Consider the following 139,721-nt stretch of genomic DNA (forward strand, 5'->3'; position numbering starts at 1 on the left):
GCACGCACCGGACCGCTTTTAACGCGCCGTATAATACACGATATTAATAATAATAATAATAATAATAATATCTCGTATTATTATGATTATTATTATTATTATTATACACGCGGTGAACGAACCGTACCTGATTTATGTCGTTCGGTTTTTCATGAATTTTTTTTCCTATTCCGCACAATGTCTGTGGCGGCCGTGGGAATAACCGCGGACTCACCGGTGACGGCCGACCCACAAGCCGTATCGCACGCACACTGCTGAGTGGCGTATTATTTTTTATGAGATGTCAAACACCAAAAAAATAAAATATTAATGGTCAAACGCCTTGCCGATGTTGGTTCTGAGTAAGTAAACACGGGCTATTATTCTAAACGTACACACTGTGAACAGCGGTTCTTAAACTTTTCAAGCGCGCGCGGACCCCTGAAGAAAGAAAGACGTTCATTGAGCGCGTGGACCTTTAGCAACAGGGTGATTTATACAGTTAATAACATTGATAATGTAATAAAAATATCGATGAGTCGTTTAGTACAAAATGACATAAATTATCGCATAGTTTGTAACGGATAAGTGAAAACCGGTCAGTCGTATAGGTAAAGCTATGCAGGTGTACAATTATTGTTGTGATTAGTGTTTAACAACGACCACGACGTTCCAACATTTTATTCCGTCGAAGTTCGAAACGAGATATAAGATTTAAGCCTTCCCATAAAGAAACTATGTAAGAAAGTATAGGTAGGTACGTTATATCGTTGTCTTCCTCTGTAAAGTCGGACAAGTTAATAAAAAAATTGAATGCGTGTTTGATAAGCAAAGTCAACGTTGATAATGTCAAGTTATAAGTTAATAGGTAGTTAACTCTGAAAATGTGAAATGTATACGGAGAAATAAATTTTAATTTATTTAAAAATAAATTCATTAGTTTTAATCGCCATCTAGGTCACACAAATAGTTATTGTGCAACTTTCAAATATTTCAAATAATAACAGTTTTGTTTAAAATACACCATATTTTACAGTTCATTTTTATTAAACACAGGCGTCAAACTGTATTAGGAAAAATAATAATTACACCTATATGTCAACTAAATTATTAAATTAAGAAATATTTATTACATTTATTTTTCAAAAATCATTACATGCAGCCTGAATAAAACCAAAAATTAATTAATTAATTTTAATAGCATGAAGTTAAAGTTATTTATAAAACATGATTTTATAATTTAACTCATTATATAATATCAAATTTACTAAAACATCTTAGTTTTTGGAATGTATATAGGTATTTTAACTGGTTAAGCTATTAAGTTAATTAAAAAGTTTTAAAAAAATGTACTTTAGAACTAATTAATGCATCCCCAACTTTTGCATTTCCGCATATAATATTAAATCTTGTTACTGTGTTAAACATTTCTCCAAATTATTTCCGTAATACCAATCGTATATTTTATAAAACATATATTATTTTTTTTTACTATAGTCTCCTCTCATCATCGTGGTTGCCGTATTTCGTAATCATATAAAGCATTAAACTAGGATGTTATTGATTTTTTATAACTTTTCGCTTGATTTCATGAAAATAGTGTAAAATATTATGTAAAATCGAGTTTAATTTTTAGTCATGTGTATAAATGTTATAGTATGAAATAAATAAATATACAATTTTTTTTAAACTGTGAATTTGAATTTATTGTTAATTTTTATTGTTCATCATACAGGATAATATTTTGTGATTAAAATAAATTCAATATATAAAAATAGTTCGATTATTCGAACTCGGTTTTCGGTCTCATATATCTATTTAATCGTATTTATGTATATCGCACATAACGCGTAATGCTAGTTAAATTATAAGTACCTATAACTTAGATTAATATAATAATATTTAGTGTAAACAACAAAACAGGATATAATTTTGCAGTCGATATTCGATCCCCTCGACGCATATTCGCTAAACGAATCCCTGCGACGATAATTAAAAATTATATCGTATATGACTATTAACTGTACAGTATATACGTCAATGATTATCATCGATATCCAATTAGAGTTCACGCACCATTCCAACGGAACCCCGTGCTTTTTAATAAACACTGTATGACGAATGTGTTTACGGTTCGTTTAAAACAAGTACGTAAAAAAATATTTTATGCATCGAGATATATAAAAAAAAAATATTGGTTTGAATTATAGTACATTATTACAAATAAATAAAATGATATGTTTATTTTATTTTACAACGTCTTAACGCATATTTAGGTCTTCGCACGTCTCATCCAAAATCTATTAATTTCGCTTAAAATAACCTTTACTACCTTTTGGTATACCTACCAATTATTGTACTTGTTAATTTCCAAGGTTGATAGACCAATTGCACTAGTAATAGCCATTGGTCATTTAAATTTGAAATATATAGAATATAATATAGAAATAATATTTATTATGTTCAATATACAACTTTAATAAGCTTGTATAAATATATCTAATATACTCATTATTGTGATATTCCATGTTATATGATAGGTACTGTTTAAGGCAATGGACGAATTAGGCCAATAAATAGCTTGCAAAAATTAAAACTTGATTTCGTATGTTCGTGTGTATATCTATATGTATTAACACTATTTAAATCCATACTCGTGTTTGTAGATGAATGTATGATGGCTATTGTTATTAAAGTACCAATACAGTTCAATAATATATTGGCTCTAAATTAACTATTAATATTTTGACAAAAAATATTTAACCAGTCATTTGGTAATCAATTGACCAATATAATGTACTATGTTCTTGATTTTCAATTATTTAAATATACATAGCTTAATATGTAAAATGTCTTGTAATATGTAATGTTTCTAGAGAAGTTTAGCCGTATAACTGGTCCATGTCCGTCTATGACCATGCTGCAGTCTGTTATACTTCGTCAAAAATCTCTTTGTGAATTTATGTATCTTATAAATTATATTATATCACTCTGCGTATTATTAAAATACTGCGTATTTGTTACGATTCGGAATACCTACATAATACATTACTAAAACTTACAATAATTTTAAATTAATTAGATACATAGACAATTTTTTTTTAAGTTACAATCATAAAATACTCCTACTCGATTTTGATAAATATAACAATAACGACCCGTTTAATTAAAATAAATAAATAATATTTTGTTATTATGTATTAATATAGCAATATAGCAATAGCCACATGTCGGGTATAGTAAGTACTAAGTACCTATATGGCTATATAATTGTACGGATTCAAACTGGTTGTATCAGAAATAAATAATTAATTATGTGACTACATTTTATCATAATAATTAGGTATATATTATAAAAATAATATTTAGCGAAATAAATTATCATATTGGTAATAATAAAATTAAAATAATACCTAATATTTTGTCGATTATTAATTGTATTACACTATATAAATTAATCTATACGTAGGTACATCGTACATGTAATAAATACACCACCATGTGCTGTTTATTGCATTAGCTACCCGAAATTTAGAAATCATCTAGAAATATTAGCAATCCGTACGCAAGTAATAATGTTTTTACGTTTATGATAAAAAATATTAAAACAGTATGATAATATTAATATGCGTAGTTATAATATTATAATATGTTTTGTATAATATATATAAATGTAAATAAATATATATATATGTATATAAACAAAGGAGCAAGCCGGTTTTTACTTGATATTATTATTATTATGTACCCGGTAAAATAATTATATTATATTATACACTCGTAGAATTCCTGAGTAAATGTAAATTACGTCACAAACAATAAACGAATGTTGTGTAATAATGAAAATATAATTTACGCGAATCGTTTGCACAAGAGACCGTCCTTCGTTATATTTGCCATACTTTGAAGTCGCGTAGAACAAGCATTGTGTTTACGGAGCTAAGTGATAATACTGATAATATAATGATACGTCTTCAAAAAAAAAAAAAAAACCACAAGTACCTATTTACTTGCGGACTGACGATTGATGTGCAGTTATGATAAAACTGTCATCGCTCGTCAGCCGCCGTATATGTTACTAGTTATGTGCGTAAACCTTACATTATTTTTCTACTTGATTCGTGAGTTCGTGACATTACAACGGCAGCAAGTGGCCTGCAGCTTTACTCGTGCATGGCCATATACGTATGTGTACTTTATTAGTGTATGGGTATTTTAATAATAATATCCACTCAAAACCGATGGACGCTTTAGAGCATAAAATTTAAAGAAAATAAATCATGTGACTGTCGCTAACCTAAAACTGCACGTGCATTGTTATTATTGTTCTAATAAATTATTATGTCCGTTTATTTTTTAAAGCGGTAGATTGTCTAAACAAATTATCAGTTATCGGTACCTACATTATATGATACGCACGTCTGTACACTGAGTGATTATTTTAACAGTACACACTTGGTATCTTTGTCTATATTAAAGTTTTTAAAAATATGTTTTATACATAATTTGTAATAGTATACTTGTTATATATTTCATTTAATGTTGTTTTGTATGGATTAAAATTATTTTCAAAAACTTTTATACTTTTCGAGATAATGCATGTAATTTACTTATACTTTATCATAGATGTACAATACATAAGTTATCATTTTTTAAGCCATATGGACGCGGTTATTTGATTTATATTTATAATATTATAATATTATATTAAATACTATTTATCACTTTTCGATCTTTATAGTTTATATACATCATTTGACATGTTTTTCTTTTTTTTTTTTTGTAATTGTAATTGGTTTAAGTGGAAACATTACATTTATTATTTAATACAATCGGTTTGAACTAAAAATTAGTGATATACATACTTGACTACATATATTTTTCTATGTTTCTCAATTTACATTTCTAAAGTATTGCGGGAAAAAATTCCATAAAATAACTGACAATCAATATTGACGGAACGAAATTAATAAAAATAATGATTATAAATGCAACAACAAACAATTATTATTGCATAATATATAAATACCTACTTTTAAATATTTTGAACGCATACAACATACCTGTACGCGTATATATTCACTATTATTCAACCCCTATTTTTTTATGTATAGAAAATCGTACTATACACATGTTTTGTAAACTGAGATTATATTATGACGACGTGGGGTGCTTTTCCCTTCACCTCAGCCCCTTTGTACCACTTCTAAATCATTATAATAAAAAAAAAATTGCCTGAAATATTTTTTTTAATAACAAAATCTTTTATTTTTTCAAATTGCAGTCTGATAGTTACTATTTATTTTTATTTTACAGTATTAGGAAATATATTTATGAAATACAAAACAATTTACTGGTAGTATTTATTTTAAATAGGATGCTTAATTAAAAATTAATAATAATTTAATATTACATAGTAACATCGTCATCATCATTGTTATTCACTGACTTATTTTTCCGCAGCAAAACGTATCAACTTCGTATATTATAATAAATATACGGCGATATTGATATACCCGCAATATATGACATTTTATTATGGCAAACCAATTAATTTTACAAGTTGATCGCGCTATCTAATTTATATGGATATAGAAAAATTCACTTTATAACTAATTCTCACTTTTCAAATCCGTATAGACGGCACGCACTTCTAACTTTGGACTACATCGCACTGTGTGTCGGGGTGCTTCGCTAAAAAAAAATCAGGGGTGCGTTATGTATATATAACGAAATCGTATACCTGCTACGGACATCGTGCGCGTGTAATCCGAGAGATGCGATAATAAAATAGAATAAAACATGCTCTCGTGTTCTCTCGGTGTGTTAGAACGTGCAGATATTATATACACAGAGGATCTACACGGGAATTTCGAAGGAAGAACGGAAGAACAAATACGAGACCCCTACGTCGAGTTCAGTACCGAGATATCTGCTGTCTTCTATATAATATTATATTATTATATACACACCGCGCGTATCTATATATAATTGTATAATATAATATAATATAATATAATATAATATAGATGGGTGTTTTATTTCTTTATATTCGCTCGACGCTCTTGCGTAACCCAAGAGGCAGCAGGAGACAGGTCTTTTATTTTTCCTATATGATATTATTATTATATGGTGTTGTTGTTATTATATGTTTTTTTGTTCGAGAAAACTTCGTAATGCGTGTCTGAATTGTTTGCACTCAAACCGTAAATCGCATACCTTTAAGACTATAATCTATATCAAGCATATATACATATACTACGCTGCAGCCACCCACACTGCCAGACTGTTTTTAATCTCTATAACAACACACAAAATAACCGTGAAATTCGCGTAAAAGACAAAAAAATACACACATACACACGTCATACTGTCCCGCACAAAAGAAACGGAAAAAGTCCCTATGTGTGGGTTTTTTTTTCGCCACGCCGAAAATCCTATTCGAAAACACACAAAAACGGCTACTGGTATTCGGGAACAATATATGTATAATATAACATACATAACATAATACCACCTATATACCGCTGCTGTTTCTGCACCACCACCACCACCACCACTACCGCGCCCGATTTTTTTCTTCTCCGCATTCCCATTCGCGCTGTGGTGTAAAATTCGATTGTGTTTTGGGTGTAGCACGGTAGCGCTATACCGAGTGCAGAAATTTCTGTTCGACATTGTGTCACCGGATTTTATTGCCTGTTATTGAATGGACGGGGAAAAAAATTGTTTCCGCTATTGCGCGTATTGCGTCACATATACGCGTATTACGCCGTCGTGTACAATTATATTGTATTCATCCCCGCAACACTGCTGCGCGGACACCCCATCGTTACCGAAACCGCCATAATTTCCGTTTTGACAACGTATAATAAAATGGTTAAAAAAGAAAAACGTGTCGCTTTTAGGTCAATTTGTTTCGTACAAATATGAAGCGATTCGCATATCACGCATATTATTGTATTGCATATTGTATGTGTTTGTGCATCTTAAACACAACGCGCTGCAGCAAGCCTAGGGTTTCACGGAACGACGTTAACAAATAGTTTTCTAATGTTGTTAGATATTATTAGATATTAGATTTTTTCATCTAAGAAAATTATTAAAACATTAAATTAGCCGAAACTCAAAATAAAAACATACCTGGGATGTTCCTGCAGAAAAGGAAGAAATTTCCATACCGAGTAATTATTCGTGTCAATAAATTACTGTATATCTGTATCGTCTGTATTATAACACGTCCTATAACATATTATATCATTTATTCATACATATGGGTATTATTCCGAAGACTTTTTAAATATTATTTAAAAAAAAGATTCATTACTATATTTTAAATACTTTTTATCAAGTATTTACGCCTTTAAAAGAAATATTTTTTACTAAGTATATATTATATAATTTACCATATAGATATTTATTTATAAAATACTGTATTAGCTAAATAAGAGCCAAAATGACAATATGGACAACATTATTTTTATTATTATTATAATACTATTATAAAACTTTGAATTATTTAGCAATACATCTTTTATAACTACTCGTATACTTAAATATTTTTTTCTAAATTCAATTAAGCATTTTTGTTTTTTTTTTAACAATTAAACAATTTGATAATAATTCATAGTGTGTATCTATTAGAATTAAATAATGTTAAAATATTTTTTTTTTAACTTTGTTTTAATTTCTATAAAATTATGATAATTGTATTGTGCTGCAATAATGTATTTGTATTTTTAAATCTAAATAAATGTTTAGTTGTTAATGTGTTCTTCACGATCAATATTTTTAAGTCTATGGATATTATTTTATATTTTCAATGAAAACTTTTAAAGCCAAACCGTATTTATGTAAAAGACCGAGATTCTGAAACTATAATCATACTATGCGGCTTCGCTCGACCCGACACAGAACAATTGGCAAATCATATACTATTCAAGAATTGATTTTGAATAAATCTCTAACTATAAACCTAAGATTTTATATTTCATTATTTATTCAACACTTAGGTAGTTTTTCCCGATATTTTATAACAAACTCTACGAAAATAATTGAAAGTCAAAGTTTAAAATACCACCCAAATAAAATTCCCAAATTATATTATATTTAGAGAAAGTTCTATAGAACCGTTGTTTTAGTGTTAAAAAGTGATGTATCTAAAAATATTACAAATCATTGTTGTACTAAGTGATCATTATCAAAGTATAACTAATATGCATAAGCACAATATTTGAAGGGAATTAAGTAAGATATTGAGTTTATTCATTTATTGAGATTTATCTAGCTTACATAGATGCAATAACGGTTAGAGAAAAAAACTTTTTTGCTGTACGCTCCAAATAAATTAAACACATCGCATAACAGTACAAAATAATTTATAAAATTACACGTTAATTACACATCATCATAATAATATATCAAAACACTTACAAGTTGTATTCTGCTTTCAGGTCGCTCGTTTCGCGTTTAATTTATAACATGTAAAATAAGATCCTGCAATGTTGTGGTAATTATTATTACTCGTCGCACAACACTGCAATATAGTACACTATAAAGTATAGGTTATACTGTTAGAGTACATTATTCAATATTAGTATAAAATATATAATTATAAAAATCAAGTTTAACACTGGGTGATGACCTAAGCGCACGCTATTTATTTTCACGTCATTCCGTATTTCACGTGTAGGTTGTTACCTGTTATAACTTATAATAAGAAGACAATGCACCATTTTTGTTTTCTCTGGTCCACATGCAACATAAACATTTTATTTCAAAATAGCAAGATCTTCAACAGATCTAATTTTGTGTTTCTAGCTTCAATATTAAAAGAAATTGACCTAATATAAAAATCAAAGGTGATAATCTAGACCCTAGATTCTAGGGCATCTCATAAACTTTTATAGATATTTAATATTAACTGTGTAAAACGTTAAAATTCTCATAACTCGTTTTAAAATTAAAATATCAATAAAAGTCTAATGAGGTACTGTAGATTATTTTTTTTTTCATGTTACTTTTATCATATGTTAAGAACACAAAATCGGATGTTCTATAAACGCAAATGTATTGTGTTGCACGAGGATCAGTCGATCAGTGTGAGAAAACGAATAGTGCGCAAAAATCGCGTAATCGTGTAGCTAGGCACTGACATTTAATTACAATATCATAATTTTATTCTTAGATATTATAATTATTACAATATACACATCAAATGGATTCGTTAAATTGATAAAAATGGAAAAATATAACTCATCGTTGTTTCTACGTTAGATCTGTGATAGGACTGCGTTCATATATATATATATATATATATATATAGCTATAGTATATAATACAATACGTGCCAACTTGTATCGTCTTCTCCGGCCGCAGAAATGAAATATTGCAATTATTTTTTCGACTGGTTTTCGAGACACGATAATCTTAATTTACTCGCACCTGTATTCTGCTTATAATATTATAATACTGCTACAACGACGAGTAAAAAAAAACTCGTAGGAACACGTACATCGATAAGTTATTACTTTTATTAACGTCGACCGTCGTAGAAGGGGTATAGCGCGCGAAACGTGCAGCGTAGGTACACGCCATGCGATAATAATAAAAAATACTATTGTAACGTCGCCTCGGCCAGTGTGTATTTCCCGTGTTCGCGACGTGGTGTTTTCCATGCGGTCTCCATAGACTTTAACGATTTCGCCGATACGCGGTGTTTCTTTTGCGTCCGTTTTTGTTTTTACTGTCGTTTCGAGTCAAATATTCTAGTTTGCGCTCGCCGTATTCGAAAACGACTAGACGGGTAATTATATTTATTATTATATTATAGATATACCTATTGGTATTTATGTGGCATCTGCGTGTACGCTGCATGGTAACATATAATGTTGCATATTATTATTAATAAAATTTTAAAGTAAAAACATAATTTATACTATATTATTATCATAATAATGGTATAATATTAATTGTTTCTAGTACATCAACGTAAATGTATTATTATTAGTGATATTATTAGCTATACAAAATATTTCACGATGCAAATAACAAATATGAAGGTAGTCGTTAAGTATATGTTTCGCGAATTGTTTTTATTCAAAAATAATTTCGTAAATACTTCAATCTCGTGTCTATATTTAGTAAATTAATAAAAGTAGTAAATTACGCAGGATTGAGATTTTAACGCATTTACATATTCTAATTTAGTATATTATACTACGCTACTATTTATATAATATAATTATCTATATATTACGCTACTCGTATTTCAATATAATAATAATAATACGAGTAATAGTGAATACAAATACCTTGTATAGGTACGTTTTAAAATATTGTTTACAGAAATATTCAAATAGGTATGAAATTTCGATTCAAAATAGTCTTAGGTTTGACAGTATATTTTGATATTTTTTTATTGAAATACTTTTTATTTGCGTGAATATTTTGATGATTTATATCAAAACCTGAGTAAATTACATGTAAACTATATACGTGCCAGTTTTTGTCAAAAATAAGTAAATAGATAGATACATATGACTTGGTATAATTTATTTGTAATTTGTACATTGTATATATTAACATACCTGTCCCAAGCAAATATTATTGAATATTTTATAATAACAACTTTATTGTGTTAAATTTGCAATAAATAATTACGCATTGTATGGAAAAAGGAACAAATATTAAAGTAATTAAAAAAAATGTTACATGTAATCAAAACACGTGAGAGTATAACTTAAAATCAAAAAAAAGGATAAAATAATTTAAATGCATTATACATCGGTGCCTTGCAAATAATAAATTAGTTGTAAAATATAAATTTTATCTGTTTAACTTGCTTAGTGGATAAAGATTAATTAATGTTAATAGAATTGATAAGACTTCATTTTAATAAGGTTCATAATAAATTACCGTAATTTTGATTTCGTTGTTATTCATGAAATGTGTCGGTATAGGGTGAAAATTAATCTTATCTTTTAGTCATCTTATGAGCTATGAACAAATTATATATTTCTCTATTATATAAGACAATTATTAGCTGTATATCTGCAAGTGATTAAAGGTTTAGTTTAATTTTTTAGTTAAATGAAAAATAATTCATATACATATATTCTTATTGTAATACAGTTCAATGGATAAAAAGTTATCACTATTTAAAAAAAAAATGTCTTATTATTATTAGTATATACATTAATATGCAACTACTATATTTAAAATAATATTAGATGATATATAGATAATATTATGTTTTTTTAACGCATTTTTAATTGTTGATATCTAATGGTAATTATTGTTAACCGTAATATAATTTTCTTTACAAATGGAAATTTTTATATTTGAGCTTAACAATAACAGCAAAAATACCACTTTTTAATCTATTTACTCGACTCACAAAAAATATATTAGACGTACCTACCTGTTGCTGTACCTACAGCTGGTACCTATTATAAGTACATTACTTTTTTTTTGGTATAATATTCAATAAATCAACTGTGCAAGTAGAACGAATTGATTATATCAATGTACAGATACACACCGTACCACCTATATACACGATGTGTGTGTCCCGCTAAAAAGCAAGTAGTCATAGGTATTACGCAAATGCGTAAATTGGCGAAATTGGTAATATTTCCAGTTACGACACACTCGAACTAATTGTACGTAATGAATAATAATAAAGTGTCTAAAAATTTGATACGTTTACGTTCAATGCATATGTACCGAGCGCAATAATATAATAATAATCATCACGGTCACGCGGTGTAATTAAACCACTTGTACCCATAACTTATTCCATTTCAATCGTTACCCTATTATGTGATATCGTATCGATTACGATGTAAGTAGGTCGATTTCGAAAATGAGGATATGAAAATTATAAAACCTATATAGTCATATTTCATATAGTACACGTTTGTGTCATTGTATATATAAATTATCAAATATTATGATTTGTGAATAAATATGAAATACATCCAACAGTTAAAATTTACAACAATTCTAAACTTTCGTTGATTATGTTGCAAAATAAATGTTCAGGCCGTTGAAAATCTCGTGAAATAAGTTCAAATCGTGAAAAAACAAAATTAATTTTGGTATACTATGTGTAATTTGAAGTAAAATTTGAGTAACAACATTAAAAACTTAGTTCGTTTATTCACGAGCCCCCGTCGAACTATTATCATACAACTCATACATAATTTCTTAATAATTTATTCATATTCGTAATATAATATCGTATTTTTCAAATTCTTAGGTGACAAACAACTGATGTACCCAAGGCTGTAGAAACAACCAATATAGACAACCGATAACATCAATTTTTGTATACTAATTGTATAATTTTTTCATATTATTATTATTTATTTATTTGCATTATTATAGTTATTAATTATTATTTACTATTTACATACACAGTACTACAGCATGTCATATCTAAAAATTATGTCCATTAAATAGACTTTTCAAATAATTTTCAGCAATTCGTTTTTTTATTTTGCCTTATTAATATTTTGAAACTGTAGTACTTCTTTTAGTAATAATTCAAAAATTTTCTTAAATCTTTTCCTACAACTTCGATTATTATCGATACCTAATCATCTGTATATTATATGCGTGCAATAATCGATGTCTGCAACTCATAAGCGCAAAATATAGAGTTAAAAAATACAAAACAAAAATTAGAATTTTTGAGTTGTTTGAAATTTAGAAGTATAGTGAGTACCTTAAAATTAAATTTAAAATTTGAAGCCCACGGTTATAAAGTATAACCCAATTTGCAATTTTTTAGAATTCATAAAATACGATATAATAACACTAAACTTCAACTACATGTTTGAGAACTAATTATAACGAGAGTCAAATTGTAAACTGAAACTTTTAGTGCGACGGATAGGTACAATATGATTGTATTAGTTCATACAATTTATTTGTGTACTTTTACCCCACTGCAAAAGCACAAAACGAATTTGCTTATTTGAGTATCGATATATGATCAATCACTGTTTTAATTTCTTTTTATTCCAGGTAAATGTTCTGGTCGTTCTGTAAATAAATTAAAAACATAAATGTGGGTTCATGAAATGCCTATACATAGTCAAATAGCATTGAGTTTTTATTTATTAAAATTTATTTAAACGTGTTGGCGTTAATTTTGTTACATTAAAATCATTGATAAACGATTTGCGCGTTTATCACATGTCACGTGCTGACAATCGCATTGCCCATCGCGGTGATTCATGTGCCGCGGAATCACATAACCGATCTCCCCCACGAAATCACGATGCATAATATATATAGGTGTACAGCTATATTAACAATACGATCCCTCTCGTCGCAAAACGTTATGTAAATTACGGGAAACAGACGATAACTACAACGCGGTGCGTATTACTATTATTGTTATTATTATGATAATATAATGGCAATAATATAATATACCAGCGACAGTAAACGACCAGTGTAGTGCGATGGAAACTGCGAGTTTTCTCGCCACGGCGGAAATTACAAAAACACAATGAATAATGTACACATAAAAGGTCATTAAAACACGAGGTGAAACAAAACATGTGTAAGTACTCGTAATTGTTATACTCGGCGAACAATTTTTTGCCTATACCTATAGGTATTTCAGAAGTTTTTTTTTTATTTTTTTTTTTACACGTTCGTGTTTTTTTTCTTGTACGTCTTAACATTAATATGCTCTGCCAAGGCGATGAAACTTTATACATAATAGGTATAATATGCTCATCGCGATGATCCTAATCGTCTGCCGGTATCTCTCGGGTAATCATAATATATTATATTGTCTTACCGTACACATATTATGTACAAAACATTGATCTCTGACCGAGACCTTGGTGCTAAAAATTCGCTTCGGGTGACCGTGGACGGACGAGGAGCTGCAGCATATCATATATTATACTAATGATAATAATCCGTCCTCCACACGTTGTATATAATATGCACATTAAAAGCTACACGACACCGATGATTCAACGGGAACACGGGAGTTTAGATAATTCGGACGGCGCACGTCGGTGTAATAATATTCTAATCATTGTTATTTGTATTTTTTTTTCAGACGTTTATTGTAACAACACCGGAAAAAAAAAACCAATCTCCATTATAATAATACAATTATTATTATTATCATACATGATCGACGCGTACGTTTCTTGCAATTGCGCTGATATAATGATTTCTCAATGATACAATCGACAATAATATAATAATATGTATCTCAAAATCAACGTTCCACCCGTCTTCAAACAGGTAATGTACCAAACTTTACGGAAACTCGTCTTAAATTATACATCGACAAATTACTATTTGCGGTTACGTTCGTCGAGTATTCCGGCGCATTAATCATTATTATGTATTCGCAGTTAAATATTGTTGTGGATATAAAATACAACCATTGAATGTATTACAGTAGTTTTTCCTTGCTACAAATCCGTCAACAAACGCAAAATAAATAAATAAAAATGCAGTTAATACTGAATTATGTTATTAGCCAACCAATGCTATGGTTGATTAGCAATAGGTACATCAGTGACTACAAAAAAACTATCTATATAGTATGCAAACTTTGTAGTATATAAATAATTATTATTTATTAAACTATTTATTTGGTTAAGGTTAACGCAAGTTACTAATTAAACATTTAAACTTTTTAAACAGTCATTGGTTTAAATAACTATAGAAAACCATTCTGTCGTCTTGACATTTTTAAAAGATGATCATCACTCGGACATAATATAATAGGTACACATTGATATCAAACGCTGTCTATAATCACGTGGAGGCAATTAAGTATATTCATACATTCGAAATTAGTGTTTGTTTTATATTATATATATCGATGTTTGTTGTTTAGTCATGTGATGAAATCCGACAGATTATAATATATTACACAACAATAGTATACCACAACAAAATACACACCGTAAGAGCCACCATATATTTACGATCCATGTCATGTTTTTTATAGTAAACGTTAGTTGTTATTTCTATATCGAAACCGTCCAACAAATTTCTTAGCATGAAAAACTTTGTAGGTTATATATATTTAAGTATATGACATTTTAATTTTTTATATACGAAAATAAGTGATAGATATATTGGTTATATTATGATCATTAAAAAAAAGTAGAAATCCTTCACGAGCCTAAATGATCCTTCGGTCTACACACATTCGTAGGCATATGTTTCTGTTTTCTACTTCCTAGTTTCGATAATATATTATCTAATATTATAGTACTAAGCTCGTGTACGGAATGGAGTTCTGAAAACCATAGGCATATTATATTATATATATATAAATCAATTTTGTTATTTATTTTTGTTTTTGTCTTGTCTAATATATTTTGTAGCTTTCTACATAGTGAACGTTAGTTATACGTTTTCATAGGTACGACATTAGGTAATTACAATAGTACACTATTCCATACCTTAATACAAGGTGATTTTTTTGAAGGTAAACAATAAACACTTATTTTCTCGAAAAAAAATATTTACAATATTTTTTTATATAACTAAGTATAGTAACAATAAACAATATTTTTAAGAATACACATTTTTTAAGTTTTTTGAATTAGAGTGTAAACTTTTAATTCCATATTCTAACACATAATATTTTTCTGAGAAATGAAATATGTAAGAATAAAATTTTAAACGACAATATTCATAACTATACGAAATATTATAAATTTTAAAATTATTATCCATAATTTTCGATATTTTAAGTTTCCGTTACTGTTAAAATTATCACGAATTGAGGTATTTACAATGAATGTTTTTAGGAGTAAGTTTTAATTTTATAATACATTGTAATATGCGTAAACGAACATAATATACTATAACTTACTATAATCTCAACAGATGTTCGCCGCGTCCGGACCTCTGATTGTGACGCTCGGTTCCGGGATGACTGTTGGGTTTTCGGCTGTGCTTTTGCCCCAGCTCAAGGACGATCGATCGACTATCAAAATTAGTAGCCATCAAGAGTCGTGGATAGGTGAGCTATATTATAATCATATACATTTCAGAACTCACTCCATACGTATAATAGTATGTATTTAAGTAGAACACCCCTGATACTCGCGTGTAGTGGTATAACTACGTACCTACAGCCCTCGCATTCCAAAATTTTAAATATTTAAAAAAAAACGCCAAAAACTAAAAATTTAATCATTTATATCAATCGGAACGGAACGGGTAGTAATAAGGACAATAAGGTTAGGTTAATTTGAACGCGACGGTTCACAGTAGGTGGCAGGTGCATAAATTATTGTTGTCGAAATTCGTGTTTTTAAAATACATTAATTATTACGAAATTGAAAATAAAACATTTTTATTTAAGGTAGTATAACATAAAAATTACAAAATGGATTTTTACTGGCTGTGATATTATAAAATATTAAAGAATTTCGGATCACAAATCATATTACTATTATTGTTATTATTATATTATACTATTCTGATCAATACTACTATACATGGAAATAAAAAAATCTTTAAATTAAAAGAATTGGTAAATACATTGGTTTCTGTCGTTTCTAAAATTTATATCATTATATCATCCATTTTTCACGATTTTTTTATAACTATACTACTATTTTTAAATTTTTTTGTTATATTAACAATGGCAAAACGGAAGTTTTCAAAAATAAAAATTATAAAATCGTTTCTCTGCAGATGTAATAACTAATAAGCAATAATATAACTATTATATGATTGTATCAATGTATCTCCTGTGTTTGTACAAACCTTGTGCCTGTACATGAATCAGATAAATCATATTTTTGCAACGATATTAAAACATTTTCAAATAAACGGAACGACGCAAAGCATTTATTATTGGCACAAGGTCTTTTTACGATAAACGATACGTACGTATCTAATAACCTATTAGACTTATTTAAAAATTATTTCTCTACATAATCACATACATCTTTACATACAGTTGAAATAATGAGCAGCCAAAATAAGTCACCAAAATCTAAACGTATATTGTATAGATATAAACTATAGGGTCCTCAAGTCCCCAACTTACTATGTATATTGTAACCGTTGCAACTATTGCAACGATGTGCGCGTTACAGTGTAATTAAATACCACCGAATATACCCTATATTATTATACATGTATATATATATAAGCTGCAGATGGATTAACTGTTCGGTGTATACCTGTGTTTGCACTACCTACGCGCGTATTATATGTCTGGGGGAAAAAATCAAAACTAAATCGCTCGAACGGGGATGGACTTACGCACAAATCGGTTTAACCGTAATATATATATCGCATTTTGTAGTGGCCGTTAACGGCTGGCGATATTTCCATTTTCGATTCTCTATACATCGATTAGTAAACAGAAAGAAATGTAATAAAAATACAAATTATTTTTATTAAAAATTTAAAATGTATCAGTAACTTTTAATGAAAAATATATTTTTGATATTTTAATTTATCTATAGGTACCTAATTTATTTGATGCTATGAAAAAAAAATATATTAAAATGAACTTGGGTATAGATTAAAAAAAAGATAATTAAAACAATTTTAAAAATGTCTTCCCGGATTGCGATTCTTTAATTGCAGTATTATAAATACGTATAGGAAATGATGGAGGTACGATAAAGGATCAAAAAAATGAACATAAAAAGAAAAAATAGACACCCGCTAAATACGGCCCCGGTCGATTGTGAACGGAAATGACAATGTTAATATTCAAAGTGTAATCAAAGCGTTTTTTTTTCCTTTTAGCCAGCATGGCGGCGCTACCGATGGCCGTGGGTAGCGTGCTGGGCGGCGTGGCCATGGACAGGCTGGGCCGGAAAACGACCAACCTGCTCATCTGCGTGCCGTTCGTGCTCGGCTGGACGGCCGTCTCGATGGCCACCGGCGTGAATGGCGTGTACGTGGGCCGACTGCTCACGGGCCTGTGCACGGGCCTACTCGGCCCGCCGACCGCTGTTTACATTGCCGAGGTGATGGAGCAGCGTTACCGGGGCGCCGCACTGGCCATGATCTCGTTCTCGGTATCGGCCGGTATACTGGCCGTGCACGCGATGGGCACGTTCCTGGGCTGGCGTCTGGTGTCAGCCCTGTGCTCGACCGTGCCGTTCGCTGGTTACGCGCTCATATGGTTCACGCCCGAGTCGCCCGCCTGGCTGCGCGAGGACGAGGACAGGCGCCGCCGCCGTAAGACCGCTGCAGCGATCGGCGACCACGCGAGCGAAAGTGTGCCGCCGCGGCCACCGCTGGAAGTCGACACGCAACCGCCACCGCCGGCCGCCAAGCCGACGGCACGTCAGTGCTTCGGTAGACCGTCGTTCTTAGGACCGCTGGCCGTGTTGTCCACGTTCTTTTTCGTCCAACAGTTCTCGGGCGTCAACGCGGTTGCCTTCTACTCGGTAACGCTGCTCAAGCGCGTCGGGCCCGACCTCAACGAGTACCACTGCACCATGGCACTGGACGTCATCCGACTGGCCGTATCCGTGTTGGCGTGTGGCCTGACCAAGCGGTACGGCCGCCGACCGCTGGCCGTCGTGTCGGCCGTGGGCACGTGCGCATCGCTGCTGTGTCTGGCCGCCTCGGTACGCGATCCGGGCCCGCAAGCCACCGGTAGCGCGGCCGTCCAAGCGATCCCGGCCCCGGCGGCTACCGCCAGCATGACGCCCGTCCTATCCATCGTAGCGTACATGGTGTTCGTCAACATCGGACTGGTGCCGTTGCCTTGGATCATGTCCGGCGAGGTGAGCATGGCGTTTATGGTCGTTGTAAATACTCTAAATAAATATTCGGTTGAAATCCTCATACCTTTGAACCGCAAAACCCCATTTAAAACATATTTTGTTTTGTATATAAATAGTTGTTTTTATAATAACGAAAAAAATAATCGAAAAAAAGTATGCTACCAAAGTGTTATGTTATGCATCATTATTCTGGACCAAAGTAACTAATTTCTAACTTTATTTATGTTTAACTCGAAAAAAAGATTGTAACTTTTAACATTAAACTTAATTTATATTTTTCTATATTAATGTTTAACTTAACGAATTAAAAAAATAATCAACTTTCTCAGCCTTGCACATAAGCGACAAAAAAAGATAACGGTGTATTATGAAATAAATATACAAAAAATAATACAATATAATTTTTAAAAACAAAATATAGGCCAATATTAACAACATCCAAGTATATAATCATGCATAGAAAACAACATATTTTCTACAAATTGTTTTCAACAAATCGTCCACGTTAATTTATTATAATTATTATATATTACTAAAAATAAAGTATAACCAATACGGAAATACATAGATATACAGTACCGCTATTACTTTCCATAGCCATACAAATTACAAATCATTTATTTTTACAAACGATAAACTTTAATAAAAAAAAAAAATGCCATACTAACATTTTATTGTTGGAGTCGATAAATTAATTTTTATTTCAATGATCATTTGATATATTTTATCTGTTTTTACTGTATTAAAATAACGACGTCTGTGTACATGTTCAGTATCAATAGACGTTTGTTAATTACCGTTTATGCACATATGTTATGTTATACATTTATATAGTAACATTTTAATAATTATTATTTTATTTTATTCCACGAACTACGAAGGCAAATAGCACAGCAAATAAAGTATATTTTAGTAATCCCAACACCTTTATGTAGTAATACATTTGTGTAACTATAAAACAATATCTAAACTTTTAGGAATAGGTAATTAATTTTATGATGAAAGAAATCAAAATTTTTAATTTTATTACAAAAAACTCGTTTGTATTTCAAAGCTTCTATGAGGCTTAAAATGGTATTGTGAAATAAAGGAAGTTGTTATTGAAAAATACCACATTATAAAACATGTCTCCTAATAATTCGGGGCTCGGGCAATTTATTTTATAATTAAATAGATTATAAGTAAAACAAAATAAATTGCACTCGGTTTAAGAACTGGTAATGTTCAAATTGCACTCGATCCTCCAATTTCATAGAGATTATAGATAATTAATATTGATTTTACTTAAAAATTGCATGCGTTTATCGTTTAATTTAGTATTTAGACGACGTTATAACACGATGTAAATAATTCATTTAGAAATATACGTGAATACATATTTATATATTATTATTTTTAAATTGTAACTATATATGTAATATTATTTCAATTATAACTATGTAAACACCTTTAAATAATCATAATAATTTATATATTTTCATTATTTATGAATTTTGAAAAAGTTATATATATATATATATATATTAATATTAGGTAGTTATACGTAATTACTTACAATATTAATAACAACACAATTTAAATATATAGAAAATACAAACTAGGTATACTTATTTTGACTGTCAACTGATATTTGTTGATAAATAAGTTTTGTAAAATGATCTAAACGAGTGCAATTCATACATTAATCATTTTCTGTTTACTGAGTGCAATTCTCACACTACCTTTTTCCGGGACGAGTGCAATTTCGACGTATTAACATAGGTCACTTATTTCGTTATCGTTTTGCTACAGATGTTTCCCGGTTATTGCCGCGAACTCGGCAGCGGCCTGTCCACGTGCTTCGGGTTCGTTATGTTCTACGCGGTGATCCAAATCAGCCCTTATCTGCTGACCAACATCGGCACGTCCATGACGTTTTACATTTTCGGCACCGTGTCTGGCGTTGGTGCATTATTCCTCTATCTATGTCTACCGGAAACCAAAAACAAGTCTATGGAAGACACGACGTAACGAATCGTGAAATAAACGACAACGGTCTTACAAGGAAACACGTAACATTACCTATTGTAATGTTTCTGAACAGAACCGTGAACGACAATGGTCAAACGTAGACGTTATTTAACATTTGTCCGGGAGATCTCACTCGGTGTATGTTGTGGTTATTCGAGTCATCGGAAATAAACAATAATATTATTACCAGTTTATACCATTATATGTATTAACCGTTCAACAATAGATTATTATTATTATATCTACTTCAACTTCATATATTTTGTGTATTTTATATTTTAAAACTAAAAGTTTATCTACAATAATTGTAAATAATTATAATATATATGTGCTTGCAATAATTTTTATTACACATTTTACATATATTCCATTATTTTATACATGTACATAATATAATATAAAAATGTATACATAACTGGTGTTGTGAATTATTTAGATAAAAATATATAAAATATATTTTTATCTATCTATTTAAATACAATTGTTACCCAAGATAAATTACCTAAATTGTTAATAATAACAACTGACAAACTTTTCAATTTTGTTTTTATATACCTATATTTTTTTTTTTATATATATATATGATTCGGTATTTTTTCAAGCTAATACCTATAACCCATATATTCGGTTTTATTTTTGTGTTCGTTTAGTTCTTTTATATATATTTATTACGTGTATCTCAGTATAGTAATTCTGTAGTATTAGGTATATTTCTTAATGCTTATTCTCTATAAACAACCACGGATAATTGTATTCGAAATACACGTATTTAAAAGTGAAAAAATTTAAACTTATACAGTATTACATTTATAACAAAGCTAGTAATTGCTAGTCTTAATTTATCTGATTTTATCTAGTTAAATTGTATTATCTTTTATCTTATACAGATATTGTATTATCTTTATGCATACCTACCTAACATTTAAAAAAATTTAAACGGTAATAATATATTTGAAATAGTATTTTTAATACTTGAAGTTAGTGTCAAAATGATAAATAAAATAATATATTAGGTATGTATTAATTTTGTCATTTCAATAATGCTATAAGTAAAATAAAATCAATTTAGGTAAATTATTCTTATATTTAGCTATAATTGAGTTAACGGATACAAAATTTCTGAACATAACGACACCGGATTGTCGATGTTTTTGTCCGGGAGATTACGCTAGAATAAATGCTCCATACGATATTAGTGATATTACGGAACACATAAAAATGTAATATTATTTACGTGTTTATAAAACAATAGACTGAATACACGGTGATGGAAAAACAAAATACCTTCTACCACATTTATCACTGGAAACAATCCACTTCACACTTTATGGGCATATATTATAATATTAATTAATATTAGGAAAAAGGCCGATACAAAAAACAATTTGCTAATATATAAAAGTCGAGTACATTTTAAAAATAAGTCCAATAGGGGCACAAATTGGGGTATCGCATTGGTGACCCTATTTTTTCCTGTAACATATTGGCCTAAATCAATTTTGTACTGCACGTCAGCGCCGGTACAGCATAAATGTAATGAATAAACTATAATAATATTATTATTAAAAAATATAATATAAACAATTATTATAACAATAATAAGTATAATTATATAGTTTTATCACACCAAATCGCTATTTAAGAAAACCTAATTTGTTGCATACACCATTTTATAAAAACAACTACAGTTCCGAATCTTTTTTCCCTAGAGCTTTCTCATTAAGTAATGTCATAACTAATCACATAGATTTCTTCTTTATATCACGTGATTTATTTAAACAAAATGTATATTTAGATTTAAGTCTAGTAATAAATTAAAAACCATGTTTATTATTATTATTATTATGATTAAGGTAAATATTAAAGTTGAAATGTGTTTTAACTATTAACCTATTTGTTAATATTAAATGTTATAAATTAATTCATGTCATAAATTATTAATTATTTAGTATTCACTATTATCACTATTTTATTTTATTTTATTGTATTCATATTCTAATATTATTTTATCCTAACTTGTTAATTCTTATTTTGTCAAATTGAATCTTACACTTTCCGTACTATTATTACCAAAGGGTACCTACCCGTTTATAATGTATAAATAAATAAAATAATAATAACATATTATTTATATACAAATAGTTATATTGTTTTATTCTTTATTGTAGTTGACATTACTTGACAGTTATAAGATTAAAATTACGGTTCAAAATTTAAAAATATATTTATCTAAATATCACTGTCATATTAACTTCTTAAGATTGTGATAAAAATATAAATTATTAAAAATTAGTAACAATTTATCACCAGTTATTCAATTTGTTCATTAATAAAAAACTTTTAATGTAAACTCCAAATAATTTTATTAATTTTCCAATAACTACATGCAAACAACTTACATCAATTTATTTTATAATTTATTGCTTACTTAGTTGCTTCTTAATTTTTATAATTAAAAATTTTAATTGAATTTATGGTGTTAATTATTATAAATTCAGGTAGGTACTAAAATTAAAAGTATAAATTGTATTCGTCGATAACGACAGTAAAATTAAGGTTCAAAGTAACATCATAAAAGGCAATATAATTATAGATACTTGCTGAATGCTGATCACTTCTATTAATTTAAAACAGATTGAATTATTTTGAAAAAACTACATTTCATACATATCTGGGTGAAGGAGTAAGTTTCAACTTGGAAACTTTACATCATGATTAGGTGTGCTGCCAAAACAATATACACACATAAATACGTTAAAAAAGTCAATTTTATATTTCTTATTAAGCCACGACTACCTGTGGACTATATAAAACTATATTCTAAGCATTTTCTGGGTGAAGGAATTAGATTTGACTTTCGATACTTGAAGTATACATATTAATATATTAGCGTGTTACAGAAACAATATAGGCATATAAAAACGTAAAATATTGAATTTTTTCCTCTATTGGCCACCTGCTAACGGTTTTTTGAAAGAAATACCACTTTTACATTTTTTTTTAATAGTGTAGGTGTTTTTGAGAGTACAACAATTACTTAAGAATGTATACATTATTTGATTTGTTTGTATATGTACTATGTTTTAATACAGTAATACCTACATTAAATTAAAACTTAGAGGTAGAAAAATATGGCCTTAAAAATTTGGCAGCCCTCTTTTAAATCTGAATAATCTCTGAACAAGTCTCGCAACAATTAATTATTTTGAATATTTTATTTACGAATATTAAACTTCGTTTCCGTCAACATCCAAACTCGTCTTAGAGCACAACTGCGCAAGATATGCCTTACCCTGCAAAATTAAAATCGCACAAAGCAGTAAAAAAACGGAACGACGTACTAAAAATACAATATCGATGTATATGCAATACGGGTCGTAACTAGTAATAAAGGTTTATAATATACAATATTTAGCTTATTATCATTTCGTATTTACATGTAGGTGCTAAACTATATTAACTAGTATATTCAATAGTATTATTAAATTATTGTACGTTCTGTCAATGTACGAACAATGACCAAATAATATAAAATAACTAAAGTATTCTTTTTTAGTTTTTTCTACAATAACGTCAATAACACTTTAATGGACCTGTTCCATTCACTACTTAGGTCAGTCAACCGACAGATCGCGTTACGTAGTTCATTTTCTTAATTCTTACATTTAGACTAGAGCATTATAATTTTGTGAAATATTTTTTCGTGCAGAAAGATTTTAAAAAAACCCATCAATGTTCAAACTGGTGACTGTTTTAACATCTATTATGTCTATATTACAAGTCAAATCATATCCTAAATCTATGATTTTTATTTGCTTGGAAAATTTCAAGTATGCACTAAAATTTAAAAAAATATTGCTGAGTTTCTTGATTCTTCAAACTTTTTATAATAGCCACTGATTTCAGAGCACCCAGTTGATAACCACGGTAGTAATTTCAGCTTTATTTCTGAACAGCTCTCTAAATTAATTTAATACCAACATAAAAATACTCTTTAATTAAATTTTGGTTAATTTTTTATTTTTTCTGATATGAGGAAATTTACGTTTTGGATATACTATATAGCTAATTGTAGATATGATATCACCTATAATGTCTGTTAATATGATAATATTGGTATTGGTATACCTATACCAATTTGGACGTAGACGTTCTACATTTGTATTAGGCTGTTATCGTTTGGATATTATACTTTTTAAAATTTGTAAAACTAACCTTAACAGTTTTATTATATAAATATTATAGAATAATACTCGTCTGTGTTATAATATCAAATTAAATTAGTGAAAAATAATTTCCACTCCGCCGTAAAATGCGAAATAAATTAGATTTATATTAAATAGACAGAAAGTAACTTTAACCATCGCCATAATTATATATGTACATGATAAAATTATATTATTGTATAGGCGCACGCGACACACAATATTTAGCTGCTGTTCTAATTCGGTTTGGTTCATTATAATAATAATAATAATAATAATAATAATAGTAATATACTATAATATAATGAAGAAGACGAGAAGGGGGTACCGCATAAAATATCATATGCATGTACATTATATTATATGCGTGCTCACGCGACAACTACAAAATTATTACATCCTTTGCTTACCTCTGAATTAATAAGTGAACGTTGGGCGTCTAAATAATATGTATTAAACATATCAGGCGTATTCGCACCGCAATCACCACGCTGTAAATCTTAACTTGGCCGACAATCGTATGCGTAACCTGTAACATAATATTCAATAATAATAATAATAATAATATAAATATATTATAATATTATAACATAATCGAATTTGGCGAAATTCACAAGGATTGGCTGGATACAACAAGAAAAATTCAATAGATTGAACGGCTGATCGACTAAATCCGTCAACACAAATCGGTATGATACGCACTTTTTATATAATAAAATAAAAATCATGATCATAATAAATCTTCGATAATTACTAATGAATACGAAAGCATGAATTTTTATATAATAAAAAAATGACAAAATATGTAAATGTAAATTTATGTTGATATTTTTTTCCAAATATTGAAATATATGTGATAAAATATTTAATGAAGAAAAAATTATTTTACATACGAGTAGTAATAGATAATATAAGATATTATATTTTAATAACACAGTGATTCACCAAGAATACTCACCTACATATTTTCTTTTAATAATGAATTTATTCAAATTCTGATTTTTGTAATTTTTAATTGTATTTAAAGACCATATATTTGTGACGGTACAAACTTCTGTTTTTTAAATGATAACTACCCTTACTTTACTGTAAATTATTTAGTGGGTAATTGTTTTGAAAATGTCAATGTGTTTTTGAACAAATAATTCCTCAGTTATTAAAATGTTCACACTAAGGATAAAATCCTTTAAAAATGGTTTTATACAAATATAAGACATATATTATATCGCATCTTTTATTTATTATACTTATTAGTTATTACTTAGATCATTTTTAAAAACTATAGATGCTGATAGATTAATAGTAAAAGTTTTCAAATCGCCCTAGTATACTCATACTAAAATAACTCCAAAGCTACTTGTTAAAATTTTGATTTTGATATATCAACATTTTCCAGAAAAATCATCTACTAAATAATTTACAGTAAAATAAAGAGAATGGTACCTATTTGAAAATATAAGTTTTTTTCCACATAACACTATTAAAATAGTACAGAAAGTACAAGAATGTGAAAATATGGTCATAAGTATATTAAAAATTCAAAAAATCAGATTTTTATTAGTCGGGCATCATTAAAGAAGTAAAAGTGGGTTTATTACTAGGCGAATTAATCAGTGTACCGTTATTATTTATTAGTTGGTACTGGTTTAATCAATTTAGTATAGTTGTTACTATTTAACTATAGTATTAAATAGTAAATTCAAATGTAGTAATGTTTGTATTAATGTATTGTTGTTAAATTAAATATAAAATGTATAAATATTATCGCGTGTCAATAGTTCACTTGTATATGATACCGTTGGGTATCGGGTTTCAAAGGTCTAGTGTTAAATTTTCATTTTATCTAATTTTATAATGAATGCATTTGTGCATTCCTCCTGAACGACGACTGTCGTTCAGTCAACGTTGTACAATGTCTATCTTCACTCCTCATTGGTATACCTATACCGACCCAGACAACGTAAGAGAAGAAAAAACTTCTTCTAGTTTGACCTTCGTCATCGGTTCGATTTACGCACACCCATTTATGTGTATAATGTATACGAATATACGTTAAAATACCATCACGAGTCGCTCGACGAAACCGGTCTGATACCGATTGATAGTTATACACATTAAACCGTGTTTCACGCCTATAATATTATCACACGATTAATATTGTACACCTATCACCTATGTACGTTTGCGTTCACGGTTCACCTATATAATATTATTATTCAATTTAATTGATTTTATCGGACGAAATTATTATTCCTAGATACAATATTATGTAATAATTATAACACTAATATAATATATTATTATAATATTATATGTTTCTATAAATTATAATTATTGAGTTAAGCAGTTCGTTTATTGAACATCGTCCGATTACAATAATATGGTCGAGTAGTACATTATTATTATAACGATAACAGACATATTATATCTATTAATATGTTTTTATCGCCAGATATTAACTAACACTAGAGTTTATGAATATTATTATACAGTATTACGGAGTTTAAACTCCGGACGCTGTAGGAATAGGAAACTATATGTAATTATTTGTTGTTCTCGGATCGAAACAAATCTATCTCAACTATGCGATTGCCGCGTGTAAGTAGCAAACTATAGGTAATCGTAATAATATTATACAGACGCATAATAACGACCGTGAACCAATAGCCGCAACAAACTGCAATTGCAGCTCGGACGACAATTCCGTGACCCATGTATGCATTTGGTGGCAAGGCGGGAGACGTACGCCGCCGTCAAGACACGTCATCAACGACCACGTAGGTAGTCAGGATCTCGTTTTAAATAATAATATTGCGAGCGCATAGTTCCTTTCAAATAACAATTGACTCGACGCTCAACTGTTGTGATGACTATACATACATAAAAATAAAATATTATAAAATTATTATATATTTATTATCTATAACTATCGACCACGAACATTATTAATAATTCTGACCGGAGCCCGCCAGTTAGTGGTTATAGTCCGGAAGAACAAACAACGCATCATCACGCGTGAATGTCGGCAACCCGATTAAATATGTTTTATTTGTCTTTGTAAAATAATATAATAACACTAATAAGTATACAAATACACCGAACATTTAGGTACCTCACTCGCCGCATTTTAAAATACAGTTTCCGTGTTTTTAATATTATAGAATAAAAATATTTATCTAAATACGATAAGTAATATTATTTCGTATTTAAAAGTAAGTACCTAATTAACAAGAGGTTAAATGTTAAATAAGTTTACTCTGATATAAAAATCGAAAAAACTGAATACATGGAAACTACCCTAACCTAATCTGTAACAACCAATTCTTAAGTTTGAAAGTCTGCAGTCGTAGTAAATCCAGGACCGAAAACAGATAGCTTAATTTAAGGAAGTAGGTGCAACACTTTCCGCATTCAGTGTCGAATCGTTAATACCAGTGTTTCAAGAAAAATGTTGAATCGTAATCTTTAAGCAAGTCCTTTGGCTTACACAAAACCATGCAGGGCCAATGTGAAGGTCCCAGCGTATTTAAAGGCCGAGTGATCTGCAGACAGAAAAATAAGCTATTAGACATTTATTTCTGGTTGATATACTATAAGGTTTTAATAATAATAACATCAGTTAGTAAATTTGTTATTACATATCATTAACAATTAACAATTATTATATAATATATACAATATCAATTTTGCTATAAAGTGCTATATGATATGAAATTGTCAATAAATATTAATTGGATAGAATGAATTTATTTTCACTTTTCATATTAGGCATATGCATCCAGTCATCCAGATTCCAGATACATCGATGAGTATAAAACACACTTCTACCGAGCCCCCAAAGTAACGCCTGGTCTAAACACGCCAACGAATAAATTTCGCAAAAAAATGTTGCATGTAACCATTGTAACCAGCCCAACATTCTTTAAGCTTGACGTGTTTGTATTTGCATACTACAAAATAATGCGCGATAAATAAAATCGTCTTAGATCGATTTAATACAACACATTGCTGATTGGTCTGAGGAAAAATATTTGTTTTAGTATAAGGTTACATTATTTATAAACGTTAAAAAAAAATTGGAAACAAAAATATATATTATTGAAAATAGTTTTTTTAAACAATAATAACTTATTCGTTTTAAAAAGCCTGTCCGTATTCATTTGTCCACTATCGTATTCATTGTCATATGATAGTATTGACATAAATCAAGCAGTTTAGTTGAGTTTTTTCATTCATTGTTGATTTTTTTTTTTTTTTGGCGGTGACGGCATACCAACATTGTTAAGTTCTAGTTTTACTCTTTTACTCAAATATTACGGATGAGTTGCGCACAAATAACGTTGCGAATTTGCGATTATAGAACAAATATCAATACGCATTAAGATAAACACAGATATTTTTTCTGTATATACGTTTCCGCGATTTGACATAATATAATATTATTGTGTATATACTTTATAAACCTCACGCAATGCCGCGAAGATGAAACAAAATTAATGTACGTAAAGTCTACAAGTAGGTTTTCACCATATTACCACGTCGTATAGAGTCGAGTGTTGTACTCGAATTGTACCGAAATTTTATTACCTACATGTTATTACCCAAATAATTAATTAAATAATGCGAAAAACGATACTATATAGGACACTGTGTAGGTCGATTTTAAGATATTATACCGCGGTATTAAACACAACTAGCGACCGTGACGTTCACGGCGGGGCCGGCCGCACTATAGAGTGTTGGCTGCAAATACATATACTCTCAAGTCCGGACGCTTCTCAATTGCGGTCGTCATCTCGTCGTTCGGGTTCAGTGTACGGGAAGCGCGTTCTTACACACGTAACCGCTTGAATAATAATATAGCTTATTATTATTATTATATGGTCAGTACGCAGGACTGCGGTAGTGGTAGTGGTAACGGTGCAGGTATACGACATGATATAACATATATATAAGCGTAGAAATTTATAGAAGCCGGCACGGTCGTCGGTACCGGTGCAGATAATAAAAACAACAACAACGCGAAGGCAGTGCGTGCGCGTCGTTCGTCGTGTTCGGTCTTGTGTGTTTTATTGTCGTTTCGCATGCGTCAGACGTACGCATAACAATAATAATTTATTGGTACTTACCGATAAATATAACTATTAAACACTATATCTATCGTGACCGCGTTTGGGTTGTTGTACTCAAAACGGCGGATAATCATCTATCGTAATTTCGTACATGATATTCGCCAACCGACGATATAGTACCGATAATATTAATTATCGTTTTATCGCCCAATGTATTTCAATATTATTTGTTCGTCATCGTTATTGTCGTGATCCGTAAAACCGTTCGTCTGCATCAGCTGCAGGAGTGCCCCCCATACCGCCGATGACGTCCTCAACGGATTGGAGCGCATCCCGCGCGTTCTCGCCTCTCCTGCTGCTGCTGCTGTTCTTGTCATCGGCGCCAGTGTGTTTGGGTGATTTGGTGGACGGCTGCCGACTGTTCCCGGCTGGCGTTCGGTACGAATACGAATCGACCACCACCGTGCTGACCGGTGGATCTGCAGACAACCGAGACCCGGAGGTCGGCCACCGGGTGGTCGGTCGACTGTCCGTTGAAAATCTCTGGCCCGCTACCGATACTGCCGGCGAAAAACTGTTGCGATTACACGTGAGTACTGATGATAAGTGTATTAATTATTTTTAAAGTGTATAATACCTAACTGGTACATTTTTTTCGAATTCTTTGAAAAAAATATTGTACAAACAAAACAATACATGATATCTTCTGACTTTTGGGTCTCGAAAAAAGTTTAAAAAAATTTACTACAAATGCATATTATTATAAATACACCCTACAAAAAAGTATTAAAACTCGAGAGTTATAAGTTTTGATAATATTTTGATGGGCACTTATAATTCTAATACCACTACATGATTTTCATTTATTGTTGTCCATATATTTCTTTTTACCGTAATATAAATAGCGGTATTAAACTATACGTAGTAATAGGAGAGTAAGTTATAACGTAATCACCGATAGAATTTCTGTGGCCAAAAAAATATGTTTCCTTATTTATTTTCTGTATGAATAATAAAAAAGACTTACAATAATCATTAATTTATATTTTCACTTACCGTTCATAATATTGCTGTAAATAAAAATAAGGTTGGGGTAGTTTATTGTTAAATATCATTATCAATACGATTAGTATAACCACTCAATTTACGATAGTATTTCTGTTTGTTCTATATTTTCGATTTTATCCGTATAATTTTCATATCCTGCAAATTACGTTCGGGTTACTAAATGTTTAGTCGGACAAAACTTTTAGACCCAGTTGGTATAAAAAAAATTTTTTTGACTCGTATTTTTTATGAATTTTTTCATCATCGGATACATTGATTTTTAATGATATAATATTTTCGGTTTACTGTGACATTGAATATTTTTGGAGGAATACCGGTACTTATACGTTATACCTGTTTTTCGATTAACCGGTATTTTGTTCCACTAAAAATACTACCAGCTGGTAAGAATTACTAGTGACGTAAAATCATATCGATTCAGACGATTAATTATATGGGACTTATTATTTCCAGCTACCGTCGTTTCGCTAATACCGATATTTTCACGAGATCTTATCGATATTATTATTATTATTTTTTTTTTATTTTTTGGTATTATTTACTACGATTTTGTGTTGGAGTTAAAAATTATGTTTTTTTTAAACAGTCAAATCGAAAAATCATAGTATTAATAGACAAAAATAACTAATAAGATATAAGCGTATTTAGATAGGAACTAGGTAAGTACTTATTAATTACTAGACTTGTACATCATTTATACAAGAAAGACCCACCCTCAAATGCAGGTTGTAGGTCCACCATACAATTATGGTGTTAATTGTTGTGGTCTCGGATGCTTGAACATGATTTTATAAGAACTATAATCTAGATAAATAGGTCTGCTACCTATAGAAGTGCATAAAGCACTAAAATCAACCGTAGAAAATATGAACTCGTTTCTGCTTATAAAAATTAAATAATCATCATTTTTTTTAATACAATTTTTAAATTACGCTTCAAAATAAATATTACATAATGTTGGTTATTTATACTTATTTTTAATTGTATTTGTAATTTATCTATAATATATATTATAATGTTTTTAACTTCCTGTGACATAATAACATGTATACCAGTATACCTAACTTATATAAACTAAACTCTACTCTCCCAATACAAGCTATGCTTATAGGGAGTATTGCATATTGTTTATTTGTCCAAATTTGTATATGTATTATGTACCTATATTTGCAAAGTAAATATTATTATTATTATTATTATATTATAATGTATAGTGTATTTCCAACTAATAATTTCAATATGTATCTTATCTAACTGCTTTTTGACTTAAATTAAAATAGAATAATATGAATACCTATTATCTTTTATGTCAGTTCGAGTCTTAAGGAAGGTCAAACTCATTGTCCAACTAACTCATATTTTTATATATACATATATATAGCTATTAATATTAAGCTATGATAGCTCAACAATTACAAATGGTAACCGATTCATTAATATTTTTTACTGTAGTTTAAGTCACTCAAACTTCAAACGTGGTCCAAGAAATCAAAAAACGATATTAATCGTCAATTTATTGACCGTAAATCGAGGATCGATAGGTTTTCAGATCAACCATTTTTTGTGCACTGGAGGAACGGGCATATAGAAAACCTATATGCCTCTTCTGCTAATTCATTGACCGAGGAAAATTTTAAAAAAGGAATCGCTGGCCTCTTTCAAGTACAAAAAATATATACAAAAAAATAAAACTAGTGAATGATAGTAATTATTTATTTTCGCGTAGTTTCAATTGTCAAACCAACAGACTGTAGAATATTCAACTCTCGGAAAGTGTAACGTGACCTACAGCAAAATAAATGGAAATAGTGTTTCAAAACGAATTGACGGCTGTGTTTTACCAACTACATTGCCGCCTGAAATTAAACATCCCGAAAAAGTAATATAAAAAGTGTAATTTATTAGACTGACGTAATTCAAATATTTATACTTAAATAATAGAATGTATTTCACTTAGCTTTGGCAAGGAACTCTACGTTCAAAACGCGAAGGTTTGCTGAAATACAACCACGAATCCTTTATTGATGTGTTTTTAGATGAAAATCACGAGTACTCTACTAGTTTTATGAATGAAGTAGGAGCTTCGATATCATCAAAACAACATATAGAATTAAAAGGTATTTTCGATCATAAGTTTTGATAGTAACGCGGAAGTCAATTACATCATACTAAATAATTAATACTATATAATAGAAACCAAACCAAATAGCGATATCATTGAAGCTAATACTTTCGAAGAGGCAATTAATCAATTAGAAAAACAATTGAAACTGAAACTTGAAAAACAAAATTTAAGTCCAAAACACGAAGTTAAAAATTGTAAGCACTACGATTCGTGTAATAAAGTAAGTAAACAAAAAAGGTACTATATAATAATATATTATAAAAAATAAATCATTTATAATGAGTACATTTTGTGTTTAGTTGAGCGACGTGGTTAAAAAATACCACGATTCTTTATTAGATTCAGAACTGGGAAAGTCTAAATCGGCTTATGGTGCTATCAAAGTCATAGATGCAATTGTAAACAGCGACACAAAAACTATTAAAAATGTATTATCAGATAAAAAAAATGAAGACATAATGTAAGACATTTTAATTTAAATCATTGTGTATCTACCTACATATTGTATTTATTAATTTGATTGCTTTTATTTTTAGAGTTCAATTATATGACTTATTAGGAGCTGCATTAAATGAAAATTCACATAAAGCCTCGATGGAAACTCTAGTCTTTACTGATGCTAAAAGTATTGAAAAAATAGAAAGATACTTATGGAGCGCATCAATAAAATTCAATCCGAAAATAGAAATCATTAAAAGTAATATACAATATACACTTGACTATTCAAGTAAAATGTAGCTTTTGAATTTGTTATAATTTGATAATATTCTTATAGGTTTAATATCTATAACTGATGAGAAACTAACCAGTAAAAAAGTAATGGACACCTTATTTAATACTGTTACCGCTATGGCCAGTCGTTTGGATCGTTACAATCACACGGACACGAATGCTCTCGTGAGTATATGGTCATTAATCGAATGTATAATGATTCAATCACGTTTGGTGTAACATAAATCATAATACATCATAACACGCACATTTAATTTTTAGCTTTGTGGTGAACTAGTCGTCAAAACATTAGAAAGACTGGAAAAATGTAAACAAGACGACGATGAATGCATACTTACATATATCAGAGCGTTATCTAATCTCAAACATCCGCTGTCGATTGAAGTGCTGTTGAGCTTTGCACAACACGGAAACAGAATGTAATGACAGAAATTGTATACTTTCTATAAGGGGCGAGGGGTTGTGTAAAATTTAAAGTTTTAAAAACTATCGTGAACAATAATGTTGCGACAACTATACTATAATTTAACAATAATAGATATAACACACTGTTGTTTTCAGGACTAGCGCGTACGCCATGAAAACGATTAAAATGTTTGGCCCAAGTTTATGGAATAGTCAAGTGCTGAAATATTGCAACAAAATTTTCTTTCAGTTGGTCAAAGAACAAGACAGCAGCACCAGAGCAATAGCATTGGCCATACTCCTAGAGTCCGATCCCAATTACGATCTCCTAAAACACGTGGTCGAGTGGCTTGCGACACCGGGTGAAGGATACGAAATCAAGCAGTACGCGTTGGAGTTGTTGAAGGAAATGGCTAACCAGTGAGGCATTTGAAAGGTTCTTAAACGTATTAGACGCCCGTCTAGACGTATATAATGTATATAATAGTATAATAACAATAATGTTCGCGATCGCAACAGCTACATTTTTTAATTTATGTCTCGATGAGTGCGTACCTATACCAAAAAAAAAAAACCGCCAATCTTAACTCTTAACCATAGTAATTGTTTTGATTTTGATTTACAGAAACAAATCTTCGGCGAAACTGTTGCGGACAGTGCTAGTTCGTGAACGGTTAAACCATTACGGAAATATGGCGCAGAGAGGCTTGTCGTCGTGTTTTTCGAGGAAATTCATCAATTATAACAACATCACCGGACTAGTGAAAAACTCTCAGCAGATTTACTCAGGAGTGACTAAACGTGGGTCGGTGGACATTATATTGGAACACAAAAACATCAAATACGACTTGTGTAGCGTAAGAGCGTTCATTCTAATATTAATACCTCTGCTAGCTCTATACAATTTTCATTAAAACGACCAACGTCGACAACGACAACGTCGGACGTTAATGTTGATACCTACTTCCTGTAATTTGATTTTAAAAATGTAAAATGTACTTTAATTATCGACCGATTCGACCAAAATATTTTTTTAACTGAAAATTGAAAAATAGTTATAACATTTCAAAATTGTATTCTTTTAAAAACAATTTGACTACATATAAAAAGTGTTTTGACCGGCGTAAATGCTAACTTGCTCGATAGTATTTTTATTTTTTTAAATCGAATTTTTGAAGATACTAAAAATATTTTTCACGCGTACTTAAAGCTCAAATATATTTTACGTTTTCAACATTTTTATCTACTGATATAACTCCATGATCTATGCATACTATGACGTGTATCTGATGCTGGTAAAGGTTGGGTGCCGGCGTGCCGCTACACACTAATGTAGTAACCAATTTAATATATTATACGAATATACAATTACAATTTATTTATATTACAAAATATTATAGTGTGTGTACCTATTACCCAATACAAATATTATTATTGTAATATCGTTTCAGTTCGGTATGTTCACAACCGGACTCGGGTACTTTACATCCCTCTACGACGATTCGGGTAAAACAGACACATCGGACGAGGCCAATTTACCGGCCACGGCTGGTCTGGAACTGATCGTGTTCGGCGTGCACATTAGACCCTTCATTATGTTTTCTAGTCAAGGCCAATTAATGGGACACGTCTGGGCCGGAACTGGGTCTGACAAAACACCCATCATTCAGGTATCTATATTATGTAATTTTATATTTTAGCATTATTATATAGCGACAAGTTACATAATATTATATATATATATATCACGATAAAAAACAGAAATCGGGTAACACGCAAATTCTCTACGATACAAAACGTAAAACTTCATATTTTGAATTTTTTTATGGTAAACCTAGTTGTCATCAACCTCTTTTGTACAAGACCGTTTATAAATTTCAAATTTAACAGTATATATATATATGTATATAGTTACCTAGGTATCTTTTTTTTTTTAATATTAAAATATTAGTTAAACCGATAAGATGAATATTATTGTTTAAATATAAATAAATATGATTAAATACATATAAATAATAATAAAAATATAGTGGTTTTAGGTAAGTATAAGTATAATGTTAATTTTAAGAATTAAAAAATATCGTGCATTTAGTCATGAAAACGTGACAAAAAATTGTTGTGGTACTTATTTACATATATAATTTATAATACAATGTATATCATAATAAAATTATATGTTTTATTTATTTGTTGCTACACATATTGGAACTATGATATTTGAAACTATAAAAAATATTTTGATGTTTATATTTGTATTACCTCGTAGTACACTTTATTTCGCAAGAACAAAAAATAAATCGTTGTAGTTGTCCATTAGTTAGATGTTAGTAATTTTTAATACTCGCTATATAACTTTTTCAAACAACACATAGGCGATTTATATACATAGATACTTATTAAATTTCTTCTAGATTTTTGCTAGTGTTTCGTAATTGACTCACATATCTAACTTGTAAATAATATATTGTTTCGTAGGGAATATCTCAAATGATCGAACATCTAGAATATGTGCCACTGAGTAATGGAATTACAGCGAAGCTGAACGTTAAAGGAACGTTGTCACTGGACATATCCGGTCAAATAGAAATGAGCCTTTGGAATAAAAACGCGCAATCTGTAATCGAAAAAAAGTAAGGATAGCCATACATTATTATTTATTGTTTTAGTTTTTTTTAAATATTACAACCATTGTACATACGTTTTAATTGCGTCAAAAGTAGTTTAAAACAAGTTAAATCTTCAATAATTTGGTGGCAAATCAAAAATCTCGTAAGTTACCAGAAAATTAAAACGCATCATGCACGTGGTTTTAAGAGCCCTATTCCTACAGCTGAATTGTTAAGGGTATATCATGAAATAAAAAAAAATTAAACAAATAAAGCAACTAAATTTACTAACTCATATTATTGTCTAATTATTTCTATTATTTTATACAATAAATGGGTACCCTAGTATATACAAAATTGAGAGTACTAATCATAAAATATAAAAATCATGTGATCACTATAAATATAAATGATAAATTAGCTGCAACTGCTGTTTGCCTATTTGTCATGTGTTGGATATATATTTTTTTTAGAAATTAAACTTTTTCGTCGGCAGAACAACAAATTTGAAAAAAATACGTTCATGTACTCATATTTCTTATAGTTACAACGATTAGATTTAAAAAAATAAGTTGTGATAAAAATTTATTTTATTATTTTACACCAAAACTTTAAATTACTTTCTAAAATTACAAGCTACTTCATCTATTTAATTTACATTATATTTGTCTACTTTTTGCTCAGTGGCGGGGTCAGCATTCAAGGGTCATTGAAACTGGATACAGACTTAGTGACGGATGAAGTGGACTTTGCTCTGATTACCGAAGGGCTACTACACATGCACAGTGACGCCGAATTCGCAAAAAAAATTGTTTTATGCATGCGAATTGTTTTTGTAGACACGAACGTGACGTGAGTATATAAACAAATAATAATACTAAACACATATTAATTTTCAATATTTAAGCCACTTTTAACAAGTTGCCAAGGCATACATTATGACTCAGTTCTACCCTGTTTTTATTATGCACATATATTTCCTTCAAATAAAACTATTTTAATTTCAGCACGACCGTAAGCAAAAATCAAAAAGTCCACGGGCTACCACACAAGTCATACACGACCACAACGAGGACGCATCCGGTTTCCGGACGGACATTCGCCCTAAATCAAATGGTTAACGAGTTTTGTAATACGATCCATTCTCGATGAATTGGTCAACAATACATAGAAACGAAATATTTCAAAAAATATTATTATTATTATTTTTATTGTAATTACCTCAAAACACGACTGAATTATTTTTATTTTAAGTTTTGTTAAACGGACAATTCAGAAAGAAATAATATGGATTAGTGTTATTATTTATTAATTATTATTGAAGTTGTGTTAATTTTATCATTGGACTCCTACAATGTACCTATTCCAGTATTAATGTTAGACTCTGGTGTTTAAGAACAATGTTGATATCAGAAAAGATAATTGACCGTTGTCATTTACTTGAGTTTTTGAGTTATTGTTATAGTTCATATATTATATTATATAGTATAATAACTAATAAGTGCAGTGCATGGTGCATGGAACTTTTAATTAAAGAGGATGTTATATTAAATGATTAGTGTTATAAAGTTATAATTTATAAATTATCATGTATTATAGTGAATTGTGAGGGTAGAACCAAAGATGTAAATAAGGAATCTTTAATAGTTAATTTTTTAACATAGTTTATGTTCTTAGACTATGATATTGATATAAGTTATAACTTCTAATAATATATCATATTTCAACATTCCATGCTTAAAACTATATGATATATTAGTAATTAGTAAGTAGATGGGTACATTTTATATCTTTATTTGTGCTATATATATGCGTAAAGGTCACAGTCTAGACATTGTACAAGTTCAATTATGTTTCAGACCGATGTTGACACTAGGCGACGCCTCGGGGAAAACGTATTGATGCAGCTGCTGATAACTGATTAATGATTTCATATAAGTAACAAGTTTAATGATATATAGATACTACATTTGATAAAAATTTTGTATGTGCTCTATATATGTAATTATAATACTAAACGTACACAGTAACATATTATAGTCAAGCACGCATTATATTCGTTCCTAAAAAAATTTATTTTTGTTAAGGTAGGGCCAGATTATACGTATTTATTGCCATAATGCCATTACGTGTAATTTTGATTTTAAGGAGGAAGGATGACTTGGAAATTTTCGAAAATAAGTTTTAATGTTCACAAGAATAATTAAGTGCTTCATATTCACAAAAACATTTTTAATATAGAACTCATTTATACTATTAAAGTATATGCTGCTGATCGTTTTAATGTATTTTTATGACATTTTACGGGGGATGGAATGTAATGTAAATTTTAAAACTATACGAACTTAGTGAATATTTTGTTTGTAGAAAAAAGATTTTTAGTAAGATAAGGCCGTAATACGTATTTCTTGCCTCTTTAATATATGTAAAACAAATTTAATTTAAAAGTGATATGCCACCTAAAAATGCTAGTATACCTAATCCTTAAACTATTTTATACAATCAAGTCCATTGATATCCGTACTTTAATTTTAATTTTTATAATCAATCATGAAAAAAAAAACTAAAAAAACTGTTTAAAAACATACTGAATTAGAAGTAGCCAAGTAAGTATCTAATAAATGACATTAAAAATATTTTCAAAACCGTATTTTTACGAATATAAAATTCAATTTTTTGATAATTTTCTTTATTATTATTTACCAACTAGATCAATTTTCCACTTGAAAACCCTTAACGTTAAATAATAAAACATTTAGAATAACATACGTATCATTCAATCGTTGTAAAATATGTAGCACGTTCATTCCTTCATACAAAATCTATAAATATATTGCCAGAATTTCAACTGTCAGTTTAACCCCTTCCCCTAAAAACTAATAGAAAGTAATAATAATATGAAAAATGTGGCTGCATACGAATTGCGTCCCAAAATACAAAAATATACATCGTGATATCCTAGTTGCGTCCGCGATTTTCTCGCGACATGTACGAGTTGCGTCCTGGTTAATAATATACAAATTTTTCTTCCCACTTTTACAGACTGAGGACTGTCATTTGTATAAATGGTGTGGTTAAAAATTGTAATTATATATTCTAAATTATTTATTGTTTTAAATGTATAAGGTTGATTTTATAAAATAGTATGGTTAAAAATTGTAATTTTTTATATACATAATTTATGTATTGGTAAATTTTTGTTTGCCAATTTGTGTACGAAATCAAGACGTGCTATATTTTTGTTTTCAAACTCAGTCATAGTCTTTTTAATAAATTCTTCTTTTTCCACATTCTCTATTCATTTTCTTCTTAAATTAATAAATAAATTTTAATATAAATGTCAGTTTGAAAAATTTTCAATACTTCAGCAATGAACAAGTTGAAAAATGTTAGGATACGATGAATAAAACATCCCATTTAAATTTGAGTGAAACGATTCACATGGATTGGTGGTACGCATTAACGAGTTTGAGAACTCGGCCCATACTGATGGTTAAAATTTACTTTCCAGGAAAATATAATTTTTTTCAAAATAATTCAAAAAATTATCAACTGTTTCATCGTTAGATTTTATTATCATTAGGTCTTCATAAAAACAATTATTAACCTCATCGGGTTTTAAAAATGAAAGACCGAAGAATTATTTCAATATTTTTCATTACAAAGTTAAATAAAAATATATAAAACTATGATGAATTGTCCGAATTGACTATGTCGAATTGATGGAATATTGAAGTATGATTAATGCTGACATGAAGAAAATTAATTCCCATCAATAAATTGTAAGGTGGTATTTACAGATAAGATATCGAGAATCGAGAATATCTACGAGTTTATCACCAAACATTATTCTCAGTTGCTGAAAAATCATGAACGCAACTAGTATATATCGTGAGAAAACCGCGGATGCAATTCGGATGTGCCGTGACAAAACCGCGGACCTAACTAACACAAATATTATTTAGGGACGCAATTCGAATGTGCCGAAAAATGTTCTCGTAGAAACTATGAGTAACCATAGACATATTATCAACATCTAAGGGCCTAAGGGTATCTCGTATACGTCTATTATTAAAAAATAAAAGTACATGCAGGAATCTCTGTTTTGATGCACAAACTTACTTTTGATTATCAACCGACAACCTATAAAATATTATAATTACACTTAATGTAACCGAATTTGAATTGAATATCTCAATTTGTATTGTTATGTGCAGACTATTGATTATAGACAGACGAAAAAACGATACTGAACGATTAGTGAAGACGTTAGGCGGATAAACGGCGGACAATTTTACGATTGTTTTTCCGTGATAGTTATTAATTACTAATACTATATATATATTGATATAATAAGTATGTTTCAGTGGCGGTCACATCATGCAAAAATGGGGATGAGTATCCCAATTACTCTAAACTCCAGAGTTCAAGACCTAGACGGCTAGACTTGTCTATAATTTGTACTTCCATATAGTCACACTTAACAATATAAATATTAGGTATCCTACGTTATATTATTGATAAATCGTGAAAAAAAATGGTGAGTGGGTATTTAATGGTAATTGCTTCATAGTAAAAAAGCTCATGCCGCCACTGAATAACATAATATCTAAGCCCCGAAAATATAAAAGTAAGGTTCGAGGTGACGTACAATATTTTTGTCGTCATAATATGGCCAACACTGCGCGTTTGCCTATTATCATTCACACGCGGCTTTTGTATCGAACTATCTGTCATCTGCAAGTTGCTGCTGTTGATAAAAATTTAAAAACCGTGAACGTAAATAATTTTGAATCTTCGAGCAACATTCGAATAACGTTTTACATTATTTTTGTCGTCGGTTGTTTTGTTTGGTCGTCTGCATACGATCAACCACAATTACCCGTTTAAATATTGCTTGTTTTCAACCCATCATTGGCTTACGACTTACGAAGAAAAACGTTCATCGTTGAATGTTTTGTATTGCGATTTGCAGGTAAAAATTTAATAATGGGTATATTCAAAGGTTACGCTTTGCTTTTCACGGAAATTCTTCCTTAGAATTTTATTTGCGATACAACTCTTGTTGATAACATCACGGCTCCTGGCCAATTGATTATAAACAGAAAATAAAGTAAAATATATTCTATGCATTTTCAAATAAATTACCTACCCATAGTCCAAAACAATAATAAAACTTGGTAATTATTATTAATATACACATTATTTTTTGTCAGTATGTCTTATTATTATTTAATTTTATTTAATAATTCAATACTTATTCCAGTTAAATTTTCCCATGTAAAATCTCTTACAATAAAATAAGAAATTTATTTCTCTAAACATAAATCATAATATAATCAATGTTAATCTAATACTATTATTTTTAGAAAAATGAAATTAAATATTCATCCGATCAATTAAGTTGCCCAAATTTTTTACATCAATAACGAAAACGAAAACAATAATAATAAGTAAGTATATTATACATCGCTTAATTTAATCACTATTTGACTATTTTTTATCATATAGCTTTTATTACATATAAATTAGAGTCCTAATAATAACTTAATAAAGTTTTCATCTTATATTATAATTATACTCTAGGTAATTATTAGGTACTCTTTAATTGAAAATTGTTAAAGGCTATACGATTATAATTAAAATAAACCATAAATGAAGTTACATAAATAATATATTATTGTATAAATTTAATTGTCAAATAACTAAAGCTATTGGCTTAAATACCTAACATAAAAATTATTAGAACTACATTTCATAAACTATATCTGTTACTTATTGATGTTAGATTTATAAAATAATATTATTTTATTTACAAATTTTTCTTTATTTTTTAGAATTTGAAAATATGGCCACTTCTGATCTAGAATATCTACTGTTGCAAGGGCAAAAACTTTGCAAGGATACCGATACATTTAAGCCAGTATCGAAAATACATAAATCATTACGTCAGCTATGTCGAAACGCTGACCATGCTCCGAAACAATCAAATAGAGGGAATGATGAACAATGTGCAAAAGAATTTCTAGCAAATCGTGGTTTAGATCTTTGTGGCTATTCTAATGTTCTTAAAAAATTATGTACATATCGAGACAATGCTATCACACCATGTGATTCTAAACCTGTAATGGACTATTCCAGTAGTGTAGAATCCTTAATGGGAAGACACATTGAAGACTACATCAATAATTTAGAAGCAAATGATAACAAAGATGCTGATAATTATTTACAAGATCTTCCAATGAGCTGGAAAAACATTAAAAAAGATATTGTTTACAATGAGTTTGCTTCGGATTCATATGATGTATCATTTTGTCTTCAGAACTTATTAACTACCAAAAATACATATTTCACATTTGATCCTAGTCTCAATAATCCTAATGATTCAGCTTCTAATTTTCCTTTTGTCAACGATGTTCAAACCTACATTAAGGCAAAAGAATTTGGCGAAACAAACAAAGAATTAATTGAATATTTTTTTGAAACCATACATAGGAATAATGCCAATAATGCAACAGTAGCTCATATTTGGAATGTAGTTAAGTACATGTACAATTTAATTCCACAAAAATCGCCTTATGGATCATTTAATGAACGTTTTTCTGAAGAAAATCAAACAAAACTTGTCAAAAATGCCAAGAGCTATCTAGAAGATAAATACCAAGCTTTTCTCATAAAAGAAACAAGACATTTAAATGTTGTAAATGATGGTAATTACATGGCGGCTATTATAAGTTCTTATGTGTTTATGAATACCGGTAGACCGGCAACACAACAAAATGATTTTCATGTTGATGAACAATCAATTTGGCCATTGCTTTACTTCAGTTTAAGATGTGGAAGAATGGATGTTGCCAGTTATTTCATTAAAAAATCTGGTTTAGCATTAGATGATTTACTAAATGTATTTATTCACTTGAAAGAAGCAAATTTTACAGAACGTATTTCTTCCAATATTGGCGTTACACTAAACAAATATTATAGAACTCTTCCAGCGTATGATAATGCATTCAGAAAAACAATATTCTCTTTGTTGGGTATGGTGGAAGCCAACATGGAGAAAAAAGCTGTGTCCAAGACAATTGAAGACAAGCTGTGGATGTTGTTAGTTGAACATTTTGCAAGCAAGTACATGGAAGATTCAAACGGATTAGATTATTGTTCATTACAAAGATATATTTTAGACAATGGTAAATCTTACAAGGAGCAGCCTCATGTATACTTTGAGCTACTGTTTTTGATTGGACAATTTGAAAGCGCTATAGACTTTTTATACCGTAGTGTCGAGTTTTCCAACCATGCGGTGCATATAGCTATTGCATTAAACGAAAAACATTTATTAGCCACTCCTAAATATTTGCAAGCCCCGTTTTTGTCTAATGAGAATGTTGATGTAAAGTTTGTGCGTCTGAATTATACAAGATTGATTTTATTATTTTGCAATGAGTTTAAATCGAACCATCCTCACTATGCTACATATTACTATTATTTCTTAAGAAATGTAAAAAGTCCAACTCTAACTGAAAACTTGTTTCACAAGTGCGTTGCAGATCTTGCTACATCTTTTGATGGGAACATGTGTGATTGGATGTTTGGGTGTTTAGATGATATGAAAGATAACAGTATTTTACATAATATCTTCGATATTGACACTATTAAACCTATAATAGATAAAACACTAGAATTAACATTTGAGAAAAATAAACCTGAAGTTGCTTTTAAACTTTATAGCTTAGCATCAGACAAGGCTGCATATGGTATTATGAATAATATACTGAGTTTTGCTATTTATAATTATTATGATGTTTTTGGTCGGTCTATGATTGATGATAAATGTAATATAGTCAATAAAAACTTTTATGACCGTATTTATTCTTACTTGGAAGACTTGAACAATAAAAAATTATGTACATTGGAACCAATTGGTCCCATATCAACATTTAATGTCTTACGTAACATGTATTTATTTTTCTATTATTCTTCTAAACATGAATTTCTTTCAGCCATCGAAAAGGCCAATGATACAGGTCTAGTGCCGTTAACCAACGAAGATGCAAAACAATGTTTAAATAATTGCCTCAAGCATGGTGAAATTATACAAAGAAATATAAATAATTTTATTAAGTCATTAGTTAGTGTATTATGCAAAGAACATTCTAAAATTTTAAAATATCAAAATACCTCTATGGAAGAAGATTCATTAATTGAAGAAGAAAACAGTGATGTTTTTGATCAAACCAAAGAGATTGGATGGACAAAATGGAAACTTCAGAAAACCATTAGAGTTATATATTTATTCGCTGCAAAATTACCTGTACACATTGCTCTTGATGCGGTCGAATATATTTCAAACAATGCATCAAACATGCAACTCGGCTGAAAACTATAAAAATTATAATTAGATGATAAAATATATTTTTACTTGATTAAAGTTTTTATAACAATATGTAAACTGAAATATTTTTCATTCAGCTTAAATTTTTATAGTATATGTCATATTCATTATTTATTAAGGATAACAATTGTATTACAATGGTTTATTTCTGAATTTCTTACATTGTTGATAATCTCTTTAATATTTATTGAAACCATATTAAAAAAAAGTTATTATAATAGTGAACAATTTTGTTTTAATTTGGATAATGATATAATCAATATAAGTACCTATTTCAACAAATTCTAATGTGAATTTTGTTAAGATTTTCTTTTTACAGTAAATATGTTCAAAACTATTAGAAAAGATATATTTGGTTTGTTACAACTTAAAAGACCTTGGAATAAACAATTTATTAAACTGTGTTGTAAATATCAGAACTATAAAATATAATAATCTCATAAATAAAACTTTCTCTCACATGCATATGTTATATATATTATTTTAAAATTAATATTCACTTCTATCAACAGATGTAAATTTTAAGTGTCTTCATGACTTCACAAGTAATATTAAATTTATATTTGTTTCAGTTAACTACCTAAGTTTATATTATGTACTACAGTTCATGGCTAGATGTCTGAATACTGTCTGTGTTTAAATATCAATTGTTAATTTATCAGGAAAAAACATAAGTATGCGCTTAGTAAGGTAGACAAGTTATCAAACGTAACAGTGTCATGTTACCATATCATATAAATTATACTCAGATTAATAAGTGTTTAGAATAAACAGTTGGTCCGAACGTAAGACAACATGTATTAAGTAAATTTATTGTTATTAAGTATTTACAACTTTACAAATAATACAGTTTAAATAATTACAATAACTTAATAGTAGTAAAAACACAAAATCTTAATAACCATCAGAATACAAATTAATAATTATACCACATAATAAAATTTAAGCCTTAAACCTGTAATAAATGGTGTAATGTTTTATGTGTTGAATAACTTAAATGTGATCTCACAGTCAAACTTGATGTCCTCTATTAAGAGAGGGTTTTTCCCACAAATATTTATGCTGAGAAATTTATAAGTACCCAAAGGCCCCTACAAGGTGATTTATTTACCATAAAACATTCATTTCAAAAAATATTTATGTTTTTGAAAATATTTTTTTACATAGTTTCAAGTTGTTAAAAAAACGTTTTTATTAAAAAATTATATTTTTTTTAAGTTTTTTAATTTTTTGAATGACAACATAGTTTTAATTTCATATTCCAAAGCAGAATAATTTGCTGAGTATTTTGATAAATTTGAATTTAGGTGAGTAGTTTATGAGTAATTCTTATTTAAAGTTTAGACAAGCGGAGTAGTGGACAGACATTTTTCGGGGTAACCCTGTACCACTCCACTCCTCGCATCTAAACTTTAAATACTTATAACTCATAAACTACTCGCCCTAAATTCAATTTTTATGAATCAAAATACTCAGAAAATTATTCTGATGTGGAATATGAAATTTAAACTCTATAGTGTCAATCAAAAAAGTAAAAAACTTAAAAAATATATTTAAAAATATAATTTTTTAACAACTTGAAACTATGTAAAAAAATATTTTCAAAAACATGAATACTTTTTGAAATAATCAGTGTTTTTTGGTAAATGAATCACCCTGTATACTGAGACACTTGTTTGACATTCAGTTTCATTGTGCAACTAAATTATTATAACAAACATAAATATGTTTTTATACATTTTAAAACTATTGAAATTTAAATTATTTAGTATTTTAATAATATATACCCAACACAAAATCAGATAAATTTATTTTCTAAGTAGTGTAATCTTTTTAGGCCCAATTGACATTAGAATAGCAATTAACTTATCAATTTTTATATTTCTATGTTATACGATATACCTTGTATACAATGGTTTAAAATTGAAATCAAAATAAATTATTAATTATGAACTCTTTTAAATTTAATTCCAATTTAAAATTACTAGGGGGATAAATTAATCTATAGAATAAATTATAAAACTATTTTCATATACATTTGTAGATACATAAAAATGACTAGACATTTGTTTAATCTATATCATTAACATTTAAAATAATTAAATACACCTTTGCTGTTGTCCTTTGTATACTAATCTCATGGAACTTATACCTTCTGCAGCCAGGTGTTTGTTAGCAGATTACAGACTTCGGGAATAATATCTTAAAGCCTTAAAGATATTCATTTTTTAATTCTATAGTGGCTTAAGGAATCCGTACATCCTGAATAGACCAAAACAATATACCGCCATATTTATTATTATTATGAGAACTAAATATTTATTATTTATCTGGTTGACAAAATAAAAACATAGAATTAATATATTATAGATGAAATGTACTTTATAGCTTTTTGTATTCCTACTCACTCATCATCAAAAAATTCAGCTATAACATAAAGCAATCATACAATTAATATTAACTACAATTCATAATTTTTCACCATTGTTTATAATTATAATCAATGACATGATAAGTATTAAACAAGCATACCATCTAAATTGTATCTATAAATACAATCATAAAACAATTATTAATGTTATATATTAAGTGTATGGTATTATGTTGAATTAAGGTTGTAATGATAGGATCTCAATATGATTTATAAAACATTTCAATTTTTAAGTAAAAAAATAAAACCATAATTCAAATTGAAAACATCTTCCTCATTTCTTTATATTTTATTATAATTTCATTATATATTACATAAAAAAAATTACTAAGTCCTTTTCAAACTACATTTTTTTAATTAATACAATTCTTACCTAAAACTACTACTACAATGAGCTAACTCAACCTAAAAAATACTATTTTTATATAACTTTGCAAGTGTATATAATCAAAAATACCTTTGCATAAAAAAAAAAAAAAAAATAAAACAAGAATAAGATTTAACATAAAAAATACACAGTACAGAAAATATGAAAGTGTGTTAGTAATAATATTACAAAACTTAAAATGTATCTTCACTTTACACTTCATTTGTGGTGAATTTGTTTTTTATATTTAACATTTGTTAGTAAACATCATCTTTTTTTTTTTACTTAGGGTAGGGAAAATTAATATATTAATAATTAAACTTAAATTAATATTAAAAACATTTACTAATATTAATATTAAAAATTGTAATTATTATAGTAATAACTACATTATATGTTTTCATCCTCTGTGTTTTTTCCAATATAATATATATTCTTACTAAGTACTCACAAACCTCTTCTATTCATTTTCAACAGCCCTTCAATGTTTCCTTTGAGAAGAAGTAACTCATTTTTAGTTTGTTCATCAAATGATATGTCCATAGTAGCACCAGCTCTAGGTAATATCGATAGAATCTAAAAAAAAATAAAAACTTTGTCTCAATTTCTAGGTCAAATATGTAGTTTTAAATTGTAATTACATTTCCATTGGCTAATGGTACACTGACTGTAGCCATATCATCCCTAGAAACAGACGATACCATGAGTGGACTTCCAGTCATTGAAAGTGCAACCTCTCCTTGGTTTGGACGTCGCATCATTGATATTGGTTCATGCATATTAACTTTTGGTGTAACTGTTGCTGAAGCAGGTACAGGTAGTCGATTAATTGGAGTCTGAAATAATTTTTTTTAATGAAATTTAAAAAATGAGTACATTATCTTATATAAAAAAAATACTAAGAAATCTGTCTAAATAAACATCCTAAGTTAAAAATTGCACCAATAGTCAATTGAATCAATACACAAAAATGGCTAATAATTTATACTGTGCTTTTTATAAATATGTTCTATAATATTACAGGTACTTCATTAAAATTAGTTATTGTGAAACATATTTAATTATTCAAAGTTCTCAGCCTAACTCAAGTATTAGCCCAATAATATTTTATTTGAAATTTAAAAACATGTCCTACTTGTATGTGTTGTTTCAATTATATTACCTAAACTAAAGTTTTTATACAGCAGTCCTAATTTTTTGTAATAGCTTTAATATTAGTGTATCAATCAATTATAAAACTTAAAGGTAAGAACATTGTTTGTATTTTATCATTTTTAATACTTTAGTTTTTAAGCGAATTATGAGCATTTTTAAATATTAATATTTTACATGTTCATAACAACAACATACAAAAACTAAAATATTGAAAAATCCAATGAGAAAGCATAGATAATGTTCAAAACTTTATAATAGTTCAAGGCTCTCTAATATTAAAGCTAACGACAGAAAATTGGAAAAGCTGAACATGTATTTTAGTATGTTATGTAGAGAGTAGTAAGATGAACACTTGTCAGTACAACATCTTTTTAAAATTGTCATAAAATAAAGTATTAAGAAAAATATTGAATTAACAATATAATTTTCTAAAATGTGATTATTTAATCAATTCTTTATACTAAACAAAATAAAAATAAAAATTAGCAATATTATTTTTACTATAATAAAAAAATTAATTCACAATAATAATGGAATAATGGGACATTATATGGGTAAAAGAAAAGTCAATTTTACCTATTCACAACTATTATATATCTTCTAAAAACCTTATACAAGGCTGCAAGAGTATTATACATTTTTAGATTCATCAAGACAACTTATATAAATAGGTATTTATCTAAATTAACTCTTTGTATATTATAATTACTTTAAATCTAGATTCCATTGTTTCTGCTAATAGTGGCTTATCATCACCATTGCGTGTAGCACTACGGTGTTTTGTTACTGTAGCAGAACCATTAGTCTTAGATGTAGAACTAGACGCTGAAAAAAATACAATTTATAGTTAAGTATTATAGTTTAAGACAAAATGTTTGATACTTATCTGCAAGTAATACATATGTTAAAACTCTGCTTCGTACTACAACTGCTAATTTATTTTTTAAAAAAAACATTCCTACTACTTTGTAGTACTTAAATTGTTAAACTGGAAGGCTCCATGAACATGGTTAAGGGTAATAATTTTCTTATTCAATGATATATTTATTGAACTGTTTCTACAATCATAGGCAGAGCCAGGGGGTATGCAAAGTATAAGTCTAACACAATATAGCATAATATTTTATCTCGTATTTTCTAATGACAATATATATGGATAGAACAAAAATACATGAAAACCACTTTATATCAATTCAATTCAGTGGTGTATTTACAAGAGAAGATTAAAATTAAATGTTAATAATATCTCCCCCTTTAAATAAATTTTTAACCAGCCACAGATTCGATTAGAAAAGGAATAATTAAAAACAAATTCTAAAGTATTTACAGTTCTAAATAAAAACTTACTACTTTTTTGTCTGGTAGTCCTATTTACTGTAGCTTTGGTAACTGGCCTTGAAGGACGTTCCACTTTTTTTTTAGTTCCACTGTCACTGTTAGATTTTATTGGATACTGCTTAAAAATCTGTAATAAAATTAAATGATGAATACCAACTTCTAAATAATATCATTGATTGTACTATATAGTTAAAATTCAATAAGTATCTAAGTTTAATATGTTCTACAATAAAATAGATTTGATTGATAATGTTATGAAACTCACAGTGTCATAGAGATTATTATTGAGTATATCACCCAAATTCATTTTTGTCATTAAAAATGAATTTTCGATTAAATTTCTTTGAGTATCAAAAATATCGTAAAAATAATCTTCAATATTTTGTTCTGAAAAACAAAAAACAAACATAAGTTAAACAAACAAACTTGATAAAAGGCATAATTTATATTACTTTCACAATCAAATTCAGTCAAAATTTCTTTCATATTTTTTGACTGGTTGGCCATCGTTGCATTCACAGCAGTCATGTTCATGTCGGCAGACGACCGCTTGACGGTTCTTCTCTTGGTACGTGGCATTTTAGATCAATGAATGGCAAAATTAATAATTATTTTGAGATTGAACTGTAATCACACTTTATGCAATAGAAATGATTAACAAACTGCTCACTCCGACGAACAATTGCAACACGAATTATTCTAGAATAACGCGAAATTGACACAAATTATAACCAAACTAGTGTGTGATAAGTGCAATATTAAAATTAAATATTAGGTTGTGACTTGTCAGCAGTGTTGCATTAATTTACTATGTTAATACTAAACCTGTAATCTTTGGTCGCGATATTATACAAGTTGAACTAGACGCTACAAAGATGGTCGGCGGTAAAGAAGGCACAATGCATTACTAATAACTACAACACAACGATTAGACTTAGACAACACTATTCAATATTCCTTAATCAGTATAAACTACAAACATACATTCGGCATTCAACAATGGTAATAATGACATTTTGAATTTTCATAATCAGGATTCAGAGCAACGGATCAACGGACTATCGTGCCATCTTCCGGCGAAATGCCACTGCGTAAATGACCGTTATACCAGACCATAAAAAATATTTTGGTCGCATAAGCGCTATCTAGATGAAACTATTTCTTTACGCGGTTATATTTTATTTAAAATAGATTTTATAAATATTCTATAAATAAATATGTAAAATATGTTTAATGTTTTATTGTGTAATAACCTGATTCCTGTGTCCTGTCAATCCTGAATATAAACATTATAATAAACATTTTTATAAATTGAGTGAGAAAAATGTGCTCTGTATAATTGTGTTTTATAGCCCTGGTCCAAATAATACTTGTAGATATTTTTATCCGTGGAATCATGAAAATGTTTAATGTATTTTATAGTTATATGCATATTAAAAAAGAACCTTGATCTGATAGGTAGTAGGTACCACCAATTTTCAAAGTCTATTAATAATTGTTTATAGGCGTACATAGGAGTATTTACAGGAGTGGTAGGGTGGGCACTGGCCCGCTTAGCGGACTGTGCCTTCAACAAAATCATGCCCATTGCCCAGATAAAATAAAAAATCGTACCCTGTGTGACACCCTATAGTACTTTGTACCTACCTGTAGATTTTGATTATTTGTTTTATATTTTGTAATTTTTTTATCTTGTAACATAAAAAATAAATGTTTCTTCATATCTAAAAAAAAATAGGTCTCACGATTTAAAAAATTGTTGTGCCCCTTCGGCTACCAAATTCTGAACACGTCTATGTAGGCGTACATAAAGTATGTATACTATATTTGAACAATATTATGTAAAAAATAATAATAGTATAATAAATTATCTAAATAATTCATTATTGTTTTTGTAATTCCATTGATTTTAGGGATATATGATTAATTCATTCAATGATTTATTGATAAATTTAAAATGTGTAAAACAGTAGTTACATAATATCATCTGATTTAAAAATGCATTTCTCTAATACTAAGATAAATAATTGAAAATGATTAACTTAAAATATCCATTTAATGTTTCAAATATAGAAACAGCAATAAGGAAATTTAAATATTTCTGTTGGTAGTCCAAAGGCAATAACCTTTTTCAGCTTTTAAATATCTAATCCATAAATATTAGAAACATAGGTAATATTTACCGTGTTATTTTTAGGTATTGAAGATAATAATACTTGACTAAATTCTAATGAAGTATGCCATCAGTTAGGCTGTATATGGATTATTTTCTCCTGACAGAAAAAGAAGATTAAATTGTAAACAATTATTTGGAAACTTTAGATTAAAGAAATTAAAAATAATTTCTGGTAAAATTACCAAAAATATATATCTCCAACACTTAACCTAATTTGAAGAAAAAGGCACTTTGTTGTTTACATAACTAAATGTTTACATATTTACTAAATTAGTGAAAATTAATTAATTGAGGTGTTTATCATGTACTCAAAACTTCAATTAATTTAATGCTTCACAGAATAAATTGAAGGAAATATCAACTGCTCCAATTATTATTTATTACTATAACCAAAGATTTGAACAAGCCACATAAAATATAGTACAAGAAATAATATGCAAATCAAACCTTATAAAAACACCAAAAAAAAATAAAATATTATGAAATTGGATACTTTTATGTATCATTTTTTAGATTCGGTAAGAATAGTAAATCTTTATACTAGAATCATTAAAAAGTAGAATACTAATTACAATTACTTCCTGGTTAGTTTTCATCAACTGTAAAAAATACATTATTTTTCCCGAAAACCATCTCCTGTTACTAAGTATTTACTTTACCAAACCAACTTAAAAGAGATGATGCTTTACGAATATAACTTTAAATTAGAATTGTGAGTCAAAATAAATACCTAATTTACTTAATATGAATTCAATGATTATGGGAGTTAAGATAAATTTGTCCTATAAGCCCGTTAACATTTATATAATCAAAATCTAAATCATCTCTTACATCTAAAATGAACTCAAGTATTGATACATAAATTTCATGTCTTCAATATTATTTTATATTTGCATAATGCTATAATATTGGTTCTATTATTAATTTTCAAGTATAGGCATTAAATATCTAAAAGATAGCTATATAGTTAGATAGACTAACTCAATTGTAAAATCACTAATGTATATTTTTGAAAAAAGAGTTTCTAACATTTTTATAAAAACTTAAAAAATGCAAAATGTTGTTATTAATTTTAAGAAACATACTAATTTAGTAAAAATCATGTATACTTTCTACCAGCATAATATTATTTATCAAAAATGTATTATGTGCATTTATAATATGTAATTTAATATTATTTTATTAATTTGACAAAAATGTGACAGTAATAGACTAATGGCTAATAAATAATAACATCATGATTCAGAACATAGTATTAAAAATTGTATTATCTAAATAAAAAATAAATAAATATTACTTGAACCCAACTTAAAAAGGTTTTTTGGATATAATAACACATTGAGCTATTATAGGTTATAATTAAATTTCATAATCAAATAGTATTTAAGTATAGATTAATTCCACAACCATAAATATTAAATAATCATAATAATCAAAAATATTTATAATTAATTTAAAGAATATATTAGATATCAATTTATATTTAAACTAAATGGCTCACATTATTAATGTTTATAATGAACATTTTGTTAAAAAAATATAAGATATATTCAAATAATTTATAACTGTAGTTTAATATACATTTTGTTAAATAGAATTAAATAACTGTATTACTAATGTATGGTAACAGATTACTCTTATTTAATTTTATTGATTATTAGATTATTTAGAAATTATTTTAAAAAATGTAACAATTAGTAGTTCATTCGACTTACAAATTTAATATCCCTATTCTCCAGATAAATATAACACACCAACGACTAAAACATACACTCAAAAGTTAAACATTACTTTAAAACTTTTTATGTTTGTATTTTGGTTAATTTTGATTCAAGATTTATGATTTAAATACTTATAAATCGTACTTAAATAGTTAAATAGGTCTTTTTAAATGATAACATTAATTTTCATATATATGTATTTAATAATAAATTATTCCTGTAAAATTTTACACAGGTCAGGACAATCACCTACTTAAATAAAACACAATATACATTTACTTAAATATTTGTAATAAATAAAATAAATGTTTAAAGTACAAAATATTGTTAATCAGACTTAGTTTATTGTTGTTGTCCGAGAACATAACCTCTGCCCCAATCGTGACGACGAAAGTTTAATCCACCCTCACCTTGTTGTTGGTTTCCTGCCGGTGGGGCTGCAGTTGGTGCTGCTCTAGTTGGTGGTTGACCAAAACCATGAACTGTTCTTTGATTAGGAAAAAATTTGTAACTAAAAGAACAATACACATGAGATTAAAAAAAAAATATATGGTTACTTCTCAAAATGTATCTTATTAACAATTAAGGTGATTAAGATCACTTACAATATTTGAGGTGTTTGTATAAGCTGTGGTCCGCCCATTTCTTGTGGGTATTTGAACATAAGGAAAAAATATATATGGCCCACAATAATACCGACTAATTCCTGAAGTCCTCTGAGAAATAAAATTAAACATTAGATATTTATTATTATTATAACTAAATAAAAAGTAATATAATATTCTAGATTATAATATTGTACTATTTATTTATTTTTTAGTAAAATTATATTTACCCTCCAGATATGATCAAGTTGAATCCAAATAATACCCATGGTAAATACATGGCTTTGAAACGGGTTCCAAACCAAAAACTAACAATTACATCTTTGTTTAGTTGGCACCACACATATAATATACTTAATACCATAGGATCCATAAGAACCTGTAAAATGATTTTGTTTAAATTAAATTTATTAATTTCAAAAATAAAATGCAAAATAAATGATTTACCGGTATATTTGCCAGGAGTCCAATAATGACACAACATATCCAATTAAATATAAGTAAGAAAAAGTAATCAGCAGGTCTTCCACTAAATGAGTCTAAATTCATATAAAAGTATATATTTAGAATCACATATCATATTAATAAAAATATAATGTATAAATTACTGACCCGTTTCCAATCTTATTGAATAACTATATAGAAAATAACAATTGACTAAGAAATGAAATCCATTTCCAGGTGATAATGGGTACATTAACAAAGCAGTAGCTGCTCTCCAAATCTATTTCACAAGAGTAATAAATATTAGTACAAAACAAAATTTAGATTTTCTCTACGCTGTAGAAAGAAACTGTCTAAAACCAATTAAAAATGGATCTTTAGTAACTTACCTCAAATTTTTTGATAAATGGTTCATAAAACAACATAAAGTTGAAAGGATTCAGAATGCCAAACCGCCCAGCCAAAGTCAAAATAGCAGTCAGAGCGAGCCATCGTTTGGTGAAATAAGGTATGGATGTAAACCAATCAGGAAGTTCGGCCATCTGTAAGCAAATAAAATAATCATAACAAATGGTAAATATTTATCGCGACTGTAACAATAATATTGTTGATGCTAAACAAAAAACACTTTTCATCGATCGAAGACCGAACATAACGAAACAATAATGCTAATTTATGTTATTTCTTACCACGTTATCGTGAGCGGCAGTGAATTAATCCTTAAGAGAAATTGATCCACTATAAAGTATTTAACATTATACTCGATCAGATTCTCGATAGAAATAATAATTGACGAATGGAACCACAACACTCAATACTAATAAATTACTATTTCAAATAATATCATTTATTAATGATTAATGAAAATGAACTACCTATAAAGAGTATTCGTTGATAATAAAAAGTGATAACGCAAAAAGAACACGTATGTATAACGTAAGTAATACAGTTGTTGCTCGTGTATTCACATTACACACCAATTTGCAAGTATATAGTTCTCGATAGTGAATACGGTAGTGGAAAAGTTCTCCCAAAATACTTTTGTTCTAATATACAATTCTCCCAATTCTGTAACTTAAACTTAGGATCATAGACCTATTAATAAAGTTAATAGGTCTATGCTAAGGATGATAATTTTTTGAAAGGCTGGAACGCCTGGAACTTTATGCGCTATGCCAACATCATAAATTAAGATAAATCTATTAATTCGTGGCCTATTGGCCTATCTTACATCCGGAATTCTCTGGCGCATTTTTCGCTCCATCATCTAGCTATATCAGCGATCCAATACCTATTTGTTGTCCTTTGTGGCTCATGGTCTCATACATTAAAAAGTAATTAAGAGCATAAAAAGTTCCCATTTTTCAATATTACAAAAAGAGGTATTATGCCATTGTGGTCATTAATATCCGGATTTCAATTATACTATTCAGTATTCGAATAATCGAAATATCCAAATCCGAACCATATAACGGATAAAATCCGAATATTTTAAATTTGTTGGTTAATTATTTGAAATTTATATATTTGTTATTTAATTTACATGTTTTAAACTGTGCTTTATTTAAGTCGGTAAGACTAAATTGAATAATAATTGTTTTGTTCAAAAATATTAGTAAAATTATATAATTTTATCTTATGCAATTATCTATTTATCGACGAGAATATTATATAATCGATTTTAATACGTTTTTGCAATGTAAATTTAACCTTATTTAAATGTGAAAATTTGAATTTTTAGGATAATTTAGATTTTAAATTTTGGATCTTCCAGATATTCATTAATCCGGATTTTTTACATCACATTATGGCACAACTATTAAGCAATATTGTTTTGTTACCTATAGGTATTTGTTAAATAGAATGATAAAAAAAAATATATTATATATTTTTTATTAGCTATATCAGTATTACCTAAAAGTTCTATTAATCAGCGTCTATCTTGATTCTTGGTTAGTTAGGTACAATATTATATTATTATAAGTTATAACCAGGGCTCAGGACTTAAAGCATTTGCTTATTTTTATGGATTGACTTAAAATGTAGCTGCAAGCAGAGTGCTATGGAAGTGTATGTTATGTTACAACACGTTCAATTATGAAATTTGAAAGGGCTTTTTTTATCAAATTTTTAAAAATATGCTTATTTCCAGTTTTTTTGATTATTTTTGCTTTTTTGACCAGTTTTTCTATTCTTTTCAGAAAATCTATAAACAATAAGGCAAAATGTCTCGATGCGAAGTTTGATTATTTTATAATATAAAGATTATAAATTATAGTATTATATTATTATAAACAATTTCACCTTATAGAATACGAAATAAACAGGCAACATGCAATCACGTGGATAAAATTTGATTTCAGACACAAAGTTGTACGCATTAGTGTTACTACTAAAATAATAATTATAAATCAAAATCATAAAACTAGTTATTACCTCTTACTAGGATACATCAAATACACGAGTTTCTAAAAATAATTTCACATTTTCTAAGTCGCATGTTAGTTGAACTAGTACTATTCTGTTACCAGGATTTTGGATAGGGGTAACACTTTTATTTTCGGTTAAAATGATATAATATGCAATGATTTAAAAAAAAATTAAAGGATCAACCCATACGGTAACATTATACTGATAGAAAAATGAATTACTTAAATTACTTATACATGTAATTTAAATATATAATAAAATATCTTTAGAAATAAAGACTGACAAATCGTCATCGCTCGGAATCGTTTTTCGAATGATTTAACACTTCCGATATCACATTTACGATTTACATACTCATTTATAGGGTACATTTGAAATCTACTAATTACTATACATAGCGAACTCAACTCACAGATTTTTAAATTATTTTATTTCGTCTAATAGTTTTATCCACAACCGATTTCTGGATTTTATATTTTTCTAATTTATTTGTATACATCAGGGGCGGTCAAACGGTCGATCGCAAATGATTTCAAAATCGTTCGTTAGAATTTATTTTTAGGCTACGCACACAAAAATTAATCATGGTGGTAGTTAACAACATTATCGATAAATGTTAAGTATAAAAACTTTTTTATGGAGGTCGAACCTCAAAAATGAATATATTTTTAGATCACGGCTAAAAAAAGTTTGGTCGCCCCTGGTATAAATAATATGACCAAGCTTCAGTTTTACGATTGTATTGTAGTTATGCATTTGTTTTCATAATATTATGAACATTTATATTTGAATATTATATAATAATAATACACACGGCGTAGCCGCTATGCCAGAACAACCACCTATAACACGCTACGTCATTACATTACAATTTATAATGTTCGTAAAATAATTATACTATAATATATTACCATCATTATTATACAACCGTAATAACGTTGAACATGACGATTAAAGATCGTACTTTCATCTTTTTTAATGTTTTGAGTCATTAGGGACTCACAAAATTTAAGTTGTTAGGTACCCACCGTTACAAATTTAGAATCATTGATCAATTCAGTCAGGGAATGACAAGGTTCGTCGTTTACTCGTTTCATGTTCCTATGGCTCGTGACCTGTTGAACGCCATTTTGTAGTATGGCGGCTGTCGCACATTTTTACTGTTTTTAATTTCGTCGAGATATTACAATAGTTTTCCTTTTTCCATCAACCGACAAAAAACCAATTAAATAGTAAGATAACTATAAAATATAACAACGAATTACAAAAAAAAAAAATACTTTATTCATAATAAAAATAAAATCAATCGATTTATTATCTGGATTTAATTATTTGAAACGTAATCGCAATCTGTATACAGCCCATTAATTTCCGAACACGACGCCAAATAAACATTCCAAAATGCAATAACGGTTATACATATATAAAAATAGATATAAAATAATATTATATTGTAATGGAATGGATAAGACGAGAAATGTCATAGGTAGGAGAAGATGAAAAATTATTATAATATAAATGCAAAAACTTATGGCCTTAACTTAAGCCTTATGGATAAAAATCGATTTAGTTTCGAATGTGCTTAGAGTTGTAATAATATTTAATAAAGATTAAGAATAATCCGGGAACACGTCGAACGACGTATAGCCCCGAACCCAGTCTTGTGTGCGTGTCGGCGCTGCGGAGTTCATTTGCGTGGCTGGTGGATGGTCGGCTTCGTGCTCGTGTGCTGTCTCATCTCATGGCTGGGCATCGGCTTGTCGTGAGTTTTCTGGACGGCCTGAGTTGGATAATCGTTGTGAGCGTGCACCGGCACCACAGACTGCTTGGGCGGACTGCAACGAGCATGGATAAAAATAACGAATAAGAAAACAAAGATAGCATGGACATCGAAAACAATTAATGACAACCCGACAAATATCGCGCAGAAAGTTTAATATTATTATAGGGTAAAATAGTAAAACCACGTGATTTTGTTAACATATTATACGTTGTTAATGGTTATTTTAAAGTTACGACGTAGACAAGTTTATTATTTAAGAAAAAAAATAAAAATATCTTAAACGTGTCCAAACACGCTTAACGCTTAACTGTTTGAAGAAGACAACTAAACAATCACAATATAATATGTAATAGCACTCATAAGACTGCAATCGTAAAAGACGTAAATAGATTAGTAGGTATTATAACAAATTATCTTTTAGTCTCTGTTTTTTTTTTTTTACTCTTTCCGACCAAAAATTTATCACCACGGTATTTACCTTGTCGAGACTTTCAACACCGAGTTGGCTTCATCGGCGGCGGAGTTCTTGTCGACGTTCGGATTGATGTTCTTGTGCTGCACGATGCGCATGCCGCCGGCTTTTACTGCGAAGAATATCAAAAACGGAATTTATGAAAACGCATGAAACGAGAGACGGGACGGGACACGTGGACGGGAAGCGTTCTATAATAATTACCTGCTTGGGCATGTCCGGCTTTGAGTTTGGATTCGTCTTCCATGGCGACAAAAAATTAGTGATGTTCAGCAGTAACAATTTACGGACAATTATTGTCGGGGACTGAACAACGCGGACAAAGTGATGGCGTGTACTATTCGAGTATTTAACGCGGTCGAAAATTAAGTGATGACTGGTGAACGTGCAGATTATCGAACAGTGTGTGCGAATGGCAATGTACTGAGTTACTGGTGGAAACGGACTGACGGAGTGACGGGGACCCGGACGTCAAAGCAATCGCAATGGTCGATGGCAGCAACAACGCAATAATAACAACAACAAACAACTTGACAACAATAATATAGTACAATAATTTGTTATGTACCGGGTAGACGTGATCGAGGTCGTGTTGGTGTTGTTCACTGCAGTTGTGTCGCGTCGCGTTGTGTTTAGTTTTAGTGTTTACTTTTTCAGGCATGCCTGCCGGACTGCTGCAGCTGATCAAGCCGACAGCTGCTGTTGCTGCGGCAGTCAGCTGATTATACCGCTGGACCGGGGATGAACAGTCGTTCCGACGAAATGTCGCCGTTTCGCCCTCCAGCCGCGGTAACGCTTCAGCTAATAGATATTATATAAGTAATAGTATTAGTATAGAACTATAAGAACAGTAGTAATAGGTACCTGCTGGTGTACATAGGTAATTATTAGTAACTTTCAAGTGAAAAAGAGAAATTTTAATCGTTTGGAAGCTATCCCCAAGACAGTGAAAATAATACAAACCATAAAATATTAATCATATATTATACAGATATAATATGAGTCATATTTTAATATTATTTTATGCTATAATATACACTATACGGCCTGGATTTAAAACGATTCGTCATTCGTCACAAACACTATCTTTGTAAAAGTACTTTTTAGTTTTTATCAATATGTAATAGAAATGTTTCGGTATGTAATACATTTTGATTTATGTTTCTATTTATTACATTAATATTAAATATTATAAAATTAAGTCATAAAATAGATTTGTATTAATTAAAATATAGTATATGTCGAAAGACGGTCAATAATTTTCATATATAAGTATACATTTACAATAAATGTAGTATAATTGTTCTCTGTAATCGTGTAATTCATAATTGAATATCAAGCCATTTATTTAAAATAAAAAACTAGCATATTTACAACAGTTAGGTCAACATCTATTATAATGTATAATGCGACCGCGATAACGTGCCATACCTGGTTAAATTATTTAAAAGGTAAGAAAACAGTTTTATATATGTTAAATGTGAAACTAAACGGGGAATTTCTAAAAAAACCTAAAATAAGTATTATTTGATTGACTGTACATTTCATGAATTTTATGGATTTGAACCATAAACTGTAAGTTGACTGATAAAACTACGAATTGTCCAGATATTATTTTTAAGGTAATTTTTTTTGTTTTTAGAGACTCCTAAGTATTAACCATAAGTATAAATTTACATTTATAAAGTAGGTACATTATTTTTTTAGGGGGGGGGAAACTTTTATACTAAATGAGTCATAGGTTAAGTAGCCATCATTAATTTTACTAACTAAAGTATTTAAAAAACAATTTAATTTTAAATGTATATAGGAGACTAATTGGTATGACAAAAAGAGCTTGCGACTAATAACTATATAATTTATATTAATATTATAGTATATATAGAAGGTACTTATAACTATCGATTATAAATATTAGTATTCAAAATTCAATTATTATTATTTATTAGTTTATTACCTATTATATTATGAATAATTATGATATGATATTACATTGAATTAAATGATAAGTAGCCTTAAATTGCCTACTCAAAGCGCCGTCTAATATGTCTAGTCTGTTCAGCAAGAGAACGTACCAATTCTGAGCAACCCCCGTGCGGCTGTATCAACATGCTATCAAAACTGGTTCACTTATGGCTGGGTGTCATTGGGGAATGCGCAGAAAAACTGATTTCGGTCGGTTTGCGGCGAGTTCTCTCGCTGGATAGAGTATATATTACAAAACAAATATAACTGTCAAACTTATATATTAAGGCAGTAAAGAAAATCAGGAAACACAATAAATAATAAATAACACTATCAAATAAATGTATCTATTTATTTTTACTTATTAGATCCTAATTTGTCTGGATAATTTAAATTTCTACGCAATGTCTTTCAGAATTTATTTTTAATATTTTATAATGCTTTAAAAGATAATATATAATTACTTTATTTTATTTATTATTATAAGTTTAAGAAAACTACAAGCCACAAAAAGTACATAATTGATTACTTCATATTATGATGACTTCTGCACCTAACCCTTAAGACCAATTTTAAAATTAAAACATTCAATTATTTACTATTTACAGTTATTATTAATTAGCTATAACTACTAAACATTATAATACAATTACATTAAAAAAAAAAAAAAAAAAAAAACCATGGTTTTATACTCACTATATTATTGTATCAATATCTAAACTTCTATCGTGGTAATTTAAATAATTTTTTATCTAGTATTTATTATATCATGATGTTTTAGTTATATATTGTATATTAACTTATTTAAGTTTAAGTAAAAAAACTTTTTTGAAAAAAAATCTACTGTCCAATAAAGTGACAATTTTTTTCAAATATTTTTAAATTCGATCTCTTATGTAATACATTTTTAAAAATTATCACGCGTTTATTAAAACAGCAGTTATAGATTATAGGAAAGTTAAACTATATATATAGTTACTTTTATTACATAAAAAGGAAGTTTTAATGTACTGAAAGTCTCATAGTTAATTAGTTAAGTATGCATACATTTTTTTATATTTTAGACACGTTTGTTGTTTACTCATGTATATAATATAATATATTGTGTAAAAAAGTTGAAAACATTTATTTAAATTATGTAATATATATATATATTTCATCACGAATACTTTATGTTTAGAAGGTTGTATTTTAAAAACGAATTGTAGTAAATAGTAATGCATTATCATATGTTACTAAATATTTAAATTTTATAATAGTTATATTTTTACAACTTTTTTATTTATAATGTCAATATTTTAGTTGTAATAAAATCAAACAGACCTAAAATTATTATCAATATCATTATTAATACTAACTGCTTGTTTTACTAACACTTTTGAAAATTCGTTGTTATGTAATTATGTAAATGTAAATTCGCCCCACTTTAAAAACAGCCAATAATTTCTGATAAAATAAAACAATGGGCATAATATTATTGTTGAATAATAAAACCATGACATGGTATGTTTTAATTAATAGACATTTGTGAACGTATAATTCATGATAATTCACTATACTTACCATATCTCCTGTAGTGTGTATATCATATATATGTTTCACATTAATGATCATATATATGATAATTATTTAATTTCCTACTTAGTCAGTTACCTACTGGAACAAGCACGCCTGTTTAAGGTCACCAATTCCGACTCGACACTTGTAGTGATATTTTGCGAAAAGTAATTTTGTTACAGCAATATGGTACGGTCTATTATAATGTTCTCGCTTTGCATTTAATAGTTACAATATTGTTTTGTATAATATTAAATTATTTATATTAACTCATTAATAATTGTTTATATATCTTAATTCTATTAGACAGTTTGTGTTGGATGCTATTGATGAAAAACATCTAGCAAAGACCTACTATTTTAGTTATAATATTAAACAATATAAAAATCATAAACAATTATAGGTTTTATTATGATTTATAAATTTATAATATAGCCGTCAACAACATATTTTTATGGCAAGAATATTGTAGACATTGAATTTGTTAATATTAAATTATTTAATCTTATATTTACATATTATAGAGCATTGATTTATCGATGATCAGTGTGATAATATTATATCAAAAGGGGCCAAAAATAATTTTGTAAAAAAGGTTTTGGTATATTATTAATCAATCTTTTCATAAATATCTTAAAAAGTCCACCTTCAACGAACTTGCATAATAGTTAATTATAAGCGATTCCACTTCCACGCCAAATTAATAAACCACTCTAATCCCTTCATACACACAATATGTCCTCTTTATGTCTCCTAGGTAATGTTAAACGTTGTATAAAACGGAATTGGTTCAGAAATATACTTAAATAACAAAAAAAAAAAAAAATTATTCCGAGTTGTTGTTAATGAGCAACTCCCTCTACAAGTTATTTATGTGCTGTACAATTTTTACTTATATCATAATTACTTACTGTTTTTAATAACAGGTTGTAAATACTTGTATTAATTACAATAAAAAAAAAGGTATTTAGATAAATATTAATTATCAAAATCAGAATTTGTATTCGAAATCTGATTAAAAAGTATTTATTAGTTAGAGCACACCAAACTGAATTATTTATTACATATTTATTAATTTATTATTGATCAATAAATATATTTCAATGATTACGAATAATCTATGATTTACCCCAAAAAACAATAATCTATCGTACTGTTGTAACGTGTCCGCTTCAGCACTCGAAATAGTCGAAATTGAATGTAAGGTGTAATATAGTACACCAAATAAGTATTACTAAACTTTTATTACTTAATACAATGTTAACTGGAAAAATACATAAGTACGTGCTTGGTACGTCTCTGGAATTCAACTACCCACATATGCTTAACGCTTTCCTATTTATGCATCCGCAGTGTACGGAGTCACCTTGTTATGTTCGTCCAAACACTATCAAAGTTGTTGTTCTATTCGTATTGACCTATGATCGATGCTTACGCTTTCTTATAATTTGGATTATAGCAAAGTCATTGAATGTCAGTGACTAACAATACATTTTACAGATATTAATATAAAAATATATATGAGGTCCATTACAGTACCTAATTCGATCCTGTATTCCTATCGATGACAACCGTCATTTATATTTATTAGTTATTATTACCCCGGTTATAAGTAGATACTACGATTACTGCGAAAATAATTCGGAATTTACGTAATAAATAATAAGACAATGAGTATTACATGGGAAAATTGAACCAAAGTAGAATAGTACCAAATATAGCTAATACGTTTATTTTTAACGGTTTAAGACGTTTAGGTATATCCTAAACTGTGAATATTATAATGAATATAATGTATTATATTTATTACTATCTATAACTGTGGTACCTCCCAAGACCGTGGCGGTACATATCGTACAAAATGTCTTAACCCAATACGCGATTGAGAACATAATTTTTCGCTATGCACACGGCAGTACTGTGAAGGTGAACTGGTGTCTGATATCTGGTGGAAACTGGAAATAACTATAAAGACTTCGCGTTCGCATTTAATCACGCAGTACTATCGTAATAACATCTACCTATTATATTAATTAATTAATATCATTAAAAAATAAAAGTATTTACAATCTTGCAAGCGCATATTGCACAATACAATTTTTAATAAAATTGTTCGTGCAGTTGTGACTACTTATCACGCATATTATACTCCCATCTTGCTTTTTTACCGTGATATTTTTCAAAAACTTTACCAATCGAGTATCCCTAGCTCTTATCGATCGGTTTGTTTTTATTTTTTTAACATTTCCGATATCCCGAGTTCTGCCGACTCCGGCAGGGCGCAGGCGTACTATGTAGTGCTTAAGCCTAATGAAGTTTGTTAACAATTTCATTTTTTTACGGATAAAACGTCGAGCCAATGATAATCCGCTACGATATTAGTGTTTAGCTGATGCTGATAGCTACTCTTGGTGTCACGGTCGACCACTTGGACAAAATTTCCCGGTTTGTGGTTTTGTATTTTGATTTTTGATTTTCTTTCGCCCAACTGTTGTATTGACACGCTTTTAGTCGGTACTAAACTTTTGGGTATACCAAGCGGCTCGAACCCCAAATCGTTGCGTGTGTTCACCGCCCCATACATCATCCGTTTAAAATCTAAAAACTCGTTAATTACTTACTCGTTAGTCATTATCGTCCATTGTTATAATTACAGCGTTTCTTATGTCTGCAGATCGTGAAGGGATTGTATATGATTTTAAGTATTCAATAGTGCCCGTTAAGTAACCAAAGATGGAGGATTGTTCACACTTCACCGTACATCATTTGTCGTCCATTGAAAAATGTGCTGAATTTTTACAACATGTATGTATTCTTTTATCAACCTTTTCTTAATCAGGTTAGCATTTTTGCTAATACCGATGTACATTCTATTTTAGCACACCGGTACCCTGACTTGCTGTGTATGTAAATCAAGAAAGCCTGAAGTATGGTTTTGCATAAGTCCAGATTGTTTGCAGGCGTTCTGTTACGATGGAGGGTGCGATCACAGCTATCTTCATTTCAAAGTACCAAACATTTTTTTTTTTTGTTAATTATCTAACAAATTAAATAATTGTATAACATGAGCATGATTTGATTTGTAGGACAACAAAACTCACTGTTTGCATCTTAGTCTTCCTTCTATGCGCTTGTGCTGTTATTTATGTGTTAAAGAATGTAACATTGAAAATAATACAAGATCATTAAATGGAGTACGCCGTGGTTCCAATTGTTCGATAGAATTTTGTCGTAATACTGCAGCAGCAAATAACAGTGGTGAATCTGCTGATGAAGACAGTGATGATGAATATAGACTGACTAAAGACCATAAGCCCACGGGTAGTTAATTCAAACTGTTGTTTATGTATTAAATTAGCAACTTAATTTAATTGCTAAACATTATATAGGTAATTTTATTTCATTGGCATTTATTTTGATGTAACTTTTAAAGGTCTTACTGGTCTACAAAACATTGGCAACACATGTTATATGAATGCTGCACTCCAAGCTTTATCCAATACGCCACCATTAACAGATTACTTTCTAACTTGTTTTCCTGAATACCCTTGTCACCAATCAGACAAACCTTTTAGTCTATCCAAAGCTTATCATCGCCTTATTCAAGAAATATGGCACACCAAACGTCCTGGCTATGTCACTCCTACGTCAATTCTTTATACAATGCGAAATGTAAGTTAAATCTAATATTATTTGTGTTTTTTTATAATTAAAAATAATTACCATTTTCGGTTGTAGGCATACCCAATGTTCAGAGGATTTCATCAACATGACACACAAGAGTTCTTAAGGTGTTTTATGGATCAGTTACATGAAGAGTTAAAAGAACCAGAACTTGAAATTGTTCCATCTAGGAGACATTCATATAAAGGTATTTTTGACCATAATCCAGAAATTAAATTATAACATATTATAGGTATATAACTTAGTTATTATTAATTTTTTTTAGGTACTTCAAGAAAACAGAGTATAGAACAAAATCATTTAGCTATTCCGGAAGAAGATAAAGATGAATGCTCAGATAATGATGATGAACTCAAGTCTTTGACAAATGCTGATAGTAGTTCTGAGGGTGTAGATGAATATGAAACTTGTGATTCTGGTGTAAGTGAACGCAGTTCTTTATCTGAAGAGACATCAGAGCGAATAAATTTGACCAAAAAACTAGAACGTCATTTGTTTGCTAAAATGAACCATGGAAATAAAATAACATTGTGTCAGAAAAATAAAAAATATCATGTTAAATACAACAGTATAATCTCGGAAATATTTGATGGAAAGCTTCTAAGTTCAGTTCAATGTTTAACCTGCAATCGGGTAAGTTCTTTATAAATATTTTCACCTTCTAGCATTATTAAATATACAATAATTTTAATGGTATTTCTATAAAGAGGAAAGCAATTTATTTATATAAATTACAAAATGCCTACTTAATACTTTATTTAACTGAATTTATCAAATGGCCTCCATATTCTTAATGCATTTTATCATGTCACTGTTTTTAAGATTAATGGTTGTTAATGGTGCTTACTACTTGAAATATTTTAAATTCTTTATTTCATTAATATAACTAAAATAAAATTATCCTTGATCTGTAATTGCTACTCATTAATGCTAATGATGTATTAATACTCTATATAACGTAAACAAATTTAAAAAAAGTTTAATTGTATAATTTCAAGTATATTTGTTTGTTAAGCATTCATTTTGATTAAGTGTTACAAATTGTTTTAAAAATCTTTTGGTGTGTAAAAATGAGATGTGCACTTTGACCATGAATTTGTAATAATATTTAGCTAAATATTATGTTATAATTGCTCAATATGTATTATGTAAATGTATATTGTTTGACTGAATATGTATTTTTGTAAAAATTAAACAAAAATACTAAAAAATCATTTTCTTTATTTGATGAGATTTATTTGTAAATATTTAATAGAGAATAGTAATTTCTCATTATATAGTTTTGGATTATTTTATTATCGCATGTATAATGATCATGTGTATTATTCTAAAAATATGAGTAATAATTACTGATTATGTATTATGTATTTATAATATTTAATAGTTTTATTTTTTAGATTTAACTAATTTAATTTCATAATAGTTAAATGAATCATATTTTTTTATATCTTATTTTAAAAATTGTACATTTTATCTCTATAATCCTTTAATTTCTTTTGTAATAATTTTTTATTTTTTTATTATTTAATTTACATTTTTATAGTTAAATAATGTAATAATTATGTGTTACATTATAGGTATCTTCAAGAGTTGAAGCCTTCCAAGATTTATCTCTTCCCATACCTACTCGTGACCATGTTACTGTTTTACACCAAAGTTCAACTAATTTGTGTTCAGTACATAAATTGTCCGACATATACACAAATCAACAAGTAATTCAAGTTAATATTATTAATTAGAAGCATCATAATATACACTATTGATTTTAGTTTCTGAGCAAATCAAACAATATATTGGTTTAACAATGTGATTTTTCTTTTTAAATTATGTCTAATAGTTTTCTAATTTAATCAATATTGTGTATACTGCACGAATAGGCAAACTACAGTCTGTTTTCCATACTTAGCTTTTGATAACACTTAATACAATCCATGATTTTATGTTGTAAAATAAATATAAACTCAATGCCATATTTTGATCAACATTTTTATATACTTTTTGGTCCTCTGTTAAAAATGTTTACTCATCCCTGGCTTAGAATATATTCAATGCTGAACATTTTGAATAATTTACATTTCTAGTAGTCCTAATATTATTAAAGTAATCTGAGTATTGCTCAAAATTGTATTTTTAATATTGATTAACATTATTTTCTATGTTAATTGAAACGTATTAACATTTTATTATCTTAATATTTTCTAATGTTGTATCTATTTGTATTGTTATTAAATTATTTCTATTCTTTCAGAATTGGATCTTTTGGTTTTGGGATATGATGTATAGATGGTTCTGGGGCCCAACAGTTGGTTTACATGATTGTTTAGCAGCATTCTTCAGTGCTGATGAACTCAAAGGTGATAACATGTATAGGTATGGAAAAGTAGATTAAACTATAAATTCTTTTATTTTAATTTAATTATTTTTTAGCTGTGAAAAATGCAAAAAGCTGCGTAATGGTATAAAGTTTTCTAAACTTCTTGAATTGCCTGAAGTTTTGTGCATACATCTAAAAAGATTCAGACATGAACTGATGTTTTCATCTAAAATAACTTCATATGTTACATTTCCCATCGATGGAGTAGATTTACGGCCATATGTTCATAAAGGTATGTTTAGACCTATATTATGCTATTGTTAAAATTCGGTTTTAACATAATAAATAAATTTACTTGGCTTGTGTAGATTGTACATCTCAAGTGACAACATACAAACTAGTATCAGCTATTTGCCATCACGGTACAATTGGTAGTGGTGGTCATTACACATGTTATTCGTTAAATCCAATAAATGAACAATGGTATGAATTTGACGATCAGTGTGTCACTTTAGTGTCAGCTGAAATTGTTCGAAATGCAGAAGCTTACGTTCTTTTCTACAAGTAAGTACATAATCGTAAATTTATTTAATTAATTTTTCTTGTAACAATGATGAAACATTTTGTATGATGTGACATATTTTTTATGATGATAATTGATTACAATATTTATTTACACTTTTTAGAAAAAATAGTCCATTAACCAATAGAATTAGAACTCAAATGCGACAAGTTCAAGTGAACAAGAGTCAGCCTAACTGTTCTCAGGAAGCATGTTTTATTTCAACTAGATGGTTATCTAAGTTTAATACATTTGCTGAACCGGGCCCTATAGATAATTACGATTTTATGTGCCACCATAATAGAGTAAAGCCGACTCATGAGCCACAAATTAATCATTATGCTACCATGGTTTCTGGACAAATTTGGGATTATTTACACAGCAAGTAAGTACAATATCAGTAAAAAATATAAATGTTGAACTAATGATGTTATAATAATTATTAGATTTGATGGTGGACCAAAGTGCACCAATAATCAGCTACAAAGGTGTGAAGTTTGTTATGCTGAGTATATTGAGATGATGCTCAGGAATAGAGCTGAGACAGAAACAAAAAACTTTGCGCGACTCAGAGAGGAATCAAGTTCACATGTAATGTATAACATTTTAAAAAACAGTTTTTTTATGGTTATTAATTTTGTCTTACAAACGTTCATCTTAGCAAATTTGTGTTTAGAAGAACCAATTTAATGTTGTTAGTTGTTTTATAATTTAAGGTAAATACCTGATCTGTATTTGTACATGCATTACAGTATTTTAATTATTAATTTACAATATTTTACATCTTCATAACCTGCTTACAAATTTAAACAACATAACAACACCAATCAAAAGATAATATTTTAACTTTACAATTTAATTTGAGTCAACTCACTAATAATATATTAACTACTAATAATTTATATAAATTATGTTATTTAGTAGTAACTAATGAAACAAATTTTAGATTCCACTTAACGTAAATTTTTCTATGTTACACATTTTTAAGATATAATAACACATGCAGTAGGATTGTCATCTTAAAGTTATTAATTGTTTGATAATTTATATAATTATTAATTTGTAATCAGATTCTAACTAAGTAAATATTATAATTGACTATTTATGTTAGTAAATGTTTAAATTTTAATATTAGTTGTGATTTGTGAATGACTTGCAGTATTCATGTAAACTTATATTCATTTTTATGTTTAGGATGGATTAGCCGATTATGCTATATCAATGAGTTGGTTCAAATGTTGGGAATCTTTCTTAAATGGTGTTGTAAGTGAACCACCCGGGCCAATAGATAACTCAAAGTTGATTGACAAATCAGAAGGCAAAACTTTAGGTATTTTACATAGTTAACATAATAGTCCTATTTATTTTATTTTATTTGTTTTATTGTTATTTAGAAACTGACTATGTATCTGTATCTGAAGTTCAATGGGAATACTTATGGAGGATATACAGTGGGGGTCCTGTTGTTGAAGTCAACAAACTCCAAGCACCGTAAGTCAAATAGAACATATATTTTTATTATTAAAATGTGGTATACATTTTTTAATTTTTTATTAGGAATGAAAATACAGATGCTGTAGTTAATCAAACAAATACTGATCTTGACAAACTGTGTGAGATTGATGAACCACAAGAAGAACCAGATAAAAGTAATTAATTAACTTTTTAATATTTTTTTTCAATTTAGTGTTTATTTGATAAGGTTTTTAAACATCTTGAAAAAACTTAAATTTGATAACTCGCTCAATGTATTACTATTTTTAAATAAAATCTGCTTTTATTGTCCATGTATATTGATACAAACACATGAATTAGGCTTTTGTTCAAAGTTTTAATTGATAAAGTATAATGTATAATATAATAATATGACTGTGAAGAATTAACTTCCAATCTATTTTCAATGATTCTATTGTTATTATATTTAGAATTATGTTTATTGATTTACTATTAGAAATACTTTTAGAGAAGGAATGTCACACTAAACGATAAAAATATAATTTCAAATTGGCATATCATATTAATGAAAATAAAAATAATTATTAAATACAAATTAAATTAAATATTAGATTGTTCAATAATTTTGTTAAATTTCACAAAATTAAACATTTTAACTAATTGGTTTTTAAATATTGTTTTTTTTATATTTTTAGTAACTTTCGAGACTGAAAAATTAGAAATAGCCGATGAAGACCCAGGTGACCAACAGATGACTTTTACTATAAATGAACAACAAGAAGAACAGTGTTCAGCAGTGAAAAAAATAAATTAAAACATAATGACATTGTTTTTTATTAATTATTTCACATACAATAATAACTTACTTAATATATAAATAAAAATGTGCGTTTTGTATAGTTTTGGGTATTTGTATAGTTATATTAATAGGCTGGTATAGTTAAGGTACCTACTCTAAAGAAATGTACATTGTTAGTTTATTTATTACTATTTATTTGCATTTTACAACAAAAAATTGTTACCTAAAATAATGTTATTATTTTGTGTTTTTCTACCATTTTTCTCTTCTTATGGTGATTTTATTTTATTTTGTTTGTTATTATTATTATAATTATATAAAATCTGGTGGCATTTTATCATACCGTTGTGGTTTATTAGTTTTATTCTCAATAACTGTGTGTGTTATGTATTTTTTTTTCATAAAAAAAGAAAACATTTTGTTACTTTAAATTTTTTATTTTTATTTCATTTAAAACCCTTAACGATTAAAAGACATTCATAATAATATTAAATTGTTAAAACTTAAAACATTATGTTGGTTATAAATGATGATGTTTGAGAAGAGTAATATCGATTGAAATATACGATTGAAAAGATGAACAAAACATAATATTATGTATTGTTAAATACTGTAGATGTATTCGAATGAAAATAGTTTTGTTTTTCAACTACATTTTTGTGCGTTATCTTACAATTAGGATCAGTCTTAGGAGATAAAAAAATAGAAGTAAGTTTGAATGTGTGAGGCATATACAGCGCGATGAGTAGTAGTAGTGGTAGTAATAGTAGTTGTAGTACTGTAGTAGTAATAGTAATAAACAGTAGTCAGTAGAGTAGTAGTACTAGTAGTAGGTTAACAGTAATGATGGTAAAGTAAAGTAATATTATTTTTGAAAACTATGTTCATGTCTCTTTGACCGAGAGAGACTCATTGTAACGTCCACAATATCAGCAGTAAACACTACAAGGGTTATTAGTTTATTACACAGTGTATGTGTATGTAATGTAGTACGAGTAAAGTATGACAGGATAAATAAAGAGGAGGAGGATGTCTATCATCAACGACATTAACATGAAATAACCATAATTGCCGTTATCATTTTCAACGGGGCAGTATGAAAATTATGAAATCCCTTGCGGAAACCTACAGTGACAAACGCATTTCCTCGTCCTCGTTCCGGTCTGGCAGTTGTATCGTCGTAATCCGTCGGCGGCGGCTGTCATCTAGACACAGCGGCGGAAGTCGGGACCGAGGCCGCCGCCGCCACGTCGTCTCGGAAGTCTAACGACAAATCTACTTCAAGCGTCGTTTCATTGCCGTAAGTAGTTGTCGTCGTCGTCGTAGTTTGCTCGTCAGCGGACTGTTGTGGTCCACGGAGCTGTAGGACCGTCGGGTGCGCGGAGCCCGAAGACGTGACAACCACAAATTTGCCGCCAGGCAGTATTTCAAACGCCGTTATCGGATTGGCTGGGGTGAACTCCGAGATGAGTTGACCTGTAGACAGTTTAAACAAAATAAAAATGTAAATAACTACAAGTATATTAAATTAATGTAATGAACAATATTATGTTACCTATAATATTAAATATATTCACAATTTAAACACGTTGATTATTTCATTTTAATCTACCTACTTATTTTTCTTACTATATATGGGATTGGCCACCCTTAGCTTTCACTTCCATAGGACTTTTTCTTTGCTTCACTTTGACTTTACTTACATCGACTATTTTTGTGTCATTTTCTATTTTGTTTATCCGTATTTTCTCCAGTCTACTTTTTTCTAAATTCATGTCCATTAGTCTTTCTCACTACACCAAGTCTTCTCATAATTTGAAAAGTCGAGATAACCCATTTTCTCTCATTTTGTATTTTGTATTTATATGTAGTCATGTAGATACTCCTATTTCGTTATAGTACATGTATAATGTATATGGATAGTAAATATACAAATTATGAGCTATGTATTATGATTATTTTCATTGTTTATTGGCTGCAGTAGGTAGGTAATTGAACAGTACCTATATAATATTACCTTAATAAAATTATTATATAGGTAGTAGGTACTTGTACTTATATGTATATATATTAAATTAGTAAATAGAAATAGACTAACCGCAAAGATTTATTAAAAATATATTTTATTTTTATTAATTAATTTTGAATATTTTTTTATTTTTAGGAAAATTTTAATCTTAGCACATATTTTAAGTTGTATTCAGTTTCCTTTCAGACAGACGCTTTTTGTGTATTACAACAGTAATACAATTGTCAATTTCGATTAGATATCAAGATTCGAAAGGACTTAAAGCACAACGATCGTAATACTACTCACCGGTTGTGACGTTCCAAAGTTTGATCGTTCGGTCTCGGGCGTGCGTGTCCAGAGACACAAAAGAACCTCCGGTTGGATCCAATCGGAGGCTGGTGACTGGTGCTACGTGACCGCTGAGCGTCCATCGACAGTTACCGGTGGTCAGGTCCCAGATGCATATGTGACCATTTTCGTGGCCGCTCAGGACACACCCGTCTTTGGACGATATGTCTAGCGCCACGCAGTTCATGCCGGGCTTCCACTTTTTGAACAGCGTGCCCGACTGTAGGTCGTACACTACTATGAAGTTAGGCCCGGGCTCGTCGACTTCCTATGCGGGGAAAATAAAATATGAATTATATAAGTATTTAGCCCTCCCTATAAATAAATCCTGGCTACACCTCTGGTTCATTATTACAAAATTATATGTACATATTATATTAGATGTGTATTTGGATAAAATTAGTTCCCAAGTCGTTTGTTAATTGTCAGTTATAAAAAGTAATTAGTATTATATGATAATGATTTTAAATATTATTTACGGGACCCAACATAAGATAATGAAAAAAATGTTACTTGAGCTACGCAGCACACGTAGTGACCCTCGTAAGTGATGGCCGCGAGTCGTGTGACAAATTCGTGGAACGGTATGCGCAAGTCGTACATCAACTGTCTGGAGGTCAAGTTCCACACGAGCAGCGGGAAAGGTTTTTGCGTTTCGTCACCACACACCATGACTCTGCGGCAAAAATGACGATTGATTAAAAAAAAAAAATTAACAATGACGAATTGTTTTATGATTCTCCACATTACCTCCCGTTTCCGGATACAAGCAGTGAGTTCAAAAATCTGTCTTCGCCAGCTTTAAAGTACGCCTCGATCGTACCAGTTTCGATGTCGATCAGGTTCACGTGCATCCGGCTTCTGGCTAACGCCACGAGTTTCGTAGAACTGTGCAAGCCAAAGTAAGGCATGTTTTGATTCATCACTCCTGCGGTAAAATAAAATACAGTGCGTTAAACAATTACCAATTGTAGTTTCTTGCATTAGGAATTACATTAGCCGTGATAGGGTAATGTAATAGAATTATTATATTATAATTCTGGTGATATTAATATATTAATATAGTTATTTCGATTTCGATTCCTGACTTTCAGAATTTCATAATTCAGGTTTTGATTTCGGTTCTACTTTTGGATTCCGAGATACCGATATTTTGCACTGATACAAATTAGGTTTCTAAGTTTAAATTAGATGAACAAAAGAGTAATAAAAATATGTTTAACTCTCACAAAAATCACCACTGTAATTTGTATCATAATAACAAAAATAATAGCCACACTACGTTAACTTATTACTGTTATAAGTACCTACTTATAGAATATTATGATATAATTGTTTTTATTCAAAAAACTAATAAAATACAATTTTAATTTCTAAAAACCAAAGAAATCCACATGCCACATAATTTCGTGATACCTATTGTCTAAGAAAATTAATAAGGGTTCCGGCCATCCGTTAGATGCACGGTAATTATAATGAAAAATGAGCCCTGATTGTTATGTAATAAGCATACCTTTCAGTTTGCTGATCACTTTTCCAGTCGCCAAGTTGATAACGATCAGTTTTCGTTCACACAAAACTATACAACGCTGATTGTCGATCAGTTTCAGCGCGGTTGGATGAAGGATTCCCTTGAGCGTCCGTACTCTCGAACATCTGTACACCCAAATATGTGGACCCAAAAAAAGAAAACCTGTCAAGTCGACTTCCCCGACGGTCTTATAATATATTCGGGCGAACTCACGTGTGTACGTCCCACACGCTTATCTCTTTCCGCCCGGTGCTGACGGTGATCACATAATTCGCGTCATCGTTGAATCGTTTGACTAAGTCGAACCTCCCCGTGGTGTCGGGGCTATCCGAAACTGATGCAGCGGATTCTAACGACTGCGTTGCAGCGTTCACCGGGACTAAAGGCATCAGTGTAGCGAAAGGAGGTGCGTTTATCAGATCTCGGTACCGATCAGCCACCGGCTGGTACAGTGACATCTGCGAATACAGCTGATTGCCGTTGTTCATCACGGCTGGCATGGCAGATGACAGGAAGTCTCTGAGAAAACGCGCTTCCGGCTCTTGGGCGTGCGCCGAAAGTTCATCCAGTAACTATATAGACGAGTATAAGCATGATAGTATTAAGTTTACTAGATTTATTATATGATGTGCGTACAATATTTTATACGTGTATATTAAGTGGCACTTGGAAAATAAATTAGGTGTGCAGAATTTAAATATCTAGAATAGGTACGCATTGAAAAAACTGATATTGATAAAACAAAATTGTAATAGGAATATAATAATAAGGCAAACTAATCATTTTTCAATATATTTTCCCACCTTTTATTCTGTTTTCTTGTGTTGAAAGGGGTAAAATTATCGTTTTTTCCCCTTGAATAATACAAACGGAAAATTTCACCCTTAGTCATCTTCTCGCAAATACTACCTATGACCTACATATATGCATGTATATTGTATACAAATAATTCCTAAGTGTTGTTACGAGTTAGGGATTATCTATAGTGGCTAAAATGTCTAATTACTAGATTTATAAGCAAAAAAATGACTATTTTTTAGTAATTTTAACTTACTAACAAATTAACTAAATTACTTAAACTAACAAAAAAAATCTTCAAAAACTATTTAGCTATTTTAATTATTTTAAGTTATCTTGGAAATAACTATACGGTTCTGTTGTGAGATATACCGTTTGCAAAGGTAACTGCAGTCATGAGGGTTCATAAAAACTTCATAACTGTAATAAAAGACTTACATATAACGCGTATGTCTCTTACTCTTAAGCTTATCACTGACGATATTTTGTCAGCATTTGACATTGGTTCGTCAAAAATAGTTGTTTATAACTTATAGGTTTCAAAATAAAATTGAAAAAACAGAACAATTCCATTCGGAATATTGTCAAGTTTATATTTTTATAAAACTAGCGTTACTGTAATTTGATGTGATAAAAACTGCTAAGTATAAGTATCACATATTTTTATAAATACGTGCAAAATTGCTCAAATTATCCTTTATTACAGAATAAGGTTTAAATATCTCAAAACATTATATAAAAAAAATATGTAATTTAAAATAAAATTTAAAAATAATGAATAATTATAAAAAAAATTTCAATGATAAGCTGTCACTTAATGTAGGTATAAATAATAAACAAAAATTTATCTTTATCTTGATAATATTACATTTTAAAAAATATGCTTAAATCAGAATTTTTAAGTTAAGTATGCAATAATATTGCATCTAATAATAATATATGTTATGAATATTAGTTTATTTGAAAGTTTATATTGTTTAGAGTAATGGAAAATATAGGCAGAAAGAGGTCATCACACAGGTATTTTAGTATGCTGCAGCAATATATCCTCACAGTCACGTCTTTTTAATCATTGTAAGTCAACCGAATACTTGACTTACTTGGAGCACTGTTCCATGATTCAGTTTTTCCAAAACCCAGTCAAGGTCGCTGAAAAATTGTTTGATCGTTTCGGCCCGGTCCATCAAGTGAGTGCTCTCATCCAGTTTCCTGCGTTTCAGTAAGCTCTTCTTACCACAGTCGTCATCCGATACTACCTGTTACCAAACAAAGAATATAATACATCGTCAAAACTCAAAATAATTAAGTAAACTATATAGATTTGTAGTCTCGATGGGTGGGGAGAATATACTTAAATGTATATGATATAATTCTACTGTATCAGTGCCGAAAATAGGAAAAATTCTCAGAGTGGAGTATTAAGCCCTTCATTGTTATTTATTTAGTTTAACCTTCCGTAAAATCATTCGAAATTATGTGTTTACGTGTTTCTCAATTTCTCAATATAAATACATATTTTGTACACGCCATTCTTCAAACATTGATATTTATTTAACTTATAAAATAAGAAATAAAAATAACAAAAACAATTTCATCATCAATAGATATACCATATACAATATTGCGCATAAGCATATATGTTTTATCGTAATTTATAATAAATTATTTAATTTTAATGTATCTATATTTGTGTATTATATTCGAGTATACTTACATAAAACATTAAACAAATTCTAAGGAAAATAATAAACATTTTAGAAATTTATAAAATCTATTGTTACGGGTTGAATATTTTTTTTGAGTGCTCATAATAATTTTGGGGGCCCTATATACTAGGCCGCTCATATGCATGACTGCAAAATGTATACCTGATCTTCATAGTACGAAAGAATTTTCTTATTGATGCGTCGAATAGACGTACTATAACGCCGACTAGCGGCTTCAGCAACTACGACGTTCTTCCACCGAACCGTCGCGTACCGATCTGTTTTGAACCAGTATAAAAACGACGACATCAACTCATTGAATGTTGCCCAGAAGATACCGGCTGACGTCGGAATCCCTAAGACACGATACATAAATAATACAATTTTTTGTCAACTTAATGTATTTAACGGTTGAATTATCTAATTACAAGAAAAAATTTAAAAATGAGGAAAATATAAATAAGTATTAAGCAATGATGATTAATAAATATTTAAATAAATAATGGTATAATCCTTGTTATTTTTTGTATTTTAATTATTTTTTAAAAAGAGTAATATTATGATAATATTTTCTTAATATTTATTATAAAGTGAGCAAAATTATGTTTTGTATATTATTTTTCTAGGGAAAATCTGTGTGGTTTTTCGATTTTTACTTATTACAAGTATTTATAAGCATTAAGCGGCTATGTCGGCCATGATGTACAATATACAAATCACAACAGTCGCAACTGACGCATTTGATTTCTCTTTTATAAAATATTACGTTTCGCATTATAGCCTTACATAGTCTACGAATATTACATTATTAATAACATACCAGTGACGGAAAGGTCTGAAGCACGAAATTCGTTCTCCGAAGACAATAATTCAACCAATTCCGAATCGAGTAAACCGTATCGAGTGGCACACATGTGGCCAATCACGGAAGATACCTTATAAAGGACATAATAAAAGTAATAATTATTTATTGATAATAATAATATATTTACGACGTTTATATGAAGCATTTAGGAAATTTATAAAACGTTTCGATTCCGAACCGTTTATAAATTTATTTTTATATTATTAAAAACCGTTTTAATTATTTTGAAACGATTTGAAAATGATTAACGAATCATTTATATAACTAGATGAATAAACGATACTAATTGATACTTGTATCTTGTTTTTATACATTATTTATAACTTTTTATGTAGGTATACGAGTATTATACCTTGTCTTTGCCGAGATGTGATTCAATATTGTCGAAAATTGCTTCCACCCACTTTTCTGACGAAGGTGGTTGTTTCGAGTTTCGTATCTTAGAACACAGTAAGCTCGCTTGAAGTTCTAACGGTGTTTTGGCGGTAACCGTTTTGCGGTCGGTTTTTGTCGTTTCGCTACCACCGCCAACGCCACCGATCGGACGGATGATCGGTGCCGATAATAAGGAATCAATTTGTTCGTCTGTCATGTTCGCTATCTATAAATATATAATATTAATGTAGTATAATTTACTAATATTTGACCACGGAGATGGAGATTGATATTAAATGTAAGCCGAAATCAATAATATAAATTATAAATTATGATAATACTATTAATATTTATAGGTAATAAGCTATAAGTGTTATAACTTATAACTAACCCGTATATACGAATCTATCGTTTTTATGGTCTGACGCAATCGATTTAGGTGTTCTGAAGGCTCCGAGACTGAAACTACGATCTTGACGTTGTTGGGCAGCGACTGCGGTATCCAATCCACTAAATCATTCTCGAACTATACACACAAATGAACATGACGTATTGACGTGATGAAAATAAAACAAATGGCAGTAACTTTGTATGGATACAACCATTGATTATAAACACTAGTATTTATAATCAATGATATAACCAATATAGCTCAGTGGAGTATTTAGAATTTATTTAAGGGAGAAGATATGAGTAAAATGTTTCAATGCCAAACGTCTCAGTATTTTATAATTTACTTATAAACTGATAAATAGAAAAACACAACTATAACCATATAAACATATCTAAAAAAAGGTTAGGTCAAGGAAAAGATATATCTCCCTTATAATTTTGAATATGACGCACTATAAGACCCAAAATACATTTAAAATCTCAAATAATGGACGAAAAAAATGCACGTGAATGCAAATAATAAATAAAAATTAATATTTAATTCTTAATTTTATTATCTAAATTAATTGTTCACCATACAAAGTTTATATTGCGTGCAGTAAGTATTAAAAAAAAAAAACGAAAATATTGGTGATACTCCCAAAATAAAATAATTAAAAATTTGAAAAAATATTTCAATATTTAGAAATTGTAAAAAAAAAATTAAAATTTAGCGTTTTAATATATTTATATACACCGATGAATATTTTGAAATCAAATTTGGAACTTCCTAATTATCTTCTATGACAAGTAAATAAAAATGCATGCATTTATAATATAAACAATATTATTCAAAATGCAATAATTACTCTGTCGAATCCGTCTACGATCAACGTCACCGGCCGTTTCGATCCAATCGAACCCAGCAGACGTGTAATTTGTTCCGAATAAAGTTGTACATCCTAAAAATGACGGCCGTGTGATAAAAATAGATATAAAACGGAATTAAAATATGTCTTTTTGAAATAAAACTCACGTGCTTGTACCAAGTACATTTCCCGTTATCCACGAGATTTAATTGAACGACTAGTGAGTTGAGCGTTTGCTCCAGTGACAAGCTATAAGCGGACGCGTTGGCAAATCTCACCACCACCGCTGCATCCTGATTCCACAAGTGACATTGTTTCGCTATTGCTGCTATCACCGTGGTCTTACCCGACCCTGAAGGCCCGTACAGGATCAATGGGTACGCTGCGTCCGCATCCGTCAAATACCTGCGTGCATCGCATCGATATAGATAAATTATTTTATCCACAGGTAATCATAGACTCGCAGAACGGTTGGTAAAAACAGCCAACAAATGGCCAGGAATTTTGACTAATGGTAATGGATCTTAAATTTTTTTTTCTCAAATATTTTAAATAATTTCAACAGTATGAGTATAACTAAAAAGTATTACTTAAATATTACCAAAAGAACGTATTTTTATAAGTTTATAATTGATGAATAGATAATTGATCTTCGTCTTGATTTAATTAGTAGCTATTGAATTATACATTATATTATAATAATATACATACTTTTTGGCACGTTCCATAGCTTCATCCCGGCGAATAGCCCGTTTGGCCGCATTGTACCCAAACCACGCTTGTACTCTCAGCTCTTCTAAAAGTACGGTGCTTACGCCGTACGTAGGCTCTTGTTTTTCCTATTTATACAATTTTACATATCGATAAGATCAACAATTGTATTCAATTTTCAAAGTATTACAATTTAAGTTGTTATGAGTTTTTTACTATCAAATAGTGGTAAGTAGTGTATGATTTTAACGAATTTTGTCAAAATTTGGAATATAGACGCTTATAAAAAAATATTGACGATGTATTTTTGATATTTTTGAACTGCTTTAAAAACAATTCATGATGAACATTAATAATAGTGCTAATAACGCAAATAGAAAAATTATTCTTAAGGGGTTTAAGTATCCGGAAATTTATTTAAAGTAAATTTACAAATGTTTGGGGTTATTAGTATTTATGTCCCGGAGGCTTTTAGAGACTTTTGGAATGGCCTAAGCACATTTACCTCCATCTTTCTCCTATTTTAATAGTATTTTCTATTTACAGAGATCTTAGTGTAGAGCAGCGTTTTTCAAAGTGTGGGGTGTGAACAATTTTTTGAATTATGATGTCAATGCTGTTATTCACAATAACAAAAAACAAGCACATATATTTCGCATACATCTGATTATTAAAAGTACATTTATAAAAATAAATTGGTCATAAACCTATAAAATACTAATTATATATTACAAATTTATACATATTTATATAACACAAATTTTGTTTTTATAACTACTTTTTGAAAAGTGGAACCATGTGGGTCACGAAAGATTTTTCAGGGTAAATTTGGGCCGTGGTAGGTACTAAAAAGATTGAGAACCACTGGTGTACAGTATCATTATTCAGTACATATTGAGTAATAGGTACTTATTTTTAAATAATGCTATACTCACACTCTCCTTATCTACAGATTCAATTATAGACATTAATACAGATCCTATTTTCTTTATAGATTCTGTCACATTTGCGATCTCGTAAAATATGATATTGGTTTCAGGCAATTCGTTCTGTAACAAACAAGCGCATATAAAAATTATTTTACAAAAAATATATAAAAATTAAAAAGATTACAAGAAAACTATAAAAAAAAAATATTTTATTTAGTTAAAAATAAATAATCGTCATACCTTCAACTGTTTGCTAAGTTGTTCGAGTCTCTTTTTGGATTCTACCGCAGTTGTTTTACACTTGTGACCGGGAACAACGTCGTAATTATTAATAATCCACACAGACTTTTTAGCCAACTCGGCATTCAACATGATCTCATTATAAACTTCCTGCGTACATAATAAAACGTCAAGTTTCCAGATTATTGTGTTTATTTTTTGATCCACATAAATATTAATAATTCATCAATGTATAATTATGTATAATGTACAATTGCTAGTTTACTTGTTGAAAAACTTGTTCAACGTAACCGTTCCGTAACGACTTCGAATCAAACACTTTCATGAGTGCGATTTGCAGCTGTACTTTTTCATCGTGCCACAATTTTTCGTCGGCTTCCTGAAAACAAGTTATAATATAATATCGATAAAAATACCAATACACAATACATCAATATATTTATATCGGGCAGCTTATATACATGATGTATATTATATTGTAATGATGTTATTAAAATATATCATATAAGTAAAAACAATATTGAATGAAAAAAATACATTAAAAAATGATTCTGAGCAAAGGTGATCTATCAGATTATATTACTAGATAAGTATATGTTATGGTATAATATTTATATTGCTATTAAACTAATTTATTTTTCTATGATTTCTTAGTAATTGGAATTATTTTTTGCCAAAAATATTGCATTTGAAAATAATATTGTGCCTATAAAATAATAATTTCAAAATCAAAGGCCATGTCTGGCTATATCTATTATATCTATAAATATTATTACATGTATTACCTGAGTCTCGAACGTCGTTTCGAACATCATTTCGTTACGGAGCTCGAAGTTATTTTTCTGCGCATCTAGCGTGTACCATTTTTCGATCAGTTTGCTGGCGTCCGGCGTTTTAGTCCTGGCCAGATCGAAGTCCTGTCTGGTCATCTCGTGGGGCAGAACTGGTGGACCCAGTGAATCGTCCACGAAAACAACAGGCACGACGTGACCGACGCGGTTCTGCCGGCGTAGTTCTGCCAGGCGGACAGCGTTGTCTAGCTGTCCGAATTCTTGTTGCTGATGGTCGCAGTGTAGATCTACCACATGCAGTTCGTAACCAATTTTCGTGCATTTTGACCGGATTTCTGGTAACACGCTTTTGTACAGGCATTGTCTTTCGTCTGGAAATCCTATGAGTACATTACGTTTCAAAAATTGTCGTATAAAGCACGTATACGTATTTATATAAATTTTTTCAGGCAGTTGGTGTTTAAACACATATTTTTTTTATCAATTTGCATTTTCAGAACTTTACGAAGCAAAAATGTAAAACGTTTTATTTTAATAATTTTAAGTTTTTATATCCCATCAGTAAACTATAAACCATGATAAGTATGTATAATCACATTGAAGTTGGAATTTAAAACAAGACATACATTTATATATAAAGCATATTTTGGCTTATAGAACTTGTATACAAGTTAACAATTTATTGTCATTAGTTATACATTTATAGTCAATATTTTTATGTATTATGTACTTACTAGTTATCTACCATCTACCAAAATAGTGCTAATGTCTAATATATAATATAACCAACGAAATTGTGTTCTAAAAATGAAGCCTAAAATGAAACGATGAAAAGTGTTTCGGTTACTTGCCTTTATTGTCCGGCAAACAGATGTAGACGACAATTTTGTTAGTTTTTTGATTTGTGGTTGGTTCAAAAACGCCAAGTAGCAATTTCTTCGTCTCCGTCGATACACTTTTCAATTCGTCCGGCAGTATAAACGTAAAACATTTTTCTGGTGTTTTATCAACTGGAAAAATATAAAACATTTTAGATATTATCAAACTGTAAAATAACAACTTTCTTTGTAATACACGGTGTAGTATAGCATAATTACATTTTTCGAGACACCAAAACTCGTGATAATATTATACTTTTATTGAATAATATGTTTAGTAGCTACTCAAGTTTAAAAGTATTGATAATTTTTACTACAATAGTGACTTAAGAGAGCTAAAATCACCGAATAAGATTGAAATATTATACTTTTATTTAATCGATCAAATTTGAAAAGAAAAGTGTCATGAATTTTGTAAAAAAAACTCAAATGCTTCAATAACTAGGTTCTACGGGCTACGCGATAGCCGATGAGTAATTAATATTGCGGTGTACCTACATCATATCGATAATATTATTATATAATAATGTAATAAAAAATTATTGTGTTTAAAATAAAAATGGATCGGGACAAGTCGCCTTTGGATTATAACTTTAATTAAATTAAATAAAATTTAATGTTGTGTAATATAGGTTTTTTATATAGCTATAAATATATGTATTTTTTATTGTTAAATAATTGTTTGTTATTTCTTCTAAGCGGTTGCTAGGATACTAAAAATATAAAAATAAAACATATCTAAAGTAATTAGACATATTTTTAGTATCCTAGCACCCGCTTAGAAGAAATAACAAACAATTATTAAACAATTAAAAAATACATATATCTTAAGCTATATAAAAAACTCCCTTTTACCCCTTGGAGGTTGAATTTTGAAAATTCCTTTCTTAGTGCGCCTTTACATTGCTTAAGGAACCTCTGTACAAAATGTCAAGTCTCTATACCCAGCGGTTTGGTCTGGGCGTTAATGACTGAATTACTAAATAGATAAGAAAAAAAGAAGATAAATAAATAGATAACTAAAAAAAAGAAAGTAAATATATTACTTTAGAGACCAAGGTTGGCCAAAATGTTTGATAAAGTTATACTGAGAAATGAGAATATGTTTTTCCTTTTTGGAGTTATAAGAATACATGCAACTATTAGATCGAGTTGACTGGAATTTTTTATTAAACTAATAAATGTGTAACAGTACATTCTTAATAATAAGTTGTCTGACGTATTTCACTTCTATTGCATTTTGTGACTCGTATTTATTCGAATACACTTTGAAAACCTATCGATGTGAGCTTCACACATTATTACACGGGAAACGCCGTGACGGAACAGCTCGTATATATATATATATATATAATTATAATTCACGATTAAAAAAAATATATTTTTGCATTTTTGTATATTGTATAATCATTTGTTTTCTAGGTAAATTATTATTTATGAGTATATAATCTTTATTGATTATTTTTTATTTTAATTAATAGATACTAACGATACAATTGTTATAAATAGCTATACCTAAGAAAAACAAGAGCCAAAATCCAAAAAACTTAGGGTCTAACTATATATAGTAAGTAGCATGTAATAATATTTATAATCATATGATAGTTTTGTAGTTTGTACTAATATGTATCTATGTATAAGTATAGTATACGCATACATTACCTATGGGGGTAGATATGTTGTTTGGTTCGAAGGGCTTACAGACGGTTGTTGCTGTGGTTGACTGTTCGTCGGGTTGTTCAATTTTCGGAATTATAAAAGGTTGTCCACCGACGTTGCAGTTGGACGCGTGTGCTGCTTTGTTGCTGTTGGTCACAGTCGTTGTTGCTACCGCAGATACCGCGACCTGACTTTTGCCTTTTTTAGGCACGGATATCACATTAGTTGCCTTATCAGCTTTCTTTTGATTTTTTTTATAACGAGCTTTTTGCAAGTATCTATATAAAAATATAAGTAAAATAAAATCATTTAAATTTTTATTTTAACAACTTATTTCTATCAGTGAACGAAAAACCTAAGTTTGCGTGAGAACACGGCGGCCACAGATCACAATTATTCTGTATTTTATAAGGAGGCAATTACCCCTTCTATCGTGAGCTTTATTATTCATAGTTTTATTTACGTTAATAATTTTATTTTATTAAGGATTTCATGAATAAAATATTAATGACAAACTTGACAAGAATTGAATTTATTATAATAATATTAAAAAATATTTGTTATCTATGAACAACTCCATTTGGCGTCATGGCTTAAAATACCTAATATCTAAATTCATGATGGTGAAACCTAGAATCTATTGTTATGTAAATAGGGTTTTTTATTTATTAATTATTATTTAGATGAACTTTCGAATACACCAGTAATAGTTCATGTATGTACGCGTTTTTGGAACACATCTCGCGCACGTGACGACACGATAATATTATATATTATTTTAATATAAGAGAGCGCGCCAAACACGCGCAAGTTCCAAATATAACGCATCGCGCCATCATCGCGCCGCAACATGAGGTATTGTGTTGAATTTGGCACTGAGAAGAAAACGTATATACGAATAGTCGTGGCGTGTGTGGATTTTTGGGGGGTGGGTGGGATGGAAAATCATAATTTTATTTACGTTATTCACACACATGCCACAGTATTACTCCTAATTATATCGTAAGAATGTGCTTTATTTTGCTACTTCTGTACTCTATACTTTTGAGATCGCAGGCGCGCCTCTGCTTTTCTGCCATGACTTATAAATATAAACATGATAATATAAATACATACACAACCGTGCGGTTTGTCACATCAAATACTACGAAAAAAAAAATGCTGCCCAAAAATGTTTTCCTTGTAATATTTTAAAAATGTCAAATCATTTCTCGCGTGCTATTAACTTCACGTAGATAGGTATGTCAAATTATTTTCTTCATTCGATTATGATCATATTATGGTATATAGGTAAATACTTACATTAATTACATGATATTTGTGTTTATTCTATTATAATATAATGTTATGAGTTATGACTAGCTTGTGCTTGAACTTAAATGTTCTAACTTTTAAAAGTATATTAAGTATAAAATATGCAGTTATGTATTTAAAAATCGGAAATGTTTAGGTACCTTATTATTGATAATAATTAATCTATATTATATTTACTTCGAGAATTTGATTGACAATTATCTAAAAACATGTTTAATGAAATAAAATTCCATAAAATGTGACCAATTTTGATTCATAAACAGGTTAAAAAGCAAAACATCTCAAAAAGTCCAAAAATAGCACTAAAAGCTAAAAAATCACTAAATAACCATACATAAAATAATATGCAAAATAAAGTTTTGAACTTGAGTTCTCTATATCATGAAACACATTTTTAGCATACTCTGCTATTTCTTAAGCATTTCTTAAAAAAGATGCATATGTTATAAAATCCCTACTCTATTAATTATACATTAATTAAAATAAATAGTTTTAACTGTATATCTATTTACTGATTTTAAAATTGTTTAGCGTATACATTTTTTGATAATTATTAAATTTAATTAATTTTTATTTAGATCTTAACTAATTTATTTAATTACCATCGAATATATGTGATAAAAGTTTTTAAAATTAGAAAATTTGCATTATAAGAACATTTAATTTTTATAGACGTAAAATTAATTTATAGCTTACCTATTTAGCAATAAATTAAACATTCTAAAAAATATGCCCACGTTAAATTATGTGCACTAGTTATGACTAGAGACCAGCATTCAATATAAAGTACATTATTTTGTGTGTTCTATAGGAAATTACATAACTCTTTTACAGATACAGAGGGGGTAACCCCCTCCTCTTTTTACATTTTTTGAGCATTTTCAGGACATTTTATTAATTTTTTAGTATGCATGATAAAATATTGTACGAGTTTTTAGTGCAAATTAAGAAATTCAAAATATTATATCAAGAACTATATTGTTTTCATAATATTGGGTTTATTGTTTTTAGATATTTTTCATTCGTCAATCGTTATATCTTCATATGAATTTAATAATCCGATAAAAATATAAAAATTATCTCCTCTAACGATTATCGAATATGGTGTCTTACTGGGATAGTGGGATTCAAACAAATAACAACTAAATAGTCAGTTAGAGATACATCACGATCGTATTTATTTTCATAATATAGTTAACTTATTTTGCGTGCCTAACTATTTTATTTTGTTATTTAGTCAAAATAAAAATGTATTGAATAAAGTCATTTTTTTTTAGAGGATTTTTGGATAACTTTTAGGGCATTTAAATCCGGGTCTTAGTTTATGATCATGATTTAATTATCTAGCTGAGATTGTACATCATATTTGCATCTACGTTGAATATTGATCATCATATAATTTATACATAAATACATATTTGGTAGTTATAAGTAGATTATGTACATATATGTATATAAATAAACAGGGAAGAGACAGAGAAATATAGTGATGAAACAGAATTAAATATACCTAATATAATGTTCAAACAACGATTACCCTAACTATAGTAACTAGCATTAATAAATTATTATAATTATTTAACTCATGAGAATACACACGGGATTGTAATATTTTCTATTGCAATATAGATAAATATAATAGTATGTTATTATTTCAAATGATTAACACATACATCTAAAATGCATGGCTTAGAGATTAGAGTTGCGGTTACTATTCATGGCGGGCACACACTTTCAGATCACAATCGTAATACACATTTGTATTGAAAATATTTATTAATTAATGATTTTGCAAACTTTTTATAAATTTAATAGATACAATAAAGGTACCTATAAAAGATAATAAAATAAGCAATCGGAGCCAGACGTATTGTGTTTAAAAAGGTTTTGTCATTGCTATGTATATAAGATTCACTTATGGGCAATTATGCTAACTCCTATTTTTTTCATTTAATAATTAATTTATGATATGGCAATACCAACATTTTTTTCAAATAAGAATTTTTTTTTCCTATAATTTTTAAATACCTAGTTACTTAAATTATTTTTTTTGAAAACATGAATGTATCGAAATAAAAAATTTAACGAGTAGTTTTAGAGTTATTTAACATTGTGTACTAAGGATAACAAAATTTATGGTAATATATTTGGATATGTGAGGGCTTTGATAATTTAAAAAATTTAGCCATGTTACTTATAATCTATTAATATTTCATAATTTCTAAAAGTTTTTTAATTATAATTAGAGCTATATTAAATATTACATCTATTATATTTTTAAAGCCATTGTTTTTAAAGACTATTATAGTATTATCCTTAGTATAAAAATGTTCATGATATACACAGATATATAAGTATATTAGAAACAATTGTTTAAATTTTGATTTTAATACATTAACATTTTCAGAAAATTACCTTTTAAACATATTCAGTAAAAAAAATCAGTGCCTATTTGAAAAAAGTATTTATTGTATACTTAAAAATTTAAAAATCAAAATCTGAGTAAGTTCATTTATAAAAGAAAAATGAGTGAAAGCATGCTTGGTGAATTATATTATGTATATATTATACTGTACGTCTGTACGGGCCTACATCTGTTTTGTAGATATCTAAGTATTAATCAGATTAATCGATTTCATGGATATACAAATAAAAAAGACAGTCATAATTAATATTTGAGTTATATAAGTTATATTAATTATATAATAAACACAAATACAAAATAAAGTACAAAAAACAGGTTATTATTATTTTTATACTGTCGATTTTGGGGTAATATCTTAAATCCTGAATGTTTAATTTTTCATTACACGTTTTATTTTTGTGAGCATGTTAGGTTTATTTAATAAAAATTCTATGACTATATAATATATAGGTGAACGTCTGTACTCTGTACATGTACCATGTACATATGTAAATAATTGTTTGTTAAAATGGGCATTGTACTTACATCTACTAAAAATTACCAAATATATTCAACTTAGCCGAAAATAACAATCCTGAAAGACAGCCGGGTATATAAAATCATACCAGTGCGTCATATTTACATATAGGTAACATTTTGCTGTCAACGGGCAATTAAGTGACGGACTATGTTATTGTTTTCAAGTCGTATAGCCGAAATTAGTCGTCTATTATTATTGTAGGAACAGACAATAATTAACAATATTATAACGAATCATTTGTCGGGTGTTCTTGAGAAAAATGTGTGTGTATAAATAATGTCAGTGCAGAGTACAGACCAGTGACTTTATAACGGCCGTACCATAATACTTATCTATTCAAGTCTGGATTTAGAAAATATGTGCCCGTGTTTTTTATCAGGTTTTTAAATACAATTTATGTACAATAAACATATATAAGTAGAGTTAAAGATAAAATGAATGTATTAAAGAATGTTTTTTTCTTAAAAATTTAAAATAATGATCCTAAAAATGCAATTAATTTTTTTTATCTTGAACAAGTTTTAAACCAAAAAAATATTTTTTACTAAATTTAAAAAAAAATTTTGCTTAAATGCACAATAATTTCAAGTCTTCTATTATGTGTAATTTTAATCTGAAAAATAAACTATATTCTCATTTAATTTTCCAATGTCATTCATCATAATCTCGATTTTACGTCGTAAAGATCCATAATAACATTTGATTAAGTGAAACCTTTGTTAGCACACTAAATGTTATTTTCTTAAATAAAAATCTTTAAATAAAGTGTTAAAGAACCAGATTTTATTAATATTAGCCTGACAACTATAAAAACTATATTTTTTCAAATAATGTCCTTGAAATTATAAATTTTCAAAAAATCTAAATTAAAAACTTTTTTTTTTAATTTATATTTCTTCATAACACTTGAAACGTATTTATAACTATTTTTAAATAATATAAGACGAGAATTGTGTATCTAGCTTTATAAAACAATGTAAAATGCATCGAAATCCTAGCTTTATATTTAAGTGACTATATAAGTATATATAAATAAATATATTGTCTTACTATTGCTCATCATTATGTTTGAACTTTTATGAAGAAAAACAATATAATTTAACTATAATTAGTTAACATTTGTTAGATCTTACCATTATTATTGCTATAATTATACTTGCAATTACGGTATCAATATATTTTATAACAATAATTATATATAAAATAAATAATCTCTCATAGGACAAAAGTAAAAATTAAAAATATTGTTAAATTTTATATTATATCTATTTAATGAAAATTTGACAAAAATGTGTTTTCTATATTAAAACAAAGTGAACATAACATAATAATTCTTAATGTCTATATGTCTGATTATACACAAAGATTCATCAAGTATGCTCATTCCAATTTTATCCTTTAATAATGCAATTATTTAATTTCTAATATTTATTTATCTCATTTAAGAAATATCCTATGGCCACTGTATTAATATTAATTATTATAATTTTTAATTATCATTGACCCCTACCTACATTAAACCTATTATCATAGACTATTATACAGCTATCCTTAATCATAAACAATCATTAAAAATTTAACTCGACATTTAACGAATCAATAGTGAGTTAATGGTCCCTTCAGCATGATTTAGTGTCTATATATTGGCCCATGATTGGCTAATTAAATTTTAGTGAACCATTAAATTTATCAATTTTCTTACAACTCCGGCATTAGTTTATTAAGTTATCAGAAACTACTCATTTAAATTTCGATTTATAATTTAGAAATATGGTAGGTAGGTACTTATATTATAGCCTGATTCATAATTGAAAAAAAATGTTTGTATCGCCACAAGATCAATAAGTATAACTGATAATGTACCTTTTAAGCATACTTAAAAATTGCACTTAATACTTTATTAAAAGCAATAAATTTATGTGAGCATGGTTAGTGAATAATTCTATAAACAGTAAGTCAAGTAAGTGAGAAGCCACATATATTTGAAGTTAAGGTGCAACGTTAAATGATAATATGGGATGTATTAAATTTATACTTATATTTTCAATTACGTGTTTTTAATCAATTAACCAATTTAAATTTTACTGTTATCAAAAAAAAAAAAAAATTATCAAAACTGTTCAAGGGAATAAGATCATATTATCTTAAAATATATTATATAATATAATATAATATATATTAGGATATATCTCAATTCTCAACGTCTGTCTAAGGTCAGTAACATATTATATTGCATCGATGTTCGTCTTTACAATGCCTCAACGCCGTTTAAATCAGAATTCAACAAAATGTATGGGATCACCTATATATATATATATATATATATTTATATGTATTTATTATTTTTATGGGATTTCACTGACAGTTCGTGACCGGTCCCGTGTCACACAGCTTGACAATTTATTTTCGGTCTTCTATATTAATCTTAGTCCGTGTTGGATATATCGTTGCTTGTCAGATGAACGATCAACGAATTACATTGATCACGAAAGCCATGCTCTCGACTTCGATATCGGTGACAAGACAACATCTCGTGTATCTAGTTATGATATATATATATATATATGAATTTGATATATTATGACTTAGGAACATTAAATGGTGATTGCTACGATTTAAATAAAATTAAGTATTATACCTATGTGTGTGACTATTTATTCATCAGCAATAATCAAGTACCACTTTCACTTTCTAATGTTCACTATAATGACAAATAATCACCTTCCGTTCCATTATATAAATATTTACAATGACTATGCAGGTATCAAATGATGATAAAAAAAAATTGAAAAAACACTCACAAATATTCAGTTGTTTATCATCACAATGGTTGGACCTTTAAAAGCATCAACTTGGTTTTAATTAAACTATAAAATTTTTCAAACATTCAATATTATTTTTTATCTTTACCTAATTTAATGTTGAAATAATGAAATGTAAAAACAAAAATTTAACTTTTAAATACAGAAAAAAAAATTTTCCAACTTAAAAATAAACAACTAGGCATTATTTGTATATATTTTTTATAAATGTTAATAAAACAATTCCAATTTCATAATAGTTTTTATTATTACCTAATTTTGTTTGAAACTTTTAACATAATTAAATTTAAAAATAAAAATGGTAGCAATATTTTATAATAAGAGAAAATCGAAATTAAAATAGCCAGATAGTAGTTAAAACTAAGTCAAATCGATTTTTTTTTTTTTACTAAATATAAAAAAAATATATACATAATATACACATATGTTAAGTTAAAGTTATCTCGCTGCCAACGATAATAGATGAATAAGATGAAAGATTAAATATGATTTATATATTATAATATAAAAGGGATTATAAATAATGCAAATATTATCGCTAAATTTGAAAAACGATAAAAAAAGAGCATTATTTGCCTATATTACATTGTATTGTATAGATTATAAGCTCAATACGGAAGATCACCGCTTCGGGCTTCGTCTCATTATCAAAATTATACAGTCTAAGCAGTCTAAACCTAACAACTTTAGTTTCGATAAATTGTAATAAAATTTGAAATTGAGCAAAATATTTATATTTCTATACAACTGTATTTATCATCTATACAGGAATACGGGATAGGTACACGATCAAAAATGTAAAAAAAATTTATAAGAAAAAAGGTATAATAACTATTGACAATTTTGTTGGAAAAATCCATTATTACTAAGGTTTGGAATTTAATATTCTAAAAAAAATTATCTAAAGTAACAATATACACTTGAAATAAATTTGTAATTTTAAAAGCATCGTGTAAGGCCATTGCAAAAAAAATGCAAATGAATTAAAATCCAAGTCTTAATTATTACCATTGTTGTTAAGAAAAAATTTTTTTTTATCCATTTAAAAGATTGCAACACCATTAGTGAGTCTCGGTGGATTACCCGGAATGGTTAAGAATGATAAATTTTTAATAAGTGGATTAGAATGGTGAAGTAGTGTATTGTGGAATCTCATATAAAAGCATTTAATTTCTATTCATGCGCTGACATTATTCTGAGATCTTTATAAAGTATCTGATTTTAAATAAATGGAAGAGAATATTTAGTTAATTTAAAAGAAGGGAATATTTCTAAAAACATTTTTAAATTAGTTTTTTAGCACTTCTCCATAACTGAAAGCCATGAGACTATAATTGATTGCTTTTTGTTTTACGATGTCATAGTTTAAAGTTTCAACAGGAATTTAGATCATTTAATCATTTAACATTTTTTTAAATTTATTTATTTAGCTGCATAAATGACATAGATATAACGTTGTAAGAACGTTTTTTCTACAATGAAAGCTGAGTTTATTAAAGGTCAAAGATTCCGACAATAATTATTAGGACATAATAAGCTATAGAGTTACATAACCTATATATATACCTAAAATACACAAAACGTTTAACAGCCCACTAAACTTTTCCCCTTCCACCCATTACACTAATCAAATTGTAGACATTACCAATACAAGCGGAGTTTCTATATAGTAGAAATAAACCAACATACCGTCGCAGATTAATGGTACCTATATAAAAGGCAATCAGTTTCTAAGTGATGGTAAATTTATCAAGATTACTAATAGTATCGGTCGGTTAAATTAACACTATTTTGCACGTAAGATTCTTGATCCGATTTTTTCAATCAAATTGTATTGTATTGACGAGCCAGGAAAGAGATCGGTATGATAAGGACTAGGATTTACATGAAATAAAAAATATAGATTACGAGGGCACAATTTATTTATCGGGTTGGGGGTAGGGGATCGATGGTAAGGATTTTTCTAATTTCTCCTTGTCATTGACAGACGATAAGCGTCATAAACTTCACAAGTTAAAACGGTACTTACCTATAACATTTGAATGTAATATTTTGATTAAAAAAAAAACAAATTTGACGCTGGCGTATAAGCGTACTATATATATACAGCTATACTATATTTGTATAGTGAACAGCAGCAGCAGCAGCAGCAGCTGTCCAAACAATACTCTTTCTTCCGCGGTGCCTTCACCCCGCCGTACGGGAGGGAGGGTCGGAACTTGTACCATAATAATAATTAAAAGTAGATATTTGCCTACCTCACGTTATTCGGTTAATATTATTGTTTATAAGTAGGTACGACGGTGACAATAACGGCATACCAATATAATACAGTTATATATCAGTATTGGTAGGTACCTAAGAATAATAATATAATATTCGGGGGTAAAATTTCAACAATAAAACAATATGGGACTGCCAAAGTAGTTCACAACTTATTCAGTTATAGTTTTGTAATCACGGATTACACGCCACGAGAGACTTCACCCCCGAACACACCCCCCTACATTATTGAACAGTCACATACCTAATATAATAACGGCTTAGCACTGTAGTACCGTTATACCTATTGATTTATCACGGCATACAATATTATACAAACTAATCGACCATCTTACAAACGGCATCAATTATATTCGAGGGTGTCGAAATAACCCCGCGAGGTTGTCGAGAAGCTCCCCTCCCCCCAGAATCACGCCTACGACAACACTACAAGTATTATTGTAAATCACATATACCATGTTTATGTATTACGAGGCAAACGACAACACTTTTGGCCTATACATAGCCTTTGCTATGTAGGTATACGTATACCCGACAACTTGACCACGAGTGGAGCATACCACGTATACCACGCATACCGAGTATATATACCTCTTATTTATACAACGTGCGGTACACACAAATCGAGAAGAGCGATTTATTATTTCATTGCATATAAAAATATATTAACTCACTCGTCGGAACCGCCTCCGCCGTCCTTTTGTTTCGACGAACAATAGTTTCCCATGTCGTCGCCGTCGCCGCCGGTTTCCGACCGCCGAAAACGCCGCGCTCGTCAAGCCCGGACCGCCGACTATTAACACTACTGCTAACGGCGACAACAACAACGACGCGGCGACCGGCACCGCCGCCGACGCCGCCGCGAAATCGTCATCGTCATCGTCGCCGCCGCCGCCGCCGCCGGACCGACGGACGGAACGCGCGCGAATCCGTTTTCCCGCGGCGGCGCCTCCGCCGTCACTAGACAAACGCACCGAAAAAAGACGTGACTGTCCCGCGACAGTTGTCGCTGTGTTACAAGGCGCGTCTCGCACGGCCGCGACTATAATGACAACATCACGCCGCCGCCGTTTTACAACAAACTATAATATAATATCGCAACAATGAATTAATGACGATACGACGACGACGACAACTATAATATTGTTATTTATATTTATATTATTATTATTATTATTATTATTATAATACGAGCGACGCACCGCAACGACAATATAATACTATTGCGTGTAGCCGCTGTGTACTACTACCGTGGCGCGACGCGGCGTACAGTGCGGGTACTATGTATTACAATATTGTGTACACACAAAATAATGCAACCGAATACGCGCGCACGGGTTTTTCCACGGGATTGAGTCGCGCGCGCGCGCTCGCTCCTCTCGGCCGTCCTCGCCCCGCCGCCGGGAACGCGTGTGCGCGCGCGACCACACGGACGGGGAAAAAGATATAAACGGTCGGCGACCGAGCTCGAAATAGACCGCTCGGACTATAAACGTTGCCAAAACGCTTCCGGGAGCGGGAAGACCAGGAGAGTTTCGTCGACGGACAGTCTCCGGACTAGACGCGCGTCGGACGACGGTAAAAGTGTAGTGGGTTCCCAATAAACGTCGCGAGAACGACCGCGAAATATTACGGTCGAATTTAACAACAATCGTAATCGGAAAAATAATTTCATCCCGCGCCCGTGGTTTTCCCTGACGTCAACCCTCTACCACTATAGGGCCAACGGTCCGCGTTCCGGGAAGTGTCGCGGCGGCCACCCCCGGGCGGGGAGGCATTGATTATTTGGCGACGGTAGCGACGACGTTGCCAAGTGTGTTTCGCCACACAACCCCTAGCGCGACCCGCCCAAAGAGCTTGTATATAATTGTATATAATACACGCATTCGGCGGTTGGCGGTTTTCTCTGGAATTCGTCGCGGCTACAACATTTATACTACCACCATCCCTTTGACAACCACCGATGGTACGCGTCCCAACTCGAAATAAATGATAATATAATTCAATAAATACTTTTCATTATTTATTTATTTAATTTTATTAATATTAATAATATAAGTACAATATTGGTGATACACCATAAAACAAAATGTGTTCTCCTATTTAATTCATTCAGACAACACAATATAGGATGGTGAAACACTCTAATATTACTCTAGAATAAAAAGAAAATTATTTTTATCTTTAAAAATTACATTTCATAATTATTTTATATAATAATAGTCATCAGGTGATTTAGTTTTAAATATTTAACACCAGCCGACAATTAAGTTAAATAATAATAATAAAAATAAAAATAATAATAATAATAATAATAATAATAATAAAATTATCAAAGCGCATAAAAATAGTGTAAGTCTTATTAATCAGTGGAGTCTGTAAATATTACGTGCTTTAAACAAATTAATTTGTATTTTTTCAATACAATCATTCGGACTATTAAAAAAAAACAAAATAATCAAATTAAAATACCAACTAGTATTACTTCAGAATATAAAATTTAATTTCTAATTTCTAACACATTTTATTATAAAAAAAATTGATTTTATATTTATTATCCCATTATATTTATATATCAACACATAGTTTTATGCATTCGCTTATGGTTTTGTGGTAGAGAATGAGGTGGGAGGGGAGGAGATCAAGCTAATGGCCGTATGTGATCGCTTGCGCCACACCGTTGATAGTCTTCGATTTGAGCATATCATTTTCGTACGTTTCCACTATTTCTGTGTCATGTTCAAAAATCCTACAAAAAAAAATATTATTTGAAAATCATTCTAAATAATTAAATGAATCAGTTGATACTAGAGCTTATATGTTCATTCTTGTGCATACCTTTTAGTGGTAATTTTTTTTCCATTTGAAAACCGGGTAGATATTGATGTTCTTTTCATATTACCACCGCTGCCATTGACAGTATGACCAGAATATCCATTGTTTGCCATTGAGAACATATTATCAAATCCAGAACCGAAACCACCTCCAAAACCTCCAAATCCAAATGGATTCATCATTGAAGATATTTCTTGATGTCCATTACTGAATCTTTGACCTGGAAAAACAATCTTTGTGTTAACATTACATTTCTAGGAACGTGAAATCATAATCAAAAATTATAAATTTACCAGGGAATAGAAGATCTGTAACATCTGATGTATTGAAAAATTCTTTAAACACATCTTCGGGGTCTCTGAACGAAAAGCTAAAGAAACCAGGTCCAAAATCTTGGCCAAATGGATCAAAGTGCCCTGGATGTCGTTGATTACTTCTGCGACGTCCACCATTTCCAGAACCACCATTTATCAAACCATCTTTGCCATACTGATTGTAAGCCTTGCGTTTTTTATCTACCAAGACAAATCAATAAAATGTAATAACCATAAAAATCGAGAAAATATTAGTGGTAATGACAAAATATTATGTAAAAATGATTATTCGCGTTAAAAAAGCGCCACTTCTTATAGATTACATGCTCCAGCTCCAATAATATTTTGAGGTTTAGTAAGGTTTAAAACTGGTACGAGTTACATTTTAAATGGCATATTAGATCAACACAACGTAAATTATAATTTAGGGATTCTACCGAAGTAACGATGGAACGGGCTTTCAAAGAAGTTGTAGAAGAATGGTCTGGACGATGCGGACACTTTTCTTTTACGCTGTTCATCGTACAACTTTCGCTTTGCCTCTGTTAGACATATACACAATATATTTATATTTAAAGGCAAAACCTATTTACTTTAACGAATATTATATATACATTATTTTTTTAAATCATTTATGATTTACAATTTTTAAGTCTATTCTTCATTATAGTTCTTTGTGAAACAATTAGCTTTTAATTATTAGTGGTATAAAAAAATTACATAAGTTAAGTTCATAAAATATGTTCAGTTATTTTTAATGTTTCTTTAAAAGCTAATGACCTCATCATATATATTACAGAATAAATATACATATTAAATATATCATAACAATATATTTCTTATTATACCATCAGATAAGACTTCATAGGCTTCTGAAATTTCTTTAAACATTCGGTTTGCTTGTTCTTGATTTTCTGGATTTTTGTCGGGATGCCATTTCAATGCTAATTTTCTATAACTGTAAAATAAAAACAGAAAAATGTAATTTTCATACTATATTTTGTTACACTTTATATTGAGAAATGAATAATTATATTGTGCATACGATTTTTTTATATCGTTTATTGAAGCATTCGGAGTAACTTCCAGTATGGAATAATAATCTCCAGACATACTGTGTAATGTATTTTCTGGAACTTATGTGTCCTAAAAAAAAAAAAAAAATGCTATTAGTTCATTTTGTCAAAAATATACAAATCATTAGCAAGTACAGTAGTGCACTACTGATGTGGCAGTATAGATTTAGTGATTAATACACACACACACACACATTACATTATTGACCATTTTATTGTTGTGAAGTGATTTTATAGTGATACGGTCCGATACACAATAAAAATAATCATACTCGTTAATATATTGTATGTCCTATGATAACGGTTGGTAAATTATTTATTATAATATACAACTACTGAACTATAACGTTTTTATTAGATAGGTACCAACAATAAAATTGTATTATGGTAGTAGAAATATTTGAATTAACTAAATAACTAATACAAAGTATTAGTAAGCATAATAAAATTAACCTTGAAAACACAAGAAGTGAAAATTTTCAAAGCCACATTAAATTATTTATAGAGATCTTCTTTTCCTTTTCCTGGTCATCACGATGTATTAATAGTATACAAAGACGTACAACTGGGCTAGTGAATTATGATTAACGAGAACCATTTGGTTGAAAAAATTTGCCAACTGACCAAACGACAATATTATATAAGACCAATATAAATTCAAAACAAATAGACTTAGTTATTTTACAAAATGAGCTTAGTAAGTACATAATAGAATTTTTTTTAAATAATACTTCCTCGTTGAAAGTTGACGTTTATAATTTTTTTTATTACTCCAACTTACAAATATAAATTTAATAATAGAATAATTATATCGTACGTGATCTCTTTTAAACATGGTTGCTATACATGTATGTAATAATGAGAATTATTTTGTTTATAAAATTAATAATAATAATTTTAACTATGACATTTATGAGTAGACTTTGAAAATGGTTCAACATTAAAATATAACAGTGGATTTCAATATAATAAGGTAAAATGAGATAATTTATTTTTTAGATTTTAACAACTCAAAATCTCAAGATGAATTACTAATAAAAAGTATATCGTAAGTTCGTAACAGTAGTATATTAATTAAATATATTTATAGTATACTGTACCAATCAAGTACTATTATTATTACACACACAAAGAAAACTTTTACATATAATATAATATTAATACCTATAGCTCAAATGTTTAATGTTTAAAAACGACAATATAAGAAATCAAAAATTAAAATATTATTGCAGTGTACAAAATAAATCATTTTTGACCACACTATTTTAAACAGTTCAGACCATATGATTACAGTAACCACTTAACATTATATCACATTATTAAGTTTGAAATAATATACAATTTTATGCGCCTATGCATTATTCATACATGTCTTTCTCTTCTTATGAGAAAATTCAACTAATGGATCAAAATTCAAAACTATTTCGTGTCTCGCGGTAATTCACTATAAACATTTGAATATCGATTTCTAAAACTATAATAATAAAACATTATATTATTATACAAGACTATCTACACGCAAAAATAGGCTACATGACTAGAAAAAACAAATTACACCTACGTTAAGTTCTGGCATTGAGACATTCTGCTTCTGCAATAGAGTTATTGAACATATGTTCATAAAGAAATTAGTGTAAATCATTTGAGTTATTTAAATAATATAACTTTATAATTACTTATTTACAAATTATTTTTTAATTTTAGAATTATTAGAAATAATATACTTATAAAGTGTTACATTTGCCACTTTAAAATATAAACAATTTTAAAATACATTTTATCGAAATGTCACGTAACATTTCAAAGCTTTATAACTAACAAAATTGTTTATAATATATTTATATTTATTTTATTTACTACATACGTGTATCTATGTATTTGGTTTAAGGGGGTTGAAAAGGGTGATTTTTTGTACAACATAGACATTTAGATATTAATATGTACTATTTATAACGTACTAATATTGAAAGAAAAGTATTCTAAAAGTAAGAATTCTAAAAACAGATTTGGATTAGTTGTTAAGTCTATATTATTTAATAACGACATTCCCACATCATTTGTTGATTTTTTTCCCAAAAATTGAAATAACATAATATATTTCATATCAATTATAAATGTAGGTATTACTTGTTTAGGATTTAGAGATAAAATAAAAAAATGAGGGAAAGTTGACCTCAATAATAGACTTATTACGACAATTCTGTTTTCAGAATTCGTATTGCTTCACTGGATCAATTGGTTCGTTAGAAATAGATCACATCTAAATTCCTATGTTAGAAATAGAACCACTATTTTAAATTAATTCAGTATATTATTTTCTTCACTTAAGGTTCTTTAAGACACTTTTTGATACTAATTGTACATTGACGTGATATTGTGACTAGGGCATTAGGTACTGATTATCTGGTTGAAATTAAGATATTCTAAGTTTTTAATCCATCATAAAAAATTTCTAAAATAAAATATTATAATATAAAACTAAAAAAATATATCCTTAAAAATACTTAGGACAAAACGCCAAAAATATGATTCATAACAGTTTTAACAGATATACGATATCTTGATTACAATAGGATACTGTTACCAGTTATCACAATAAGATAAGTAAAATACGTACAGGTAGAAATATTTAGTTTTTACTACATTCTACGTGTGTAAGATGAAGATTTTTTTCTGTTACTCCTTCTAAATTTAATTTATAAATTGAACGTGTATAAATATTATATATGATCATTTCTATAAACAATAATAATATAAATACTAAGACGTGATTAAGACATATTATTTACTTTCAATAATAGATTCATAATACACACGTGAGATGCCATAGACAATAGCTTACTAAATCTGGTTGTTGTTTAATAATATGGTACGAGAATAAATTTACACTCTATTACAATTTTAAAACGCAATACATAATAACATTATAGTAAACATAAACAATATACTACTTATAGGTAATAGCAAGATAACACATATAATATTGTACAATAGTTTTTCTTTATGTTTCAAATATTGATTAATAGTCAAAAATGTAAAAACTATTTACTTTTTTAAATTATAAAAACGTTTAGATTTTAGAAATTAATATTATTCGTATAGTAGACATGTATCTATGTAATAAATTTACGACTAAAGCGTATATTTTAAATATTTACAACAACATAGAAAATGAAAAAACCTTAAAAATATCATGTAATTGATCGAAAATTAACTTAGATAATTATAGGGTCAAAAATACATTAAAATAACATTCCAGACAGGTACATCATTTTTTATGTTGCAATATTACTTTCAAGTGCCGTTTACGAACTACATAAAACTTTACACCCCAATAAATGTTGTACTTTATTGATTAACTCAATTATTACACTAATGAACATATACACTGCATAATACAAAACATTATTATACATAATCAAGACGACAGAAATACCATTTAACGTATAAATATTAAGGTGTTTAATGTTTAATACAACGATCCTTTCAATAAGAAACTTATGATGAGTCATGACAAATATATAGTTAAGTACAAAAACAGATTAAATACAAACATTTTATAAACGATTCCAAATCATATACGAGAAAATATATTCAAATAGTTTCGGGCGATTCGGAAAGTCCAACAATTAAATATTATCAAATATACACGTTGAACCCACGCATACGTTAATAAAATATATTAAGTATAAATTTCGGGAAATTAACGAATATGAAAATTGTCTTATGGTCGATTGATAATAAGTACTTATATTATTTTAATAATAAGTCGATGCGCCTGGGACACGTTGGACATGTATTACTACTGCAGTTCTTACATATTATAATATATGTACATAATATAATATATTAAAATATAAACACGGCACGCTGAACGTTTTCGAAAAATCTAACAAATGGTTTTTAGGTCAAGTAACATTTGTCACCTTCGTTCTCATTGTGCGATTCTTGACGGTGTAGGCAGACAGGCGCGCGCACCAGATGCCGGCTAATTTGCTTCGGTAACACGACGAAGACACAAACGTGTAGACGTATTTAGGGGGGCGATAGCCCCGGGCAGCACTTTTTTTATGGATATACAATAATCGTTTATGATTGTGTATAAAATATTGTTTAACCCTCGTTTATGATCCGAACTCATTTTATGAGTAATTATTTCTGTATACTCTCTGAGTCATATAATATATTGTATATTTTATTGTATCACATCCGTAGATTTCTTATGGAAATTTAGTGAACAATTGTTTATTCTTCTTCGTTTTTCTCGGTGAATTGAGCTCGACGACATGACATATACATTTCGACCGTAAAAACTCGACCCGCGCGTGGGCAGGTACGCGTCATTCGCGAGGATCGGCGGTGAAAAATAAAATCAACTCCCGAGCTCCGGTATCCTGGTCGCCGGCATCAAATATTAGCGACAACGACGACCACAACAACAACGATATTATCGTGTCGCATGTCGTCGCCCACCAAACACGCGACATTATATCATAATAACAATTATGATGTATACGGTATCGACCGCATCGCGACAGTAATACAATAATTGTACATCACGCATCACGTCACATATCGTCATTTTGGTATTCGTTTTACGGGTGTCACCACACGACAATATTGTCGCCGTCGTCGTGTAGGAGAATCGAGCACGCGAGTTTTTCCAGTCGCCAAACGCACACGCACGGGGAAAAAAAAAACGTAAACGTATAAACCGAACAGTATAGGTAGGTAGGTGTCGACGGCGTTGGACAATGACCTTGCCGCGGCGATCGCTTTCCCGTGTAACGCACACGCCACACGCGCCCGCTCGCTCATCACAAGCGATGAATCACACACGGTGTACCTTGCCTTGCACATTATACGGCACGGCACATTAACCCACCTGTATACGGCGGCACCGGGTAACCCGCGACCGTCACCCGAGAACCGCGGCGAACGCGTTACGGATCCGTATTATGATTATTGTAATGTATACATCATCGTCGTGATTCAACCGATAGGTCGATGACAATGTGTAATAATATATAATGTTATATACATATACATACGTTTGCGGTGTAATCGTTAATCGACGTATTGTTTTCGTGTGTAAGACCGTCGCGCGACGAGAGAAGGAAAAAAACGCAAATCGATGTACGACGACGACGGCGGTGCGTCGACCCCGAGAGTGGCAGTTGGGTATGTTTTTACCCAACCGGGGTTGGTGGTGTCGGGTGTCCGCGCGCAGATGTAAGATCACTGGTCACTGGTCAGAAAGTCCAATTTGAAAACAAACGGACAAAAGAGCATGTTTTTAAAGCCAAACATAAAGTCCAAAAATACAAATATTATTAATCAAGTCACGAGATTATTATTTTTTTTTTTAGATAATTAAAGTATATAGGTTGTAACTTTCTTACACTAATGTTATGTTTGATTATTATTCCTAATATCTATATTATTGACATAATGACATTGTACAAATATTATTGTTCGGTATAAAAATTCAAAAAATATAGTCAATATACATACAAGGCCCGAAAATAAAAATACAACGGGAATCCATTAGAGGTATATGAATCTGAGGTTTATCGTGTGTAAAGCTGTACGTCTACAGTTTATCAACTATAATATATTGATCGTTATACTATTTTTAAATGCCCGCCAAAACCTAAACATAATTTAACCCTTTAATAAACCCCTTATATAATTTTGTATATTTCATATTTTTTGTGAACATTTATGCTTAAAAAAAATATTTCATTGAATGGACGACATTATCCAAACATGCGCGTGACCCGTTTGGTTTTGTCGGAAGAGAGATTAATGTCGATGGACACACGATTGTTGGACGTATTCGGGCTGAAAAGAAATTCGAAAAAACGAGATTCTCGACGATTGCGCGAGAAACCGGTAGACATCATTATTATAGTTTATTATTATCTACCCGCAGCTGCGATCTCCACAGCGTTGAAGAAAATCATAATCATGTCTGTCGTACGCACATCATACACGAATTCACGATACACTTATAGGTATTTTATATTTTACACGTTTGTGTGTCTGCGTATAAAATGTTATAAAACGGACGTTAGCTTTCACCACATCAATCGCCGGCCGTATACGGTCTCAATATTAAAATACATAGTTTTCGCGTCACCTCGAGGCGCATGTGAAAAGAAATAATAATCGGTAAATGAAATTCTTGTATCGTCCGTCTAGAAATCGTAGAAAAACATGCAGTGCTCAATGATTGAATCATTCATCACTATCAATATCCCTCCAATCATTTCCCTTACAATTACAAGAAAATTAGTAGAAAAGTATTTAACTAAAAGACTACCACATACATCAACCATATACAACCAACAGATTTTTTATAAAAAAAAATACGTTTTAAAATAATGAAATATTCTGGATGATTCCTGTAGTTCGATATCCATTGAACTAAAAAAAAAAAACTGACATATTGTTCACAGAGGGTTACTGTTGTAGTTCAATTTTTTCAATGGGTAAAAGAAGCAATTGGTTAATTCGAGCTGAACCGTTTCGCGTGCACTCGACCGGCGAAACGGCCCCGTGACGAACAATAAACCGCCAGACTGCAAGAGACACTCGCCACCGACTATAAGGACAACCACCTACACGGGTGTACAATATTATAAAAATCCACTCGACCGCGCACACACGCGAATGCCGAACACCGGTGGTCTTTGGCACACGACACCTTAAACGAGCCTCAATGCCGTAATTATTGAATATCACAAACGCGTTTTATATTCTTGTTGTTATAATGTTTTGTTTCTTGTCCCTGACTTCAAACGAAACATTACTAGATAGATACATGGCAATATTACTATTATGAGTACCTATTGTATTTTATTAAGATTGGTTATACACTTATAGCTGATAAGACATGCAAATACTTGATACTTGATACTTCGTCATCTGGTACTGACTGTACTGTAGATGTATAGGTTGGAACGGAAAGAAGAATATAATATACAAAGAATACGTCGTATCCACGTAGATACTACACATTAATATTTTTCATATATTGATAAATAATACACATAAAAGAATTATAGTAAAATAAGAGGGATATTAAATTTAACATGAAAATAATGTAAGTTACTTACTTCAATGCATAATTTTCTTTGTAAATTTCATTTTATTTTTATATTTCGCTTATTTTTATTATACTATATAATGTATATAAATAATAGTTAGTTGCATGCACAATAATTATATAATATGCCTCAGGGACGGTAAAAATATGGCAAAAACTAAGAAAATCGTCAAAATCTGAAAAATTTGTGTTCGGGGTCTAACGTAAATAAATATATATATAAATAAATATAATACACCATTACTAAAACGTCACAACTTCGGCATTTAAAATAGATTTTCGGTTAAATGGTCCAGTCTACTCTCTAGTTTTATTTGCCAAAATATCCATCAGCAAACCAATAATATATTATGCGAAGTAGTACGTACTACGTACATAGTTACGTATGTATAAATATATTGTTATTTTTTGGTACACTCTCTATTCTCAAATACCCACGAAAAAACAATCAATTTTATGACTATTAAGATTGCCGATAATCAATATTAAGTATTATATACATTATTGCCATTATTCCATGTATATAGTAATAAAATATTATATATAGTAAAACAACACGTTCATTCTATCTAGAGTGCAAAACAAAAACGATAACTATTACCAACGTTATACGTTTATAAAATGTGAATATTGCCGCTAGTAATAATTTTAATTTTAATACAACCAGCTGAAAACTAATGAATATGATATTTTTTTTATTATTGTTAATACTACGAATAGCGAAACAAATCACTAATATTTTAATTAAAATAAATCAAGTCTCCTTTAGTTTTTAAACAATATTTGTCATTTTTCTAATTCAATTTTTTCTATTTTATAAATAATAGATAATTATAGATTTTATAATATACAATATACATTATATCTAATACAAAAGATTAAAATCCGAGATATGAAATTTAAAAAATATAATCTGATTGCCTGCCCAGTCCTACTTAATAATAACAAACCCACAGAAAATAAGATGACTAATAAATATATGTTATTATATAAATATTACTATTGGTAAACACACAAAGAATATAGGTACAAAATTTCAATAAAAATTATGATCATATCAAGGACGTAACTAGAAGTTTTTTTTAGCTAATATACTCTTTATTTCATTTTTTTTTTTTTATGAAATCATAGTCAATGTATTGTATTCAAAATAATAAAATATTATCATTAAAATACCTAAACAATATCAGTAATACTGTAATAGTGACTTCCTTAAAATATGACATAATATTGCTTCTCGTGGATTAAAACACAAATAGAATAATAGTGAAAGGATGATTACTATTTCATTAACTAAGGTCAATAAGTAAATTAAATATTTTTCTACTCTTGCCTATTATGTCAAGTTATAGTGTGACCTACCAAAGTCCAAATGTATGTATGATACAATATATAAAGTAATTTTGACAGTTGATTAATAATATATTTACTTAAAAACATCTTTCCTGCACATACAAAAATGGAAATTTAGCCTTCAACTTGCTACTTATGGGCAACATGTGCAAGGTATTTAAATAATGTTTTCAATTGTTAAAAAAAAAAATACATGACAATTTATTTATTATTTCCTTGTAGGTAGTAGACATGATTTGGCAAAGGTATATAGTTAAATAAAAATAGAAACAAAATAATCTACATATAAGAAATAATTTTCACGAGTATATTTAAACTTGTATTATACCTAATCATTTAAAGATAAATTAACTTATATTTAGTTTTTGGCTTGAATCAAAATAATAATAAAATTTTGAACATATAATATTGATTTTTATTTTTATAAAACAACCAACAAATTATAATAATAGTTCAGTATAGAATAAATATACTAAAGAAAACTCTAATTATATAGATACCATTTATGTCAACTATGGTAGCATTATTCTATCAATTGAATGCATATATTTCTAAATCTAAAATAATTAATTCAAAATCAATAAATAGACATATTAAAATTATGATAGAATAATCTAAGCTTTTAATAAGACTATAAATTGCATTGATTTACATAAAATTAATAGTCTTATTAACTATAGTATAAGTATTTAATGATAGTAAAATACAAAACTATTTCTATTATATATATTTTTTTTTTAGTTAACTGTAGTTCATTAACCTAAAACATGTAAAAAGTATTTTCATAATTGATATTTAAATATTACATAATTAATTATAAAAAAAAATGGATAAAAACTAAAAGAAAAAAATTATCAATTTTTAATCGCTTACATTGTCTAGTGTAATATTATAATTTTGTAAAATTATAAAGAAAAAAATCAATATTAATATTCATTTTACATAAAACTAAGATTAAATATTATAATCTATAAACAGTATGGGTACATTTTTTTTATATTATCTTGTATAATTAATTTACTTTAAAATTGACATTATTATTTTAATAAAACTAATTAGTATTTAATTGAGAAAATATACAAAATAAAATTAAATGAGAACATCTTTTTTTTCTGTATAAGTGTTCTACTAATTATATTTTTTTGTGTCTTTTATCTATAAATATTAATTATTTAATTCAAAACCTAATAAAATTACTATAAATAGGGACATATGCCAATAGAACTACACGACTACACAGCACATAAGTTCATGCATAAGATGAGTTAAATATACATCTATTTTTTGTTAACTTAATCATTTATATATTTATAAAAAATTAAAATAATAATACTATACTATTTTTAATTTCAACATTAACAATACGAGCTTTCTTGTAATAACTGGAATAATTTATTAGCCATTATTCATTAATATTTAATTTTATGCTATTAAACATTTATCTATCACATATAAGATTCAATAATATAGATACAACACTTTAGCAATACAATTTTTTTAAAACTATCAGTAAGTACCTACAATTTGTATCTTTATTTAATAAATAAATAATGGAAAAATACTTTGGTTTTTACTAAATAATTTAATAATAATAAATTATAGTAGGTACTTGTTTTTGATAATATAGCAATGAATTGAAAAATTATTTTTTAACACATCTTAACTAATCAAAATAATTTATATTCCAATTGGTACCTATATTAATATATTTATATATATTAATAAATATTTGTTGGTATACTTTTATAACCAAACGATAAATAATACTTCATAGGTGTTAAAATGTATACATTTTAATGTGAAATTATAAACAAGACCCAATTTAAAAATATTTGTTTGGACATATTTCAAATTCATAATTTTTTAATTTTAACCAGGAGTTAGGTACTTAAGTATGAATTTATTTGAACTCAAAAAGTATTTTTTTATATCTCTATAAGTTATATTTAATGAAAATAAGTACTCAAATCATACCTACTAAAAATTAAAAAATATAAATAAATAAATAATTTGTATTGGGTCTTCATAAACAAATGCTTAAATTTTTTAGTAGGATTAATGTTACAAATGAGTTAATTAAGTAATAACTAATAATTTAAATATTTATATAAAAATATGCAAGTTGAAAATATAAAACACATTTTTTTTAAATGAATGATATTACAATTTGACAAATAAAACAATTGGTAAAAATAAAATGTCAATTTAATATGTGTTAATGATGTATTATTTTATGTATGCATAATATTACTCACAACTCAATTGTAAGAAGATAAATTATAAAAATCATGATAAAATAAATTAATTTGATATAAGTACCTAACTGATATCCAATTTTAGATGCCCTTGTGGGTCAACAGCAAAACATCAATGTAGTGTCACTAACACTGAACTATAGCAACCATTACACTATTACAGCAACTGTTCATAGGACGGTATCTAAGAAGACCTACAATGCACTAAGGGTTGCCTCAAATATATTGACCAAACGAGCGCAAACTACCAATTCAAACCTTATGCTAATTGTCTAGTGTGTGTTTGTATTATATATATAAAGCACTAACTACACACTTAAACAAAAGAAACAGATTAAACAAAACTTACCAATGTGCAGCGAAAAATATCACGAATTCAATACAATCGATTCAATCGAATTTATTCAAAGATTAAAAAAAAAACAATTACTTAACAAAAACTATTTATTTAGAAAACAATTTTGTAATTAATGTTAGATTGAAAATACGACTGTTTGATTCACTGCTTGTTGCCCCGAGTACCGAGATAATGAACACCTTTCAGATAGCAAGCACAATAAAACATATGTTCATGTTCATTACCACTCTGTACTCACACCATAAAGCGTCAAGCTGCACTGAGTACACTGAACAAAAGTATGAGTGAAGTATGGTACGGTTTATACCAAGTGGTTTGATTCCAAAGATGTTATAAAAAATTTCCCTCGCTCTTATCCGTTGTTTAAAAATAATAATAAACAGCAATAACTGGGTAAGTGGGTAATAACACTAATAACTAATAAAATATTCTAAAAAGTCGTATAATAAATAGAATGCAGTGTATAAATTATATATAAAATCATAAAAAATACATTTAATATGCATTTATTCAATAATTAGTACATACCTATATTAAATGTATTCAAATTTCTATACTACTAAAATGCATTTGTACGTTCTAAATTAAGATTCGATCATACAATACTTAAATGTGAACTTGAAGTTATGCAATAAAAATGTTTAAGGAGAATAGGATTTGTTTCAAATTTGCTCATATGGCTATATCAAGAGATTCACACCAATTCAAACCTATTGTCAAAAGTTTAATTGAATATTTGGATCTAATCTTATTACTATAGGTATTAATTATAATTTTATTTAAATTACCAATTTTTAAATTTTGATGGTGATATTATTACATCATTATTTGATTGCCTTTATTATTTATTTACTAATTATTTATTACAAAATATATGGGTTTCCCCTTTGTATACAATCATACAAAGCATCAAAGTAAACAGTAGAAGTAACAATGTAAATAATAATATAGTACATTCAAGATAACAATTAAACTATTAAACAGAAATAATAACAAATGCAATAGAATAATAATAAACAAAATATTAAAACAAACTATCATCCAAAGATTAGGTTCTCATTGGTAAGTAATACAGTATGTCTCAGAGGCTCATTTTTGATACGATGAGTAAAGTTAAATTTATAAAATAATACATTAATACGAAAGATATTTAAAAACAAGATGTATTATACAAGGGACCTCAAAATGTATCAGAGTTTGCAGTGACGCCGAACTCATATGTCATGTGAAGCGATCGCTTCACTTCTTAAATGAGTATCAATAAAAAATTGTGGATGGATGGGTGGTTAGGATAAAAATTTTAAATTTCGCTTCACAAAAAAAGTCCTAGTTTGGCACCACTGAGAGAAAGCAAAGATGGAGTGTCAATTTGGTTTGTTAGTCGTTAGAGTACCACGAATAAATTTTAAATTTAACATTTTTCTGAGTTCATCGACTGAATATATTTATTGCAATAAGGGAAGATAGGTTAAATTAAATTCGAAATATTGGTATAAATGTAAGTTAAATGAGATTTAACTGAAGATTTTGGTCTGTTAAATAAATACTAATTATTTTTCCAAATAGTATTAGACAGCATTTCAATTTTTTTTTGTTTTAATCTAGTAGAACTGCCAAGTGTCATCCATAAATTCTAGTATGTATTTCTTTTCTATTATATAATTTATAACACTTATTACTTATAATAGTTATAACATTATGATTTATCAAACTTCCGTATTATACACCGTAATACACTAATACTGTATAGATTATAAATAAATTCTTTTCGAGAAAAAAATTTATCTATTAAATAGTTATAACTATACAATTTCTAATATGTTTTTCATATTATAATGTTAATTTTAGCTATTATAATAAAAATATAATAGTTGATAATATTTACTATTAATACTCTTATTTATAATTATAATCTAATTTATACTAAATATTTTGTATATTTTATTAATAAAAAATTTCAAATTGCAATAATTATATTATAAGTTATTATAAAATTAATAATTATGGGTTTCGATAGTTTCGAGTCAAAATTGTCGACTGTTTCAATCATTGTTTTCAGTCAACAACATTCGCAAGATAACAGCAACGCCATCTTTGTGTATCATTTTACTTTCACAACATGTACACTACGCAGTCAATGCTTACGACTAACAATATACTTTTTACCACTAGATAACGCAGTTGTATATAATTTTGGTTTTTTACTTCAAATATCAGAGTTCAGATTTCCAAACCAACCAATACTTTTTATGACAATGGTGCAATACTGCAATAGTACAATACGTCAATACCATTGGGTTAAATTAACCTAACTTCAGTGCTTGACTTGAAGGGACTTAGGGGAACGGAATACCCTAATAATTTTTTAGAAATTGTAGCGTACCCCTACTATTATATTTAAATAGCACACGCATAGAACGCTTCAAAATTCTGCATTTTTCTCAAAATGTGAGAGATTTCATCATAATTTGTCTTATGAATGATTTCATAAACGTGGATCTATAACTTAAAATACCTATGTAATATTATATTTCAGTTACCACTGTTACTGTTATTCACTAATATATTTTGTCATCAACTATCATAAATTTAAAGATTGTTATTTTTAAATTTAATTTTCATTATTACCATTGCTATTTATACAATAATAGTAATGATACCTACTGTAAACTGTAATGTCCACCCACTAATATATTTACACCAAGGAGCTATGTTAAATCTTGGATAATAATTGGTAAAAGGTAAAATCAATTTTTAAACTTGCTAAATATAATTATTAAATAATAATAAAACCATAACGTTTCCCAAGTCTTTTGTAGCCTTTTTAAAATGTAGATAATTTATTTAATCTTATTGTATTAACCTTATAAACAATAAACATCATTAGTGATTATTGAAAAAAAATAATAAATTAAAAATATACATTAAAGAGGTAAACACTACTAGACGATAGGCTTTATTGTTTGTTACGCTCATAAATAATGTATTTAATATTTTAATTAATGTATATATTATGTAATATTTAGCATTATGTTTGTGAATGTATATTGTATTTTAAATTATCATTTAATTAATTTATGGTACACATTCAAAACAGTTTAGTGTTATTTTGAAAATATAATGGGTATGTTATATTCTAAGCATACTAATCTGATTTTATATTGGATGTTTTTTAATCGTAATTTTTCCGTAATTCGTCTGTTATATAATATCTGATATAGTGATATTATGTTCATATTCGGCTTTAGAAGATTTGTTGATATATAACTGCAAAATTAAAATATTACTACACATATATTCAGGGGTGTTTCCATAGGGTATACTACATATATGCCGTATACTCTCAAGATTTTTTTCAATATTATGGGTATACGGCGTATACTTTCAATCTCAATTTTTTTCCATATTATTGACACGCTTTTTACTTATAAGACTTAAATGTTATAAGGGTATCGCCAATATTGGAACCGACTATTTATCACAGGGAAAAAATGCAGGCAATTTCTATAGTTAGGTGAATACTACAAAATCATTTCTAACGTCAAAAATGACATAATAGGGAAAATGTGAACACCTCATAAAATAGGCAAATTTTAATGATTTTTTTTATTATTATTATTATTATAAACGAGTATAGAAAAATCTTATTCGTGTAGCAATATATCATTCAAATCTGATTATTTCTTTTTTGGCAAGTTTTTCTTGTAAAGTATAAAGGTAAATTTATTGTTTTACTGAAAAGTAAAAACTACTTTTTTCTACCACTCTGAATGATAACTATAGCGTAAATCTACGACTATATGATAAATAATTAACCATAAATAATTATTATTTATGACTATTTTCTAGTTAGCTGTATAAATATGAATGACTATAGCAGTTTTATAATGATTATTTTTTGTTTGTATGTTGTCATGAAATATACGCAAGACCTTGTCGTATTGTAATCACTATAATCAACTATTACTTTATATATTATTTTGAATCATGTATTTGTATACAGACAGTGAAGTAGACATGAAAAATATTATCTGTATCAAAATGAAGAATTAAACTTGGAGAGTTTCAAGATTCACAAATAAAAATAATGAACAAATGAATTTACACAACCATATATTAAAACAAAACAGAAACAAATTTAAAAAAACATAAAATAATTTTGGAAGGGTTGATCCCCCGTCTAAAATACTCTTCCATATTAATTCCTGTAAGTATGTATGTAAAGTAAACAAAAACTAAATAGAATAAAATAATACAAAATATTTATAAAATTGATACATATTTGTATATAAAATATCTTATTATAGGGAAACATAACTCATAACTCATAAGCTTTCCTAAATAAGATCTTGTGTTGTGATTGCAAATTCAATTTTAGCCATTGTATCTAAATACTTTACAGTTTACGGAACTTTGCGTTTAAAATTCCATAAAAAATAATAAAATATATCAATTATAATAAAATTATTGATTTTATTACTAATTATAGAATAATAACTATTACAAATTTATTGAATATGGAAGAATATTTTAGACGGGGGATCAATCCTTCCAAAATTATGACGATATAATATTAGAATACATATATTAATATAAGTCTTTGACAATTTGCTTTAGCTTTTATTGAATAATGTAACTACACAATACATATTTTACGCATATACTTATATACATCATGAAGATGCGTAATCGAATGTCAGAATGCAAAAAAAAATAATAATGTCATTTATAATATTACCTATGCAAAATGTTGATTAATTTATATGCGTTAACGAATAAACAATAAACATCGTGCGAGTACGATTTAATTTAATATTTAATTGGCCGTATTGGTTTAAACAAGGTTATAAACTTGCCTAGGTATATATATATATATATTCATCCTATTCCTCATTATAATGACGAATCATACTACGTTTTACCACAGATTAAATATATTAAATATTTTGAAACTAGAAAAAATATTAAAAATCAGGAAATTGATGAAATTAAAATGTTGAAACGTCAATATTTTCAGAAAAAAACTCTACAAACTCTTCAATTTTTTTAAAAATAATTAAATAAAAAAATATATTTTTTAACTTTTTACCAAAACATAAAAATAAATTAAAACATGAAATATTTGTAGTTCTTGTCCCTGTGAATCTTATTAAAAAACCAGAATTATGATATCTCCATTATTTCAGGAGATATCGCAATGGGTAAATCCTCGCGGGACACTCTGTATAATCATGAATAAAAACTACAAGATTCTGGGGCAATTGTAACTTTTAATTGCGTATTCCAAATTACATAGAAAATAGTTATGAATCTGAATTTAGTAGAGTAAATTAATTTAAATAAAAATGTATTATGCACACAATTGTACGTTTCAGAAATTTTGTATTATCATCAAAATGCATGTAGTTTGCGTTATTTCATCATTACCTATCTCATTATAAACTTAGAATTTAATATTAATATTTAAAATAGACTATAATACAGTCTAACCACCACGCATCATGGTTGTTGGAAAAACGTATAAAAACCTTTCTTTTACAGAATACCACTTAAAAATGTACATAAATACATTGTAATAAAATTGTATTTATTAAATTATACTTTTAAAATTCTGAGCAGGACGATGAGTGTATTGATTTTAAAATGTTTTTAACCTTGTATGTTTCATCACATTTTAGGCAGTAAAAATGTTTCAACTTGTTATAGTTGGTATTTCGGGAAGTTAAAAATAAAAATTTTCCAGTATTTTTCTTGATTAATAGAAAAAAAAAACAATTTTAAACTTAATGATAAAAGCTGACTATACTGAAGATTGTTTTCGCTCGGAATCGTTTTTGTACTATTCTGCCATGATATATCAATATATCATAGAATTAAAATTTAATACATTCATTACAGCTAGACACTAGTGACCTAATGTACAGCAAAACGGTACTTTCCCATATATCTTTATATTTTATATCATAACATCATTATGCTTTATATATGCCTACTTTACATACTAAAATACTATAATATAAAATAGTAATGAAACTATAATTTTATGTACCAGCAATAGCCGTTTTTTAATTAGTCCTAATACATCACCAATAATTTAGTAATTTATTCACATTTCCAAGTGTTTGTTGTACGAAAATCCTGTCTTTATAATCATGAACATTCATAGTCGAATGTCAGAATGCAAAGAAAAATAATAATATTAAGAATTTAAACATTATTTATGCAAAATTATTATTATTTAGTATGTGCATGAATATTTGTAGTTTTCATTAAATGTTTGAATAAGTGTTATTAGTTTTAAGTATTAAAACCTTGGTATAACCTTGGCTACAGCCTATACGTTATATAATATACCTACTATTTATTATATTACCATCCTTATATATTATAATGATGAATTATAACTTATAAGTAAATATACGCTTTACCCTTTAAATAATAAACAGAAAAATCCATTTAAATTAAATATACTTACTTAAATAATAACAATAAAAAGATAAATACCTGTTATTAATAATATTATATGTTTTGTTATTTCTATTGGGTATATCAGGATGTAATATTCTATTATGTAATGAGTAATATAATATAATATACGTTATATAGCTATATAGGTTTCTTTTATTAATTTACTAAATGTTCTGACTATTAGATTAGGTTAATAAAAATACTATTATTTTTATTATTATACTTCTTATGACGTAATTTATACTAAATATAAGTACCTAGATTGGCTAAATTGTAGGGACAAAATTACTTTATATTATTTTAGAAATATAGGTAGACTGAAAAACCATATATCCAGGTTAGGTTAGTCATAATCATTTTTTGTCATAAATAATATAAATATATAAATAAAACCGTTTTAAAAAATAGAATTTAGATTAGATTTATTATTAAATTCAACTTTAACTCACCCATTTTAATGACTTTCTCCAATGATAAGGTGCACTCGGAACTTATATTATAATGCAATGGATGAGAAACTCTTTCGGTTTTTTCCCATGCATTTATCTAAAATGTCCAAAAAATAAAAACTGATCTTTCAAGTTTACCTATATTTAATACAATGAATACTAAAAATTGGGTAGGTACCAACTAGGTACCACTGGTGTCAATTAAATAGTCAAAAAGTTCTCTGTAGAAAAAAAAATAGTAAATAAATATCTTTGTAAAGCCACTATTTACGATATACCTCCTCACGCCCCAAATTTTAAATGTATTATTAATAAACTAAATATTTCATACATTCTTTCAGTGTTCACATTATACACATAATATATATGTATAATATAGGCCGTAGGAAGATATAGGTACACGTACAATTGTATAATAAACATTTTAATAGTAAAAATTTCCCCAGCCTTTCACTCCGATGTAACCACCTATTATCCCTTTTCAACACCTCCAATATCCCTTTCAACACCAAATATATCCTCTCTTGTCTACAAAAAAACATCATTGATAACATATTTTTTTTAACCATACAGACTTTTTAATCTAAGTTCTTCTTGTTCTTTTTTTTTTTTTTACATTTTATGAAATAATTCTTATATTATTACTTATATGTTTTAATTTTGCTTGTTATTATTTAACTGTCGAAACTAATTGTAAATAACAAAGTTTAAATAAAAACAAAAAATTGTAAAAATGAAAATTTTTATTATTATTTTTTTTATACGTCATAATATACAAAATATATAAGCTAGATTACAGGTACAAAGTTTAGAATAACTCTAAACTTTAGATAGTTATTTTTTTTTTTTAATTACTGAACATCGAGACAGCATTATTAAAGATGCCCATTGGCCGATGTTAATATTTTTGTTTGATCTTTGATTATGTCTTCGGACATCTGTGATCCTAGGCAATATTTAATTATTTATTGTTGATATTTATTTATGCAAATATATAATATATATATAGTTAAATTGGTAAATAGATACTTATTGATAATGAATAAATATGATAATTTTGTAATGCTCTTTTTTATTAATTGATTGTATGTAGTATTTTTTAAAGTATCGAAATATTGTTCGGTCTGTTCAAATCACAATGTAAGATATTAAAATTTTAAAATGTCCATAAGTCATAACTCGTTTTAACAGTAAAATTAAAATTCAAACGTATGAGGCTCACTAAATAATGTTCTTACATTTAAATTTTATTATAGGTAAATTAAATTCATTATAATAAAGGTTTATAAATAATAAAATAAAGAAGTTTCAGAAGTTAAATAAATTCTTCAGAACGTTCAATTTTCTAGGCTATATGTTTGAAAACGGAAACAACGCTTTTGAGTGGAGCGTCCTTTTAAAAATTAAATTAAATAAAAAATATGAACGGCCAGAGTGCCAGACATATATTTCATACCAAAATCGACATTGTTTCATAATTATTTTTATACTGTATGTCTGTATCCATGAGCGCGTGGCTTACTACTACACTATTTATTCTAAGAAATAATAATAAAATTATATAAAAATACTATAACAAAAAAAAAAAATATTATATGTACCTAAATTACATTATTAAATTCATATTTGGAAAATAAATATTTAATTTAAATATAATAAGAACTAAATTATTTGTCCGTATGGCGTATTCTAAGCAGTGGTGGATCCAGAGTTGAATTTTGGGGGGGGGCCTCCTAAAAAATTACTTCTGAGCCATATATGCATTATAATGATATTTATGTTATTTTAATTTTAATTTTATCTGTTAACATTCCCAATGGTTCCTAAAATAGATATTATATAACCAATTATAATTATTAAATTATCATATAATTTAAAATATTTGTTGTAAGTAAAAAGAATGTCGAAGAGGTCTGGAGGGGAAGGGGCTGAGGCTTCTATCCCCCCCCCTAAATCCGACACTGATTCTAAGTAGATAGAAGTGGTCATATTGTGTCCTGTGACGATTTACGACTGATAGAAACTAAAGAGTAAAAATCTGAATAAAATTAGTTTTCGAAATATGTTATATTATTAATTAACCCCTAAAAATATGCTAAAATATGATAATCTTAATTACCTATGTCTATATAAGTTTTCGTCATCTAAATTTTAAGTATAATGATTAATGAACAGTACATCAAATGCATTTTTTTTAAAACATCGTTAATTCCTTATTCCTATGTGTAGTTTATATTATATGGGCGAAGTATTCAAAAATATGATTTGTTGTGGGTATAAAACTATGATTTAAAAAAAAAAAGATGTTACGTAGTCTTCTTAAGTTTTTTAAATTGTTCTAGTGAAAAGTTTAGATTTTAGTTTTTTCCACATAAGTTTTGGATCTCATTGCACTTTCAACCACAGAACTATATTCTTTGGTAAGTGGTAAGTATGATGAAGATAAAACATACATTTATCATTTATCTACAACGGCATATCTCGCTCGTTGAGTACAAACTACAAGTCTACAACGTAATTAACCAGTGTATTACGTAGGTAAAATAACGTGCGATTAATCGATTCTGTGTGACCGTGTCCGTCCGCCGTCCGGTAAGAGACGAATACACGTACACGTCAACAGTCAACACGACGGCAGAGTCGACACACTCAACACACCACACACGAGTGCACAAAAAAACCGTAGTAACGTACTCGAATAGTAGAACGCGTATTGGTCGACAGCGTCGCGTCTGCATAGGTGGGGGGTCATGGAGCAAGAATAATAATAACATACTATTATTATCATATTACAATGTTTGTGTGCCGCACTGCCGCGATCCAAACACTCGAAACCAGAAATGACTACATAACGAATTAACGAGTAACCATAAACCAACCAACTACTAACGAAAAACGGCTAACGTTCGTCACTTCGTCAGTCAGTACTCTGAGTCAGATCATAGTTTCATAGTTTCGTACGTTAGTCAATAGTCGTCTGTGAGTTGTTCACGTTTTGTCACGTCCCGTACGATTAATTACTTCGTTTTCCGTTTATTTCCTCTCACAACCGTACACACTACGCTATGGCGATTTCATTGGAAATAGACGAAGGTCTGTTCAGAACGTACGTGTTCTACACGGCCGTATTAGTACTGAAAGTACTCGCGATGGCCCCACTGACGGCCAAACAACGGTTTGCGAAAATGGTAATTGAAATAATATTATGTAAATAACAAACCTAGTACAAGTTATAACAATACAACGAGTGTTCAATATTTTTACAAAGTAACACTCCCATGTGCTGACGTTCGCCCTCACTTGGTGGTAGTGATGCATATGCACATCAATTGTTTATATTTTCACAATAATATTAGTTATTAGTGTTATTACTATAAAATAATTAAATAAACTTACCATTCTAATATAATATTCTTAGTGGACATTTATACCAGTTATATTATATGTTAATATCATTAATACCTATAATACATACAATTTTGTTTAGACGCGTAAATACATAATGCATTATATCGTTATAGGTACAGTTCATACCTAAGTAATAGTCAAGTATATATTTAATGTAATTATTATATTTTATTAATATAAGTTACTTGATTTATCTTTGTGTGAACTTGTTTAAAAAACACAATACTTAATATAATTTATAAATATATGTTACAATAATATGTACTTTGATTATCTAAGCATATTGAATATTTGGAAGTTTTATATCAAAAATAATGAAATGCAAATAATTTTTATAGATTTATAGTATATACACTTAAAATATATTATTTAATATTTATTTAAAAACATTAACTCTATTTTTTCACAATAAATATTCAAATTTTGATATGTTAGTTTGCAAAATATTGGGTAAAATAATAATTACATGTAAAAAGTATATAGTTTTGTTTTCATTAGAAAATTGATAGTAAATAGTGTTGAATGTATAAATTATAATATATATAATTGTACAAAATATAATTTAGAAACATGCTAAAAAAACTTTTTTAGTAATTATTATATCTCGTACCTTCAATAGTTACCATTAGAATTTAGAAATCATTTAAGTTTTATTTAGTAGACGTAGTCATTATTGGATGCTTAAAATGATAGTTGTAATATTTATATAATTACATGTATTATGGACTATAGAACTATTATGTCAGACCATTATTGTAGCAATGTATTAAAAGAAAAGTAAACATTTTTAACTACTAACTACATTCTTAAATATGTATTTCAAAATACTACTAAAGTTTGACCATAATACTTATTATGTTACTTGCTATTTGCTTATAAAACAATTTTGTTTTAAATTGTCGTTTTTAAGATTGTTAAAAGTCTTTTTATGATACCTGAAACAGATTTAGATCCATAAATATTTGTATTTTTTAATTCATCCAATGTGTTTTAAACATACACAAAACAATAAATGGATTTTATATCTAAATAAACGTGAACATAAAAATTGTTCATTTAATATTAATTAGATATCAAATAGTCCCATTCTTTATTTATTAAATAAATTTGTAGTGATGTGTAAATAAAATATATATATATATATATTATTTTTTTTTTTTTATAGATATCATGTGATTAAAATATTTAAAATAGGCATTAATAGTTTAATGTAACTATGAATAATAGTTAGTAATTACTAATAATTTTATTTGATAGGTATTTGCTAACCCTGAGGATGCAAAGATGAATTCAAAATCAAAAGTAAAGTATGATGATCCCGACGTTGAAAGAGTCAGAAGGTATATTATTATATAATATGTTATGTACTATTTTTTATATATATTTATGTTTGAATTCAAATTATTTTTCAGGGCTCATCTCAATGATTTGGAAAATATTCCATTCTTTTTATTTGCATGTTTTGGTTACTTATTAACCAGTCCAAATGTATACATTGCTACTAACTTAATAAGATTATTTGTAGCTAGTAGAATAATTCATACAATAGTTTATGCTGTAATCGTTTTACCACAACCAGCAAGAGGATTATCTTGGTTTGCTGGATACGCAACAACTTTGTATATGGCTGTTCAAGTTATTTTAAATTTAGTTTAATATTACTTTAGGAAAAATATAATAAAGCTCAATATTTTATTATTAGTCTTCTATTGTTTTAATTTGTATAATATTCCATTTCTTTAAAACATAGAAAATTTAAATTATACAATTCATAAAGTAAAACAAAATCTTTGACTGATTTATTAAATATAGGTATACCTTTGTTTTAAGACTAAAAGCTTTGATAACTTAGGTCATTAGAATACAAAATTTTATATAGATTTTGTAATACACAACCTATGCCGTTTATAGTTATGGATGTATCTGTAAAAATAGATTAAAGTCACAAAATTCTGAACTTATGGTTTCATACAAATTTAAGACTAATAGAATGAGGTACTTTAGAATAGTATAGCCATAATGAAGTAGAAATGATGTCTCGATTGGTAATTTGAGTCCTTACAAATACGAGTGTATGGTCCATAATTATTGCTGGTTATTTTTAATAATTTATTTTAAGATGTTTTTATTCCTTCTAATTTGTAGTGGTTTCTCCTGAAATGCTTAGAAACCAAGGCTTTTTAGCCATTTAGGGTCATTTATTCCATATAGCCAAAACCCTAAAAATATCAAAAGCCATAACCCATATATTATATAATCTGATTAATACTTATGATATAAAAATCTGATTACTGAAACAAAATCCTGGTTTTAACCCATAACTCGTGTAAAAAAAAATATTTGTAACAGTTGAAACCCCTATTATGTAAAAAAATCCAAACAAATGTGTTATGGCTATTATGGCATTATATTATACATGTATAGATGTATAGTACTTATTACTCATATAGTCATATTGTTATAGGTACAAAAATAAAATAATAGCTGGTATAGGTGTATCGTATATGCTGTATAATAAATTATATAAAATACAACTAGGTCTAACCTTGTTAGACATTGTTATACCTACTACCATACATAAATAATATTTATAATCAATGCTACTACATTACTAGGTACATATTCTAATTAAGATATTCTTAATGATTTCACATTATGATTAAAATAGTTTTAAGTACAATGAAAAAGTAATCAATGTTTTAATAAAGATAATTTTTTTTAATGTACTTAAATGTACTTATAGGTAATTTTAGTATCAAGTTTGAAAAAGAAAATTTTTAATTAAATTAAAAAAAAAGTTTAAACAATTTTTTTTACAAATTTTGTAAGAATTATTGTAGTGGTGTTGACTTTAAATTGTCACGGAATATGAAGAGATGTTTTGTGCTGACCGTGCTGATATTGACAATAAATAAACACAATTATTTTAAAATAAGAGTCGAAACCAAGCGCCCATCCAGAATATATTACCCGGTGGGGGGAGGCGATTACCATATGTGCGTATCATGTTTTATCGGTTGCCGAAAACAGAGACGCTAGAATTCACCTAACCTAAGTGGCAGAGTCTACAGGGGTGGGGCTATCGCCCCTTGACCAACCTTGGATCCGCGCCTACTAGGAACTGTTCTAATGTATAATTCATCGACAAATGACTAGTATATTATCTATAATCAATTGTTTTTGTAAGCGAACGTGTGATGTACCGATAACCAATATTTACATAATTATACTATTATAATACTTTAAAGACTTCAGTCATCGACACGACTGGAATATTGAGTGAAATACTGGATTTTGTATATGTTCGTTATGCTTTTACAGTTTCAGGTACCTTTACGACATTAAGTAGATATTGTGTTTTAAAATATTATCCCATATTGTTACCAATATCAGTTATAACCATTTTTATTATTAATTCGTGTCATATTTCGTATAAGATTATAATTCAAAAGATGAAAATGAAACATTTGCAGAAAATAATTGACGAAGTTATAGAAATTGATTACATGGAAGTGTGGATATTTGGTTTATTTCTAATGGTCTTGTAATCATTTCAACAAAACTGAACGTCGGTTTTTCATTATATAAAAAAATAGGACAAAATTATCGACAAACGCTGAAACGCTTTTAGTAAATTATAGAAATAGGGGTTCAAAATGGTGCATGATTTACAGATACTATCAATATGGACATGGGCGACGCGAAGGGGGTGCAAGTGCATACCCCTGGCTTTACAAAAAATTAAATTAAATTAAAAAAATCTAATGGTATTGAAACTATTTTATTTTGCATAATTATCTACATTATTTTTATTAATTATTATTATTATATTACATAATTGTCTATTTATAATATTATTTATATGATGTATTATAATACTTATTTTTTAAATAATAATTGTAAACGCCTAGGTTTTTTTTCAAATTCTTCAATTAAATTTTCAGTGAATTTAATATCCTCTTCTAGTCTCTTTTTATGTACACTCATCATACACAATTCGGACAATCGGTTATCATTAGGGCTCGGGACTTAAAGCATTTGTTTATTTTTATTGATTGACTTAAAATGTAGCAGAGTGCTATGGAAATGAATGTCATGTTAAAACACGTTCAATTATAAAATTTGAAAGTGATTTTTTTTTTTTGCTTTTTTCAACGATTTTCTATCATATATTGTCAATGTATAGGACATTAGGACATGTCAGTTGTCACGTGTATATTCAATATATAAATCGGTTACTTTTATCGCATACGAGTTGTCGTGTAGGACAGTGGCGGATCCAGAGGGGGGCGATTGCCCCCCCCCCCGTTCTCTCCAAAATATAGTTTAAGTCTCTGATTTTAGTTTTTGACGTAATTATACTTCAAGAGTAACAAAATTAAAGTGATATATTTTTTTATTTCTATTATCTACTGTAAAAAATATTTTTTTTTTATTCTGTTTGAGACTGTGGAAAGTAACATCCCTATGTATGTACCTAAATAAATACTTTATCAAAATTAATGTGTGCCCTTAAAAAATTGCCCCCCCCTGTTATCTTGGTCTGGATCCGCCCCTGGTGTAGGATAAAGGCTACTATTATCATTATCGGGTTTTCTTATAATAGCCACTAGCCAGCGTTACATTGTAGCCGTTGAAAAAAAAACTAGAATAACTTTGTATTGTCATACAATTTGAAAAAATATTTTTACGTATTTAACTATTATTATTATTATTATTATTGCGTATGTCGTATATAAGCATTATTTAGAAATTAGCGTATACCTACTTGGACGATGCACCCCTCTGATAAAATTCATGGCGGCGCCTATGAATATGGACATAATATTTCACTGCATTTTGCTTTAAAACACAGGCATTTTAATCAAAGCATAAAGTACTCTTAAAAACAAAGATTTATTCACCAAACTGTGAATCATACTGAAAATATTGTATCAAGAATCAAAACTCAAGACCAAACAATACAAAATAACCAACAAGACAACAACTAAAAGAAGAATGGTGTATATCATGTATTCATGTCATCATTGTCATCGGGTCATCCAAAAAAAAAATTAAATATTTGATGAGTCTTTTTAAAACGCGCGATAAAATGACAGCTATAATATAAGATCATGAATTTTAATTATATTATATCGTTTCCCGTTCTGTTTAAAAAGAGTAGGTTTATTTTTAATAACTATAATAGGTATCATAAAACATTTTTTTTTTAATTAAACAAACCTCTTTTTAGAATTAATTAAGCAAAAAACAAAATTTTCTAGGTCAAAAACCAACAAAAATTTTAAATGTTAAATGTTAAATTTCTATATTATATTATTATGTAGCTTGCAGAAAAGAGTAATGATGTACAGGAAAATGTTTTTATAAACAATTTGTGGTGGTGAGTTGAAAGAAGTTCTGAAAAATAGTCGAACATGTGATTAAGAAGGTAATATTTTGAAAACAATTTATAATCGATGTACAAAAAAAGGGTGCAAACATTTCACTCCATACGCAAAAACAATATAAAATATTATATTTATAATACAACATTTACGGTAGATAGGCGGATAGCATACTAAACCATCAAACGTGCTGTAGATAGCATGTTGTATGAGTACCCACCAAAAAACAAAATCAATTGTGTCAAAAACTGGTTTTGTGTAAAAAAACCCCATTTTTTTCTTATTTTATTTTTAAAAATATATACTAATTATGTGTAAATTACTTATGAAATGTAATAAAAGAACTTTCTTTTTTTGTACGATTTGTCATTTTTGAAATTCTATTATATTATATTTTTATAGTTTACAGATAATGTTACAAAATTATTTAGTTCTTTTTAATTAAAAGGTTTATTCAAATGACGAAATTTACAATAAATTATTCCATTTTTAATTTAATTATCAAAGATTTAAAAACATCATGGATACAATATCCCATCAAAGTTGTTCTTACAGCTATTTAAAAACAAATATTTACTAATTTACTTCGAAAAATATTATACATTTATAGTACTTGCTTTTATGGACATTTTGGATAATATTTACACTGCAGGAAAATCAAAAATATTAAATAATACATATTATCATATTAGGTATTTTCAATTACTTTTCATTTGCTTTTAGTGAGGCAACTGGGGCTTATAGCGGTAGACCAGGCCCACCGATTTCTGCAAATGTCATATTATGCAAATAGTAGGTACAGATCGTTAATTTAAAATAAAGAGAGGAAAAAAATCTTTTTTTATCTATGACGATATATGAAAATACCGGGAGGCGGCGTGATCACGGCTATAGATACTATCTTTAGCCGTGGGCGTGATTACAGAATACGGACGTTTGGTCGTGTTATCATTTTGAACTTTGGCTGCACACTGTTTTGTGATAAGCGTTTCAAAATCGTACAAATCGCAATGAAATTAGAACATTATTGATAGCATTGCCGCATTGGAATTCGTCGTATTTTGCATCGATTTAGCACTCGTTGTTTGAGAGTTAGTAGTAAGTAGTTACTTACGAGTTACGGTGGAGCGGTGAACGAATAAATTATCGCTCTGTGCCGCGCACACGGAATCCGGTATTACCGTTGCAACATTCGTTGCCGTCGATAACATTCCAACGCGCACATAAAACAGCGAGACACGTCGACGCAAGACGTCGCAGTTGATACGCGGCATTCGCGTTAAAATTCATAGTTAGCGAAGTCAAGTCTACGTCTCCGTTCAGTTAGGTATGAGTGAACAAGTGGAAAATAAGCCCGTGAGGGTTTGGTGCGATGGATGGTGAGTATACTTTGGTCGTGTCTCTTATTTGTAGAAGTGATCATATTAATGTTATTAATGATTTTGTTTCCGGTTTTTCGTTCGTCACACAGTTTCGACATGGTGCACTTTGGTCATGCAAACTCATTGCGACAAGCCAAAGCGTTGGGACATTATCTGGTCGTAGGCATACACACCGATGATGAAATAGCTAAGCATAAAGGTCCGCCTGTTTTCACAGAACAAGAGAGGTAGTTAATCATTAATCGATCATGTATCTATTATGTTATGTAATTGCTTTTTAGCTCAAATCAACCACCACCTCCACCATTAAGATTTTTTTTGATATGCCTTGTGATACTTTTAGATTTAAGTCAAGTAAATTAATGAAAAATTATTATTTTATGTAATAATCAGTTGTAAACTAGCATTTTCTTTATCATAATTTTTCAAATAATTTAATATGCATTTATCATCTAATTCTTATTATTATTATTTTAATTTTATATTATGTTATTTATTATTCTTTTGTTATTATGTGTTAAGTAAATTACGTATTCCTTCCACTTTTCTAACTGTAAAAAGAGTTAATCCCAAATAATACCATAAATAAATAAATTAATAAATACATTTGTAAAAGTGATAACTGCCAATTAAGTAGGTTGTATTGATTTAAAAATTGCATTGCCTAAAATTTCACTTTGTCAAGTTATTATATATTTTTATTAGTTTCATATGTTTGTATTAGGTACAAAATGTGCATAATAATAAATTATAATTTTTTCATTCAATTTTTTTGGGTAGTTAACATGATTTTTTATACCATAGCATGAGTCATCACTGATAGTTTTTATATCTAGTGTAATTACTAAATACCAAGATATTTTAATGATTATTAGAAACTTAATTTGTTTTTAACCATTTGATATTTTTGTTTGAATAAACAATGATTAAGTATAGAAAACTGTAATGTCATAAAATTAGTAATAGTAGAATTAGTAAAAGTATCTAGAATCAAGAAGGTGTAGAATTGTTATATACATTTCAGTCCTTAATATATTAAATTCATTAAAGAAATTTATTCAATACATACTAATTATAATTAGAATTTTTAGCAGATTGTTTTATCAGAAATGTATAACAAGTATTTATAATTTGGACTAAAACCTCAATTAGCCTATAAAAGTATAAATATTAAAAATGTCTTATTTATCATAAAAAAATCAATCATATACTTAGTTTACAATAAAAATAAATCTTTTTCTTTATCACCTGTATAAAACATTGAATTAAATTAAATTATTATATTTATTTCAATTATAATTTATAAATGTAGATTGCAATAAATTATATAAGTTATTTGATTTTTTTATTAATCATTATTAGATTGGGTTGGATTTAACATTAATTATTCTAAAAAGCATGAGCATAACTAATGTATTAAAAAAATAATAATGAATATTTTATGTCTAAAAAATAACAATGAAATTAAAATAGATATTGCATACCATGATAGAGAAGGTATTATTTTAATTAGATACCATTATGTGTTTTAATTGATAAAATATTATAAATATTGCCTTAAAATTAATATTTTATAATGTTATATATCTTTCAAAATAAATTATTCATGTATTGTTAAATTATTTTCAGGTCTAAAATGGTGAAAGCGATTAAATGGGTTGATGAGGTAGTAGAAGGTGCTCCTTATGTTACAAATCTTGAAACTTTGGATCAACATAATTGTGATTTTTGTGTTCACGGAGGTAAATATTTTATTTTATTCTAAATACGTAATGTTTTATTTATTTATGTATGTGTTTTGTAGATGATATTACAGTTACAGCAGATGGAGTTGACACATATCATCTTGTTAAAAAAGCGAATAGATACAAGTATGCCAAATAAATAGTATTTATTTACGATATGTGATTGTGATATAGATATAATTTGATGATTGAATACTATAATTATTATTAAATAAATTTACTTTTCTAGAGAAGTAAAACGAACTGAAGGAATTTCAACTACAGATGTAGTTAGCCGTATGTTGTTAATGACAAGACAACATTTCTACAAAGGTGATAAAGAATATGAAGTGGAAAAAGAGCATTCTTCAGTAATGGGTCAGGATAAAGCTGCCAGAAGTCCATGGACTGGTTGTTCACAATTTTTACCTACTACAAAAAAAATTATTCAATTCAGTGAAGGCATAGAACCTAAGGTAATAGAAATTTATAATTAAAATTTATGTACCAAGAGCAAGAAGTACTAATTTACCATTGTTATACATTTCAGCCTACTGATAAAGTAGTATACGTTGCTGGTGCTTTTGACATATTTCATGTTGGTCACTTAGATTTTTTAGAAAAAGCCCATCAGCATGGTAATTTTCTTATTGTTGGCTTGCACACTGATCCAGTGGTTAACCAATACAAAGGCTTGAATTACCCAATTATGAATTTACATGAACGAGTCTTGAGTGTTCTAGCCTGCAAAGTAATATTTCTACTCAGCGATTTATTAAAACAGTCTATCATTTTACTATTAATTTTTCAGTATGTATCTGAAGTTGTTATTGGAGCACCGTACAGTGTAACAGCAGATTTAATGAAACATTTTCATGTTGATGTTGTGTGCCATGGGAAAACACCTGTGAAAATGGATGTTAACGGTGAAGACCCATATGCGCTTCCTAAATTGATGAATAAATTTGTGATAGTTGATTCAGAAAATAACATGACAACAGAAAAAATTGTTGAGCGCATTATTATTAATAGGTAAAAAAAATAATATTCAATAGTATTACAATATTTTTATAGTTTCAAGTGTAAAACAAAATATTAAAATATTAAATGCTAAAGTTTTATAGTATTAGCATATTTTATATTATAAGATAAAGATACTTCATAATTATTAAAGTTTTCTTTCATTGTCTGTATAGAGGTGATATTTGTGGTATGCTAAAAGTTCTAATTATCTTCGTCTTTAGTAAAGTACAATAACATTAATAACATATGGGATTTTTAATTTTTGTATGCTGTAATTGTTGAAAGTTGTACTCAGAATAAGTTTTTTGATTGAAAAATGAGAAACTATGTTAACCTGTCATTGGTATCGCTATGCAACGTCCTGCCATTGATATCAAGCTGCGCTCACCTCGTTATTTTTTCATCATTATTTATTATGTAACAAACATAAGATATTGAAATTAACACCAAATTCTTTATATTTTAATTGTTTACAAGAAATGTTCTTATGATTTTTCTTAATTATAAATATTTTACCCTAAAAAAATTTAAAAATTACTCAGTGAGCACAACACACATATTATGGATAATGCTAACATTGCTAACATTGCATGCCGATATCTAATCAAGAAATATTTATAAAATTATTATATTTACAAAAGTATATTTAGATACATGTCAATTAAAGGTATAAATAATATCTAATGAATCAAGTAAATAATAAATGAGTGATTCTCAAAATTCTAATGAAGTGAGTTCGATGTTCACCACAATAACAAGATTTTATTTTGTGTTTCTATGTTTTAATTTTTTTAAAAGCATAAAAAATGAGTTTGGTTGGAAACTGTTCAGTTTTATTATTCTAGGGTTCATAATAATTTTTGGTTTTGTTTGGTATGTGTTTTTGAAATATAAGGTGATTCTTGTAAAAATAAACATTAATGTAATTATGTAGTTTAAATGTTATTGTAAGTATATATTATAATATTATAATATATATAATTTAAATTTTTTAAATTTAAAGTAATTATAAAATTTTTATATTTTTTTTTATTGTTATTATATCATTTTTAAAATTTTTACTTTTTGAATGATAGTAAATATTTTTAATTTCATATTTTGATACAAATATTTATCTGAAAATTTTAATGATAATAAAAAAAAAAATCAAATTTTAAATGATTAGTTGAAGTATTTGAGTAGTGCAGAGTGGCATAAGGAACCCATCAAAATGTTTATTCACTACTTCTCATTTTAAATTTAAATACTTATAATAATAACTATGAAAATCGTCATGAATTGAAATTTGTAAACAATATTCTGCTACAGAATATGAAATCTAAAATGCATATTGTAATTTAAAAACGTTTAGACTTAAATGAAATTAGTTAACCTTTAAAAAAATCACCTTGTATGATATAATTAATGTTTAAATGTTTTTAAGAATAATATTTTGTTGACAAAAAACATTGTTAAAAATGTGAAATTCTTTTAATATATAACCCATTTTTTAAATTTTTTATATTTATGTAATAAGATATTAAACCATGTTATAGCATAAAAAAATTAAAAACCACATTTCTTTGTATGTTGGGTATGTCAGCTTAAAGAATTATAGAGTTATAAAAGTTACTACATAAAATTTAAATTTGATAAAACACTTATGCTAAATTGTATTACTGTACAATATTAAATCAGTTATATTTTAAATATTAAATATATTATACTTAAACTGAAACAAAATTAGCAAACTTGATAATATAAATATAAAAAAAAAATTATGGGCATAATATTTTTTTGAGGGTTTATAGCACTGACCTGGTGGCAAAAAGTATAATTTCTATTATTTTAGGGACAAAAATCATATTTTGCCCTGGGGCGCTCTTATGTATGTGTATCTATGCCACTGGAGCTGTCATTTTATTTAATTAAGTTAAACAGTTATTTACTACAAACTTTAGTCTTGAAAAAAGCTTTATTTTTAATTTTTACAATCAAATTGTAAAATCATACATGAAAAGTAAAATAAAATAATATTATATTTTTTTTTTAGCAAGAGTAAGATAAGTGTTAATTATACCTCATAAATCAAGGGTATGATAATGTCTTAATACTATCTTATAATTAATTTGTTAATTTATGTAGCCTGTTTTATACTTCAAGAATAAATTTAAAAAAAATAAATTTTTAATATGTTAAATTAATGAGTATCAATAATTATTTTATGTACAGTTTTAAGTCAGTGTATTAAATTATAATTATTTATAAAATGTTATTTTATAAATTAGAGTACCTAATAAGATTAATATTTTTTTTTTATATTGAAGACATTGTAGAATATGACTTGTATGTGTAATATTATGTTTGTTTTAAAATTATATACTTTAATATTTAGGTAGTATACAATTATTTTTTCATTGATCTAATATTTTTTTAATGTTATAGACTTGAGTTTGAAGCTAGGAACATAAAAAAAGAAGCTAAGGAATTAGCAGTCATTAAACAAATGGAAGACCAGTTAGAAAAAATAAAAGTGGAATCATGCTAGTATTGTGTAAGTTAATTTTTAATTGATTGTAAAATATGCTGATAATAATTCTTGTAATCGATCATTCATCCAAATAATTTTAATAATGTGTTACCAATCAATACATTGATCAATTTCTTCTTTGTATATCTGTATTTGTTGTTTGATTTTTATTTATTTATTTATTTATTATTATTATTATTATTATTATTATTGGTTAATTATACAATACTACAATACCTTTAAATTAATGGTTTATTTTAAAAGTTATTTAAGTACATAAGAACTGTTAATTATTTTCTATCTGAACCTACCCTATACTTTGACTACATCCACAGAATAAATTAAATTTATTCTGTGTTACATCAATTATTAGGTATTATATAGGTGGTGATGGACATATAGGGTATTTGGTTTGGTTAGTTATATTTATTTTTATTAATTTTGCTAAACATTTATTGTGAAATGTAGTGCCAAAAATAATAAAAATAAGCATATTGTCAAAAATTAAATTTCTTATATAGACGTGTTGTTTGTTATTTTCATCCTAATTAAAAAAAAAAAAAAAAATACTTATTTGTATTCCAACAATAAAAACTAATTAAAAACAATACTTAACAATTAATTAAATGTTTAATCGCTAGAATGTTTGTAATGGATTGCAAAATTTATAATTATGTTCTGAATGTATCTAGAGCATAAATTTGTTAGTAATTAAATGTATCTATTATAGTGAACAAAAACATTCTTAAGAGGTAGTCAACATTTTTTAAATATTTGTTGTCCGTTCTATTAAACTGAATTTGATTTCATTTAGAATTATTAATAATAAGTTTATATTATTTCCAGTTTTTAAAATAGATGTTTGTTTATCTTAAATACGTTAATAAGCATTGTATTGAATTGCTTCTGTATTTAAACTATTTCTTTTATTTGTCTTTAAAATTTAATTCCATTTTTATTATATAATTGACTATTTATAAATTCGTTACAATATTGTACTTAGATTCCATGATATAATTTTTATATTTTTTTAAATTTAATAAATTATACTTTTTTCATACATGAATTAATTTATTTGATTTAATGATGGCTAGTATCTTGTATATTACCTATAATAATTCTTTTGAATTATTTATTATTTATGATAATTTTAATTATCATTATTATTATATTATTAATGATCTCGATTTTTCATTGACTTGAAATTTATATTTTCATTTTTTAAATGGAAAATTTGATTATGCAATATAATTGATCAGCTGCTGATCTAAGGAGCAATTTTGGAAGTGGTTATAAATGTATATTGTATATACTTATATAACATATAATTATAAAACATTGGTACTTAATATTTTTATGTATATGTAATATGTATATGTGTATGGCGTTAGCTAATACTGCATAAATTATAGATTTAAATATAGATTATTAATAATTGATTTAAATTATAATAAATAATTTGTATTAATTTAATACTATTAAATATCTTTATAAACTTGAGATTTTAATTAATAATATTCTTTAAAAATTAAATAAATAGCGTTATATTTTTATGTTATATAACATATACATATATATTCGTAAAGACATATTTAATGTTTCTATTAAAAGTCATGTATTATAATATATTGATATTTTTATGATAATGTATTTATGTAGATATGTCAATCATTGAGTAAATAACCGATATTGATATGTATAGGAACACTAGGAACTGATAAATAATGATAATTCGATAAAGAATTATTTAGAATTTTTTACCGTGCGATAATGTACATGAATTTTTATTTTAACAATAAATTATGAGTAATCAATTGAGAAAAAAGTAAATGGGGAAACTCTCAGGCTCTCCCCTTGTAAGTACATGTGCATAGGCATAACTAGGGGGGTGCTTGGGGTGCTTCAGCACCCCAGCCTTTAATTTAGCACCCCCAGATCAAAAACACCGTAAAATGGAAAAATCATATGAAAAAAGTTTCTTTGTTTTATGTAAGGTTTTATTTTATTAGGCGTTTTTAGTGGAAACACAATTAATTGTTTTTGATGATTAAAGAGAAGTTTTTCATCAATGCGTTTTCTTAAAAACTGGCTAAGGGCAAGTATGGAGCAACAGCGTTTTACAAATTTAGCAATATTAAATATTGAAAGAGATGTTGTTAATACAATTACTTCATCAGAAATATTGGAAAAGTATTCCACTAATAAGAGAAAAATAGTATTAGTATGAAATAATATATTATGCATAATTAATATTAAAAAAATGTAAATAAAAAATAAAAATATTATTATTTAAAAAATAACGTTTATTTATCTGTTTATACTAGGTCATTATTTGATAAATGAATCACCTAAATAATAAAAAGTAATATACTTATATACCTAATGTATTTATGAGGTATATTACTGTTTGGATCAACGCTGGGGGCAAAATAAATTTTCCAAATAATAAGTTATTGGTACTAAAAATATTTGACGCCGTTCTTAACATATGAAAATTATGACGCCGGGAGCAATTGCCCCCTTTGCCCTCCGTTAGACACAGCACTGGTTTGGATACTTAAATATTAGTATGCACTGTGCTTTTGTTTTTACAGTGCATTTAGGATTGGTTATAGTAATTATAAAATTGAAGTATGGTACTTGGGGGTGTGGGGGCGTAGCCTCCACGGGTCTGTTTCATCTAAATAATTTTAGCACCCCCAGTGTTTGGCTTCTAGTTGCGCCTATGCACATGTATCCTGCAATTGATATATTTTGACTGCGGTGGTGCATATAGCTTGATCGATTATATCTTGATAATTTACTGTATGGGTCTCAAATTTTTTTACTCAAAACCCAAAGGACATACAAAGATACAAATATTAAAAACTGTGGTCCCTAGTAAAACATGGTATAATTGCAGTAATCGCATTTACACTATTATACTTTTTGGTTGTATAGAAAATACAAATTTAATAAGTGGGTTAATATAATAAGTGCAAGTTTTTGATGATTATTGTAGTATTACATTTAGTGTAGGTATATATATATCTATCTAGACATCTAGTGAATTTTCCTAGGACTTAAGGGGATTAGAAGCTATGATTTTCTGTCTTTTGTCTAACACACACGCAATATAGGATTATAGACGTGTTTTATTTCCAACGCACTGATTGATACAATAAAGGGAAAATAATTCTGATTACAGATTTGAATTCTTCATCAAGTCTTTTGAGATCGACTTTCCCACATTTTTGATTTTTTTGATTTTTACCACTCCAAAAATTGAAATATGTCAATTTTTTAATAAAACGTTTTTCGTATTTTGAGAGGATAAAATCAAAAATTTGGAAAGTAGACGTTATGAAAAATTCAAATCTGTATTCAGAATTCTTATCGTTTCATTGTAGCAATCGGAACGTTGGAAATAGAACATGTCTGTAATCCTATGTTGCGTATGTGACGTGTGTTAGATAAAAACAGAAAATCATCGCTTCCAATCCCCTTAAAGAAATGTACCTATTGTACCCAGTTTTGTTTATTATTGAATGTATAACACTTTAATATGTATTTTATTCTTCATAAAAAATTATTCAAGGTAATATGAATAGTTAATTTTTAAATTATTCGTTGCAGTTAAAGCGGACCAGTAAAAACTTGCCGGCGGGCCAGATTTGGTTTACGGGTCGTTGTTTGGAGACTACTGCAGACTTACTGTATACGCTCAATATAATTGAAGTACAATTATTTTGATTACGGATACTAGTTAAACATACCGATTACCAATTATATAATGGCATACCTATATATCTAACACAATAATACGTTTATAACTTTTAACCTTATAACCTATAGAGTATAGGCAGTACATAAATAATACCAATTAAAATAACTTGTGTAGAAATAAAGATGCATGGTCATTTATATAGGTATGCGTGTAACGTGTGATGTAGGTATAATACAGGTACAAACACGTAGGAATGTGATAATATGTATAATAACACGCGTTCAGTTTAGTGGGGCAGTGGGGCGGGTATCTGTGTATTTGAAATCAATGATAAATTAGGTGTATTGCGTTCGAAAAAAACAATTCTAAAAAGATCTGTTACTAGCATGAATGATCGACGTCTGTTACAAACCGTACAAGCATTTATTTTACTTTCATTATTTACGCCGTTCGTTTGAATTTTTTCGTAAGTACTTAATCACATACTTGAATACTTCAAAAGTTTTCGGAATGGCTCCTGGTGTAAATGTTATCAAAAAGTTTTTAAAAAAGTTATCGTAATTTTGGACCGGCAACAACATATGCACTGATGATAGCTTATTAGGTATATAACTTGGGCGAGTAAGTCATATTATGATTTATGAATACTGTTCTTATTTTTTGGGTATTAAAAATGTAGTGTCTAAACTCTAAATTATTGAACCCAGATTAATTAAACTAAATTTATTATAGAAAATGGGTCCAAACTATTTTTATTAGTGAAAAATCATATTCTTCCAGAGGATACCACGATAACAGTTGGCGGTCGTTTCGTTTCTCATTATCCAGTGTCTACCAATATCTTTGTTTTTAAAATTTGGTACTTAATTATCGGTTGGTTTTCTTATTTCTCATTATTATATAAAACTAAAACAATTATTTTTAAATAGTTTAAGACGTATAAGTCAAATATTTATTCTACGTAAGTGTATTTTTTTTAATCGTTATTAGTTTATTATTATTATGTCTGATTTTCAGACTTCTTTGATGTACATACAAGTTAAATTTTCTCATCATCAGTTGGTTACCTCAAAAACTTGTGGCCTGAATAAATGTCATATTTTGTCCCCCTACCAGTAGCAGAATTCATATCAGTTTTCAATCTGGTTTTACTGCAATAACAATCCATAATTATTCTTTGAATTGTTTTATAACAATTTAATAATCGGTGTTTTTCTTCCGCTGTTGAATTCGACGAGCTTAAAAATTAAAATGGTGTTTGAAATTTCTGAAACACTAAATAACATTTTGAAGTGCGTGTTCGCTGTTTTAGAACGTGTTGTAGCAGTGGTCCAAAATAATAATAATTCCTATCGCGCACGTTAACAATAACGGAAGACGAAGAAACGGTTCCGGACTGTAGCGGATGGATCGCTTGAGTCGCTTGATGATTTGTATTCTGGACTATAGTTCGATGGCGCGAGTCACCGAAAATGGACTTTCAAACGTTGCCTTGTAATAAACGGTTTAACGTGGACCCGATAACAATTATTAGTACGTGTGAAAAATAATATCTTTTATTTTGACAAATCCGTATACGGTTTGTAGCACCAACTGCACCGCATACGTACGCCTCTATGGGCTGTATGTAAATCTATCTCTATCTAAATTGAAAGAAATGTTTAATTCCGTCAATTTTATATTGATTAATCATTTTCGTCTTTTTTTTTAAACTTTTCTGACATGTTGATAATTTGTAAGTCCAGATACCATAATAATATGTAATTCAAGGTTCTTCGTTCGAAGTTCTAATTTTGAAAAAAAAATATTTTGTTATATAACAATACAATATTACGTATTATATTTATTTTAAATTTAAAACTTTATAAATGTCTATTGACAATTAAACAACTATAATATTGGACATATAAATATATATATATCATATATATCATCGTGGACAATGGAAAAACTATAAAGTTTTGATATAGAAACAACCAAGGACATGATAACTTATTATATATACATATGTACATTATAATATAGTAGGTTTAAGAATATAATTTATATGTTATGTAGACGCATTAAAAGTAACAATATTGACAATATTGTAGACTGCAGTATAGTGCATTTACGAACTCTGTTTACCTGCAATTTTTTTTCTTCACATCCTGTCGTCACCCGTATCCCCCTGGTGGTCTGCTCCTACATAGCTGGGTCTTCCTTCCAATAATATCATGCCATTGGCTGTGCAATGTGTCCGGATAAACAATATAATGATGACGATATTTTATATTACAACGTGAAGGTGTATC

The 139,721-nt window shown here is 28.3% G+C and overlaps 11 protein-coding genes across 22 annotated transcripts; 6 read left to right on the plus strand and 5 right to left on the minus strand.

Moving 5' to 3' along the window:
- Positions 1-9,611: 9,611 nt before the first annotated feature.
- LOC113560696 (facilitated trehalose transporter Tret1-like) lies at positions 9,612-21,028 on the plus strand. The gene is made up of 5 exons (XM_026966727.1): positions 9,612-9,784; positions 14,069-14,259; positions 15,868-16,003; positions 17,755-18,746; positions 20,538-21,028. The coding sequence occupies exons 2-5, from the start codon at positions 14,221-14,223 to the stop codon at positions 20,754-20,756; spliced, it is 1,386 nt and encodes a 461-aa protein (XP_026822528.1). The 5' UTR covers positions 9,612-9,784; positions 14,069-14,220; the 3' UTR covers positions 20,757-21,028.
- A 4,601-nt stretch (positions 21,029-25,629) lies between these two features.
- Positions 25,630-38,255, plus strand: LOC113549043 (microsomal triglyceride transfer protein large subunit). 2 transcript variants are annotated; one of them, XM_026950190.1, is made up of 16 exons: positions 25,630-25,650; positions 30,312-30,622; positions 32,554-32,763; positions 32,828-32,980; positions 33,059-33,218; positions 33,295-33,446; positions 33,526-33,686; positions 33,763-33,923; positions 34,002-34,123; positions 34,220-34,377; positions 34,520-34,783; positions 34,989-35,220; positions 35,815-36,033; positions 36,839-36,993; positions 37,654-37,821; positions 37,977-38,121. In XM_026950190.1, the coding sequence occupies exons 2-16, from the start codon at positions 30,338-30,340 to the stop codon at positions 38,119-38,121; spliced, it is 2,745 nt and encodes a 914-aa protein (XP_026805991.1). In that variant the 5' UTR covers positions 25,630-25,650; positions 30,312-30,337. The 2 variants fall into 2 exon arrangements, with proteins under 2 accessions (XP_026805991.1, XP_026805992.1); XM_026950191.1 differs by lacking the exon at positions 25,630-25,650 and having other exon boundaries at positions 30,338-30,622; positions 37,977-38,255.
- A 3,457-nt stretch (positions 38,256-41,712) lies between these two features.
- On the plus strand, positions 41,713-45,589 carry LOC113560094 (nuclear pore complex protein Nup93-like). Of its 2 annotated transcripts, XM_026965872.1 has the most exons (3): positions 41,713-41,944; positions 42,339-42,422; positions 42,807-45,589. In XM_026965872.1, the coding sequence occupies exon 3, from the start codon at positions 42,818-42,820 to the stop codon at positions 45,347-45,349; it is 2,532 nt and encodes an 843-aa protein (XP_026821673.1). In that variant the 5' UTR covers positions 41,713-41,944; positions 42,339-42,422; positions 42,807-42,817; the 3' UTR covers positions 45,350-45,589. The 2 variants fall into 2 exon arrangements, with proteins under 2 accessions (XP_026821673.1, XP_026821679.1); XM_026965878.1 differs by lacking the exon at positions 42,339-42,422.
- A 2,720-nt stretch (positions 45,590-48,309) lies between these two features.
- On the minus strand, positions 48,310-51,717 carry LOC113548657 (borealin-like). 6 transcript variants are annotated; one of them, XM_026949652.1, is made up of 8 exons: positions 51,640-51,714; positions 51,481-51,569; positions 51,108-51,290; positions 50,921-51,042; positions 50,665-50,782; positions 50,027-50,142; positions 48,804-48,998; positions 48,579-48,738 (listed from the first exon to the last, which is right to left on the minus strand). In XM_026949652.1, exons 3-8 carry the CDS (start codon positions 51,232-51,234, stop codon positions 48,610-48,612), a joined length of 807 nt encoding a protein of 268 aa, XP_026805453.1. In that variant the 5' UTR covers positions 51,235-51,290; positions 51,481-51,569; positions 51,640-51,714; the 3' UTR covers positions 48,579-48,609. The 6 variants fall into 6 exon arrangements, with proteins under 6 accessions (XP_026805455.1, XP_026805453.1, XP_026805452.1 ...); XM_026949651.1 differs by having other exon boundaries at positions 51,108-51,354; positions 51,640-51,713; XM_026949653.1 differs by lacking the exon at positions 51,481-51,569 and having other exon boundaries at positions 51,640-51,717.
- Positions 51,718-54,735: 3,018 nt separating this feature from the next.
- LOC113548477 (derlin-1) lies at positions 54,736-56,472 on the minus strand. Of its 2 annotated transcripts, XM_026949370.1 has the most exons (7): positions 56,291-56,472; positions 55,991-56,143; positions 55,770-55,881; positions 55,605-55,696; positions 55,388-55,536; positions 55,158-55,268; positions 54,895-55,063 (listed from the first exon to the last, which is right to left on the minus strand). In XM_026949370.1, exons 2-7 carry the CDS (start codon positions 56,141-56,143, stop codon positions 54,895-54,897), a joined length of 786 nt encoding a protein of 261 aa, XP_026805171.1. In that variant the 5' UTR covers positions 56,291-56,472. The 2 variants fall into 2 exon arrangements, with proteins under 2 accessions (XP_026805172.1, XP_026805171.1); XM_026949371.1 differs by lacking the exon at positions 56,291-56,472 and having other exon boundaries at positions 54,736-55,063.
- Positions 56,473-59,322: 2,850 nt separating this feature from the next.
- Positions 59,323-60,878, minus strand: LOC113547818 (death-associated protein 1). The gene is made up of 3 exons (XM_026948335.1): positions 60,491-60,878; positions 60,293-60,398; positions 59,323-59,866 (listed from the first exon to the last, which is right to left on the minus strand). Exons 1-3 carry the CDS (start codon positions 60,531-60,533, stop codon positions 59,719-59,721), a joined length of 297 nt encoding a protein of 98 aa, XP_026804136.1. The 5' UTR covers positions 60,534-60,878; the 3' UTR covers positions 59,323-59,718.
- Positions 60,879-65,792: 4,914 nt separating this feature from the next.
- Positions 65,793-73,051, plus strand: LOC113550246 (ubiquitin carboxyl-terminal hydrolase 33-like). Of its 3 annotated transcripts, none has more exons than XM_026951975.1 (17): positions 65,793-66,253; positions 66,465-66,613; positions 66,688-66,816; positions 66,895-67,129; positions 67,242-67,480; positions 67,547-67,679; positions 67,758-68,125; positions 69,070-69,204; positions 69,741-69,862; positions 69,920-70,098; positions 70,175-70,370; positions 70,493-70,753; positions 70,815-70,959; positions 71,563-71,698; positions 71,763-71,859; positions 71,926-72,017; positions 72,519-72,637. In XM_026951975.1, the coding sequence occupies exons 2-17, from the start codon at positions 66,542-66,544 to the stop codon at positions 72,635-72,637; spliced, it is 2,658 nt and encodes an 885-aa protein (XP_026807776.1). In that variant the 5' UTR covers positions 65,793-66,253; positions 66,465-66,541. The 3 variants fall into 3 exon arrangements, with proteins under 3 accessions (XP_026807776.1, XP_026807774.1, XP_026807775.1); XM_026951973.1 differs by having other exon boundaries at positions 66,483-66,613; XM_026951974.1 differs by lacking the exon at positions 65,793-66,253 and having other exon boundaries at positions 66,542-66,613; positions 72,519-73,051.
- Positions 73,052-73,127: 76 nt separating this feature from the next.
- On the minus strand, positions 73,128-97,299 carry LOC113550245. The gene is made up of 21 exons (XM_026951972.1): positions 96,744-97,299; positions 86,709-86,983; positions 85,020-85,178; positions 84,163-84,548; positions 83,643-83,756; positions 83,378-83,527; positions 83,144-83,257; positions 82,209-82,336; positions 81,665-81,902; positions 81,498-81,590; positions 80,648-80,782; positions 80,234-80,482; positions 79,837-79,951; positions 79,179-79,372; positions 78,411-78,566; positions 76,726-77,084; positions 76,495-76,637; positions 75,732-75,909; positions 75,495-75,657; positions 74,940-75,249; positions 73,128-74,098 (listed from the first exon to the last, which is right to left on the minus strand). The coding sequence occupies exons 1-21, from the start codon at positions 96,794-96,796 to the stop codon at positions 73,824-73,826; spliced, it is 3,987 nt and encodes a 1,328-aa protein (XP_026807773.1). The 5' UTR covers positions 96,797-97,299; the 3' UTR covers positions 73,128-73,823.
- A 780-nt stretch (positions 97,300-98,079) lies between these two features.
- On the minus strand, positions 98,080-111,561 carry LOC113549559 (dnaJ homolog subfamily B member 6-like). 2 transcript variants are annotated; one of them, XM_026950918.1, is made up of 7 exons: positions 111,363-111,561; positions 100,264-100,364; positions 100,067-100,176; positions 99,656-99,760; positions 99,198-99,419; positions 98,908-99,124; positions 98,080-98,818 (listed from the first exon to the last, which is right to left on the minus strand). In XM_026950918.1, the coding sequence occupies exons 2-7, from the start codon at positions 100,329-100,331 to the stop codon at positions 98,716-98,718; spliced, it is 825 nt and encodes a 274-aa protein (XP_026806719.1). In that variant the 5' UTR covers positions 100,332-100,364; positions 111,363-111,561; the 3' UTR covers positions 98,080-98,715. The 2 variants fall into 2 exon arrangements, with proteins under 2 accessions (XP_026806719.1, XP_026806720.1); XM_026950919.1 differs by lacking the exon at positions 99,656-99,760 and having other exon boundaries at positions 98,676-98,818; positions 111,363-111,559.
- Positions 111,562-121,069: 9,508 nt separating this feature from the next.
- On the plus strand, positions 121,070-123,399 carry LOC113556870 (microsomal glutathione S-transferase 1-like). The gene is made up of 3 exons (XM_026962077.1): positions 121,070-121,476; positions 122,954-123,036; positions 123,109-123,399. Exons 1-3 carry the CDS (start codon positions 121,354-121,356, stop codon positions 123,350-123,352), a joined length of 450 nt encoding a protein of 149 aa, XP_026817878.1. The 5' UTR covers positions 121,070-121,353; the 3' UTR covers positions 123,353-123,399.
- Positions 123,400-128,086: 4,687 nt separating this feature from the next.
- LOC113560532 (ethanolamine-phosphate cytidylyltransferase) lies at positions 128,087-133,865 on the plus strand. Its single transcript, XM_026966461.1, has 8 exons — positions 128,087-128,462; positions 128,555-128,692; positions 130,095-130,207; positions 130,270-130,336; positions 130,440-130,665; positions 130,740-130,940; positions 131,001-131,221; positions 133,637-133,865. The coding sequence occupies exons 1-8, from the start codon at positions 128,413-128,415 to the stop codon at positions 133,737-133,739; spliced, it is 1,119 nt and encodes a 372-aa protein (XP_026822262.1). The 5' UTR covers positions 128,087-128,412; the 3' UTR covers positions 133,740-133,865.
- The last annotated feature ends 5,856 nt before the right edge of the window (positions 133,866-139,721 follow it).

Source organism: Rhopalosiphum maidis, chromosome 4 (genome assembly GCF_003676215.2).
Source record: "Rhopalosiphum maidis isolate BTI-1 chromosome 4, ASM367621v3, whole genome shotgun sequence".
In the NCBI taxonomy this organism is placed as follows: Eukaryota; Metazoa; Arthropoda; class Insecta; order Hemiptera; family Aphididae; genus Rhopalosiphum; species Rhopalosiphum maidis.

Bases quoted from the DNA above. Each gene is read 5' to 3' on its own strand.
- LOC113560696 (XM_026966727.1), top strand. From the start codon at position 14,221: ATGTATCTCAAAATCAACGTTCCACCCGTCTTCAAACAG. The intron at 14,260-15,867 runs GTAATGTACCAA...TAATCTCAACAG, and splicing joins TTCCACCCGTCTTCAAACAG to ATGTTCGCCGCGTCCGGACC. The intron at 16,004-17,754 runs GTGAGCTATATT...TTTTCCTTTTAG, and splicing joins CCATCAAGAGTCGTGGATAG to CCAGCATGGCGGCGCTACCG.
- LOC113549043 (XM_026950190.1), top strand. From the start codon at position 30,338: ATGACGTCCTCAACGGATTGGAGCGCATCCCGCGCGTTCTCGCCTCTC. The intron at 33,687-33,762 runs GTAAGACATTTT...TTTTATTTTTAG, and splicing joins AAAAAAAATGAAGACATAAT to AGTTCAATTATATGACTTAT. The intron at 34,784-34,988 runs GTGAGGCATTTG...TTTGATTTACAG, and splicing joins TTGAAGGAAATGGCTAACCA to AAACAAATCTTCGGCGAAAC.
- LOC113560094 (XM_026965872.1), top strand. From the start codon at position 42,818: ATGGCCACTTCTGATCTAGAATATCTACTGTTGCAAGGGCAAAAACTT.
- LOC113548657 (XM_026949654.1), bottom strand. From the start codon at position 51,234: ATGCCACGTACCAAGAGAAGAACCGTCAAGCGGTCGTCTGCCGACATG. The intron at 50,143-50,664 runs GTAAGTTTTTAT...TATTTTTTTCAG, and splicing joins GACTACCAGACAAAAAAGTA to CGTCTAGTTCTACATCTAAG. The intron at 48,999-50,026 runs GTAATTATAATA...AAATTATTTCAG, and splicing joins CAATGGAATCTAGATTTAAA to ACTCCAATTAATCGACTACC.
- LOC113548477 (XM_026949371.1), bottom strand. From the start codon at position 56,143: ATGGCCGAACTTCCTGATTGGTTTACATCCATACCTTATTTCACCAAA. The intron at 55,882-55,990 runs GTAAGTTACTAA...CTTGTGAAATAG, and splicing joins CATTTATCAAAAAATTTGAG to ATTTGGAGAGCAGCTACTGC. The intron at 55,697-55,769 runs GTCAGTAATTTA...ATATGAATTTAG, and splicing joins TTCAATAAGATTGGAAACGG to ACTCATTTAGTGGAAGACCT.
- LOC113547818 (XM_026948335.1), bottom strand. From the start codon at position 60,533: ATGGAAGACGAATCCAAACTCAAAGCCGGACATGCCCAAGCAG. The intron at 60,399-60,490 runs GTAATTATTATA...TATTCTTCGCAG, and splicing joins AGCCGGACATGCCCAAGCAG to TAAAAGCCGGCGGCATGCGC. The intron at 59,867-60,292 runs GTAAATACCGTG...TGCTCGTTGCAG, and splicing joins GTGTTGAAAGTCTCGACAAG to TCCGCCCAAGCAGTCTGTGG.
- LOC113550246 (XM_026951975.1), top strand. From the start codon at position 66,542: ATGGAGGATTGTTCACACTTCACCGTACATCATTTGTCGTCCATTGAA. The intron at 69,863-69,919 runs GTATGGAAAAGT...ATTATTTTTTAG, and splicing joins AAAGGTGATAACATGTATAG to CTGTGAAAAATGCAAAAAGC. The intron at 72,018-72,518 runs GTAATTAATTAA...TTATATTTTTAG, and splicing joins ACAAGAAGAACCAGATAAAA to TAACTTTCGAGACTGAAAAA.
- LOC113550245 (XM_026951972.1), bottom strand. From the start codon at position 96,796: ATGGGAAACTATTGTTCGTCGAAACAAAAGGACGGCGGAGGCGGTTCC. The intron at 75,910-76,494 runs GTATGCTTATTA...ATTTTACCGCAG, and splicing joins AGTGATCAGCAAACTGAAAG to GAGTGATGAATCAAAACATG. The intron at 75,250-75,494 runs GTAACATTTTTT...TTCCCCGCATAG, and splicing joins ACGTGTGCTGCGTAGCTCAA to GAAGTCGACGAGCCCGGGCC.
- LOC113549559 (XM_026950918.1), bottom strand. From the start codon at position 100,331: ATGTCTGGAGATTATTATTCCATACTGGAAGTTACTCCGAATGCTTCA. The intron at 99,125-99,197 runs GTAAATTTATAA...TTGTTTTTCCAG, and splicing joins TACAGATCTTCTATTCCCTG to GTCAAAGATTCAGTAATGGA. The intron at 98,819-98,907 runs GTATGCACAAGA...TTTTTTTTGTAG, and splicing joins AAAAAAATTACCACTAAAAG to GATTTTTGAACATGACACAG.
- LOC113556870 (XM_026962077.1), top strand. From the start codon at position 121,354: ATGGCGATTTCATTGGAAATAGACGAAGGTCTGTTCAGAACGTACGTG. The intron at 121,477-122,953 runs GTAATTGAAATA...TTTATTTGATAG, and splicing joins AACAACGGTTTGCGAAAATG to GTATTTGCTAACCCTGAGGA. The intron at 123,037-123,108 runs GTATATTATTAT...ATTATTTTTCAG, and splicing joins GACGTTGAAAGAGTCAGAAG to GGCTCATCTCAATGATTTGG.
- LOC113560532 (XM_026966461.1), top strand. From the start codon at position 128,413: ATGAGTGAACAAGTGGAAAATAAGCCCGTGAGGGTTTGGTGCGATGGA. The intron at 130,337-130,439 runs GTATGCCAAATA...TTACTTTTCTAG, and splicing joins AAAAAAGCGAATAGATACAA to AGAAGTAAAACGAACTGAAG. The intron at 131,222-133,636 runs GTAAAAAAAATA...TTAATGTTATAG, and splicing joins GAGCGCATTATTATTAATAG to ACTTGAGTTTGAAGCTAGGA.